The sequence below is a fragment of the Cucumis sativus genome, chromosome 5, assembly GCF_000004075.3.
Source record: "Cucumis sativus cultivar 9930 chromosome 5, Cucumber_9930_V3, whole genome shotgun sequence".
NCBI lineage: Eukaryota > Viridiplantae > Streptophyta > Magnoliopsida > Cucurbitales > Cucurbitaceae > Cucumis > Cucumis sativus.
Window position 1 is genome coordinate 23,523,712 of NC_026659.2, and position 123,658 is coordinate 23,647,369.

The 123,658-nt window shown below is 30.7% G+C and overlaps 14 protein-coding genes, 1 long non-coding RNA gene and 1 other non-coding gene across 22 annotated transcripts; 6 read left to right on the plus strand and 10 right to left on the minus strand.

Moving 5' to 3' along the window:
- Positions 1-482: 482 nt before the first annotated feature.
- Positions 483-3,731, minus strand: LOC101218410 (protein BCCIP homolog). 2 transcript variants are annotated; one of them, XM_011657157.2, is made up of 9 exons: positions 3,555-3,731; positions 3,074-3,242; positions 2,903-2,979; positions 2,561-2,782; positions 1,978-2,187; positions 1,808-1,873; positions 1,586-1,681; positions 1,439-1,489; positions 483-888 (listed from the first exon to the last, which is right to left on the minus strand). In XM_011657157.2, the coding sequence occupies exons 2-9, from the start codon at positions 3,210-3,212 to the stop codon at positions 790-792; spliced, it is 960 nt and encodes a 319-aa protein (XP_011655459.1). In that variant the 5' UTR covers positions 3,213-3,242; positions 3,555-3,731; the 3' UTR covers positions 483-789. The 2 variants fall into 2 exon arrangements, with proteins under 2 accessions (XP_011655459.1, XP_004150115.1); XM_004150067.3 differs by having other exon boundaries at positions 3,074-3,220; positions 3,555-3,720.
- A 1,399-nt stretch (positions 3,732-5,130) lies between these two features.
- On the minus strand, positions 5,131-7,227 carry LOC101218173 (NAD(P)H-quinone oxidoreductase subunit L, chloroplastic). Its single transcript, XM_004150066.3, has 5 exons — positions 6,965-7,227; positions 6,779-6,877; positions 6,542-6,652; positions 6,320-6,414; positions 5,131-5,489 (listed from the first exon to the last, which is right to left on the minus strand). The coding sequence occupies exons 1-5, from the start codon at positions 7,112-7,114 to the stop codon at positions 5,339-5,341; spliced, it is 606 nt and encodes a 201-aa protein (XP_004150114.1). The 5' UTR covers positions 7,115-7,227; the 3' UTR covers positions 5,131-5,338.
- Positions 7,228-25,461: 18,234 nt separating this feature from the next.
- LOC101204164 (DELLA protein GAIP-B) lies at positions 25,462-28,248 on the plus strand. The gene has a single exon (XM_004150545.3). The coding sequence runs from the start codon at positions 25,901-25,903 to the stop codon at positions 27,659-27,661; it is 1,761 nt and encodes a 586-aa protein (XP_004150593.1). The 5' UTR covers positions 25,462-25,900; the 3' UTR covers positions 27,662-28,248.
- Positions 28,249-33,627: 5,379 nt separating this feature from the next.
- On the minus strand, positions 33,628-36,017 carry LOC101204404 (protein C2-DOMAIN ABA-RELATED 7). The gene is made up of 3 exons (XM_004150546.3): positions 35,597-36,017; positions 34,368-34,463; positions 33,628-34,242 (listed from the first exon to the last, which is right to left on the minus strand). Exons 1-3 carry the CDS (start codon positions 35,705-35,707, stop codon positions 33,928-33,930), a joined length of 522 nt encoding a protein of 173 aa, XP_004150594.1. The 5' UTR covers positions 35,708-36,017; the 3' UTR covers positions 33,628-33,927.
- Positions 36,018-41,432: 5,415 nt separating this feature from the next.
- Positions 41,433-43,108, plus strand: LOC101204652 (uncharacterized protein At4g22758). Its single transcript, XM_004150547.3, has 2 exons — positions 41,433-42,347; positions 42,645-43,108. The coding sequence occupies exons 1-2, from the start codon at positions 42,116-42,118 to the stop codon at positions 42,830-42,832; spliced, it is 420 nt and encodes a 139-aa protein (XP_004150595.1). The 5' UTR covers positions 41,433-42,115; the 3' UTR covers positions 42,833-43,108.
- Positions 43,109-57,913: 14,805 nt separating this feature from the next.
- Positions 57,914-58,213, minus strand: LOC105435695 (CLAVATA3/ESR (CLE)-related protein 17). Its single transcript, XM_011657944.1, has one exon. It carries the CDS (start codon positions 58,211-58,213, stop codon positions 57,914-57,916), a length of 300 nt encoding a protein of 99 aa, XP_011656246.1.
- A 6,706-nt stretch (positions 58,214-64,919) lies between these two features.
- LOC101204891 lies at positions 64,920-68,980 on the plus strand. The gene is made up of 7 exons (XM_004150548.3): positions 64,920-65,312; positions 66,101-66,366; positions 66,700-66,755; positions 66,987-67,065; positions 67,150-67,288; positions 68,071-68,184; positions 68,510-68,980. The coding sequence occupies exons 2-7, from the start codon at positions 66,170-66,172 to the stop codon at positions 68,699-68,701; spliced, it is 777 nt and encodes a 258-aa protein (XP_004150596.1). The 5' UTR covers positions 64,920-65,312; positions 66,101-66,169; the 3' UTR covers positions 68,702-68,980.
- A 1,027-nt stretch (positions 68,981-70,007) lies between these two features.
- On the minus strand, positions 70,008-81,354 carry LOC101205140 (protein ESMERALDA 1). Its single transcript, XM_011657158.2, has 10 exons — positions 80,544-81,354; positions 79,369-79,438; positions 78,616-78,683; positions 78,372-78,460; positions 77,223-77,420; positions 75,295-75,499; positions 75,009-75,176; positions 74,710-74,877; positions 74,420-74,610; positions 70,008-70,858 (listed from the first exon to the last, which is right to left on the minus strand). Exons 1-10 carry the CDS (start codon positions 80,913-80,915, stop codon positions 70,696-70,698), a joined length of 1,692 nt encoding a protein of 563 aa, XP_011655460.1. The 5' UTR covers positions 80,916-81,354; the 3' UTR covers positions 70,008-70,695.
- Positions 81,355-87,330: 5,976 nt separating this feature from the next.
- Positions 87,331-88,514, minus strand: LOC101205382 (10 kDa chaperonin, mitochondrial). Of its 2 annotated transcripts, XR_969591.2 has the most exons (4): positions 88,297-88,514; positions 88,062-88,201; positions 87,637-87,744; positions 87,331-87,476 (listed from the first exon to the last, which is right to left on the minus strand). XR_969591.2 is itself a non-coding variant. In XM_004150550.3 (3 exons), exons 1-3 carry the CDS (start codon positions 88,399-88,401, stop codon positions 87,693-87,695), a joined length of 297 nt encoding a protein of 98 aa, XP_004150598.1. In that variant the 5' UTR covers positions 88,402-88,514; the 3' UTR covers positions 87,398-87,692. The 2 variants fall into 2 exon arrangements, 1 of the variants encoding a protein (XP_004150598.1); XM_004150550.3 differs by having other exon boundaries at positions 87,398-87,744.
- Positions 88,515-89,863: 1,349 nt separating this feature from the next.
- On the minus strand, positions 89,864-91,074 carry LOC116403944 (putative B3 domain-containing protein At3g24850; the record flags this gene model as incomplete). The annotated part of the gene is made up of 1 exon (XM_031885892.1): positions 89,864-91,074. A coding segment is annotated over exon 1 (789 nt), but the record flags the coding sequence as incomplete, so codon positions are not given.
- On the plus strand, positions 90,440-97,860 carry LOC105435537. Of its 2 annotated transcripts, none has more exons than XM_031885213.1 (3): positions 90,440-90,576; positions 92,394-93,614; positions 96,767-97,860. In XM_031885213.1, the coding sequence occupies exons 2-3, from the start codon at positions 92,394-92,396 to the stop codon at positions 97,622-97,624; spliced, it is 2,079 nt and encodes a 692-aa protein (XP_031741073.1). In that variant the 5' UTR covers positions 90,440-90,576; the 3' UTR covers positions 97,625-97,860. The 2 variants fall into 2 exon arrangements, with proteins under 2 accessions (XP_031741073.1, XP_011655461.2); XM_011657159.2 differs by lacking the exon at positions 90,440-90,576 and adding an exon at positions 91,704-92,225.
- TRNAS-AGA lies at positions 91,276-91,357 on the plus strand. Its single transcript has one exon. It is a non-coding gene; the product is annotated as a tRNA-Ser (tRNA).
- Positions 93,906-96,152, minus strand: LOC116403706. Of its 2 annotated transcripts, none has more exons than XR_004216531.1 (3): positions 95,979-96,152; positions 94,815-94,884; positions 93,906-94,649 (listed from the first exon to the last, which is right to left on the minus strand). It is a non-coding gene; the product is annotated as an uncharacterized LOC116403706 (long non-coding RNA). The 2 variants fall into 2 exon arrangements; XR_004216532.1 differs by lacking the exon at positions 95,979-96,152 and adding an exon at positions 95,298-95,769.
- A 7,840-nt stretch (positions 97,861-105,700) lies between the features above and the next one.
- LOC101213469 (hypothetical protein) lies at positions 105,701-106,582 on the plus strand. The gene has a single exon (XM_004150811.3). It carries the CDS (start codon positions 105,792-105,794, stop codon positions 106,314-106,316), a length of 525 nt encoding a protein of 174 aa, XP_004150859.1. The 5' UTR covers positions 105,701-105,791; the 3' UTR covers positions 106,317-106,582.
- A 2,333-nt stretch (positions 106,583-108,915) lies between these two features.
- LOC101213226 lies at positions 108,916-112,174 on the minus strand. 3 transcript variants are annotated; one of them, XM_011657161.2, is made up of 8 exons: positions 111,612-112,174; positions 110,892-111,155; positions 110,371-110,442; positions 110,135-110,202; positions 109,896-110,046; positions 109,717-109,797; positions 109,543-109,629; positions 108,916-109,420 (listed from the first exon to the last, which is right to left on the minus strand). In XM_011657161.2, the coding sequence occupies exons 2-8, from the start codon at positions 111,144-111,146 to the stop codon at positions 109,319-109,321; spliced, it is 816 nt and encodes a 271-aa protein (XP_011655463.1). In that variant the 5' UTR covers positions 111,147-111,155; positions 111,612-112,174; the 3' UTR covers positions 108,916-109,318. The 3 variants fall into 3 exon arrangements, with proteins under 3 accessions (XP_011655463.1, XP_011655462.1, XP_031740863.1); XM_011657160.2 differs by having other exon boundaries at positions 110,892-111,194; XM_031885003.1 differs by having other exon boundaries at positions 110,892-111,091; positions 111,612-112,172.
- Positions 112,175-116,199: 4,025 nt separating this feature from the next.
- LOC101212988 (probable ribose-5-phosphate isomerase 1) lies at positions 116,200-117,629 on the minus strand. Its single transcript, XM_004150809.3, has one exon. The coding sequence runs from the start codon at positions 117,364-117,366 to the stop codon at positions 116,548-116,550; it is 819 nt and encodes a 272-aa protein (XP_004150857.1). The 5' UTR covers positions 117,367-117,629; the 3' UTR covers positions 116,200-116,547.
- Between the last annotated feature and the right edge of the window lie 6,029 nt (positions 117,630-123,658).

Here is a 123,658-nt window from a genome sequence, read left to right on the forward strand (position 1 = left end):
GAGTGAATTAAATAGATATTAGTATATATATATATATATAATAAAAATAAATGGTTAATTACTTAATTTAAAACCTACAAATCCAAAATGTGGTATAAATTGCAAACATAAATCTAGGGAGGTTGATTATCAATCCCTAAAATAAAATTTTATTGAATATTTTTATGAAACTGAATGATTTGCAAATTGTATTCGTGATTTTGTATTATGTATCTGCAAGAAAGGAATTTTTTTCTCTACGAAAGGGTAAAATCGTCTTTCATGCAATAGATAATAAAAGTGCTGGAACAAACAACTCAACAAATAAACATATTGCTCACATTGACAACCAAATTGGATACTTACGTAAAAATCCTAGCAAATTAGAATGAGATGAGAACTCTTAATTCTCAATTGCTAAAAGCTCTATTGGATTAGACGCAAATTCGCCTAAGAGCAAATATTTTAGACAAGAACAAATTCTTAAACCAAGATTTGAACTCTTCGAGATATGTTGATTAATCCCACCCGAATATTTTGGTATGCAACTCAAAACACTAATAGCAAATTAAAAAATATCTCTAGAAACTTGAAAACAAGAACAGGTGATAAAACATACATTGTAAAAAAATGATTAAAACAACCTAATAGGCTTTAATAGCCTTCAAATAAAAACCCTAACGCAACAAAATGATAAAACTGAAAAATAGTAAGATTACATCAAAATTATTAAATACAATTTAATTTATAATTTTTGCCTCAACGGTTCACATCACTTCCTCAGACTAACAAGTTCAACTAAGATTGCTGCTAGGATTCACTTATCAAACCTTTCAACTCATTTCGAAATGTGGGAATTTTGCTTGCTTCAACGGCCATTACTATTCCCATTAACTCGTAATCTTCTACCTGCATGAAAACCAACGGTTATGAAAAAATAGAATTACAAATTAATTACAATGCCTTGAACACAATAAATTATGTAATCCTTACAAGGTAAGATAGGATTTTAGTTCTGTGGTCAGATACCGTAACAGTATTAGCATCACTTAGCAATATCATCTTGAAAACCAACTCTTGTTGGGACTAACAAAGAGCAAGTTACAAAAAGGGGCCAGGAATTTTGAATTTAACCAAAGCATCATTTAGTTCTTTAGTTGGTCTATTGAGTCTAGTATTGTTTAGAACTCTAATGTGGTTAAAAGTGAGTTGAAGTAGAAGAGAACAAATCCATTGTTTTAGTAAAATTGTAACAAAAAAACATATCCTCATAGAGCATCGCAAGAGCTAAGAATTGTAAAAAAAAAAAAAAATTACAAATGTGTCAAATGACTGCAACAGAATAGAAGTACACAAAAAGAAGAAAACACACCAGCTAATCATCTTTATAATTGAGCACAATACAAGCATGCAACAATAATAAAACTATCTGGATTAGTCTTGTAAGTTTAATACTTGCCTTGCTAGCCGTCTGGGTGTGCAAGGGAAAGCAGAAGGACCATAAACACAACTGAAATAAGTTTTTGGATAAGAGAAAAAAAACTGTTATAAATAGTTTGAAGAGAGTCTAAGAAACAACTACTAGAGAAATGCTGTATCAAAATACCTTGTGAAATATTTCATCTTCTGCCTTAACATAGATAAATGACTCTTGAATTGGTTTTTTCTTACGATTTGTTTTCTTACTATTTGTAGTCTTGAGCTGTAGTTTGTGACGAATAACCACATCAGAACATAAGAAAAAGAAATATTAGTACAATACACAACTATTGTAGAACAAAAGAAAATAATTGTTAGTAAAGGTACAGAACATGCTACACAGGCATACCTTGTAAATTTTACTGATTAGAATATACAATTTAAAGCGGAAGGAATCCTGGAGCTCTTTGGTTGGCTTAAAAAAAACAAAAAAACAAAAGAACATATTGATAGTAAGTACGTCAACATATCCATGTGGATACTTGAGAAGAAGAATGTCCAAATGCTAATCTATCTAACCTCATCCTCAGTAGCCCAAGAGATTTCATCAAAAAGGGCATCATAAAGTGGTGGCAGAAGTTGAGGAGGAAGATTCACAAGCCTCTGTGAGACTATGAGACCTACACTGGATGTTTGCTCCTCCAGTAGTCGCTTCAAGTCATTCTCTCTTTCATTGTCCTTGCAAACTTTCAAGAGATATTGCTTGAGGTCCATTATAGATTTACTGTCCTAGAAAGACAAAATTTCCACAACAGTTTACTGATAAATAAAAGTAAAAGGTTGTGTGACATCTGTTTCCAGCACAAAGTCGTGATTAGACATTGGAATCCTACCCCCAACCATCATGAATAATGCAAGTGAAATGGTTGTTTGTGTTGAATATTTCTATTTATGTTCATGTTACAGTAAACGTGAGAATTATCAAGATTGGAAGCACATTGCTCAAGTTTCCTTCCCCAAACTTAATTTCATCCCACACTACGGCTAGGCACATATTTACTTTGAAAGACTAGTTCGAAATGCCCTGCTGCACAAACCAACAACCAGAAGACTACAAGCAGAGAGAGAATTTAATATTGGATCAAACTTCTACATTGCTTACCTTATATCTTTCCAAGTTAAGGGCTGTGATAAAACCGAATACTCCACTATCTTCATCCCCCTCTATTTTGACAACACTACCAACTGTGGTTTGTCCCAATATTAGTTCAGAAAATCCAATATCATCCCAACGTATCTTATCTAGGTAGTTCTGCAGCAATGTCCTCACCCCATGAAAATCATCAGGTTTCGGATCAAAAAAGGCAAAATCTGCTTGAACTTCCTACAACAAAAGATCAACACGGTGCATATTACAAAAAAACATTGGATGAATAAGAAAAAGCTAATAAATAAAACATTGCTGTAAAAAAAAACTCAAGAATTAAGATAGATATTGTCTTACTTCAAACTCTTCACCACTGGAAGAAGAGCCGGATGATTCACTCTGAGGCTCGGGACTCTTCCTAATAAAACCATTACCTACAATTAGAACAATCCAATGATGATATTCACTAAAAATTCTGCAGAATCCATAACAGTGCACAAAGAAAAACTACTCATTCTACATGCTTACCTTCATGTTTAGAGTGAGATTTCATTATTTTCGTCTTCAAAATATGATTCCTCGCCATACAAGAAGTTCGAGCAAATGGGGAAAAAGTTAAAGGTCTAGTTCCCAGAATCTGGCGCCGCTTTGTTGGCCTTCGAGGCATCTTTAACGCTAGCGAATTAGGAAATAATATCTAAGATACAAAGTTAATATTTAAGAAACAGCAACCAAATTAAACAAAGCGCTTGGTGATATAAGAAGGCTATATAAGTTCTTCATTCAAGCATGAAGATACTAGAATGCAACATAGAAATGACCTAAAGAGAAAAAAAAAAAAAAAAAAAAAGAAGCTAATTCGGCAAATTGGACAGAGTAGAAAACGATTACTAGAGAGAAAAATCGTCCCTGTCTTTTTAAAAGGTTGAAGGTTCAGAACTACAGCCCACATTTGATATAACTAAACTATATGGTAAAATAAAGTAATAGATGGAGATTGGGAGTATACCAGAAGAAAATCAGTGCAAACTAGGACCGAGTACGGCGACGTGGGCGGCAGCAATGAGGTGCTGAACGGAGAAGGCTGGAAGAAGAAGAATGAGCACGTGAGAACGGGAGGAAGATGAAAGAGAAGGCACTTAGGGCTTCATAACTATAATTTCTATTGCAATCTCTAATTTTAATTTAATGGCCCAAATTATAATAATAACTCATATACATTTTTTTTTTTACTCAGTAACCTAATATGTTACCATATAACCTAAATTGAAGGGATGAATACTATATAAATCAAATGGTGAAATAATACTCATTATATATATCCATCTCTATTACTAATTTTACTTTTTAATAAAATTAAACGGTAAGAATTTTAAAATTTTAATAAGAGAAAGAATGAGTATTAAGGTTAAATTTATCCAAATATTAGATAAAAAAATGTAAGTACGGAATGTGTTTTAATTTTATCATATTTGTGACATATCCTAGCTTTCATTTTTTTATTTTTTGTTTTTATCTTTTTGAAATTTTCATTTCTAGAATTATAATGGTAATAATTAAGTTTATAGTAACAAACTACAAATTTAGCAGAGTGATATTTACCATATCGCTTTGAGAAATTTAAATTTGCCATTCTTTCAAAAATGTGGTTATATACCTAATTAATTTTGTTTGTGTTATTTTGATCAAATGGGCTGGACTGTATTGATGGGCTCTAGTCTACTGGGCTGAGTTAATGGGTTAATGACAGTAGCTTGGGCTGAGTTTTCTTTTTTTTCTTTTAAGACTTTTCTGGTTAGTAATATTTTAATTGGAAATCATTTTTAGGAAAAAAAATTATAGTTTTACCTCTAAACTTCTAAAATTGTATCATTTTATTTTATTTTTCTAGAAAAAAAGAATCACTTTATAGGTTTCAATTTCTTCACAATCAACCATAAACTTAGATAAATGTGGTTGTTTTATACTCTTTATGTTTGATAAAACTTGTGATTCGTTGAAGATTTTTTTCCGAGAAAAATTACAAACTTAATAGAGAAAAGATGATGAATGTTTATAACTTATTAACGTATAATTTACTTTAAAAATAAATAAATCAAACTGGTTACTCTTTTATTTTGTTTTGTTTTTCTAATTTTGAGCATGTCAAATGACCTATTAGACACAAAATTGAATGTTCGAAATACACGTATTTTAAAAAGTTTAGATATTTTTTTACAACAAACTTTGAAGTTAACAAAAAAATAAATTTATTGTTTAACCACACAGAAAGAAAACAAAATTGAATCATCCACCTTTTTAGTTCAAACTTTTTTACCAACGTAACCTAAATAAAATAGATCTAACCACACAATTGTCTAAACGTTCCTATACTTTTTATCAAATAACTTGATCTAATATTATCTTACACAAAAGTCGAAATAATTTACTTCTTAAATTTTCCTTAATTATCATTCACTTCTATAATAATAATAATTAACAAAGCAATTGTTTATCTTTTCCAAACCTACCTACAAAAATCCAATAATATTGTTGCACTCTTGTAAATGAAAACAAGATATTTGGTGTATATATATCCTCTCATATACCGAAACATGTAATGGTTATTATTATATTTTCTAATATATTTGGAAACACAACGGAAAAATTAAACCATGCATGATGTATACGAAGTATGTTTTCTTCAGAAGGATTATGTGGATTATACAATATTACAACAAAGTATATTAATTTTCTTTCATGAATTTGAAGGAAAAGGGTTGAGTTTTGGAAGACGCATTTTTGCAGACACAGTTACCAATCATAATCTTCGGGCTTAGCAAATGGGTATTTCAAGTACGCATTTTTTATCTTAGATGGGTCTTGGGGTGTCGACCATGGATACTTCATTGATGGATCTCGTGGAAACTTTCTGAAGTTCAAAAATGGTGCCCACAATAGAATTCTGCAAATTAAACAAACGTCAACATTCAATTTATGAGCAGGTTTGAAGTGATTTTGATAGTCACAAATATGTCTTTAATCGTTGGAGATCAATCTATGTTAGGAGTGAAAACTCGAGTTGAGGTGTCTAAGAAATAACATGTCTACTTTGAGTGCCACTCTAAAGACTGACTATTGGAAAAAGGATGAGATAAAAGTGAGATAGGATTAACCATAAAGTCACAAAATCTCATGGAGGTTGACCCTAGGAGCTAGTTTGGGGCAGCCCATAAGGTCGGCCACAATGCTCTACACGCCTGTAGGACGTTGTGACATAGAGGGACTAGCTAGGCCAACCCTTGAAACTTCCTTATGTCGCGAAGAACCGACCTTTGTGGAAGCTGACTGATAGGGTCAGTGGTAAAGAGTGTTCATCTCTCTCTTGGATCAGTTGTGTGGTACTTAGATTTGCAAACAAGATTATCTTGACAACTTTGACATGTAACGATAATATAACGATATAATTAATGATCCAAGAAGATAACTAGCAACTGATAACAATTACGAAACAATATTTCCCAATATATATAACAGAGAGAGTCCGTTACATTCTTTCATGAGCTTTATATACTGTTTTAGTTCTCTAGAACTATTTGATGGCTAAAAAAGTCACACAAATGTTAGAATTTTCTGTCTTGCAGGCAACCATTCAATTTTCTTCCTAATCTTAAACATTCATGACAACTTGGCTAATTTCTGAACGCTTAACTGGTATATGATAAAAATGATTTGAACGGTATCAAATAAGTTTGTAATACAACCTATAGATGTATGAACTTAACAGTTACTTACCCAGGGAAGAAGAGGAATACACACATGAATTGGAGATACATTTCCAACAAATTTCTTCTATACCATCTTATCCTCAGCCAATTCATGATGATTGGCTGCAATAATAAATACATGATAAATTAAAAAATTAAACTTAAAATGTTCACTTTTGAAATTAACTTAATTAATTCACAAGTAATTTAGAGAAAGAATATGGGAAAGTTAGTTAAATAATATACTTACAGGAAAAACAAGGAAGTAAAAGAATCCAATAACGCCTAATTGTGCCAAAACCCATGTCAAAGGAACTTCATGGTTGTTCTCTCCTGTTACTGCACTTGCTGGCTCCCCAACCTGTTATTTGAAACAACATGTATTAGCCCCCAAAACTATATACATATATTAATTATATAATCCAACAATAATTAGTTAATTCAGCATATTGAGGTTTTTAAAAATGGTGGAAGAAAGTTGGCTTACAGTGGCTAAAAAGGCAGCAAGATGAAGAGCTAAACTTGTTTTCTTTTTATGAAGATATCCAATGGGATCTTCTTCTTTGATACTTCCCACTATCTTAAACTACACCCATTAGGAAAAAAAAAACAATGTTTAGAGAGAGAGAGAGGAGAGAGAGAGAAACAGAGAGTTAGAGAGATATATATATACATTCTTGGGATTTGAATTGGAAGGCAAAATATTGAAATTGTGAAGCTTAAAGGGAGAATAGAGAGAAGGAAAAAGGGTTTTGGAAGAGGAGAGAGAAGGCAAGGCCTTGGGGATGTGAAGAAGGCCAATGCTGCAGCACTTCATGTTCATCAAAAACTCTGTTCAGTACTCTTTCAATAACTCAATCATAGTTCATACATTAACTTTTCTTCTCTCTCTCTTATCTTTCTTTCTTATCTTTGTCTATGGCCACACACAAGGATACAAGGCGAAAGTATTTCTTTTAGAAGGACATATGTGCAAATTACTTAAAGTTGCCACATGTCAAGATGAAAAATTAGAAATACACCAATAAAAACTAACCTTGGTATTGAAAAATTTATAATGCCCAACTATAAATTAAAAAGCACTTGGAAGTATCTCCAATTGTATTTACTTTTGTGCATTTTAATCAAACTGACCAATTATTATATCTCATACAACAAATTCATTCATTTTAATAAAGTTTTAAATTTTTGGTTTGTGTGTGATGATAGTGAGATTCATAAAGATGAGTGTAAGGTGAAAAGACTAATTAATCACCATACATTCATACTTAAAGTTGTACGCTACTAAATTGTTATTCCTTATTGCCTTATAGTAAAAAACATTTTTTTCTCAAACACGTTTTCAGATGTTTGCAAAACCCTTTTTCTCGAACTTGTTTTTCTAAACTATATTTTTCTCCAGAACAAGTGTCACACAATTGCTATAACTCTTCATGTTGGCATGATGATTTTAGATTCATAGAGATAATTGTACAATGGACGGCTCTTGGGTTGTACCCGCCTTGTTGATGTCCATTTTATATTGGTTGACTTATTTAAGGATGAAAACAAGTGTCGCACAGTCGCTTCCAACCCTTTTGAAAGTCTAAGATTAATTATGACACATATATGGTGCATCATGAGATGAAGCTAACTATTGTTCTTTCATTTATGTTAGTAGACCTCACTCTATTTCAAACAAAGAAAACAAAAATGGACAATTACAAATATAACAATCACAACTAAAATATTAACAAATATAACACAGTGTAAAAGAATTTACAAATATATATATAAAAAAATAGATTTTTTTATCGATATCTATATCATTGATAAGAGACTACGAGCAATTAGCGAAAGAATGATATCAGTAATAAAGTTTATAAATTTTACTATATTCTATCATCCTTTCAAAACTTTGTTATTCTAAAATGGTACATTTAATTAATTATTACTTCTAAATCGATATATGTTACACTTTTTTTTTCTTTTAAAACTGCAACATGTTCTTCTAAAAATGAAAAATTACAACAGGCTAACAAGGCTTGAGATGGGCTGATGATTGAAGCCCATTAAGATGATGGGAAAACGGCCCAATGGGTTCTCGATGGGCCGGACCTTAGAAATATCTTTATAAAAACAAAATGATTATGCATTAATGTTTTTATTATTATTTCCCTACTGAACTTTGACAAAATGATGCAAATTATAATATATTATTTTGTTCAACGTAACTATATAATTTATCGAGGTTAGCCTATGTATAATCTCTCCTTCTCCTACCTTTGAACTCTTCTTGGATAGTGGAATTCAAGTTCAATTTAGAGCAAATTCTAAAACTAAGGAAGAGAGGTGATCGTAAGTATAACTCAATTGATGAAAACTTATATTATCGATATCGAAGTTGTAAATTGAATGATAAATAAAATTTGAGGTTAGTATGAGTCTTTTTATTTATTTAATTTTTAAAAGGAGGTACATAAAATAAAATTGGAAAAGCACAATCATTACTTTGTGATGTGTGAATACTATAATTGTATGTTTCTTGCGATTAGGTATTGAGGGGGACTCCCAATGATTTTGTTTCTCCTATTCAACCTCTATTCATCACTTGTCACTTTCCATCCAATTCAATTTTAATTTGTAGACACACACCATTATTTCTTTTTACACTTAACTTCCAAATAAACTAATTAGAAGAAACATCCGTTCTTCGGTTACAGAAAGAAGTATCATGTTTAGACTCAAAAAAGTAATCACTCACAAAATTTACAATTTCGAACTCCCCCTTTATATTATATTATTGACTCTAAAAATTAATTATATCTTCATCACATTCATATATCAAGTAAACTAGACATTCCCTATCAATTCTTAGCATCTTCTCCGATCCCTTTGATTAAAGTTGTTGGTTGGATTCAAGTTTATATGTTTTGTAATCTCCATTTTTTTAATACATACAATGTGGAAACTTGAATGTATCCTGATTGAGTTAAAATCAATTTTGATAGTTAAGTATTTTGGTGTATAAATTAATAACTCAATTTCTTTCCCACCAAGTGAACAAATGTGGTTTCCTTGGTCACGACTACAATAAAAATGTGGGGTTTAAAATTTTATATTTTCAAAAAGAACAAAACAGTGACTAAATTATTGTTAAACTAGTGATTCTAATCATAATTTTCTACCATCTAATTTTAGAACAATTTTGAGACTTCTCTCGAAGCTATTTTCATCATAAAAAATATATAATTTAGTAGGAAAACATTTTATAGTTTTCTATAGAATTGGGAGTTTAGAAATTTTGTTGGGAGTTACAAACTCCAAAGTGGAATAAATACAAACCCCACTTGAGAATGAAACATCAATTGCAAAATTTCAAAGAAAGTGAAAGGAATTTGGTTGGGTTGATTTTTGATACATTCAATTTGAAATTGGCAACCTTTTATATTTTGGGTAATGCAATCACTATTTTACCAATAAACAAATGGGGGATTGGCCTATTTTTCCACACCTATATATATTATGTGTCTCTGTGGCACTAATTCATAATACACCCCCCCTCCCATGGATGAATTTCCTATATTCATTAACCTTAGCTTATATTACTAATTTCATTTCTTGACTTTTATTGTTCTGTGTCTAATTAAAATTTTAAACGTTTAAAAGTACCTAATAAATTAAAGTTTTTAAACCTAAGTCTCAATTCTAATAGCTTCTTAATATATTTATTTATGAAATTTTAAAACAATAAATTGTCATTTAACCTTATAATTTTTCCAATTAATTATTGTTAACTTTATTTTCTCAATACTAAAGTGATGGTTGAATAGTAGTTTTATAATATATATTTTTTATTGCCTCGAGGCTGATAATTGAGAAAATGATTAGGGAGGAAATATTTGGTCCATTTTTTTCTTACAACTTTTAATAATTTATATTTTATGTTTTATTTTTTTTTTATAAATTCTCTTAAAATATTAATTTATAAAAGTAAAATAAATAATTATGGGTGAATTGAAAAGAGATATAAAAGGAAAGAAAAACACATCACATCAATGGATGACACATAACAAAAAAATTGATATGAAGTAGGAATGCAATTGACCGACAAGGATTGACCCACACCCATTCCCTTAAATTTCACTATCAACCCAAAATTAATCCTCTTTAATTAAAGTAATTAATCATTCAATAATGCTTCTATATTTGACCATCTTTACTCTTTATTCATTTTCTTTGTGTTAAATTATGAACATCCACTCATCTTTGATTTTTCTTTACATTCACGTCGCCACTAATTAATTTACTACAATGTCAACCAATTATTTCATTAAACCATGGATAATGGAAACCTTCATATTCATAAATTAACTTTTCCCTTTCTTTCTTCTAAATAAATCAATAATTACACTTTCAAATATAACATTTAACGGTGGTTCTATCTTCTGTTCTTTTAATTATTAGTTTAAAAAACTACTCTAGAACTCTACAAGTAGTTAGATGCTAGAATCGTGGGTCACAGTTGTGAATCTCACCAATAAATTAACTACGAATTTTATACTTAACTATGCTTAGATTGATAAGTTAAGTTGTGTTTATACGAAAGTTGAAAATTTAATTAAATAAATTAATATATTTTTTACTCCTTGTGAGAACACCGTTTTCGTTCTTATTGAAGTCATGAGTATTATTAGTTGGAAGGAAAAATTACTCACACCGTGTTTAAATGCATGAATCAACTTCAATTATATATTTTCTTAAAAATAATAAGATAACGTAGAGACAGATTTAAATAATGAATTTAAAAAATTGATGAGAAATAAAACTTTGTAAAAAATAGGAGTACATATAATTTAAAATAAACTAAAAAATTAGTAACATCTTCAATTATACTTTAACCTTAACGAATTGGGACATAAATGTAAAATACAATTTTTTGTTTTGGGAAGAGGGCCAACTTTTAGTTATTTTTAGAAAAGAAAGAAAATATATATAAACCATAAAATTGGGTACATTGTATTTTTGTTCCATAATAATGTTACAAGTGTGAGGCTTCAATTATAGACCTAATCTTACAACTTTCACAAAAACGTGCTATATACATAACTATGGATGCAAATTTTCAAGTTTTTTTTTTTTTTAATATATATATATAAAGTTAGATAGTTTAGTCACCAATCGAAATTGCTTTTGAATTGTTTTTTAATAAAAAAAAAATATCAAACTCGCAAAATATTTAAATGGTATAAAACAATTTAAAAAACGAAAAAAATCCACAAGTCCATAATGTAAAATATCAAAATTACCTCAGTCAACATGCGATAAGTCAATCATACATACGCGATACATGATCACGTAGATTAAAAATCGCAAAAGATATATAAATTATAAGAATATATATGAAAATTATGAAAAAAATGGCGTAACATTGTACACTTTTCTTATTTTGAACTTACGTATTTTTTCTAAAAATTTCTTTTTCTTTTTGTCATTTTCAATTAATCTTCTAAAAACACGTTTTTTTTTTATTAAAAAAATCCAACGCATCAATCAGATATCAAACATATATATTTTTTAAGAAATAAAAAATATAAACAAGTTAGTTAAACGCACGATTATTAATTGCATTTTTTCATTTTTAATTTCATTTTTTCAATGAATTCTTCTTTGGTTTGCAATGGTTATTAATTTTTAGGCAATGTAATAATTCTACAATCATTCCTCCAAATTGCGCATTTCTCCTTCTCCAAAAAAAGAAAAGAAAAAGAAATACACTTTCTTAATAATTTTCAAGACTTGAAAGTCATGATGTTTTGACATTTCAACCAACGTAAATGTGTTAATTATTATAATTAATTAACCTAATTTGCATTGACCCAATTGCCATCCCATCTCTCTTAAATACAGACGTTTGGTTTGAATTAACTTCAAACACTGTCCATAGTTTAATTTTTTTAAAAAAAATTTAAACCCACTCTACCTTCAATTACAACACTAGCAAACATAAACATATAATATAACTTTTACTTAGGTATATACGTTAAAAGTACACATAAAGTCTCAAAATCTCACCTTAGTTAAAAAAGAAAATAATTATGATTAATTGATTGTATCTTCATTTGTTTTGAAACTTTTTAATACAAAAAATAAAACAAAAATAAAATAATAAACGATTTGTGCTCAATGTAAACACTACACGTTGTTAAAAGTGGGAGAGAAGTCAATTCTATCATACATAAATAATTAAGGGAGAAAGTTATCAATCTCACTAATAAAACCCCGTAACTAACAAATAAAAATGAAAGAAAATTAAGGACTCAAACACCATATCTATAAGGTAAGATTAAAACCCTATGGAGCAAAGATACTTCAAATCAAACAAGGTAGATAATCAATATAAGATCGTATATGATACTTGATATGTCCAAATACATGGTAGAATAAGTCAAAATATGTAAAACGAAAGTATTTGTTTTTTTTTTAAAAAAAAATCAGATACACATGTTTCTTTCTAAATATGTGAAAGAGATATGTCCGTCAATTTTTTTATACATATATTTGCGGTGAATTTTAACTCTAAAATTTTTGGCTCACTTAATTTCTTAAAAACATTATAATTACTAAACAAATGAAAGATAAATATATTAAAAATTAAAGAAAGAAAAGAAAATACTCTAGAATCATATTTTCTCTCCTTCCTCGTGTATTCCCTTCAAGGTCGTTAATCATCAAATACTTTCATAAACTTAACCTCCTTCCTACATTAAGAATTATTTAAGTATCTTTATGTTATTAATTTGATATTTTATATGATTGATTATATTTAGTATCTTTGTGTTAAATAAATAAATAAATATCTTTTGTGGATATATATATATATATATATATATATATATATATATATATATATATATATATATATATATATATATATATATATATATATAAAATTAATGACGTTTTCATATCTTAAATTTTTAAAAAATTAACAAATCGATGTATTCCTTATTCGTATCAAGAAGATTTTATAATATATATATTAAGTTACAAGATATATATATGGTTCCTTCTTCTACGTAAGTGTGTGTGAAGAAAAGATAATTTGTTGATTTCATTAACAAGTGCAATTTTCCGCTACGCCATATTACTGTGGTTTAAAAAGGTATGATACTGTATATTTGTCAAGAAGATCACTGACATATATAGTCATTTAAGTGCGATAAGGAATATGAATGAAGACTTGGTAATTGAGGAGTCAATCCATTGATTAAGGGAAGCTTGAATTCATCTTTGAAGAGATTCCTCATCACCATTAGGGGAAGCCTGTTGTTATATCTTTAAGTTGTAAAAATAACAAAATTATTGTAGCTCTAGTGTTTAAGTTACAAACTCATGAATCTCAATAATATTCCTTATATATATGAGCAAAAACGCTCTCTAAATGTAGAACGTATTTGTCGAACTGGGTTACCAAAGTTTTTCTGTGTTATTTGTTGATTTTTCACTTTAGCTAATTCTGCAACTTATAACTTTAGATATAGTTTTCTTCATCATATTATTTTTTCAAAATATTAAGGTTGATTAAAACACAAGATATTGAGAACAAAATTTTGCATTAGTTACGTTAAGTGATTAACGTTTATATACTACTTTTCATTTCTTATTTTTTACTTTAGTTAATTTTAGGTTTTTATATCTTCAAAATGTATTTATCGAGTAATTGTACTTAAGCAATATTAATATACATCACAAGACACATTTATAATATTAATTCAACTTAGAGATTAGCAAAACATTCAACATCACATGTATGTCACCTCTAAATAAGAAGCATGAGATTATGGTTTTAAATTTACCGTGCTTTTTTTTGTAATCATATTATATGGAACTAACAATTAATAGTCCTTGGTGGACAAATATATTATGGTGTTAAATTATTTTTTTAGTACAATTTACTTTTATTTTGTAGTTATTATTAGAGTAAAACATAAAGTATTAAAATTCTACAACCAATAATATAATAAATGAAGTATATATGCTCTTGATCTAGGCGATGTTTCCTTTCATCATGTTCGTTATTGAAATAACATTTCGGTGCATTTGCTGGTTAGGGTTAAGACTTTGTATGAGTGAGCTAATTCACTCGAAATCTTTTTTATATAATACTTTGTTTGTCTTCTAAAAACGATTTACATAAAATTTTACTTATACCTTCAAACACAACTTAGGTATTTCTATATAATACATCCACTATGTATATACATAAACACAAAATGAATTAGATATAAATATAATTTTGATATGAAATTAAAAAGAATACCCGTAGAATCCACATGGCAACACACTAGTTACTTTATGACAACTTGAATTTCAACTATCAAACATATAATATAAAAAATACACAACTCAATTGGTCAAGACAACATATTTTTTAATGTTAAAAGGTGAAAGGTTTTATTCTTCACCCAAAACAAATAAATAAATTATTAAAACTTAAAACATATATATGATGGGTAAGAATATTATTTCTTTTGAAGAAGTTTTAATTGAAATATGAAAGGTAATATTTATCTACGACTAAATTTTTTGAGAAGTTTTTCCAACTTTTACCTTTATTTTGTCAATATCACTATCATTTCAACCAAAGTATCTTTGAGTCATTACCACAAATACGTACAACACTCCATCAAAGTTACATGAAATAATTCACATCTATTTATCATGAAACGATTGACAATATGTATTTTCGAATTCTATAGATGGTCATGACAAACTTTTTCTTTTCTTTTCTTGAATAGGAGAGATTCCAATACAAATACATCTCCCTTTCATTGAAGAATAATGTGAATGATTATTTGAAGCATGGACCACCTTCACATCCCGTTTACATTCTTTACAAATATTTGTGGTTGACATATATTTTGTTTTGTACATTCGTAATATAAAAAATGTTCTATTTTATTTTAATTTAGATTTATTTAAACATATTTAAGAATAAAAGTACAGTATATCGTCTAAAAATATGTCAAATATTGTACAAGAATGATGATCTCTAACGTGTATTACAAAAACATAAGAAAAGTGATGTGTTAGAACCTAAACATCATATATTGGACGTTCAACCCAGTTGATCATAAACTGAAAATTTGGTTCATAACGTTGGTGCCCTCAATTACTAAAATAATATCTATTTAATGTACTTCTTAACTCATAATACTATTGGCCTCACCACTAAACAATTTCTTAAATTTAACATGATCCATTTTCCTATTTACTCAAAAGTGTCCCATAAAAGTTATCTTGTTCCTTCTTTCTCTCCTTACATGACATTTGATTTGACACCATTTTCATCCACCAGACAAGAGATTGGGTCCTTTCATAACCCACCAAAGTGAGAGAGAAAGAGGATTATTGCGTCTAAAATTGTTAACTTTCAAACCTTACATTTACAAATTTCATTACTTTTAATTTTGTATAGGTTATAATATATTCAAAAACACACCTTCTTAAATTTTACGAATTAATGGATATGAAGTTAAATTTTTATCTAATAAAATCTTATTTTTCAATACTGTGAATGATAATTCATTCATATATTAGATATAAAAACTAAAATTTATAAAAACAAAGCTATGAAAATTTATACAATCAAATCATTTTAGAGATAAATGTGAAGCTTTCATTATTTTTGTAATACTTCCTTTAAAATTTTTAATTCTTATAATAATCTTAAAAGTATCAATCATATACTTATCAAATTTTAAGTTAAATTTATAACATATATATATCAAAATAACTATATTTTTATGTATATATATCATTATAACTATATATAGTGTTATACATATGAAAATAACTATGTATATGTTTGTTGTTCTTATCATGTTGGGAATTCGAACATATATATCCAAATTATTGAATGCTGAAACATCTCCATCATTGCTCTCTTCTTGCCCTTCCTCATAATTATCCTTTCCTTTAATGTTTCTTTTAATAAAAAGTTGGATAAAAACTACAAGTATAAGCTAAGGTAGCTAGCTAGTAATATTTGTCATTAAAATCTTTTGGAAATTTTAAAATTACTTCTATCATTTTAGAGCCTTTTTTTTCCCTACGTCACATAAATCAATCTGATTTCTAATAATTCGATTAGTTTATTGATGTTATTCGAAATACATCTAATATTTTTTTTATTATTTTAAAGAAAAAGCCACGTGAGATTCATTTAAGGTCAACCTTTAGACCATTAAAGAGGGAGAAAGAAAAACTTATATTCTCCTATTTTTGTTTATATGGTACTATGTAATTAAATGGCATGAGGTTTATTAAATACCATCATCACATACCTATGATCTTTTTTCTCTATGGCATATCCAAATCCATCCAAGAAATTACTAGGATTCTTCTAGAGAGAGAGATTGTGTGTGTGTGTCAAAGAAGATTCATTAATTATTTTGACTTTTAATTACTTTTCTCAATTATTTTCTTAATCTAATAATTGAGGAGTCCCAAAAATTATCATACTTTATCTTGATGATCAGAAGCTATATTTAGAGACATGTCTATTCTATTTAAATGATTACTTAATATATTGACATATGAATGAACTTATTTAAAAAACTCAAACTAAAAGACCACCGTCATTGTGATATACTCTTAGATGGGAAGTGTCATCATTTTCTCAAATTATAATTAAATTGAGTTTAATTTAAAATATATTTAGTACCTAAATTTTCACAAAAGCAATCTAATTTATAGTTAAAAATTAATTTAGTCACTCTTAAAGTGAATGTACTATTATTTGTAATGATTTAGTTTCTAGCTAGCTATCATGAAAAATATTATTATACTTCAATTAAACACATGTAGTTTCTAGCTAGCTATCATGAAAAGTATTATTATACTTCAATTAAACGTTATACACATGTAAGTTGAAAAAGACTAATCGAAATCAAATAATTTATTTATATACCATATAAAAACTACATTGTTACGTAATAAAATATTATTAATAGACTCAGTATATACATAGTATAGACTAAGATGATATATCCTGAAGTTATAGTAGTTTTTAAAATAATTAAGGGTGGCAGTTATACTCGTTGCAAAAAAGTGCATGAAATAGTTTTAGGAAGTTGGAGCAAAGTTAAAAGTAATTCTTGAGAAAGATGTAAATATGATTGCATGGAAGACCTAAATAGTATTACTGAAGTGGGAGAATTTGGAGTAGAAAAATGTTTTTCAAGTAAACAAATTTTAGATGGTTGTAATTATAATTAATTGTTAAGTGTGTTTTGACATTTTGTTTTTTGGTCCGTCCTAGAGAGAGAGAGAGAGAGACAATTAAGTTAGTCTAAAATGTGAATTAATATTATTAATTAAAGTGTTGTGGGGGTTTGGAGATGGGGACTGCAATTGAATTTGTGTCTCAATAATATAGCCGGCGCCATTGGACATCTTTATAAACTACTAATCTAATTACATGCACGGCGGCGCTGGCGGCGGTTTTTGACTTCAATCTCCACCCTCCCATCCTTCTTTTCATTTAATGCTTCACTCACCTTTTTTCTTCTTCACATTTTAACAACTTGTTTTTTTTTTTTTTTTTAATTTACATTTACATTTCCATTTCCATTAATTTATTATTTAAACTTTCATGTTCCAACTGGCCTTTTCAATTTCTTTTTTCTTTTATTTTCTTCCATGAATTTATCAGAATGATCAAGGTTTTATTTATTAAGACTCTACTGTTTGCTCAACTTTTAAAAACTCAAAATCTAATATTATTTTAAAAATGAAAATTTAATAATAAAATTATTTTTAGATATAGCCAAATTTAAGATTTTATGAATTTTATCATAAAATAATCATTTACGATGATTTTTTTAAGAACTTAATTAAAAATTCAATCATGAAAATTATTAGTAAAATAAAAAAAGTTTAATTGTAATAAATAAATAATTACCAAACAAACAAATCTTAAATTATCATGGAATTTATAGTGTATTTTAGGGTGTCAACTTTCATCGAAACCATTGACGTAAGATAAAGGTTTACTACTAAACATTTAAGTCTTTATCAAAACAAATAAGTATTTTAAGTTTATTCTAATAAGAAAAAAACACTTAAATTTAGAAGTTAGCCGGCGGCCATCCAAAATTAATATACGTAGGGAGTATATATTTAAGTAGACATGATGAGCTACATATATATTATGTCTAATTAATATAATTGATCACAAGCCATCAAGTGCTAAACTAGAAAATATTTGCATATGGAAAATATTAAATACATAGAGAGAAAAATGAGGAAGGATTTTAAAAAACAATAAGGAATATTTGATATAAATTATTCATTATATAGACCATATTTATGGGGTTTGAACATGTTGATTGGGACACATCAACTCATATTGAGCTGGGTTTAACTACTAATCCATTAGGATCAATATATTGTTGAAAAGAGATTAGACAACTTTAATATATAATCTCTTATATATATAATCTAACAACTTTATATGACATATTAGTATATAATAATTTGAAACCAATCACTTTTGTTTTTATAAAAAGCATAGTTTTATGTTCTGTCACGCAATAAAAATAATTGGAGAAAAAATTGTAATTTAAATTAATTGCAATTAGAAAGATATTATAGAAATTTGGAGAAAATTGGACATTATTTTAATTCATCAAATTCATTGATTAGCATTTAGCATTGAGTGACACCGTGGCTTCCACGTAATTTCCTATTTATGTTTTCTTATATACATTGAATATTATATAAAATTTGGGCCAAATTTAATTTCGACCTCTATCTTTTAAATAATTACAGATTTCATCTTAAAATAAATTTATCATAATTTAAAAAAGTAGATTCTACGTGGTTATGTTTAACGCAGGACTCACGTCCAAATTTATCAACAAAAATTGTAACTTGATTGACGATCGAAAGATCATCAATTATTCAATTGTGTCCAAAAATTACGTGTTACTGCTACCGTCATGAACCTATGGTTTGAGTTATGGCAATGGTTACGATTAACTTTATTTGTTACACTTTATATAAAAATTGTATGAGCTTTGACATATTTATGGTTATCGTTATTGTTAGTACCATTACATTTTGACATTGAGAGATAAAGGTAACCAACCATAACAATACAAATTTTGTTTGACACATTTATTGTTGCTATTACAGTTTGGTCATATGAGAGGTAAAAATAATCATAATGGTAACAGTAAATTTGATAGAATTTATAGTTTTAGATAAACACGACAAAAACAATCTAGTTATGTACATTTGTGATTGCAATCTATTTAGATTAATCTCTCGATAGAATTTCATTACGATTTGTAAATGTGACCAAAGTTCCACATCATTTGGATAATTGGAGACGAACTATTTCCATTGGTATGAGACATTGTGATGGTACCAAAAATAAAAGCTATAAATGGTGTATACTCAAAGTGGACTATATCACACAATTGTGAAGATATTTTAGAGGTTTGTTGTTCTAACGTGATTGAACTAATTTTCATTACGAATCGGTAAACATGACCTTAGTTCAATCATTGTTTGTCCATTGATCAAGAATGATAGTATTATATTTCCACGAAAAATCTTTTTTTTTGTTTGTTTGTTTTTGAATTGGATCCAGCTAATTTTATTTGAACTTCAGTAAGTATGACAATTTTGATATAGTAATAAACTTTCGGAAAATTGCTAAAAGAATATTCTAATTAATATATTAGTCAATATGATCACAAAATAAAAGCAAGTACAAAATTGATAAATAATCTTTAAAGAGAATTTATTTCAATGTTGATTTTGTATGTTGGTGGGTCTTAATTAATTTTACGTTAATTAGAGATTTGACTTCCACTAAAATTAATAACTCTTCGTTGCTTTATCTTAGAAAGGATTATGCCACATTTTTCTTTTTGTAAAAACCCAATATAAAGATACAATTTTAGTATTTTGGAATAACCATTTGGATGTAACATTTGCTACAATAGAATGAAATAGAAAATACACAAATCATTAAAATGATCTTTTCACTTGTTTGATTGAATTTTCTTAATTGTTAAGGGTAAATTTTCAAAACTAAGTATACCATGTTGATTATCTAAATTTAGCTAATTTGGTATATGAGAAATCATCCATGGTCTCATTGTCATTTCATAATCCAAACTTTTCAAAATCTAGTTGAATTTCTAAAGTATGCCATGTGAATGAGCTAACCCAAATCAATTTTATATGATTAGCTTGGCCAATTGGTCAACTTGATAAATAAAGTAAATTCAGCTCGAAAAGTCGTAGTTTCATACCAACTCTAACGACTTTGACATGCAATCATCAATTCTTTCATTGCTTTTAATTAATCTGTCTAAGATTTGGAATTCAAATTTTACTCCAATGGTCTTAAGATTCTTCCAAAACCTAGCAACGTCATGCCTTCTTGGATTGAATTGCTTCTTCTAAGAAGGGAAATACTCTCATGACCACAACAAGATATTCTTTTAGTATGCTTTGTTCTAACCCACATACTTTATAAAAAATATTGATGAAGTTACCCACACAAAATTGATCCAAGTTAACCACGCATATAACCTTAAAGTTTCTTTAGACATTATAATAAAAAGTGATTTCATATGTTCAAGAATTTCTCTCAGATCTAGTTGTATCAATCTTGATTCATTCATGTATCTATTATGAATTCGAACTTTCCACGTAATTTGTATAAATTAAGAAAACTCGTTAGGCAATAGTTAGGAAGATGAATCGATTCAATTCATTTGAAAAATGTCAAACACATTCTAATAACCTGAATTATGAAAAGGGTTAGGTTGGGAGGTTTACCCAAGATATGGGTTATTCTCAATTTGGCAATTACATGTGCTATTTATAAGTTGGTATAACATGAGGCAATTTGTGGTAACAATGAGTGCAACAATATCATACTCATCATCTCAACTCCAAATATTGTCGAACTAATAAAAAAAAAAAAAAACTCACCACATTCATGAATGGTTTCTTATCTTTTGCTTTTCAATAATGATGTCAATCTTTGCAAGTTGAAAATTAATAATATTGTATATTGAACTCTAACTTAATAGGATTAATTAGGGCCATTTAGATAGGATAAATTTATAACAATAAAAATAAAAAATATTTAAAAATGAACAAAATACTCATACATCCAAACATTTCTATTTTTTAAAATTATTAAAATTATCATTTTGTTTAATCAACTATTACTCTCGACAAAGTTAATATAGTTCAACGATATTAAAATAATCTTCCCTCCTTAAAATTAAATGTTCAATTATCTAATATTATGTAATAGTTATACTAAAAAACAATCTCTAACTTGACTTTTAATTTACCTCAATACTATAAAATTAGTTTGAAAGCAATATTACCCCACCAAATTCCAATCTTATCAAATACTTCATATCAACTTAAATTGACAACGATATTTTCTTATACACAAAATATAAAAAATAACAAATATATATATAAACATAAAGGCTGTACAACGCCTATAAATTAAAGTATTAAATTTATACCTCTTTTGTTTAAAGGTATAACAATGACATTAAATAAAGTAACAAATTCTACATTTATCGTATATCAAATTATACGCCTTAGATCGATCATGGAAATGTTACATCACAATAGAATATATATATATATATAAGAAGAAAAAAAAAAAGAGAATTAAAAATGGTAGATTAAAAAAAATGGTTGCTTTTAAAATTTGAAAAGGTAGATGAATATTATATTTATCATGAAATTGATTAACAAATGAATTGTAAAGTTTGAATTTAAAAAGAAGACATAAAATAAAAATATGGAAAAGTGGAAAATCTTAAAGAGGAGGCCGGCGAAAGCGACCGGAAAAAGGTAGAGAAGAATATGCTGTTGACAATAATGGTGGAGAGAAGACGAGAGGAAGGCCTCTTTCATGCCCAATAATTAATTAATATTCTAATTACCATAATAATAATAGCAATCTTTTCTTTTTAATCAACTTTTTGTGTCTAAAATCATAAGCTATTGGATTTAAATTCATAGGAATTGAATTAACTTTTTTTTTTTTAATTAAGGAGAAAAAAGAAGACTAAATTATTATTTGAATTTTTTTTTATTTAAATTGTTGCATATCAATTCTTGTAAATTTTCTTTAGAAAAATTGTTCAATAGATTTACATTGTAAATAAAATTGACAAACGACTTTCAAAACAAAGCAACATTAGAGCTACATTTTTGTTACATTCCGAATTTTGACAAAATTATCTGAGGGTTAATTTGTGTCTTAATTCAACTTTGATTATTGTTTCTTATTAATTTTTTTTGGAAACAATATCATCTATTAAATATCTAATTGTTTAACATTCTTTATTTCAAATACTTTTGCATTGTTATTGATAAATTGGATTGATTTTAACTTTGTCAAAGTAAATTTAGCTTAACGATAATTATAATTAATATGTGTCATCTCTTAGAACTAATGATGTATAAATCTACAAATCTTTATATAATTATTATACTAAATAGTATCTTTCTACCAAAGTGCTTTTGCCCATGCCTAAAAACATTCAACAACTACCAAATAATACAACCACCCTCAACAACAAGGTTGAGAGGGAGCCAATCTAGGGTAAAATGAAATAGAGACAGAACCCCACCTTCATCAACATAGTTAGAAGGAGCGGGGACAAAGCAACACCAATTTGGTTTCCATGCACTAAGAAAACTCTAGCCAAACGATGAGCCAACTCATTTACATATCAAGGGCACCACACAAAACAAGTAACACGATAGATAAAGTTAAGGTAAAAATATCCTCCACAACACTTGAAAACTCTGTAATATCCACAAACACGTGTGAGAAATAATTAATCAACTTAAAGCAATTAGCATCAATAATAATCGAAAAGGGGGCACCTCACAAAAAGTGTCAATGAGAGCACGTAAAACTCGAAGCATGACAAGAGCTTCCAAAATCTTGATAGGTCACTTGGAGAGAACTTTCTCACAATCAACAAGATTGAGAAATATCTGATGAGTCACGAACCACTCAGCTGAGGCACCAACCTAATCAAAGTTAAGGTAAATACACTAAAATACCGTCACACGTGCTAAAACAAATGTTTAATATTTGTTAAGGTAAGTAAATAAATGATGTAGCATATGTAAAGTTGAAAATAATTAAAAATATTTATAAATATAATGAAATTAATTATTTATACAAACGTTGGTGACAAATACAAATGCTTAAGAGTTATGAATTTAAAATAAAACCGGCCAACCGACATATTTGAGAGTATATAGTAATTCTTATATTCTTAAAATTACCGCAAAGCATGATTTTAATCCTACAAAGCTAATTTTGATAATATAAAAATATTGTACTTAAAATATAAAATTTAATACAATTAGTTTTTTTTTTCATTTAAAGATAAAAAGGATTTACTTTTTATTAAGCTTCCTTTTAAAAAGGTTTTTTTTTTAAGTACTTTTTTGTCCCTAGATTTGGATTTAATTTCCTTAGAAAAGTTACTTTTAGTCTGAAAATTTGGTTTTAATATCAGGTTTAATCTCTCGATTTCAATATTTACATTTTTAACATTAAATTTTTCAAAAAGAATCTTTTCAATTTTTGACATTAATGTCTAATACTTAATTTTAAATAATAATGAAGTGAAATTTAAAAATTAGTTTAAAAATAAAAAATTTTAATTAAAAATAACTGTTTTAAATCAATTAAAAGTTGAAAGTAAATATGTAATAAAAACAGGTACGTCTTAAAGTATAAAAACAAAATTGAAACAAATTATAACATTTCAAATTCAAAACCTAAATTTAGAAGTAAGAAGACTTAATATTTTAAATGAAAACAAAAAAACAAAATTAACAATGTGGCAAAGAAGGAGAGAAACATATATTGGCCACTTGAGTTTAGAAACTTAGAACTCATATTATTAGTTAATAGATTTTTTATTTATAAAGATGTAGTTATATTGAAAAGTTTTTATGATATGATAGTCAATTGACATGAGGTCTAAAATGAGTAGAAGGGGGTGTAGATAGATAGATAGAGACATAGGTATCAAGTTTTAAGAGATGTATAGAGAGACCAATACTTGTAAAGAGGGGAAGAAGAGGATTGGTATGAAAAAAAGGAATCTTATTTTGTGGAGATTGGTGCATCCCTACTTTATAGATATGAGTATTCTAAGCATATGGTTGTGATTTTGAGGTATGATTCGATAAATATTAAATGGAGGTTTGGTCTTGGAGAAAGGAACCAAATAAAAATGGTCACTAATTTTGTAAATATAAAATGTTTGTATTTGTATATTCAAGCATATACTACCCATATTTTATTTTTTATTAATTAAAAATCTTCCTCATTTGTAAATTTAAAAGATATATATATATATAAAAAAAAGAACGGATGAGTTCACCACTTAAAACTAACTATTGACTCAAACTTAAAGGATGAAGAGTAAAAGTTGGAAAGAGAGGGGGTGTGATAACAACAGCAAAGAGGAATCCAGGATTGTTCTGACAACAGATAGAACGCTTGATTTTTATTTTTTATTTTTATATAAAAATGAAAGAGAATGGCGGTGAAGCTTTAAATAATAAAAGAAGGAAAAAAGAAAATGCACAAAGGGAGGAAGGTGGGGCCCAAAGGATAGAATAGTAACACGTGTAATAATCAGAAGGGGGAGACTGGAATCCAGTACAGGTTGTACTACCGTAACTTTAAAGAAGAAGAAGAAGAAGAAAAAAAAAACGGCTTTTCAAGGTATGGTAACGGTGTGGGGGGCATCCCCGTAGTGCGCTGTGTCAGCTCAGTTGGGCCTCTTTCTTCAGAATTCAAGTGGGCCCTCGGCCCATTCATCTATTTTTAAACCCTTCCTTGATAAATTAATTCTTTAATTTACTTCAAACCCATAAATGATATCATCTTCTCTAACAGAATTATCAAGTTAAGTGAACTTAGGAGTTAGGACAATGGTGTTTGATTCTCTCTAACTTACAGCTTTTATACTTGAAATAAAATATAACTTCTACGTCAAATTTATGTAATAAGAAATAAAATTAATACAAGATCTTATCCGAGTAGTCTGTATAGCAAAAGAAATTGAAAAATAAAATGACTTGAGGTTGAATGGTATTATTTTTCATTCCTCCCTCCCCCGAAATTTAGGAATAATTTAATTGTTTTAGAAAGAAAGAAAGAAAGAAAGAAAGAAAAAGAAATAGCTGGGCGAGGATTGCAAGGCTAAACGTCGTATATTAACGACGTCGAATGGACGGCTGGTTTAAGTGGGGGTGTGGTTCGTCTTAAGATTAACGGACGTTAGAAATGACGTTGACGGGGGGAAGGGACTGTTTGGGTCAATTGGTCTCCTTCTTGTTATGTAGGGCAGAACAGGCCGGGAGAAGGTGATTCAATCATTTCAGAAGATGCCGGTTCACACCATTTTTCATTTTCTAAGTTTTTGATTCTCTTTCCCTTCTCTTCTCCTTCACCCATTTTTCTACCCACTCTCTACCGCCTTAAACAACCCCCTTTTTTCCTTTTCCGCCGCTGTTGTGCATCAAGATGAAGAGGGAGCATCACCATCTTCATCCACGTCCGGAGCCGCCTTCCATGGCTGTCGTCCCTAATGGGGAGAGTTTTTTGAATACCGGTAAGGCTAAGCTCTGGGAAGAGGAAGCCCAGCTCGATGGAGGAATGGATGAGCTTCTTGCTGTTTTGGGTTATAAGGTTAAGTCCTCGGACATGGCGGATGTTGCTCAGAAGCTTGAACAACTTGAAGAAGCTATGTGTCAAGTTCAGGATACTGGTCTTTCTCATCTTGCTTTTGATACTGTTCATTATAATCCTTCTGATCTGTCTACTTGGCTTGAAAGTATGCTCACCGAGCTCCATCCGATGCCTAATTTTGCGACGCCGCCACCTCCTTCGCAGCTGGACGATCCTTCGTTTTTAGCTCCGGCGGAATCCTCCACCATCACTTCCATTGATTATGACCCTCAGCGGCAAACTAGCAGCCGGATTTTCGAGGAATCTTCTAGTTCTGATTACGACCTTAAAGCTATCACGAGCAGTGCGATTTATTCACCGAGAGAGAATAAACGTTTGAAATCTTCCGAGTCGGACTCAGATGTGTTCTCTACCTCGGCGATTAGGGCTTCCGATTCTGTAACTCGTCCTGTCGTCCTCGTCGATTCGCAGGAGAACGGAATTCAACTGGTCCATGCGTTGATGGCTTGCGCCGAAGCCGTACAGCAGAACAATCTGAATATAGCGGAGGCTCTGGTGAAGCGAATCGGTTACTTGGCGGTTTCTCAAGCAGGAGCGATGAGGAAGGTCGCCACGTTCTTCGCTGAAGCGTTGGCTCGCCGAATCTACAGGCTCTGCCCTGAGAATCCCCTCGATCATTCAGTGTCCGATAGGCTTCAGATGCATTTCTACGAGAGCTGTCCCTATCTGAAATTCGCGCATTTCACCGCGAATCAAGCGATTCTCGAAGCTTTCGAAGGGAAGAAACGTGTTCACGTAATCGATTTCTCGATGAACCGAGGGATGCAATGGCCAGCTCTGATTCAAGCCCTAGCTCTACGGCCGAACGGTCCTCCAGCCTTCCGCCTCACCGGGATTGGTCCTCCGGCGCCGGATAACTCAGATTACCTCCAAGAAGTAGGCTGGAAACTGGCTGAATTAGCCGAAGCTATCCATGTGGACTTCGAATACAGAGGATTTGTGGCGAATAGTTTAGCAGATCTAGACGCGTCGATGCTGGAGCTCCGACCGAGCGAGGTTGAATCGGTGGTGGTGAACTCAGTATTCGAGTTACATAAGCTCCTGGCTCGGCCTGGTGCCCTGGAAAAGGTTCTGTCGGTGGTGAAACAGATGAAGCCGGAGATCATGACGGTGGTGGAGCAAGAAGCGAATCACAACGGTCCGGTATTCGTGGACCGGTTCACTGAGTCACTCCATTACTACTCAACGCTTTTTGACTCGTTGGAAGGCTCCCCCAACAACCAGGATAAAATCATGTCCGAAATGTACCTTGGAAAGCAAATTTGCAACGTCGTGGCTTGTGAAGGTGCCGACCGTGTCGAACGCCACGAGACCTTAACTCAGTGGCAAACTCGGTTATCCTCCGCCGGGTTCGAACCCATCCACCTCGGCTCAAACGCATTCAAACAAGCAAGCATGCTCCTCGCCCTATTCGGCAGTGGAGAGGGGTACCGGGTGGAAGAGAACAACGGATCACTAATGCTAGGATGGCACACTCGCCCACTCATAGCCACCTCCGCTTGGAAAATCGGCAACAACCCGGTGGTCGCTAAGTGAGTCAAAAATCCCACCAGGACGATCCGGGTTAACTCAGTGAACTGAGGTCGAGTCAAAATTCACCTCTTTTTTACCTCACAACACCCGAATGAAACAGTGAATGGCAATAACAAAGGAGAAATCTTATCTCACTGTCTGTCACCTTGACAGGGTGACCCACCACTAGCAAATGTGCCTTTCACCCTCACCTTTCACTTTTGCCTGTCACTCTTTTTTTTTTTTTTCTCTTTCCTTTTTTTGGTGGATATCCCAGGGCTCTTTTGTAATTTTCAATGGTAAATTTCAAAAAAAAAAAGAAGAAGAAGAAGAAGAAGAAATTATGTATTTATTTATGTTTATTCAACACTACTATATATATATATATATCTATATATATGTGTGTGTTATTATTATGTGGAATTTAATTAGATTATTAGTAATAAAAGGCAAAAGGGTAAGGTGAAAAAAAAAAGTTGAGAAATTTGGAGTGACAAAGAGGGTATTTTGAATTAGTGATTCAATGATGTAAAAGGAAGGCAGAGAAGAGGTCGTTCAATAATCTCAGCTTTTTTCTTTATCTATTATTACAAACACTCAGTTTCTTTCTACTTTTGGCTTTGAATTTCCCATTCTGTTTCCCTTCTTGCACTGAAATTTTACCAACAACACCTGCACACTCATGTACTTTCTTAATTATCCATTTTATAACATCTTTTTAACACTTCTTTTTTCTATTAATCTAAACATGTCATTTACTGCCTTTATTCCTTTATTGGCCTTCTAAACTTCACCATTCTATTCTAATTTAGTTCATCTTCCTCATATGATCTATCAACAACTGTTTGATTACTGTTATTTGAATCAAAAATGTATTTTTTATTTTTTATTATGAATTACTGAATGTGGCCATACTTCATAAATAACCACCGTGATTTTGATAAAATCTTTCATTATTTATTAGAGTTTTAAAATTAATTTTCTCCAAACACTTTGATAAAAGAGTGGGGAAGAAAAAAAAAAAAAAAGATAAGAGATCTTTTTTTTCTTTCAGAAAGACAAAGTGTTGAATTATTTGATTAGTCACTTTCTAACTTAGGATCTAGAGCCATTAAATTCAATGGAAGATCAAAAGTTTTGAAAAAGAGAGAAACCAAACTGATTAATTAAACCCTTAGCTTTCTTTAATCATTCAATTAATATTAATATAAATATAACCCTTCTTTACTTTCCTGTACTTTAAACCATAATAACCGATCTCAACTTTCTATCTTTTGACTTTCCAATTTGTATAATTATACAAACAAAAATCTAACTTTAGCTAATGCATGTACTTCATTTTGACTCTTATTGTTTTTATTATGACTTTAATTTTACTCCTCAACCATTCCATCCAAAAATTCTTTAAATTCGAATCTAGTTACTAATTTACTTAGTTGAACTAAATTTGATGTAATTTTTAGCATGAAAGTAATTGAATTTAATATATATAAAAGAGGAAGAAAAGGGAATAACTTAAGAGAGGGGGATGGATAACTTGTTGAGAATTATTGATGAATATTTAAAGAATTTAGAGAATGGAAGAAATCAAAAATAGATTTGTTTAAAGGGAATTGTCTAGACACGAGGAGGCACCCAAATCAATATGCATCAATTCATATGAATTTCAAAATGGACTATATAGGTATTTGCACATGCTTTCCATACATTTTTAATCATATAATTCTTCAAGCTTCACTATGAATCTCTCATCAACAACTTTACTTTTTACGTCCCTTTGTTTTTAGTTATTAATTAAATGGCAGATTTTGAATGTTTGACTACTTTTTATACCAATCAATTTTAATTAACAACCGCTTACATTCCTCGACAATTAGTTATTATATTAAATTTGTCTTTGCCTACTAACTAAAACGTTTGAGTCACTTGATAATTTCATATGATATTAGAACATGTTGCTTTTTATCCCAATCAATTTTAATTATGTTTAGTTTCAAACGATTGTCAAAACATATTGAATTAGGTGATCTTATGTTCAAACCTTTGCTTTCTCCTCGTTGGGTGTTAGAGAATCCACTATTTCACTATTTATATGAACCAATTGAGCTTTAAATGGATTTGATACGCTCAAAACTAGTTGAATGACAATAAGAACAATAAAACTAGAAGACACGAAAAATTATTGAAGAAGAAAAGTATAGAATTTTATTTTTGTACATCCCCAAAAGTTAATGACTACATGAAAATCTTCCATTGACCTTTGTTACAAGAGTCCTCAAAACATTATACTACTCATATAACTAAGTTAATATAAGTTTGAAATGTTTCGATTTGGAATGATGTGAAATGAAACGTACAACTTGTAATCGATGGCTTATTAATAATTTACTGAAATCGATGGCTTATTAATAATTTACTGAAAGGAATCAACTTATAAGTAACTAAATAGGATACGATTTGCAAAATCATAATTATTTAACAAATATTCCTCTCAGGGAGTTAGGTGATTATAATTTAAATTTCTCACCAAGTTAATTTTATTTTTTAAAAAAAATGGGTTTGAAAAGTAGTAGATGATTTCAATTGATAAGTTATGAATATAAGAGCATCTTAATCACAAATATCAACATATATATATTTATATATATATAAATACAACTTGGATTATATTAATGTAACATTAAACCCTCTCCATTATTTGATTTAAAATATGATTTTGGATCTAAACTCAGAATACTTAAATCAAACTTAAGTATTTTAATATTTTGAGGAAACCATTTGCATCTTTTATTTATTTATTATCATTATTAATTTTTTACTCTTCCGCAATAAAGAATTATATACATATATATTCTGTAATTAACAAGATTTCTTTTGAATTTCAAAGTACTTTCAACTAAATCTCAAGAAGTTGATTTCAACTTTAATACATCTAATCTCAACAAATGTCAGAGAAGGTATATGCAAAATAAAGAAATTTATAGGTTTAGTCTTTATATATGTCTATTAATCTGTATTAATAGGCCATGATATATTTTAATTTTTATTTTAAAAATTGATAATTTATTTCTTAGAATTTTGAATTTGGTGTATTTAGTGGAATCTTTTTATGTTTAGAAAATACATAGATTTTACAAAATATATCAAATAGGTTGACCATGGTAAAAAAAAGATAAAAGATTTATTACACATAAAATAAAAGCTTAGAACATCTATCACAATTCTAAAAGATTAATTACAATAATTCTAATATTTTTAGAATTAATAATTAGTTGCGTAACAATATTTTTTAAATATATAGAATCTAAATTTTACTATGTTTAGTAATATTTTTATTATATTTGTTTGGATGAATTTTAGAATATAATGAGTATACAATTGAAAGTTAAAAAATTCATTAGATATATTTTTTTAAAATGTTTAAGAATCAAATTAGAAAGAACCCAACTGATTCAACTCATCCTCCCTTAACCTTTATAATAAATTAATAAAGAAAAAGGAGTAAAATAAACTTCATAATATTTATTATTAATTTAAACATTGTTATATTTTATGAATTACTAATAGAATAAAATTGAGAAATAGTATTTTGGCATGTTCACAAATTAAATATAGCACAGTTTCAAATCAATCATTGATATTCTCCCATTTTTGTTATTAATTAAAAAACATATTAATTCAAATTGAAAAAGAATATCTTAATTAAAAAACATATTAACCATGTTTTTATCAATTTATGTTGATCGTTAATTAAAATTGGAATGAAAAGAAATTAAAACTATTTTGGGCTCAAAATTTTGCCCATTTGCCTAAATTGAAAGGCCCAATTTTGTGGGGTTTTGGGTTTACACTTTTGATTTGAGGGAAATTGGACCATATGAAGACAAATTAAATATTTCTTTTAAAAAGATATGAAGATGAACATAGCTAAATGTAGTTGCACTTGCCCATCAATTATATAAAGGTTTATATTTACCCTCTCGCGATCATACCATTTTATTTTCCCCCGAATGTTTCTCTTTTTCAATTGTATTGGATCAACATGAGTGGAGGTTGATCCAAACCTCAAACCTTGAAGTCGATAGTAAAAACTCTACATTAGTTGAGCTATGCTTATGTTGGCTATCCTCAAATGTTATATACATTTGCATTGATCTCGTCAACTCTTTGTATTTCATATTTTATTCAAATATGTTCAATCCTATAAATTTAAATTTAATCGTTTTTTCTAATTTAGTTTAAATATAAAATTGCGTTTAATTTCTTATTAATGAAATTTCATCCAAACCCTACTCTAAAAACAAAAATCTATATTAGTTACAAACTTATCAAAATTGGAAGCAATGAAAATTGTGGAATAATAAGGTTATAATTACAATGAATAGTAATTTTAGGAATAATAATTATGTTGTAATTTTAGGAATAATAATTAATATTTGCAACGTAGTCTATCTTCTATTACAAATAAATTTTGACAAATTTTACTATATTTGTAACTCTTTTTAAATGTTGCTATCATTTAAACTTTTTGACATATCTTCTAGCATTGTTATTGCATTTCTCTTTGATCTCCTTCTAAGCGTTTTCTCTTATCAATTTGTATCGAAAAAAAAGAAGAGTACGTAAAGATCTTTTTATATCACAAGTTAGATCATAAATTGACCAACTTTAGAGAGGTTTTTATTTTAAATTTCATTTAATTTTTCCTTGTATATAATTTTCATGTTTGTAAATTCTTTGGTTAGAACATTTTTTTATGGTCATTTGCATTATTAGTTTTTAAGTTACCTTCTCATGCATTGTGAGTAAAGGTAGAAACAAAAGTTCCATTTGTGTTTTAACAACCACTTTGCTAAGTTCTTGATGTCATTTTGTTTTATCATATCATTGTTTATATTGTGAATTGAATTTGATTGTTAGCACACCATGTTGAATACATTAAATTAATTTTACATTTAAAGCTAGAAATTTAAACCAACTTGTCAATGACGATGGAAATGTTACAAATGGGAGACTATAAATAAATAAATTACATGGATCAAGGTAAATAAACAACACATATTGAATAGTACATTTGACTCATAATACATTAAACATTCTAATATTTCTAATATCCTAATCATGGATAAGTACAAGGTTACCCAGCAATTTTTTAAAATATTCTTCTTCTTATGAAATTTGCAAAACCAAATATTATTTTAAGGCTAACCTTGTTGACCACTCACAACTTGGAATGCTTTACACAGAAAATTTCTTTTCAAATGATGTCAACTTCTGCTTTTAAGCAAACATCATTATACATTCGTCTAATTCATTTAAATTAAATCTTGAGTTGATAATGGTACGCTTTGAATGGTAAGTTCTAAATTTGTACTAAAACTCATATTTATATAAATTAAATTTCTACACTTTTATATATGAGTTGGTGTCGACTTTTAAAATTATTTTATATAAAAGTCGTCCATGTTTTTGCTCTAATCTAATCATTTCTTCCTTTGTTAAACCAACATTTGAAGAAGTCTACGTACCAACATTTGAAGAAGTCTACATACGTTAAATAAAGTTTTAAAGAATAAATGAAATTTGTAGAGGAGGTAAATTGATGCACTTAATAGGTTCAAGTTTTAATAAATACAACCCATAAAGAGCATAAGTTAATACACATGCTTATCAAACATACTTATTTTAAATAGTTTTGTAGCCATTAAACCAAACTCTACACAATTCATTATCATTCTTCTCATGGAAATTTGAATTTTATTATTAGATATGAAAGGTGTAGTGGATCCACATTCCACAATTAACTTTCAATTGGATCCACATTCAATTTACTTTCAAATTACAGATTTCTCTGATGCTCATACCTTTAAACGCCCTCGAATATACTGACAGACACTACTCATTTAAATATCTAACTTTGCCGAGTTACAAGAATTGGTAATCAAAGTTACCCATTTATGATAGTTTCTTTCAATTCATTAACGCTTTAATTAAAAGAAAAAACGGTAGAGATTCACAATAATGTTTTAACTATTTCCTACAATCGTTTCATATGTATTTTTCTTTACCCCTCTCGAAATAACTGCCAACATACAACCGTAGTAATATTTATAAATATATGTACTGATTACATATAGCAGTGAAAAACCCAGCCTCATCCACTACGCCCAATTCATAGTTATATTCACACTACAGACTTGCAAGTCAAACATCTTTATTTCATTTCACATAATCTACCACTTATGGAGCTGGGAAATTTATTACTATTACCTGATGCATCAGTTAAGGAATCAGAAGTTGCTCGTACTTCCGTCTGGCAAGCCCTTAGCACCAGGAACGTTGATCCATTCGAGCTGAACTGCCACCTCACCACACTCTGCATTCTTCAACCTCAAGATCATGTTCTGTACAATTTTCCCCTTTTGCCAAACACATTGGCTCTCATCAGCTAAACAGTTTGTTCTGCTTGGATATAATCTCCTGACAACGCAACCATCTGGGAGGCTCTGTAGTCCCATCCTCAAACATTCGATGTATGGTCCGATGTCGATCTCGGCATCTCCCATTTTGTCATGGTCTGTTAGTGTGTCTTTGTCATATACTGACTATGAAAAAAGAAAAACAAGGGCACATAAAGCACTGAGTTACATGTTATGCTCATTTTCTCCATTGTAAATAGAATATCTCCTTTGCTCGTATTCCGAAATAATCAACCAGAAATATAACTTACTAAACCAATCGGAGTCCTGAGATCTGCAACTGAAAGAGTCAACTCATCATTCCATTCAGGATTGCAATTATTTTTCACCACACGAGTCTTCAGCCTCTGCTCCAATTTAAGCCATGTCAGAAGGAATACAATAGTTTGAGATTCAAAAGAGAGGGCTCAAGAGTATCAGTAAACTGGGCTTTGGATCATTATTTTGAAAGCTTGAGTTCGTATAGTTAATTAGGAAGCCTAGAACTATGTGTTTCAGAGATGAGTATTAGAAACTTAATTCTGTGTGTCATATGTTTGGTTTATAAGTTTCTCTGAGTAATAAACTTTAGAGATTAATCTTAAGACGTGTAGATTAACACTTCATCAGATTAACTAAAGGTCAAGCTCTAAGATCAATCCAATGTTTTGATTTTAGGCATAATGTCCCAACACTCACACAAACCGAAAGTCCAAACCACAAATCTAATCTTCCTAAAAGTAGGCCAAGAGCAACTTGGATCAACTGATCTTACAATACATTTGCCTGTTAGCCTTGGCAAAAAAGAAAAGAAAATGATGGCAGAAAGAACAATCAAGTAAATTCCAAAGTCACATGGTTCAAGAAAACGAAAAATGTAAAAATAAGTTAGGCTACACGATTCCATTTGATTTTTTGCTTCTTCCAGTGTTGCTTGTTATTATAAATTACCAAGCATTACAAAACATCATCTTTCCGAAACCAGAAGCAAACTTTTCATAAAAGGTTAATCAAGTATTCAAAGATACAAACTTCCTACAATCGTATAGCGATCCCCAAAATTGAAAAATAACAAATAAATACAAAAATAAAAAGCCTCCATTTTGGACAAATATCAAATCAGCAACAAACCCAACTAAAACCAGAAAATTTGTTTAGAAAAATAACAAGAAAGCCTCCAATTACCACAAAAGATAATGCACAATAAAAGCTAAACCAATCAAAGGTCGTCCACAAAATCAAAATTAAAAGGATATCAATCAAATCAGTTATTTTAATCCATTATTTTCAAAACTATTCAACCATCTTCTGTAAGTCTGAATTTAAAAGGAATTAATCTAGGTCAAAGAGATGGAGGGCTACACACAGTACAGGGGAATAATGAAAGTAAATCTAAAAATAGCTAAATTAATACGCAATGCTTCAAGAAAGAAAAGGAGAAAACACAGTTGAACGCCATTAATCAGAGGAGAAATTGAGTAAGAAATGAAATCGAGACAACCTGGTCGCCCATGGTGACGAGGACATAGGGATCGCTGCTACGGGTATCACGAATAGCGAGATTAACACCGCGCAGCACCCGAATCCGGAGAAGACCCAAAAAGTGTTCCATGGTGAAGGAAAATAGAGGTGGATGGAGAAGATAATGAGATGTAAATAATTGGAGTGGGAAATTAAGAGACAATTTGATTTAAGAGGGAGTGGAAAATTAGAGTTTCAAAACCTTAAAAATTGAGTTGGAGAAGAGAGAAATAGAGAAATGAAGAAGAAGAAGAAGATTGAAGAAATGGATGGTTCGGAACCCTGGAATTTCTTTGTGGCCGACCGTCGTTGTCGCCGCGGTAAACTGTGGTTTTGCCGGTCAGCGCCATTCAATTTAAACATTATTATTATTTTTCTTCTTCTTTCCAATAAACGTAATTCCTATTTTTTTTCAACCAAAAATTTCATAAATTTAACCAAACATCCGAATATTCAAGTTTTTGTTTTTAGATATTTTTTTCTTTCCCATTTATTATCTCCACCTCAAATTATTAATTTCTTCCTGGCCGTGATTTTTTCATTTTATCTTCTACAATTTCTTCTTCTTCCTTATTCCTCAATATCTTCTTTCTTTTTTCCACTTCTTAAAATCTCCACTCCCTAAACTATCATTATTTTTTATATATTTTCTCTTTCAAATTTAAACGATCTTCCTTCAAAACATCTATTCCATCATCCAATAATTGAAAGGAGACTAAAATAAAATGAATATTATAAATATATATGACTAAAATAGTGTTTTGATTTTTTTATTCTATAAATTATTTACATAGAATCAAGTTGCCAACTCACAAATTAAGGTTAGATTTTAATTTGACGAGCATTGTAATTTTGACTTTTCTTTTAATAATTTTAATTTAATTTGAATGATTGTTATAAAAAGAACAAATTAAAATTTGATTAGTGCACTCAAACCTCTAAATCTATTGATTAATTGTGCTACACTCAAATTGACTATCCACACTTGTTTTATAATAACACATAAAGCACACTTGTTTTATAATAACACATAAAGGACTATTTCTTTCAATAATTCATATATATTGTTGAGTTTCTAACGGACTAAGATATATATATATATAGTGAAGGATGTTGGTATACTTAATGGGCTTTGGATACACATTTGATATCAAAGGTTAAATATGTCAACATCGAAAAGAAAAAGGGGGCCAAATGCACTATTGTTTTAGAATAGAAGGTTATTTAGTAAAAGGCTAAAGTTATGAGTTTTAAAAATTATATATATATATATATTGATAGCTTAAATTAGCAGACTATAATATCAGTCCAACTTGGAAAACAACTTCATCATATAGTTTAGGTATCTAAATGTAGGTTTTCCACTTCATTCGGGGTGGTTGTCCGTAACACCCAATAGACATTTCTATTCATTATTATATCCTACTCAAATGTTTGAATTTTTCATTCTAATAGTCAAAGTTTCTAATTATTATGACTCATCTCTAGCTTCAATAATAATGTTAACTATTTTGTATCAATCATTTATAATTCAAACCAAAAGAGCTGCACAAATTATAATAACAAATTCAACCCTCTTAATAATTCTAAATAATAAAAATATAATTTTGGTGAAAAGTTGAAGGATGAATACAGAAAGTGTCAAAACGCAAAGACTGGGATCACAATATTCAAAAGTAAGAATCAAATCCAAACAAAATATCAAAGTGAGTAAACTAGAAGGGAATATAAACCATGTTCTCTGTTTTGTTTTGTGTGTACGTGGGTCAAGAGATCACAACAAATCACCTATATTAGATGCGAGAAGACGAAAAGTGAGGAGGGGCGAGAGCAGAGGGCTCAGGATATTGCCGAATTCATGTGCCATAAAAGGAAAAGAGAATCACGCAAATGCCAAACAAATATAAAGTAGAAACGGCCAATTATTCAGGCTTTTGGGTCCTTAATTTTCTACCTCTTGTTAGCCAGTAGTGCCCCCCCTAAATAAACCATCCAAAACAGAAATGTACTCTAAAATAATGAGTCCACAAAGACCAGGAATGGTTGGTGGACAAAGCACCATCAACATTATCTGATACTCAAATCCCTCCTTCTTTCTTCACCTTGATTTGCTCCACTTTTCCCATACAATATATTTTAGAATGGTGATGAGTTTCTGTTAGACCAAGGCTTTTATCATAAGAGCTGGGTAAATTACCCTTTTTATCTATTTAGATCCACCAAATCCGGTATTTGAACTTTCATGGATCAGGGTCCTGTGGAACAAAGAAACTCAAAAGTCTAAATTAAACTATTTCTCTAAGCTAAGTTGAACCATACTTTCTAGAGACAAATACAATGGAAAAAACTCAAGGACTGAAGGATTTTTTTTAGTTTTAACTAAGATATTTGTATGGGCTACTAAAACTTTTTGAACGATCAGCTTGTTTTCTATCAAACAGTTGTTTAGGACGGAATTATCACCGTGCTTCAAAGGAAAATTTTAAGTTGTTCACGCAATGCTGTTACAATAGTGCTGAATTCAAGAATCATGTCGTTCTTGCTTTGCTGCTTTTATAAAATATATACACCTTAAATAGACTTTCAATATGAAACGCTTTAAACATCATTCTAAAAAGAAAGCATTTCTTCTTTCTTCTAGATAAAATCATCCTAACACCAAAAGAAAAGTAAATGAATATATAATTTAAAATATCTAACGGGTGCGAACTGATTTATAAAAGAGGTTGCTTAAAAACTGAAAAATTCCCTTTGAATATGGAACCTACTTTCTAAACCTGGGGCTGAAAATGGTTCATTTCTAGGCAGGCGAATGGCTAAGGTAAGGCTGGCAATGGAATGAGATGCTGATGGCAACGGTCATGATGCGGCCACACTCTTAAGCGAGGCTCTGATTTCAAAATGGTAGGTATCCATCACAGCACATCATATATTCTCCCCCCACTTTTTCATTCATTAATGTGCATAAAAGGGCTAAATTAACCTTCACAGGATTAAGTTCCAGTGATGTGTACGTAGTTTGAATCTGTTTTGTAGAGTACTAATTTAGATTTCATAGTTTGGTCATATCTCTTAAAACAACCCCGCTATTGCTAGATAAAACAATTCTCCAATAGAATAAATTTTCTTTATATGTGATAGAGAGAAGATGAATTGAAAGGTTTAATTAGTTGACTATAATATCAGTCCAACTGTATTCCAGTCCACCCATCTGTCTATTTTTCACACAATTCACACTCTACTCTACTCTAGTTAAGTTGATGTAATACACAATAAATCACTTTAGCCTTTGTCCATCATTTTACACCATTCAAACACTACTCTAATCAAGCTGGTCTCATACACAATAAAACCCTCTTTTAGCTCATCTCTTATATACCACATCCATAAAACTTGTCACATAAGAAAACTATTTGCATGAAACCAAACTATCAAACACTAAATGGCATTAAAATTTAAAATGAAAACAGAACCACATAAATAGCAACATTAACAGCAGAAAGTCAACAAAATTCTCAAAGCTTATCTAAACTGACCCACACTCACAACACCAGCTGGCCAAGGCTTGGAAAAGTGAGGCGTATAACTTAGAAGAATTTAAAGAAACAGATGGTGCGCATGCAACTGAAAGAAATTTGAATTGAAGATAGACAAATAAGATGGATATGATCAGGGGAAGGGGAAGGGGAAGGGGGCCACCAGATATTGAAAAGGGGATTACGAAAAGCAGATGGGATTTGAATTTGGATTAAAAAATGTAAAATTGGGGTTTGGAAGAGTTACAGCGCTGACAATGGAATCGGATAGGAATCTCCATTATCGAGAGGAGATTGTTTTGACCCGCCGAATGGGTGGCTCCTCCACGTGGTCTCTCTCTCCCTCTCTGCCAAAGAAGAAGAAGAAGAAGTGAAGAACAGTGGATTTTTGCTTTTCGTACATGGAATGGAATTTAATAATAATAAATAATTTAAAAGTTTTCTATTTCATCACTTCACAATTTCACAATTTCACCATTTCACATGGCCTCCTCACTTCGCCTTTCTTTTTCCTATAAATTCTGCGGGAAAGAGAAATGTCCTTCTCCTTATTAATGAGTTTGAATTTACTACACGTTTATTGTTTTTTTTTTCCACTCTCCAAATTATTTTCATTTTTAAATTACAACTATCTTTTCTCAAATTTAAGGAAAAAAAAGGAAAACATACCAAAGAATATTTAGGTGTTTCATAATAATTTTTCAAGTGCAATTTATTTCTCAAAAATAAAACATTTTGTAGATTGGAAAGTAAATTATTTTAAATTCTATGATTTGAAGATTGGAAAATAATTTTAATTCTTTTAGTTTGTTTATAATAAAAAATTATTTGAATGAATGTATTTAACTTTTACCGAAAAGAAAAGCAAGCTTATTTATAACTACAACAAAAAAGAATTTATTGTTTTATTTCTATAAAAATTTTATTATATTTATATATCTTTTAAACAATTTTGTTATTTAAAGCAAATTTCCCAACTTCAGATTTAGATTTAGAGGTATGGAAAAAGGAAATCAAAGTTAAATTCGAATATTTGAAACAAAAGTAAAAAGAATATCCCCCCACTAAAATAAGTTGAACTTGGTTTCATAATTCAAATTAGAAGCTCTTAAATAATTATAAATACTAATAGTTTCAATAATGATTAAAAAATTAAAATAGTTTCAATAATTTAAACAATGAAATAATTTCAAAATTCGAAGCTCTTAAGTAATTTAAAAGTTTGATGTTTATTAATTATTAGTATCCAATAAAAAAGACATTTTCCTGTTTCTTTTTCCTTTTATTTTGAAAAAGGGGACATATTGCTAATTAAATGGTATCTCAAATCTAAATGAAAAATAAAAATCTCAAATAAAGATAACACTTTTAAGTCAAGGCCTTGGACTTTGATAAGGATGTGTGGGTGTGGGTGTGGGTGGGGGTCCTCCAAATATCATTTTAATATTACAAACGTTTTAAATCATTTTATTATAACAATATATTTCTATGAATATTAAGGCGAATAATTATGAAATAAACAATAGAATATTCCTTTCTAGAAATATAACATATATTAGTTACATTTTATTTTATTCATTAGTTTAAAAGATTATAATTTATTTTATTTTCTTCAATAATGGTAAAGTAGAAAATCCAGCAATCAAATGATTTGTATTTTACCTATCAAGTTAAAATTTATGTCATCTACCTGCTATATTAATTGTTTAATGGAATACGTTTAGATTGTCCTTAATTGTTGATTTACATCCATCATAATAGAAGAAATATATATATATATATATATATTTTAAATTAGCACTTCAAAATATTTTAGATTAATAAGATGAGACAATTCCCCTATAATATTAGGAGGAATTTACTTTATAGCATAGTAAATACTTTGTGAAGGGTAATAACTATTTACATGCTTTGGCCATTTAGTAATTATTTTTCTGTCATACATAGTAAATAGCTTGTATTTTTTATTATTATTGAAAAAACTCCTATATATAAATGTAGGAATAAATTACTTACCAAAGTGTAAAAAAATCAACATGAAAAAATGAAGCCAAAATTAAGATAAGAAAATACATTATTATTATTATTATTATAATTATTATATGAAAGGAAGAAAATAGAAAAATAGAAGTGAAAAAGAAAATTAAAAAAAAAAAACAAAAAAGATGTGGGAGATTTGGAGAATAACAAGTCGGCGAGAAGTAGAGGATTTCCGAATCCTTCAACGACACGGAATGAGAAATAACAAAAAAGAAAAAAGTAATTATTTTTAAACATATTTTCGTTGTTTGTTTCACAGCCCCAAACCAAACCCTAACCCTAGTTTTTCTTCTTCATCAATTCCATTTAAATACCCCCCCACCACCCTTCTTCTTCCTCATTCGTTCCCTGTTCTCAATTTTCAATTTCCATCCATTCTTTTCTTCTCAAACATTTTATTTCGATTCAATCCCCTCTCTTTTCTTTTAGACAGACCCCCTGGAATTTGAGAACGACCCTGTTTCGGTTTCTTCTTTTACTCTGTGATCTTTTTTCTCTTCATCCGCCGCAATAGATCGGAGAATTTTTGAAAGATTTGTGAATGGTGGAAGAAAATTCTAGTAGTAGTAATTACATGCGCTCCCTTTTGGATTCAAGGGCGAGCGCTCGTCTTCCTCTTTCCGCTGCTTCTTCTTTCGCTTTTGGTTCTTGCAAGGAGGGCTGGTACTACCGCTGCCTTGGAGTTGACCCTTGAGAGTTTTTCTTGTTTCTCCTCAACCCCATTACAAGGAATTTTTTATTTTTTGGTCTGAACAACCTTTTGCGATTTATCTGTTTTGCATTTTTTTTTTATCGCGGCGCTAGCTTCGGTAAATTTTGTCGAGGCTGTCGTCGATTGCTGATTCTCTGTTTGGGATATAATTTGAAGGAAAAAAGAGAGAAGGGATTGGGATTTTGGATTTGATATTTTTTAGTTTACGAAGATGTTGCTGTATAAGCAGAAGAAGAATCAGAATGTTAAGGGCAACAGGCTCTTGATCAGTATTAATGTCCTTGGCAGTGCTGGTCCGATTCGATTTATTGTTAACGAGGAGCAACTTGTTGCTGCTGTTATTGATACCGCGCTGAAATCATACGCGCGTGAGGGCCGATTGCCGATTCTTGGGTCCGATCTTAGAGATTTTCAGCTTTACTGCCCAAATACTGGACCAGATGGTAATTCAATTGAACTTTTTCTCTTTTGATAATTCAAATATCATGTTCTTTTGCAATTTTCATTCACAATCATACTGCATGTGTCCAATCTGAAATAGCTGGAAAAATTGTGATTTTATTCATAAATTCGTTATCTTTATCTCAATTTCGTTTATTGGTTTTGTGATGGGGATCTCTGTTCTGGTTTTTTTTTTTTTTTTTTTTGTGGTGGGATCTTTATTTCATGTCTCGAGAGTCCTCTGATCACAATGGGAAAAAACAATCTGGTGGTCCTTATGTTTGTAATTTTTTCTGCAGCCTTGAGTCCATGGGACACAATTGGATCGCACGGAGCTCGAAACTTCATGCTGTGCAAGAAGCCACAGCCAGAAAAAGTGCCAGAAGAAGGAAAAACGCCATCAGGGCCAGCCATCCCTCGCAAAAGCGCAGGGAGCTGGAAGTCGTGGATCAACAAGTCTCTGAATTTGAAGATCTATTCCCATTGAATCCGCACGGCCACGATGATGTGGCGACTACAGCGGGTGATTGCTATCAATTAGGTTGGTCTTAGTTATTTGGATGAGTTGTTGTGGACCTTGGCAATTTGGCTTTTCTTGCTCTTGTTTTAGTCATTGTCGGACCCATGTTACAACTTTCAAAAGGTTGGGTGGGTTCCCCTTTCTCTTCTTGAAATTGAAATAAACTGTGTGTACTTCTTAGAATTTGTCCCTTTCAAATAAATTACATCTTAGCTTGGTAAAAGGTTTCTGGAAAGTAGATTACAAAAGGCTTTATGCTTTATGCTTTATACTTTATGCTCCATCCTTTGATATTCTCTTTATGTGGTTGATTATGGTTTTGGCTAAATTCATGTTTTTATCATCAATCTGATTGGTGTGGTTTGGGATATAGTTTATTGAATATTATATTGTTACAACTGTTGTGGTGTTTGGAGGTTGTGTTAAATCAAAATGGGAGTTGGCGCACATCAAGGAATTGTATGATTCAAAAGCTGCTGGTGGTGGTGTGGGCTAACTTTGTATTGATTTGACTATGAAATTTGAAACACCGTACCACGTTCTTATGGAATTTGATTATGTCATCGGTTTGCGAGTCATTTTCAAAACCCTCCTTTTGAATAGTGCGTGTGAAAGGGTGTGGTCAAGGTCACTAACCCTATACTTTATCTGTTCAATTCTGCTTGATTTTTTACACCAAGTTTACTTTTTTCCGAATTGACGTTGTTAGACATTTTATGATATTTGTTTTTTCTACCGAATTTTTTGGATAGTGAAAGGATACGAACCATATGATAAAAATGATAGGAAGTTCCTAAAGAGGAGTTTTCTAAAATTTGTTTAGAGAATTACAATTGATGATATGTGAAACTATTGCATCTATACATGTTTCAATCCATGGAAATTGTTGGCACTTTTATTTGGCATGTGATTGTTGCCATTATGTTGATTTGTGTATAAAAAAGATCACACTACTAAGTGGTGTTGTGTCGAGCATACTATACTCTACCAAAGTATAAAAGAAGTAAGGTCAAGTTTAACAATGATGTTAGGTTTCCAGGTGCATTACAATAATTACTCTTCAAATATAACCCGTAATTTTCAAGATAGGTGGTTAGATTCTTTTTGGCTACCAATCTAATGAGACTTTGTTGGGGTGATTTCTAATTGATGCAGTATGTGGATTTGGATGTTGGGTGATACAGTTTATGATGGGTCAATAAAGGTGGTTATGGTTATGTTTTAATTTTCCAAAAGAATGAGTCTGCCCTGCGCTTCTTAATTCTTAATTCAAATTTCATGTTTGGACATATTGATTTGATGGAATGTTCTATGCATGATTTCTACAATCAAACTCACTTTGTTTCACAATTTTCAACCCGACCACAATCTTTAGTTATTGTGCTTAAGCCGATCTTTCAGTTGGAACTACTACTTTTAATTTCATGAAGATCTTACCCTAGTAGGAGCTTAGGTAATTGTGATAATCTCTTTCTATAGATGAAATAGAAGGTAGTAGGAGCTTAGGTAATTGTGATAATCTCTTTCTATAGATGAAATAGAAGGTAGTAGGAGCTTAGGAAATTGTGATAATCTCTTTCTACAGATGAAATAGAAGGTTTGAACTTTCATTCTCATAGTTGTATTAGAAAAAAAAAATAGAGCTTGTCCTTATATTATACACAAGCTCTTCTATAACGAGTAAGCTTTGGTTTTGTGAAGAATTATTAATGAAGAAGTTTTCTGATGTTTAATGAAGAATTATTGAAAAAAGAACAAGAAAAAGATGGTTTGTAAAAGTTTTTTTTAACTTCATTATAGGATAAATATTTGAATAATTTATATGTTTAAGTTTCTTAACTTTTTGAAAAAAACGCATGTATTTGGTTTAAATTATCAAGTATTTAATTTTTAAAACTAAACCTAATTTCTTCTTAGAAAAAAAAAAGTTTCACTTCGTAATATATATAAACTTTTGGAAAATGCTTTTCTTCTTAGGGTTTCTACATCTCAGTGTGAATCACCTTTTTTTTGGTACATGGAAATTTTAAAGGTATGTTATCTTAGAACATCACCTCTTCACTTTGGTTCAATGTGTCTAATTCATAGACCCTCTTGTTTTATGCCAATCAAGTCTATCCTACTCAATACCCATCTCATCTTGTTCCCAATACATGTTTGTTAATATCTCACTGCACATTCAAACTTGCATCATATAAGTTTGTTAAACAAACAGAAAAAAAAAAAAAAAAACTCGAAAAAATGAATAAAAAAGAGTTAATTTTGTATGCATTCGTGTTGTTTTGTATCATGTTAATAGAATGTTGAGTTACATTATGACCATCTTTACTTGCCTTTAGACATAATATTTCATTAGTAATCTAAAAAGCCGATTTAATTCTGTTAACATTTATTGCTAGATATAGTGTATTTTGTAATTGTATCGTGAGATTCATTTTCAGTTAGATGTAATCAAAGAACATAATGTGACTGATTTGAAGTTTGTAATTAACGATAACTATGATAGATTAAGTTTAAAACTACATTTGTGATTCTAACTTGTTATGATTTATCCATAAATAAAATTTTATTGCGATTACACTATTTTTCATTTTAGATTGATAAACTTAATTTATATTTAAAGTTCACGATCTTCTAGTAGATATTTTATCTAAATGATATCATACAACTTAGTTTAGGATTTTGTTGTCATAAGACATTCACACCAATAAATTATATATAAGAGTTGTAGTTGTTATGGTAATATATATAATCAAGATTTGAAATGTAACTACGTAAACATTTCTAAGTTGTCGAGTGAATAGATATTCATACAAATTATAAAATAAAAAAATTAATGGATAGATAATAATAATTACATTTTAAACCTTTTTAACATTAGTAACATATTTATTATTTGTATTATATTTATATTAATAACATTATGCAGTTTGTTGAATGGTTAGTGAAGTTAAGAATATGTTAAAAATGTGAAATAACCTTTCGTATGAGTATTAAAAAGATGGCAAATGTAGACATATATATATATATTTAGGTGGTGGGGGGTTGATGTGATTGTGAGTGTGACTATAAAACTTGATGCTTCCGTACACAAAATTCTCTTGTTTATAATTATATGTGTTTGAATTGGATAGCAAGTCATTTTCAAAAAAGAATATCACTTTCAAATATGTAAACAAGTGGTGGGTCACTATTTACTGTAAGATCTCTATGCCAACCGTATACTCATAATCTATCTTCTTCTCCTTTTGTTTTCTTTTCCATCAAGTAATGAAAAATATAATGTGATTATGTTTCAGTTTTTTCTTCTTTTCATTTTTTTTTATAATTATCAAATTGTAAATTATATATTCATCTTTTCTAGAGATTGGCGACATTCAATTATGTTTATGAGTTTTTTTTTTAAAAAATTTAATTGGTGTCTAATAGATATTTTTTAACGTCATTTGATGTCTTAGTTAGCAACTAAAACATATGTCAAATTAGTTAATTTTGGATGTTTTAGATGATCTCCAAAACTATAAAAGAATTTATAGGTTAAATCACAAGTTCACCATATTTTTGATGAGCTAACTTTTTTTGTTTTGAAAACCTAAAGATGGAAGCTCAAATGACCTTCAAAAGATTTTAATATTCTTTCAAACTCTAACAAAGATTCAAAGCATAAAGATGATAATGCTATGGAGAACATAAGTTTTATATTTAAATGATAATCAAAAGCCACCCAATTTACAACCCTAAATCATCTATTTATAGTCTTTCAAAGAAATAGAAAAATAACTAATAAATTCTAATTAACCATTAATATTAATCTAAATTGAGAACTAATCTAAATATTAGCTAAAACATACTAATAATCATCTTCTAGTTCCCCTTATCAAGAAGTCCAAACTCGAGAGACACGGTAGCATAACACTCTTCGAACTCTTGATGATCAAACACATCCTTGAAAAACCATATATAATTTTTATAGCACGCTGAGAAGCCCTTGAAACAAACCTACGTTTTCATAATAAAATTATAAAGCCTTCAATCGAGACATGTCAACATTGAGAATAAGTAGCAAAAACTTTATGTATAGATTTAGTTTGGGAGAGAAAATATGAAACTAAATTGAGGTTTGAATCATACAATACTAAACAAATTTAACTTCTTAAATCAAAATCATTTTGGATTAAGAAGTTCCAATTGCTATAAATATTAGAATAAGTACATGTTTTTTTACTAGAAAAAGTAAACGTTCCTTTAACCATGCTCGTTATCTAGAGACTTAGAGCAAACAAATTTAAGTACAATTATTGGACGATATTATTTAGACAAAACATTATTTCACATCAAACCAAATTCCAATTTGGAATCCACTTACCAAATTTTTTATAAATGTACCAAATTAATTTGAGAATTTATAAAAAAAAATTAAAGCAAAACAGATTACTATCCAAAACTATCACGATTTAAAAAATAGTTTATCACATGTTGATGAAATAGAAAACTGTGAAAGTTGTTTCAAACTATTTTAATCAAAACACTTCAAATAAACATGATTTATTCCTTTTTAAAAAAAAACATTTTTTTTTCTAGTCAATTCATGCCGACTTAGTATACATAGGTGAAGTTTTATAGTTCCTATTTTAAGAGGGTAATAACATCTATCAAATTTTGATGAGATAAACTATTTACAAAATATAATAAAATGTTTAAATGAGTTATAGAAACTTTCATAAATTTTGTTATAGGATGTTATTTTTAAATATCTCCCTGTTTTAAAATTATAATTTTTTTTTTCCTTTGATAGGTTTTATAAAACAATCTCAAATCAAACTATAAATAGTCCTCTTTATGGAGATTTATCCAAACATAAAAACGAAATTTAACTTAAAATAAATTCAAACTTTTTTATATAATTTTCTTTTCATATTGGACTAAATTCATAATTTAACCAAAATATTTCAAATCCCAAACAATTAATTGTAACCCAAGAAAAAAAAAGTGTAAGTTAATAAAAAATTAAAATAATTTAATCGACAATACATAATTTTCTATAATAATAATCTTTTTGCTGGATCCAACCAAAACTCTCTTTAATTGAAAACAATAGTATTAGAGTCGTGCTCTTAACTTAATTTTGTAAATACACCGGATATAGTACACTTATATTTTTTGAAATATTTTGTTAGAGATAAAATTAAATAATCATCTAATAGTTTCATAGGTCCTTTCCACCACCATCAAAGTTGATCTCATTTTTTTCTTTTCCTCCATTATCTCATTATCTCTTTCACCTTTTTATCTTAAGACTCGATACATTTCCATTTAATAATTTTATACATCAAATTGTTTAGCATTATTGATTAATTTAGTAAAGCTTGCAACGTTAATTATTTGATTTCCTTTTTTTTTTCTTTTTTGTTAGCAGAACTATTTTAAGATAACTTTGTGATAAAAGTTATTAATGTTGGGTTAAACTTTAACATCACTTGTAATTTATGGTCATATTCTTCTATATAACTTTTAATTAAACCTTTCCCTAAGTAATGGCTTTCAGTTTATGTAAGTTATTTTCTATTTGGGAAATCACTTCTCAAATCTTTCTTTTAATCAGAATGCAATGAGATTTGGAGTCCTGTCTCCAATTTATCCCTAATGGAATTTATGAAGAGCCGATGTGTTTCATTATTATTATTTTGAAGAAAAATATAAATTTTGTCTAGTTTTGGATGTAATATGTATTATGAACTTTCCATTGTTAAGTTTTGAGTTTAGTTTCAATTTGATGTATACACTCTCAGATGTTATAAATTTATTTATGAGATTTTATTTTTGTTTCACTTTTTTTAAATTTTTAACTTCAAATTTTCACTCAATTATACTATTTTTTCTTTAATGATAATTAAAATTAATTAGATTTTGTTATTTATATCACTATTAAAATTTCACTTTATAATTATTTTAAATTAATTAATAGATATTGATGTAATTGAATATTTAATGAAAAATTGAAATTAAATAGGTAGAAAAATTGAAATTTAAATATTAAAAGTTAAATTATAATATTTTAAACTTTAAGAATTAAAATGAAACTCATTACTGAATATTTTGAAACTTAATATGGATAGAGATAGTTTTTGCAATTATTCTTGTTCAAGTCCTCTGTAAGCTGAATATTGAATGCCAAGAACCATAGTAAAGTAATTGCAAGCTAATATAGTATTAGTGTGTGTGTGTATATATATATAGTAAAGTAATTGCAAGCTAATATAGTATGTGTGTGTGTGTCTATATATATATATAGTAAGAAGGTGAATGAGTCTATTTCTTAGCCCAATAGGCCATTTTAAGTTTAGGCAAGTTGTTGTAAATTAAAATTGAATAATTTATAATGTTGCAAAACAAAAAAACAAATCATAATATATATATATATATATATATATATATATATATGTATATATATTTTATTTTGACATCACACAATCATATATGATGACTTTTATTTGGACAAGTATGGAACCCGCGTTAAACTTTCAACTTTTTAACAAATGAGGTCATATCAATCACTATTGAACTAAGGTCATGTTTAACAAACCGTAATAAAAAGTAGTGTAAACTTTTTGAAATTTCATTAACGGATAAATTCTCTTGGCATAAACCGTAATTGTAATTGTTTGGATCATGTTTACTTAAAATTATGAATTTATCAAATTTACGGTTCCTTTTATCTCTACTTTTGAGGGTCAAACGATAACAATAACAATAACGTTAACAATAAATATGTTAAAATTGATAATTTGTCAATTGTAACAGTAACAATAATGGTAGTCGTTACTACGATACAATTCTCAAACACAATTTGATTGGATACTCTCAATTCATCAATCTGATTACATTATTTTATTACAGATTTGGATGTTGCATCCTAAATTAGTACAAATTCATAAAACAAGTAATGAAATTGAACCTACTTTTCTTTATCTTTCTAGTAATTTGTAAAAATAGTGACATAGAAAAGAAAGAAAAAAGAAGTAAAAAGGAGATGTAAAGCAAAGCAAAACCAACCCATTATTCGATCAATACACAAAGAAAACTAAAACAAAATACACATTGAACAAAGCGGAAAATTAAATGAAAATGTGATATTCATCATTGAGAAAAAAATGAGCTTCAGTGGCATCAATTAGGGGTGAAACGTTGTCGTTCCATTTCTCCACATTTGACAACATTACCCCTTTGTTTTTCTTGTTGTTGATTATTGTTTGGGTAAACTTGAATAATGGTGACTTTGAGGTGTTTGTTTTACTTTATCATAACTTCTCCTCCCACCACTCAACATTACCAATCTATTTGCTTCATCCAATTCTTCCACCTTTTTTTTTTCTTGGCGTTAGTGCTTTTTCTTTTGGTCAATTTTCTTGATCTTCGTCTTTACATGCATTTTAATTGACTAATTAAATAAAGTAATTCGTCTAATTTTATATCATTTGGGTGTTAAGAAATTCATACGATATTAAATCTTAGGTATTTGGTGGAAATAGTATTTATAAGTTTAATTTTCAAAAAAGTTATTTCTTTTTTAAATCTTGATTTTTTTTTCTTTCTAAAATTTGGATTTTTTTTGTTGCAAATATTAGTAGGAACTAAAGAATGAACAAAAATAAGGTTATCACTATTGTTATGAAAAGAATAAGTTGCGAATATAGCAATATGAGCTCGTTAACAACTATAGTATAACGTAGAATTATGAGCTCATTAACAACTATAATATAATGTAGAATAATTTGCACATATATTTAATTAGATATAAAATTGGTTAAAAGTGTTATCCATTAGAATTATGACCAACGGAGGAGGACTGTATAGTAAAACGCAAAAGCCTGTTAGGCGTTGGCCCATTAGTATATTGCTATGAAGCCCATGTCTTCCAAAATGGGCTTACTATAAAGCCCATTATTCATACATTCAATGGTCTAAATTCCTTATGTTCCAAAATTAAAGATGGTTTTAATCACTTCGATCTTCCATAACCCTAAGTTCTCAACCAATGTGACATCAAATACTTCAATCCTAAATTATCAAAAGTAAAAGTTAGTTCTTACAAACTTTTATTTTCCTAAATATTGAATAAATTTGTAATTAATTGGTCTTTCTCATATAAGTAAGCAACATTATGGACATGGATTTTGTAATTAATTATAAATGTCTTTTGGATTTGGATGATCTTTTTAACTTACCATTTAATAATTTTGAATATGAGGGATTCAGTGGCTGATCCCTTGAGGGCTTTATATAATCAAGAAAAAAAAATGTTTAAAAGAGTTTTCCTAACTTTGTAGATTTTACAAGTTTTCATGTTTTCGAAACAAATTTAAAATTGTTTTCTCCATATATGTTATAAGACAATTATTTAAAATATTTATAATATAAATTGTTCTCTCTACCGTAGTTAGAGCAATAGGTAAAATCAATGTCAAGGTGCAATCGATAGGTAAGGGATAAAGTTTATCTCTATTCGTTGTAACCACTTTTACTGCAAGATCATATATGCTTTTTAACTCAATGATACACATATCAATATTGTAAGTTTGAAGTCGATCGATTCTCAAGCACATAGAGTTCAATAGTTGTAAAATCTCTTGGATAGTATTGATAAAGTTAAATAATTAAGTTTATGTATCATGAAAAGTAACAAATGAAATAGTCAAATTCAAACAAGTCACGCAAAAAAGCAATTTCGTACTTATTTCAATAGAATGATTATTTAACTCTTGGGGTTGTAAATCGATGACATCATAAAAGAAAAATCCAACAAAATAATGATGTGAGTTTGTCACTGGTTCAAAATTTTCAGTTTTATCGACATCAAATCAGAAACGTGTCATCTATTTAAGAACTTAAATATATTGACTTTGTAGAAATCGTAAATTGATTCCAACAATGAATCCCAACCTGACTTTCTCGTTAAGTGCAATCTTTCACTACAAAATTAAATTTGACTAAATTCATTGCATTTTAAATATCTTGATCCTTTCTTTGTAATGCTTGAGACAAGTCCATTTGTGATTTCCAAGGTAATTTTCATGAAATGTATACCGAAAATAAAGTGTAATAAAAAGATCCTAATAATTAGAATAATCTCCGTCTTTCTAAAAGATACATTGTAATAAAATCGACTGTTAAAGTATTGTAATTAATATGATACCTATCGAGTATCATCGGGTCGTTTAATCTCTATCTCTTAATTTAATCCTCTATCACTTGATATTTCACCATTATTTAAAGTTTAAAAAAGTTTCATGTTATGTTTCCTTGTACAGTATCTCGACGTCTTGTAATAATAATAATAAAAAGGTTAACAATTTTCATATGAATTTTTACGAAAAATAATTAAAGCGAATGAAAAAAAACAATAAATATAAAAAGCACATGTATTTTCTTACCAAAAAAAATGCTTTCAAGTCATTTAACTCACTTGTATAATACTTAGACTTGTTTCATCATATCCTTCCTCCTTACAACTACCAATAGTACTTGAAAATCTCATCAATACCTTATTATTTAAATCTTACACTTAATCCATACATATTATTGCAAACGTTTTAAATCTTACCTATTTAACCTATATAATCATAAAATAATATTTGAAATATAAACCAGTTGTAAAAAATTTTAATTATAAGAACGATTATTTTTATAAATCATGAGTTAGTTTTTTTGTTTAATTTTTATTAAAATGTTAGTTGAATTGAATGTAGATTGTTATTATAAATGAATTAAAGTGGATGAAATATGTGTGGTGTGTTTGATGATGGAGGGAAGGTGTATGAAAAGTATATGCATTAATTTATCATTAATGGGGTGTTTGAGATGTGATGGCTTCTTCGTTCTTCATCTCCATTCATTATTTAATTTCTTTTAACTTTATTAGTACAAATTTCTTCTTTGGAATTCTCTTTTTATCTATTCTCATTTCCATTTTCAGTGAAATTATAACGGTGTGATTATTCAATCATCAAAACTTTAAAATAAATAAATATATTCTCTCTCGATCATTCACCACCTTTTTTTTAAAAGTAAATTTCTATCTTAATTACTACAAAACACTAAAAACAGTAAGAAAATACAATATATATAAACACAATTACCATAACTCATTAATGACAAAGATAACAGTAAACTATGTGTTAAAATTTCTAGAGGTTTAAAATTCAAATTTTTACAAATTTCACTCACTCATGAATATCATTTTGTTGCATCAATACTAAAAAAAAAAAAACTCTCTAGTACATGTGATGAAAATCCTCTTTCAAAAAGCTATATAGGCTAAATATATCCTACACTTCCATTATTCTTTCTCCAATTTTATCATTGATTTTCCTTAAATAAATGTTAATTCAATAAACATGAGAGTATATCAAACTAACACTAAAGATATATAAAAAAGATATGAACAAAAAGAAAGAACTTGAGAACTATCATGTATCACCTTAATAGAAACTTCAAGCTATACTTAAAATAGTAGAACAAAATAGCAGATTGCACAAGTTGATTTTTTTTTTAATGGATGGATAAGATTTATGTTTTCTACCAGTTGTATTTATGGATTAGATATTTATGTATTTGGATATGTTAATAAATCAATAGTTTAATTTTTTTTATATTAATACCTGATTTAATATTCTAATTTTTCTTTTAACACATATCCAAAATTTGTAGACACAAGTGAATTGTGTCTAAGACAATACACATAAAGTTGCATGGAAAACTAATAAATGTTTAAATAAATTGAAGTTTAATTGGCTATTTAAGATATGTAGTTTTATAAAACATGCAATTAACTAGAATATAGTTTAACGATATTCGACATGCACTCAACTTAACTGGACTCGACATGTATCTGTGTAGAAGTGAGAAGGAAGATTGTTTGAAGATTAAAAAGGGAATGGAAAGGGGTATGTATATTTACTGTTGGATGAAAGAAAATGAAAAAGGGAGAGTGTGCGAGAGAAAAGAGGGTGTGGTGGGTGGAAGTAATAAACAAAACAAAGGGTTTAATTTATTGAGAGATTAAGGAAGAAAGAGAGAGAGTGAGTGAGGGTAGTTGTAATCTCATCAATTTCTTTCCTCTTTTTAATGGCTTCTGTTTTCAAAACCCAACCAAACATTCATTTGTTCATACCCTCAAATTAATGTCTTTTTTCTTTCACTTTCTCTCTTTCTTGCTTAACTATATTGCCTAATACTATTATTATTAAATAATATTAACTCGTTTCATTAATAATTAGAATATTAATAATAAACAACGTACATTTGTTTCATGCATTCCAATGAAGCTTCCATACTATTTCTTTAATGGTGGATCTCTTCTCGAGAGCTTGAACCCTATTTTGTCCATCACATAAACAAACACACTAATTGCTATTAGTTGTCACTAACTTTTTTTTTATTATTATTATTACTGTTGGTTATATTTGTACTAAATCATTGTTTGTAGTGTTGTATTTGTACTAACACTTGTAGAAATGCCACTTTTGAATTAGATATCTTAAACAGTCATAAATATCTCTCTCTTTTTTTTTTTTTTTTGTACTAACCTTGTATTACATGAAGTTTCAAATATATCTTTATTGTTAATTTTAAATCAAAGTAATTATAATACCTTTAAACTTTTAGGAATTCAGAATAACCTTACTTAAAAAAAATGTTAAAATTTACCCTTAGTAATTAGTATATGTTATTCTAAATCGTTAATAACTCATTGCAAAAAAAAGAAAAAGAACTGTAAACCTTAAAAAATAGTGTTTAAAACTGCTGTTAGTATAATTATTAATTTATTCGATTTTTTAATTAAAAAATTCAAGAAAAAAGAGAGAAATATCTTGTTAATTTCTTTTTGTATACATACTCTCATTTTTCTCTTATCAAATTGTTATACCAAATTTGATACTACCCAAAATAAAAAACCAAATAATTTAAAACATAAAAACCCACTAAATTCCAATATCAAAATCTCTCCTTAAAATATATTCAAACAATAAATAATCAATTGAATATATATATATATATATATATATATATATATATATATATATATATATATATATATATATATATATATTCGGCTATTTAACACACATTCAACTTCTTATTATTTATTTATTTTTGTTACAATCCATCTAATTACCTTAATTTTCAAGTAAACATTTATTTTCAAATAAGCAAATATCAAACAGTTAATAAAAAGGGAAACGTAAGATAGTATCGAAGATGAAAGAGAAGAAAAATAGAGAAGTAAGAAAGGACATTCATTAATGGTTTTTGTTCGTATACTAACAATAATTATGGTATTTTCAAACTTTCTTTAGTTCAAAGAATTTAAGAGTACTTGTAAAATGTTTGAAAGTAAACTTATAGTTACTTTTGGTTACGTTAAAAGTACATGAATAATATATGTTAATTATTTTTAAAAATCTCCACCCTCTAATTTTTCTAACATAATAAGTCTATGATATATTGATGTATTCAAAAAGGTAAGATACTAGATTTTTTCGTGTCTAATAAATTTTATGATATGCATCATAGGAAGGAGAGTTAATGGCAACATCACCAGACAAATCTGCACAATATTTCAAAATATATAAGAATCAATAATAGGATAATTAGAGGCCAAATTTAATAATCAATCCACAAGTTAGATTTTATGTCTTAAAAGTCCAATAATTTGTACAAGTGTCATAATATCATTTATATAAATTCGTACTGTACATCTTAATTAACTCTACTTGTGAAGTTTTTCTTAAAATTTACTTTGTGATCAAGTACAACCAATTAATGTAAGCAATTCACATCTTTTAACGATCAACTTGTAGGACTATAATAGTTAGTTAAAATAATGGTAATATATGATTTTTAAAATTTTATTTTATCAATTAGGACTGGACATTTGAAAGAATAAGTCAAAATAAGATCACAATTTACAACATCACATTTTGCAGGTTCATGGTAGATTAAAATAATGGTAGAGGTTCATTCATCTTCATCCTATACCAAAAATTTTGTTAATCACATAATTTAAGCACGAATTTGCTAATTACCATAACATTTGATCACCCCCTTTCAAGTAGTATATGGTTTAGAATATTCATGTTAATGTGTTAAATTGGTACTATTAATTACAATATTGTAAAATAAAAAATAAAAAAAAGGTTGATGGTGTTAGCATAACGAATATGAAAACCCAATATAAATTCAAATTGATTAACACATGCATTTATGGATAGAAGAAAGTGTAAATTTGGGAAAGTACTCAATAACCTTCTCTAAGATTTTAATATTAATAACTACTAAGATATGTTATGAAAAAAATAGGTTAAAATGAAATATATTGGTTTAAAGAGAAAAATGAAATTTGAGTATAAATTAAAAGAGGAAAAGGAAGAAAAGAAGAAGAATCAGGTGGGAGGAGGTGTAAGGGATGGTAATAGAATGGGTAAGGAAGGTGGAATGAGGAAGGTACACGTGGAAGAAGAAGGGACGTGAAATCTGGCATGCAGAGATCTTGAGATAATTCTCCGACGAAGGGCTAGGATTGCATTGGGTAATCTGGTGCGGTTTGGCAGATACAAAAAAAGCGTGTGCATTAATTGTGTTGCCCAGTGGGGTTTCTGTTTTAAACCGTTCCATGTAACTTAATCAAGAAAACAACAACTCACTGGTTTTTTAAAAACTCAAAGACCAAACCCCCCCTCTCTCTCTCTCTCTCTCTCTCTTTCTCCCATCCTCTTAATATAAATAGTAATCTCTATGTTTCCAATTTTTATAGACATATATAATGCATACCCTACATTTGATCATTCAAATTGTAAATAACACAAACAACATAACATGAAACACTATTCTTAATTAATTTTTTACGTCATCAAATAATAGATTCAAACAATCAAACACATGTGGTTAGATGAAATAATATGTATTATAGTTTAGGGTATGGATAATTATTTAATTGGGGCACGGTAATTAGCTGCATTAAATGTTACTAATAATGTTTTTTAACGGAATAATTTTTTTAATACAATTTGACTTTACTAAATGACAAAACTGATCATCTGATTAGATCAATCATAATTCACCTTTTTCTGAAATATGATAAACAATCCATTTTCAAATTATATTACCACACACACTTATGTAACAAAAATATATTATTTTAATGGTCAAGAAATTACAATTCACAATTTTTAACGATCCTTCAAATGATTCCCAGAACTACACACTTTTTCTTTTTTGTCTCACACATTCAACATCCTCGCTTAAATAAAGAAACACAAACTACATATATCGTCAAACATTAATATAATATATGGTAATATTCAAAACTATTATATGACCTCTATTTATTATTTTTCTACAATATTTTTATTCACTGTCATTATATATAGATTTCTACATCAAGTAATTGCATATGAAAGTTCAGAAAATGTATGTTAAAATCATTTGTTAAATAGATTACAAAACTCCAGTTTTTTTTTTACAAATTGATTAAGTTTTATTACAAGGAAAGTAAGAGTTCATCAACTTATTTTCTTAAATTTAATATAAAGTATTCAGTCACAGTAATGAAAACAGATTACTATGAATGCTACATATACCATATTTATTATTAGTATTATTATTTTTGGAATAAATTCTCTGATACAGTGTTTTTGCAGTGGTTAAGGAGAATAAAGAAGAAAGAAGAAAGAAGAAGAAGAAGAAGAAGAATTGATTAATACACAGAAAATTAAATTCAAAGACAATTTAATTTTTGTTACAAAACGTACAAAAAAAAGAAAAAAGAAAAAAAGAACATTACATTAGTAGTAGATAGAAAGAAACAAGAGCATCAAATAATTAGCCTTCAAACTTAATTAATTTCTCTATGAACGCTAATTCTTTAATGCTCTAATTCTTCTCCACAAAAAAAGAAGAAAAAAAAAGTTGTTCAACACAAAGATCTTAATCTACCCATTTTCTAAAATATTAAAAAAAAAATAAACAAAAAAACAAAAATTGATGGACTTAGTTGTGAAGAGGATTCGGACCCGTATGAATTAACCGCTTGTTTTCGCCGTACGCGGCAGCAACGGCGGCGGACTGATGGCGGTCGAAAAGCTCAGCTGGGGAAGTTGTAGTTGTAGGTGGTGCATGGTGAAAGAACGCCGTGGAGAACCGGGCTAGTTTCCTTGATGGCGGGGGCGGCGGGGGAAGGTGAAGACAGAGGGTAGTCGGAGCTGAAATGAGAAGGACCCAGAAGAAGAGGAAAAGGGCGGTGGTGGGTCTGACGCGGTGGCGACTGGAGGTTCCGGTTGATGGTGTCATTCCGCCGCCGTGAAACGGAGGCGGGTTTTTAAGGGTGGCGGAGGGGCGGTGGAGGCGTTTGTTTCCCGAGAAAAAAAAGAGGAGAAGGAGAGAAAATGAAAGAAAGTGAGAAAAAGATCAAAAAAAGAAAAAAAGAAAAACATAGAGAAGATTTGGGTGCGTGTCTTATGGGTTTAACCACATGATCTTAAAATTTAAGCCTAATGTTTGAAAATCTTTATAACAAAATTTCAATATATTTTTTTTATAGACATTCTTGGTCTCTGTTTTTTTTTTTCTTTTTTTTTTTTTAAAAAGAGAAATTAAATGTGAGGACTGTCAAGTATTAATAACCGATGTCTCCGGGAAAAAAAACAATTAAAAAAGAATAGAAGGACTAAAAGCAATATACAAAGAAGAGAGAGCTACATTGGGAAATAAAAAGAAGGGTATCCGTACGGATTTCATGGAAAAAGGGAGGGTTTTGAAGTTAATGCAAAAGGCAAAGAAAATAAAGAAAAATCAGATTTGAGAAGAAAGTGCTTTTCAATTCTCTAAGATTTGGTTGTATTTGTGTTGGGTTTTCCCATTTTCATGTTGGTTTTTCTTTTTTCTTTTTTTCTCTTTTTAAAAAAAGGGTTTGACTAGAGAAGAAGAATTGCAGGTCATTTTCTTCCCTACTAACTTTCTTGTTTTGGCCTTTTCTTTTATGTTTGTTTATGTTGTAATGTCAGAATTTGAGTAGGAAGTTAGGTTGACTTTAAGGAGCAACTTTTAAACTAAATCTTCTGTTCAAAGAAAGAAATCTATCCTACTTCATGTATTTTTGAGGTTGATTGAGATTTCAAGAAATTCATAATAGTAATCCAAGAATAATAAACCCAGCTTTTTAATTAACCGTCTATTTAGGTCAAGATTTGGGATGATGTTGCATGAAGATCAAACTTGGTTTGAACGAGGACATTAAAATTTTAGTTATGGGCAAATTGGAGTTTGAAGTTGGATATATGGATTCACATATAATCTTGAATTGTATCATCTCAGCTAGCTGATCAACTATGATCAATAGTCACCCACCTATATCTCTTTATCTTTTGGGCCGAGGGACTGTCAACATTTTTTACTTTGAAACAATCTCTATCTACCTATAAGTTGGTCTTAAAAATGAAATAGTTGGAATAATTGGTATTGGACAGTACGGTGTGAGGCAACAATTAGGCATTTGTATTTTGGATGCCTAGAACAGATACTCCTAGAGCTTGGCCACCCTGGATTAAGGTCATGAGCTAGACTGAACATCATCTAGCTAGACTTGTGGTCATCTCGTTGGTGGTCGTCGCCTAGTTAGAACACCTAGACTTGGGGACATTTGAACTGAACGCATAAGTGCAAAACAAAAACGTGTTAGGTAAAGGTTGAGTCACGCAACACGCTTTTTTTAAGATGTTTTGTGACTCTGCTCGGAGTGCAAACAATTCTTAATATTGTCACATCACCCTCAAGATAAAACAACAAAAAACACTCAATTGGAGCCACAATGAAATCGATCGAAATATCAAACACTCATGAATAACTTTGCTTGAAAACTAAAATGAGAGAAAAAGTTTTGAGAGAATCTTTTAATAGATAATTTTTTTGATGATCCAAAATGAGACGAGGAGATGGACTGTATAGTAGTAGGTTTCATAACGGGCCTTAACGATCATGTAAAAATATAACGCTTCAATAATGGTCATGTCAAAGTGTAACGCTTCAACGGTCCACTCGTTAAGTGGGCAAAGTGCCTCGACCTTCAATATGTTACAAGATCCCAACACTTCGCCTTTCAACACGTTCAAGGCTTCAATGATTCAAAGAAAAAACTTTTGAAACTAAAAAATAAAATATTATTAGGGGTGTTTGCAAAAGTAACAAAAAAATTATGATAAAAGGACTCGTATCACTACATTTTATAAATTGCAAAAGTAGCAAATTTAAAAGTCGATAACCCTCTAATAGCCTTCCGATAGTCGTTTGATATCACTAATTACTTGTCCTATTTGTCATATTCGCAATATACAAAAAAGAGGTGTCAATGATTATTTTTTTCTAAATGTTTTTGTCGTCTAATGTAATTTTCCATATTATATTATTCCTCACCTCACCAGTTTGGTAGCGTGCGCATGTAAAGAATCAACAAATCCACGTTTATCTATCTTCTCATCCCCTTTTAACCGAGCCATTCAAAATTCGTTAACTAATCAATATTATCCACTATAGTCCATAGAGTTATACTTTTTTCATTGTAGATATATTAATTTGTGTTCATCTTATATAACCATAGTTAGTAAGTCAACTCATTAACATGTTATTTGTAATCTCAAATAAGTCAATTTAATGCATGACGTTTTACCATATAAATTATATCTTTTTTCTTAAGTCTTAGTTGACGCCTAATCTTATCCCTGAAATAGGAGGTTTATTGAGCCAGTACTGATGAATTGGTCTCACCCTCACCTATACAAATATAAGTATAATTTCATGTGAAAAGAAGTAAATAGTTGGCCGAGGATTTTAAGGTCGAGTTGTCTAGGTCATCAATAATTGCAATAATCAATTTTAATCAATTAACGGTGTTATAATGTAAAAGTGACAACTGTTTCATGGTCCGATCTTATACAATCTCGTTGCATAGGATGCCCTTAATATGTCTCTACATAAGCATCTTGAGATCACATTGCTTGTATTAACTACAAAGTGGAGCTACATCCATAACGTTTCCAGAATAAGACGTCCAGCCTTATTCCTATATTGTAGACCATTTGGATTATTTCTCGACCTTGATTCACACTTATTTCTATACATAAAGTTCAAGTACTCATACTGTAGTCAAGAAACCTTGTTTATTGAGGTTTATTGAATTCCGGGTTTTATCATAAGCTTTATTAAACAATATATTGAAGAATACTTATTCAATAACAATTTATTGAACAATACTTAAACAAAAAATTTATTAAATAATATAATATTTTAACATTTACAAATTAGGATATAAAACGTTCCGTTCAAGCTAAAGCTAAAGAGTTCAATTACCTCTTAGGGTTTAGGGTGCCTGTTTTTCTAAAATTTTGGGCACTACCTGCTAATGTCATCCCAAGCCAAGCGTTACGAAGGTTTAATGTTCAAAGGCTCTCTAAACTTGGAAAGATAAATTATTTTCTGAAGGGGACAAATAAACTGTCATAAAGTCCATTATTCAAGAGGCATACTTAACTATACCATTAGCTGCTTCAGATAGACTTGGAGAACTTGTGATGTTATCGATCTTTTTAACTTGTTAGTTGAAAAAAGCTTAGTACGAGTAAACATTGATCTTTTAAACTACTTCATGGATTGTGGGTAATGAAAAAGTGTATCATAATTGATTATTACAACTCATGGGTTGTGAGAAAGAGTAGTCTTATTCCTCTTATAATAAAAGAGCAAATAATGTTGAAAAAATAGGAGGTTAATTTATTGCACAGCCCATTTGGATTTCTCGGATTTGACTAGCAAATTTTGCTTTTGTGGTGTAGATTGTGTGGGCTGTTACCTTTTGAGAATTAGGGTTTGGAAAATTTGGGGATGAAGAGATTGAACAAGGAATGGAAGATTGAAGAAGAAAAAGGGAAAAGAGATGGACCGGAGGGTGAGACCCATATGGAGAAAAGAGAAGGAACGAAAAAAAGATTGAGGCAGAGAAAGGGAGAGAAGCGATGAAGGGGAGGAAAGTGAAAAGAGATTGAAGAAGAGAACGAAAAAAAAAGGAACCCAAAGGTAGAAACTTCTTTTTTTTTTCATTTTCGAAAATTTCTAATTTACATGAGAAACGTTTCTAAATATTTTGAGAAACGAAAAACAGAAAACGTTATCAAACACATTCGTTTCTTAAGAAATGAAAACAGGAAACAGGAACATTACCAAACGGATTCTTAGAGGCGCTTAGCATATTCAAAAACAATTCATCCCACTCGACACAAAGGACATTTTGAGTACACCTTTGGGGATCTAGTTTTCTCAAGAAGCTATAGTCTAGAATATGGACAATACAAACTTATTTTCGGTTAAAACTGAATACACATTGAGTAACATTCACTAGTATATATCTCACTCTAGCACATAAGAATAATTAATTAAGTTATCTCTATGGTATTTTGTTTAATCAACTTTATAAATAGAGAAATTCTTCTTCGTTTGATGGTTCATAAATTTTACACTCCAAAGTAACTTGAGAAAATTCTCCCTACAATAAAAAAACTCATAAGCTCTTGTAGATTGAATAACACTTTAAACGTAAGTCCTTTGAAGATATAAACATTCTTCTAAGACTTCAACTTGAAGAACATCAACGTGTTCTACTTAATTCCTCAAATCAAGCGTATGCAACAATTCAAATGAGAGAATAAGATGATTAAGTACTAGGTGTCAAATCACATCCGCATAAATCTACATAAACACAACTTTAACTCCACGATAGTTCGTGCAAACAACATGCTCCATCTACAGTAAATTTTGTCATATGTACCATGCTTTATTACTTGAAGATCTATGTCTGGTACATTATGTGTGTGTGTTGGCTTTTGGTGTGTGGGTGCAAAGTCAATTATATGCTAGCTAGATTTGTATTAGTAGGTTCAACTTCTTACTATTGAAAAGGTAAATCACAATATTTCACAAAACCAATAAGAAGAAAATTTGAGAGACATGGAACTGAGATTATTGCATGCTTATTTACCTAAACCATAAAAACAAAAAAGAAATATAGGTTTTCGATTGTTTAGACTCTTAAATGTGTCTTAGAATAAAAAACCTAAATAGGTGTAAATTTGTTTCCCTTCTTCAAGGTAAATTGCAATAGGGCTTGAGGGGAACAATTGCATATATCTTGGATCCTCGTATATATTACCATTACATGTTTGCATACCTTCAAGGTTCTAAAACGTCATGAACATAAGTATACTTGACGTTTATAAAACGTCAACGTTCACTATTCTTGACGTTTAATCAACCGTCAAGAACTTTGCCTTTCTTGACGCTGGCTTCAACGACGGTTTTAAAACCGTTAAGAGAGCCTTCTCTTGACAGTTTAAAAACGTCAAGAGAGCCTATTTTTGTAGTAGTGCTAAATAGGTGTAAATTTGTTTCCCTCCTTGAAGGTAAATTGCAATAGGGCTTGAGGGGAACAATTGCATATATCTTAGATCCTCGTATATATTATCATTACATGTTTGCATATCTATGTTAATCACAAATTTTAAATTTATTGCTTGTAACACAAAACTCATCTCATTTTCCATGAGTACCCTAATTTATTGTAATTTGATCAAAAAGTGTACTAAATACCCTCAGATTATATACAAGCTTGAGATAAAGGGAGAATCATATAGTAAGGCTATCTCATTGTGTAACGATCTAATTTGGAGCAATCAAAATTCTACCAAGTTCAATGGATCCATGGCATCGATCCGTGGAGCAGATTATACAAAGGGTGGTTAATCTGTATATTAATGTGTTTTGATTTCTCATGTCAACTTCTAGGTCTCATCCACTACAAGGGAGTTAGAGTCGAGTAAGTCAAGTTTGTGGTTTTTTCGTTGTCTAGATGAATGAAAGGTGAATGTTAATGCTTTCTTGAAATCATAATTAAGAAGCATATTATGACAATGTGAGGTGGGTGGTTTGTGATTCATAACGTTTAATAGAAATATACAAAAGTATGTAATGGTAGTTGGTGTTGATTTAGAACGTTTTCCCATATGATTAGTCTATCTAATTGCAATTGCTTGAAGGTCAAGCGATTAGCAAATATTTAAATTTTCTTTCTTTTTTTTATTTCTCCCTCCGTACTCTCGTTTTGATTGAATTTGACGTTAGAGGATGGTGAATCTAATTAACAATTACTCGTCAGACTTTATTAAGATAAAAAATGCAATTGATGATATTAATGTTTTGATGAGGCGTTTAAAAATGTCTACTTTTCACTCTATGTTGTCGTGTTTGCAATCAAACATTTCATTATGTTATCGCTTTGTTAGTTGGTTTTTTATAATTTTTTTGCTCATTTCTCTTTACCTATTTGGAAGACTTTGGGAGATCTTTGATCTCTTATTTTGTCTAAATAAGGCAATTAAAGTTTGACGTGTCACTTCTTAAATAATAATAATAATAATAAATTGTATAGAAAGATAGTCCATTTAAACCAAAATATTCTCCAACTCAAATGAGAATTTTATATTGACAACAAATATATATAAAAAAATCCACAATAAACTAATCTTATCTAAATTTAAGATTTATCTAAACTAAAATCAAACATTTTAAAATATAGCGACCAAAATGATTAGTTTAACCTATTAAATATATACTATTAGAGAAAAGCATTAACTACCATGAAAAATTAGGTTTCTACCATGCTATTACAAGATCGTTTAGTTTTCTTTTCTTTTCATTTCTTTTAAGTAGAAACTATACATTTTTTTTTTCTTGATATCGATTCTATAGTAACTTCAACAAAATTTTGATACCAAAGAATCCTAATTTAGCACAAAATTAAAATTAAACTAGACAGGTTTATGCTGGTAAGGATGTTAATTAAATAGAGTAAGAGCTCTTTCTAATTTCACACTTTTCCCAGTAAAATGATCTGTCAAGATATCTATCTATTTATAGTTCAAATAAACAACACAACCTAAAGATCCAATGGCCACAACTTTTTGTTGGCCTCCACATCAACTCATTGAAACAAGCTTTCTTACTTAAATAATATCATGATCGTAATTCAACTAAAATATCTCTTAATTTCCTTCCAAGTTTTGTCATCCCATTCCATGTGAGAAAAAACTCCATAGCTTTCGCGCGGGCCATGATGAAGCCGTAATGAAATTTCTCCTATTTTCCAGCGATTTTGTTTGAAGTTTTTTTGCCTGCGGGACACTTAGATTCGGGAATACGAATATGCGCGCCGTCCATAGGGAAGATTCTTTTCAGTAATTCGCATCTCCTTTTTCTTTATGCCTTTTCTTCATCATTTTCCAGCACTCAAAACTCCCCTGAATCTTGCACCTTACCTGAATCCCGCCTCCGCGGCATCTCAATACTTCAGGTTTTCTCTTCTTTCCATCATGATCAGTTCCAGGTTGTGTGTTCATGAATGAAGTTTTAACTTTTCCTCATTTCAATGTCGAATTCCTCCTGGGTTTTCGTTGTTCTTCTGCTTTGGTTCCTCAAAATGTCGAATTTTTTAGACCCCACTTGAATTTCTATGATCTTAATTGGGTGTTTGTTAATGCCGATAAGATGTTTGATAATAATCATTGTATGTGTATCCATCCATCTTACTTCCGAATTAACTTTGTAAACATAAAATAGATTGAACAATGAACATGAGTACATGCTTTGATTCTGAATTTTTTATTTGTGGGGTGTTTGGTGATTTGTATAGGGTATTAGCTGTTGATGTACACAAGCACTGAGATGCACAGCTGTTCATGCTGCTGCTACCAACTAACATGAAAAAGAAACCAACTAACATGAAAAACCAATCCTGCTTTTTGTAAGGAATTTTTTTCCAATTTTCTCTCTTTGAAAAGATCTCTAACTCCCCCCCTTCATTTACAAGGTTATTGAATTGAGTTGTCCTTGATTAAACAATGATTCACTAAAAGAAGTAAGGTCCCATAGGCAGTGGAAAAAGTATGCCTATCAAGTTCTTTTCTATTAACCAAAATTCCAAAGAAGTACACAAGTGTTAATGTGGGGTTCCTTTTTGTATTTGTTTTAATTTTCTTGGAATGTTTATTACTTTAATCGAAGATTTGATTCAGAAATAAGTTATTTTGTTAACATACGTAGCAACTGTAACTGAAAGTACTGTGGTTTTTACCTGTGCAGCTCAACATAGGAGTTGCACTGGACAGAGATATTTTGTTCGATGCCGGCAGATTCTTGCTGGCATTGAGAATGATTCAACTTATTACTGAAACTCTGATGGGTATCCAGAATAAATCAAACTCTAGTAGAGCCCTTGAAGGTCTCCATGGAGTTACTATTGTGGCTGAGTCGCAATTCACAGTGGAGAAGACTACACAAGATGGGGAGTTTTCTCAGAGTAGTTGTGGAAATTCAGTTATAAGTGTGAATCAGTCGTTGCTAAAGCAGTAAGTAACATGAAAACTGCTACAAGTTACTCTAGTTACCAAAAGTTTAAACTCCTTAACATTTTCCTTCTCCCTATACTCCTACCCTCTCGCACCCTTATGTTACATTACTCGGTTACAAGTTTGAGCCTGCCAAAGGTAACTGTCAATCTAAGTTCCACAGCCCCCATCACTTATATTGTTGAAACCACCAAGTCATATAATGATGACAATCGGTGTAATTTATCCTATTGCACAGTCTGATTCCCACCAGCTTTAGTAAGTCTACATAATCGAGTGAATAACAAAAACTGACTTTACCATGGTAATAACGGTTTCTTTCATGATCTTCAGATGGGTATGGGAGCAAAGACCATCCTGTCTGAGACCTGTCGGGGGTTGTATACAAGGTATAGTCTTGAAATTGCTTCACCTTTGTAGTGTTGAATTGAGATTTGTTCTCCAATATCATCTCCAAGGGACAAAAGTTAAATAAGTTTTCTATGAGGCTTGAGCCTAGGACTTGGAGAATATCTTTAAACATCTCAAGGCCTTAGCACAAAATCACCCTTGAGATCCGTTCTTTAGCGTTATTTATAAATGGTTCCTAAATATTGATCCCTCTTTTATTTTGTTGGTAGGTGATCGGAATTTGGCAGAGAGGGTGGCTAATGTGCTTACCTCACTTCCTTTTATTGCTCTTGGAGTCCAGGCACCTAGGTATTTACTGCTGAACGTTTTCTTGCAATGATACATATCTATCTAGGTGCTTGTCTGATTATTTGCCCATGACTTTGGGGGCAGGAGGAATTTCTCAATGAAGCTATATGCTAATTCATTGATTGGAGTCGGAGTTGCCTCGAGTTTATATCATTCTTCTAGAGGAAAAGTTAGACAATACCTAAGATGGGCCGACTACACAATGATAGCTGCAGCCACAGTGGTAAGTTAAAAAATGGATTTGTTTGTTGAAATAAAAAAAAAAGGGCAGTTGCCAACTCACTAGGAGTTATCAAGAGCTTAGCTTAACTGACATTTGTATGTACATGAAGACCAGGAGGTCTCGGGTTCAAATCTACACCCCTTGTTTGTAAACTTTAAAAAAAACAACTCACAGAAGGCATAAAACTTGCTAATATGGGGTATGAGAATTACTTAGATTGGGTGATGTATGATTAGGTGATTTACATTGAGTTCCTTTTCTACGCATGTTTGAAATTTATGATGTCCAGAGACCAGAACAATGCTTGATGTACTGATAGTCATCCTACGGTATCCCTGAATACTGGAGCTACGAATAAAAAGATATTTAGCTTCTACATGTGAAATTTAACTTTCATTGATTTTTTCTGTCTTCCCTTAATTTAAAAGTGCAAAAGTCGTTTGGTAATCTCATTTATACTAATGATATGTTTTGATTTTCAACCTGAGATGCTTGGATTTTCTCATGTCTCAGTTGATGATTCAGTAGTAGTTTCTAGAGTCAAATTTCAATGTTTGAAATAATGAATCAATGATAACTAAACTTTTTGAGGTATTTGGACCCTCCCTCTCTCAAAGCTCGTTTGAAGTTATTTAGACCCTCGCTCTCTTAAAGCTCGTTTCAGTCCCTAAATCATTCACCAAATAACGTACCTCTTCGGATCTCACTCACTATATTTATAATCAAACTTCTACTAGTATCCCAAATTCTATCCTAATAGCATTCTTACCTCTATCTTGCAGTGTCTTACAGGAGCTCTAAAAAATGACAACCCAAAGTTGTTGATGGCTGCATCTGCACTTCTATTGCCTTTGAGGCCTTTTACGGTTTCTGCTCTTCACACTGGGATGATGGAGGTAACATTTTAGTGTCACTTTTACTACAGCTCATTCCTTTACTCGTTGGTCGATATGGGTTGGTTCCGTATTACTGAAGTCAATTGGCAGCATTCTATATGAAGCTGGATTTGCTCAACTGTTTTCTTATACGGTTTTAGATGTCAGTGGATTTGATCATTGCTGTACCTAATCTTTCAATTTACAAAGTTGCCGTGTTTCCTCAAATTTTAGTCTCTTCGCTGCTATGAATGAAATAAGAAAATTTTATTTTCTGTCACGAGTAGAATATTAGTTAATAAATGCTAATGGTTTACTAATATATATTTTTATTTTTAAAATTCAGGTAATATTTGCAAAAAGAGCTTTGAAGGATCCAGATTTAAGGATGGCTCACAACGTGCACAAAATGTCAACATTGTTAGGTGGTGTTCTTTTTGTTGCTGATGATGTTTTGCCCCAAACTCCATTCATTCATGCAGCTTGGCATCTTGCTGCTGCTGTTGGTGTTGGAACCTGCAATAAGCTTCTTGAGTAATTTTTCTCAAGACATAGAAATTCGTCGACGCTGCAGTCTAGCTTTCTTGGAAAGCGGCATTGTACAACAAGGAAGATTCTCAGTTGATCGTTATGTATCTATTAGATTAGTTTCTTGCTCAAATTCTTGAACCCTTGGATCTTCAACTTTTTCAGGAGTACGCAAGAATAGATCTGTGAAATAGTTGATGTTGAAAAGGGATGATATTACCGCCATAGTTTATGATTAATGAAGAAAAAGAACAGAAGGAATTTATTTTAGTTTGATTAGAGGTGGAAATTTTTTTGGATTCTCATGAGCTTGTTCCAAATAAAAATGAAAGTTAAATTGCAAGTTTGGACGCTAAAATTTAAGATTATACTTACTAAATTCTACTTTGATAAATTTTTAATAGATCCAACAACTAATGCATAGAATTAACTTATTTGAGGATAACGGTGAACTGATTTCTAATAGAGTTGATATTAGAAATATTAGAAAATTAATAACTCAAGAACACCTTAATGATTTCTAATGCATACAACAAAATTATACAATATGTTTTATATAATTTTGTTGTATTTTTTTTAGTAAAAAGAGGTTGATTTTTATTGGTGACCGACTTCTGTTTTTAATATGTTGTGATTTTTTTTTTTTTTTTTTTGTATATATTGGCTAACTATGCCTGCATTGGAGCCTCTATATTTTAACTCTCACATGGAAAGCATCTATGAGAAGTGGTTGTCTTAAGACAATTGTAGATGCTAACAAGTGTGAAATTCTTTTGCTGATAATGTGCATAATTGAAACTTAATAATGTCCATAATTGAAACTTAATCAAAAGTTGTCAAATTGAGTTTAGCTTGATAACAATTGATATGTTTTTTCTTAGAAGGTCTAAGGTTTAATCCTTATTTTTTAAAGTGTAATTATTGTACTAAAAAAACAACTCACAACTCACTTATGACATGCATATCATACAAGCCAATCACTACGTTATTTTTCAAATTAAAAGTTGACAAAATAATTACTTTAAAATATTAAATTTAAAGTATAATGGTAAAAAATTAAAACTTTTGCAAGTCCTTAGTCAGCAATGTGTGTGTCAAAAAAAAGATTAACATTTTCCCTTATATGTTTTGTACCAAGGAGAAAAAGCTAGCATAAAATTAAAAAAGAAGGGGCTGCGAAAAATGTTCAAGAATGATCCGTTGTTAGAACTGTTCAAATGTTTGAAAACAAAACATAAGTCAACTCGAGGATGCTGGAAATCAAAACGAAGATGAATACTTTCCTAACTCCTCGCATTCGGTTGTCAGAGACAGTATTTCAAAAGACTGAAGTACATCAATAAGCAATTGAAACATGGAAGGGTCTTTTACACCTTTACATGGTTTATTGTTACAACTTATAATAACAGAGACAAAAAAACATGAAAGGAAAAGGGAAAGTGGAATGCTAAATGGAAATAATAGTAAAAAGAAATGAATATGATTGATATCTAACAAAACTACACTCACACTTCTATAGTATTCATCTGCACTATACCTAAAAACCTAACACAAAAATTTGAGAAACAAATTGAACAAAAGTGTTTTCCCAACAGCTTGGTAGATACAACAGCTGCAGTTTCAAATTTAGTAAAACAAAAGCAATGCCTAAATGCTCTCAACCAATATAAAACTGTGGTCATCCCAAATCTTAGGTGCATCCAAATACCAAAAAGATGCAACTTCTCACACAATCCTATTTTTCTGTTTTTTTTTTTTTTTTTTTTTTTGTTTTCTTTTTTTCTTTTTTTCTTTTTTTTCTTTTTTTCTTTCCCAGAAATATCCAGATCAATGTGACCCCCTACTACAAATCCTTGAAGATCCCAAATCAGGTGTGCCCTCTCACTGTGTCAGAAAGGGAAAAAATTAAAGAATTACAAAAGAAAATGGAGGGTTAGCAGCAATCTGTGTTGGCAAGATTACATTTTCAAGGGTATACAGCCATCAAGTCTCCCATTCTGAAAATCAAGGGGCTAATGACGATTTCGTATCATTTGATTTGTTGGTAAAGCACATGCAATCTGGACAAGGGAAGGTGTATATCGAATCGCTCGGCCTTTTCAGCTCAAATCCCTTGGAATCACTATGACTTCTCATGTTCAACATGTGTCGCTTGAAATTTTTCCATCTGGGAAAGAAAAAAAGAGGAAGGGTAAGGCAGATGTACCTGAAAATACCATTTGGAAAGTAGCAAGTAATGCATCATGTTTATGCTTTAAAATATCAACAAATTAGCTCTCCCTCCCTCTATCTCTATCTCTCATTCATATTTCAGAAAAGAGGAATATAACTCATACCTTTGGAATACAAGGTTTCCTTCGTAATCATAATCAACTCTAAATCAAAGGGCTATTGTTAACAAGAAAGATCCAGAACACTATTTTTTTGTAGCCCAAACACTAGGTGAACTAAAGACAAACAGAATTAATCGATTATTTGATCATCAATTTGATCTAAAGAAAGCATACAAGAAATTGACTGTCAAGATGAAAATTGATTAGGTTGCAAATGAAGATCTTGGATTGGAAAGTATCACACATCTAGTAACTCTCACGTTCAGTTTTCGTATTCAAAAGGATGAAGAGAAGATTGTGCATGTAACCGGGGAGTGAGTGATTGACATAAGTTGGACAAGCATTAGCATTAGCATCAGCATCAGCACTATGAGTGAGTTCAAAAGAATGAGCTGGAATAAGGAGAGCATACTTGTAGAGCTACTCTTTTTTATGACTTCATTTCAAAATACTAGTATTGTTACCTTCAACTTCTAATAAGATGTTTTCAATGGAGGAAGATTGCAGCCTATCAAACTATTCAATAAAAAACTAAACAATATCCATTCTCATTCATTTCAACAGCTGGTTATCATTAGATTAGTGGCCGGAGGAAAGAATCCTAAACCTCATCTAAATGGTTTTCAGACTTGACATAATCAAACTACTTGTAACTCAAATATTATAGCACAAGTGTCTCTTCTGAATTCGGATGAGGAAGATCAAACTATTAATGCAGCTTCTGGACAAGAAAAGATAACGGCTATGGTTCAGCACCTCATGGGTGGTGTTTTTTCAATTTATTCTCTAATATTTAAAAAGTTTCAAGTCAGTCTTCTTACATTTTAACATTTCCCATACCCTTTTCACTGATAAATGTTAAATTTTAAATGGCGTGATATATATGATTGGGGAAAAAAATTAGATAAAGAGAGGGCACCAAAGAGGGAAAATAGAAATTTCTGCCAAGTGCTTAAAAAAATGTAGAGGATTTAGAAACTTTCTTCTTCTTGATGGCCTAAAGTTTCCGCAAACTCAATGAAGTATCATGCTATGTAAGTCTATCATCTACCAGTTTTAGCATCCACTAACAGAGTATTATTGAAAAATGTTAGTGTTAGAAACTAAATTGGAACTAATCCAACCATTAAGTACTATAGTATCTATTTTGACAAAAATAATATCTAAACATTCTGGGAGTCAGAACGGTGGCAGGGGTTACGCAATGTGTAAAAGGGAAGTGACATCTTAAATAGTTGGATTGAAGTCCTGGAGATGACCAAATGTAACCTCTTGATGGAGAACTTGTGGATAGAGAGCAGTGGATGCTTGTTGGTCCTCTTAATTGAAGCAGAACGTAGCTTGTATTATATGGCATTATACCATATCCTGTCAACACTCCAAACTTCCTTCCCCTGCCTAAAAGAACTAGAACTAAGGGAATTCTAGAGACAAGAACTCAGCAAAAAGGGTCTCATCTATGCTGACAGTTGCTGTTCCTATAACATCAGAAGGCATCCTAGGTAATCATTGCTAAAAGAACCTAAAAGTATTGCAGTAATAGCATCAGTTGGCAAGCACCAAGTTGAATCCAAGTTCATATAACATTGTCTCAACATCTTTTTCCCAAGGAAAGTACCACTCGGACGGAAAGGACCAAATACATCTTGGGAGCACTTGTGGAAGAGAACTCAGATGCTGCATCATCTGGCTTAAGAAGATGCTGAATGATAGGAAATTTTCTGAAGGAGCTCTACTCCCTTTTAATTATCACTGCCTCTGACCATTTATCCTTCAAGACACGAAAAAAGAATCTGGTTGCATTTGGTTTTCTGGAATACTCATGTAGGTATTCCCTCTACCAATTGCAAGATTTTTAAATCTGTAGTCCTCAAAATGGTGAAAATCTTTACCTTGTTGGGTTGTTGAAGAAAACCAACAAAAGTAGAGAGTCAATGCACCCCTACCTTAATCCAAATCCTCGTATGTGCATTTGAGTGTGCACCAAGGATGGGGAAGTGAACATTCTTTGTACAATAGCTAGCATACTAATAGTCTATGAGCATCCTCTTATTTTCTGCCGAAAGGCTGAGGATGATTTAGGTCAGATTTTGTGGAGATGCAATTTTTGAGGTCGGTGTGTAATCACTTCTTTCCAAGGCTTGGATTCTTGCTTCCTAGGCATAGCATTGGGATACTAGTGATATGATAGAAGAGTTTCTCCTCCATCTGTCCTCTCACGAAAGGAGTTAGTTCTTATAGCTTATTGGTGGTGTGATATCTTGTGAGACCTTTGCAGTGAACATCACAATAAAATTTTTAGAGGGTAGTCGGAGGGATCCAAGCAATGTTTGGTCACTCATTAAATTTCATATTTCTTTGAGCTTCAATTTCAAAGATCTTTTACAATTATTCTATTGGCACCATTTTGTACAATTAGAGCTTCTTTCTCCAGTTGGGTTGTCTTTTGTGGGTTTGGTTTTTCGTACACTTGTGTATTCTTTCATCTTTTCTTATTGAAATTTCAAAGTTGAAAATCTTCTTATTCTTTCAATGGACTATAGTACACAGATTGTTCATGGTCCACAGAACAGGGACCAAAGTACTTCCTGTAAGTCCCAGGCAATCTTTGCCTTATTTAGAAAATTTTGAAATGAAAGGAACAGAGAGTTTTAACTGAGTAGTTTTGGAATATTTGAAGTACAGAAACTCCTCTTGAATCCTCCTCTCAAGATAAGGACAAAGTCCTTTAGCATGCTTGCATTTTTGTGGCTATTCTGCTATCTGGCTTGAGAGAAATTGTAGAACTTTAAGAGACTTTCAAAGATCTTGGGAGGAAGTGAGGGATAAGTTAGATTTCATGCCTCCTTGTGGCCAATTTCCTAGGTGATGTAATTATCAGCCTATTAGGTAGGTCTAGTTATATTCTAAAAAACAAAGTCTTGTTCTTTTGGATTGGAGTCCGCAGTTGAGGGTAGATCCGTTCTTTGGAGCTGGTTGTTTCTCATCAAACAAAATATATACAATCACAAATCAAAGGAGTTTTTGAGACTCCGTGATTTGTTCAACTGAAAGATTTTATTAGGTACTTGAGCACCTAGGAGAGTCAAACCAAAAGTCACCTATTGGGATGGGAGAGCCAAGCCACTTAAGTACCATATTGGTCATTCCATTCTAACCAACATGGTACAAAGCCAACCATACTATCTTGGTTACCACCCAGATTTTACTAAAACCTCCATTGTAGGCTAGATCTAATATGTTTTCCAGGCCTCTTGATATTTTGCAACTTAGTCTTAGTTTAGTTCAGCATATTATACTAGTCGGTTTCTTATCAAAGAAAAAAAAAAGTTTAGCATATTATATGATGCCTCAGATTAAAGAACTTGGACTACTGAGATGGAGAGAGCACATACCCAATCGTAGGGTTATCAAAAAGTAATGCTAACTTCCGCTTGTCTGGCCTGATAGTTTTGGAGTGTCCACCGTACAAGTATCTTCTATGACCCATCAGAAAATGAGGGAAGTTGCCACCCTGTGTTGTCACGAACACCTCACTATGGAGACAAACAGTATAGTCTATAGCAGCCATCCTGGAAGAAAAATTCTGAAAACGAAACTATTGTCAACAAAAGACAGATAAAGCAGATCTCCAATCAAATTTACAAATGTAAAAGGAATAGCTGAAAATTCAAAATCCCAAAACCTTGAATGGAGAAAGTTCTTCAGGTGATGCCAGCATTTCCTTCGTAAGCAGATTTGGAAACATCTCCAAAAGTGGAGCCATATTTCTCTCAGCATCATAAATCTTTCCTGATGCCAAATAAATGAATGTGTTGTTGTCAAATCCCATCCCCCTAAGCATCAAACCAACCTGTTCAATACAAGTATTAGGTGCATAAACAAGACTCCTGATCTAACAATTAACATATTATCCAATTGAAAGTGCGATTTAAGCATCATGAAGTATAGTTTGTACAATGCAAAAGCAGAAACAGCAAGCACCTCTAAAGGAGTCATTGGGCATTTTCCGTTAACCCTTATGGCACCAGGACGTATAACTCTGCCCGGTTTTGTGAATTTCCCTTTCCATCCTTTTTCTCTGGCTGCTTTCATGTCTTCCAACTCTTTATGTCCACCATCAAAAATACAGCACGAGAATGCAACCATATCCTGGCATTTCATGTTAACAAAGTTTGAAAGCAGGAAGAGGTTGCCAGACCAAAATACTCAGGTTTTCATTAACTCATTTATAGGGATTTAAACATATTCAACTTTTTTTAGAAGGTACCTCCTCAAAGCGAAGGTGTACAGAAATATACTTGCCACCATTACTGGCACTGCGTTCTCTCATTCTAGCAACCAAAATCTCTCCCAAGGATAATATGGGATTAGAGAATCTCAACGCTTTATAATTTGCTAAGCATCGAAGCCGTTGGACAGTAGGAGGAGCATCAAATGACAATCGATTTGCAAAAGGTGAAATTCTTATAACCCTGTAGTGAATAAAACCAAATTATTCAATAACGAAAGTCAAAATATTCAAACCATGAGTAACAAGCAAATTAAAACCCCATTAGATAAGCATTTGGTTTTTGGTTTTTGGTTTTTGGTTTTTGGTTTTTTTAAAATTAACTAATTAAGCACACAACACTACATCCACCTACGGATTTCTGTGCTTTGTTGTCTACTTTCTAGGGGGCATTTCCAAAATCCAAGCCAGGTTTTTCTCCTTTGAATGATATTCTCTTGTTTCTCATTATCAAGCCAAGTATTGAAAACTATATATATATATATTAAAATTTTGTTAATGTTTTTTAAATTTGGCTATGGACTCGAATGTTTTCTTAAGAAAGATAAAAATCAGTGAGAAAACAAGTACAATTTTAAAAAACCAAATACTTATCAAACACCTAAAATTTAGTTTATCCATAGGAGATACGCAATACCCTATATATACACTCCAGGGATAATGCATGGAACCACATTGGATGAGAAGATTGTGCCCAACCTCAAGTTTCTAGAAATGGTAAAATAATAATACTAATATTAATAACTTATACTGATTAAGTAGAGAAGAAACATGTACATTGAATAGGAGGGAGAAAGGTAAAGAAACGAAGTTGTTCACAACTCACTGTCAAAGCAAAGGAACGGTTGAAAAGTTCTCTAATTAGTGAAATTCTACGGGAAAAAGAATGAAACCCTTTTCTGTAGAGTACCATAAGGATAAAATTAAACCTATACACTCCTGGACATGTTCACAAGATCGAAATCATTGTCTTGGGCCATATCCACAACGTTTGATAGCCATAATCCATTTGCAAGGGATCATAATGACTCAACATCAATTGTATCAGTATGTACATTATGCGTAAAGAGGTTTTAAAATTTATTTAAAAAGAAGTTCTCACTCTTGGTTAAATAAAACTTATTTGGGGGTTCAAGATTCCAGAGAAGATGAGACTTTTTTTTTTTTTGCTTGTTTACAGAAACCTCTAAGCTCATGAGAAGCTCCAAAGGAACTTGCACCATCCCCATCCTTGTTGCTTATGTTAAAAGGAGGTGGACACTTAGGACCATCTCTTCCTTCATCGTCCCTTCGTTCACAGAGGGTAGTCCTTCATCCTTAAAGAAATTGTTTGATTGATATGCTTTCCTATAAGCGTGGAGCCCAGGAGCTTTAAAGGTAAGGTTAAGACCTTGTATGAAACAGTGTGGCTAGAGCCCCTTTTGATTCCTCAGGAAGAGTCGATCAAAGAACTTTCAAAGTGAAATCACACATTTGACAGTTTTTTTCTTTTCTTGCAATAGTGTACAACATTCCTCCTGGTATCTTCCAATCAATTATTAATCTTCTAATGCTGATTTGAAATTTTAAGGCTCTTCCAACTTTTGTTTCTCCCTTGCTATGATGCATTGTAGCTTTTGGGCAGGGGTCCCCTTGTCTCCAGGTTCATGGGTTGTTCCTTTGTTAAGCCCTTCTAACACTTCTCTTACATTATTCTATTTCTATAATTGATGACCACATTCTTTATTGTTTTGAAGCAACTTGAAGGATCTCTTTTTCAAGTTAATTGCTACTTTAAGAACTCAACTTAAAGCATAGAAAGATCATACAGAAAAATGTGGTGGGAGAATCTTCCACAAACATTTAACCATGCAAGTATATGATTGTCAATAAACCATAAGCTAATAGTTGGAACAGGAAACACTCACAGTTCTTCAAGTAATCTTGGAAGCACTGTATCCTTGTAATATTGAATGGACGACCATGCCTTTATTCTGAAGTTGTAGACATTAGTCATGTTGTGGTCAAATCGTTCCATAATGTATTCCGGAATCTTGTTCACAATGCGTACATCATTCTCTAAGGTCTTGATAAAATACTCCTCATCATATATTTCGCTGAACTTGCTGAACAAAAAAATCCAACATAAAATAAATTAGTGCTGAGAAAAGGATCCACTGGGCAGATGAATGCACTACGAGCCTGTTATGAGATCAATGGAAAGCCAAAATTAGCAATGACAAAGATATTCCTTATAACCACTTTGTCTCTCCAAATTATCCTTGAAAGTAGGTTTTCACTTAGCCAAATGGTTATGCCTCTTCCTATTTTAGAATTAACCATAAAGAAGAAAGCTGCTAATTTATTTATAAATTATACAATAACAAACAATTAGCTTCCTCTGATTCCATGATTGAAGACTAGCCGTGACCAAAAAAAGAAAGAACTTGCAACTGAATAAAAGTAGTACTAGCCCCACCGCTTGTAATATATGAAACCAATTAACTAGGAATCTAACACAAAGTAAATGAAATAGACAAGAATAGATAATGCCACATAAGACCTGTGAAATTCGTAATGTTTGTACTATGCAACATCAATTGCAACCCAAATGCATACTTATCAACATTTCTTCCTCTCTTCCTAATGAATATAATGAAACGAAATATAAAATATGGCTAAAGCAACCTTAATTTAATCCAAAAAGAGACAAAAGCATTACAAAAATTATTGCATAAAGAGAACCATAATCAGTATGAATGAAAGAAACGACCAACAGAAAAGAGACAAATAATTTTCAAACATCGTCTGCATAGAAGTGCTCGTTTTAACACCTAATGTAAATAGGTAGGTACATAACACAGGAGACTAATTGTTTCAGCAGAGTTGAAGCGTAAACTTCAAAAGTACTTTACTGATTAGCAACAAAGTTCTTATATCCAAAAAAACCATTTATGTGCATATAAGTCAGTCTGACAGAAAGAAAAGGTTGAGTGAATTTTAGCCTTTTTTTAGCACCTTAACATCAAGCATCAACAAAAATGTTGATTTGCAGTATAAAGTATATACGGACAAACCTAGGATCTCTCCAAATGCTGTGGAAATGAAAATTCGGGATTACAAGTGTTGCATTAAGATAGCCAGCCACAGCAACCGCATTGCATATCTACAATACATAGATAACAGTAAGTAAAAACATAGAATGAGGAAAAGCATGATTACAGAGAGTTATTTCCTAGAGAACAGTTTCTTTCACAGGGTTGGGTAGTAGGTGATTTAAAGAAAGGGCAAGAAATTCAAAAAGAGGTAAAAGAAACCAACTGATGTTCTCTGCTGATTTAGACCTCCATTTGCCTCAACATAAATATACCCATTTGACTCAGGTAAGCCTATAAAAATAAGAGAAATTCAGACATGAGATTGTAAAGAATAAATGAAACAGAAATTTGAGTTTTAAAAGAAAAGTAGGGCAGGTAAAAACTTTATTTAAAAAAAAAATGCAACAAGTCTGAATAAGAACAAAACAAGAGCAATAACACGCATCTAACAAGTAGTTCAGTTAAACAGAGTTAAAAAACTATTCAGTGTTTTAAACAAGCATCTCATCTGAATAATAATCAATCTCTCATCTAAAATTATCTCCAATAATCAATTGAAGACAAAGTACAATAGTCATAATAAATAATCACAGTGGGGTAAGAAGACAAAGTTCAAGCAGGTCCATGAGCAGAAAATGCATCACTACTGCAATAGTGAGTAACTTTGTAACGTTCTAACAGTGATATCAACTATCTATGGAAGGAAGAGGAACACAGAATGGATTCAGAGATGCTGCCACCTCTCAAAGTGGCTTTGGGGCTAACCTCAAGGATAAAAACCGAGCACCTTTGGCATAAAGTGATTTCCAGAATTAAAATGGAATAGAAATTAGGATTTTCTCAAAATGCAATAAAATCATTGAAAGGTGTCCCACTTCTTGAAGTGTGTTATATTGTAGGAAATAAACATGTACAAGAAACATAAATGGACAGAAAACTCAATTTCCAGAATTAACATTATTGACTTGTCCTTTACCTCCTGAAGAATTGTTGATACAGGGTTTCCACTGACCACCTTTATATGAGTGTTTCCATATTGTTGATATCTGCAGTTTGGATATTTAATGTTAACAAGAAATGCAGAATACATTGACATATAAAATTCATTTCATAACATCTTAATAGAGAAAAGACATTGGTTCATAGAATCGACCAAAATTTCAAGGAAGAAATAAAGAAGACATAAAATTTCAAAGGTAACACTTTTCAGAAGAATCAAAAGGGCAACTGCATGCAGATGAAAGGAATTAAAGAATTTCTTTAATTGCACGCCAACCATAGGTGATGAGACCTACAGAAAAGCTAAGTTTGCACACTTCCAAAGTAACTCTCTTTTTGAATTTTTGAACCCTTTTCACAAAGTATCCATAGTTCAATCGATTTCAAACCAATAATCAATTTTCTTATCAGACTTTTACTAATAGAAGATAGACTTTATGCTTCTGTTCATCTATGTTGAAGAAAACAGCTCAGTCCCACGTTGCCATATCTGTAAGAAAGAACAGAAGCCTATTTTCCTTTTTCCCACTCAAAGATCATATACTTCAAAACTCAACCTAATCTCTCGACAAAGTGATGCAGTCATTTCAAACTTTTCTATCAATCCGTTACAGCATAAAAAAGTCTCATGAAAAGATAGTCGACTGAAATAAAAAACCCAACCGGCTTAATTTAAATACCAGGAATAGAAATATGTAACAAATGCGAGTTACTCATCTATCTCACATCAACAAATCCCCTCCCCCAGAAAGAAGATGGGACAATCTCAATATAGAACGAATTTCTTTTCCATAAAAAGAAAGCGAATGAAACAAAAGAATTCAAATCTTGAGCATTACTCATTTCAATTGGCCAGTGCAAATTACCAATTCGTCAGTATGCAACATCCAGCAAAAGACCTACCAAAGAAATTCTAAACTACGAAGAGTAGATCAAGAAACGTTGGCAAATCCATTGAAGCAGAAACTCACGGTAGACAAATCAACAAATCCCAAAAAACCAATCAAATTCAAATCTAAAATGTCACAAAAATTCCTTAACGCAACTAGAAAACAAGACACCTACGTTGCGATTCCGATTAATTCAATAAAAACTGAGCAAAAACAAATCAACCCCACATCAAGAAACCCAACAATAGAATCAAATACGAACCGCATCAGTAGAAGTGTTGTCAGAATCCATCTCATGACGAAGCTTGGCAAGGAGTTGCGGACTTCGATAAACAGAGCCAGGAGCAGGACGATGCTTGATGACTGGAACGACATCGAAAGAGACAGTACCCATATAAAGAAGCATACCGGAGATGTAGATTAAAGGGGCAAAAAGGAAGATCCCTTGGCGACGAAGTAAAACGGAAAGGATTAACCAAGCAAGTCGCTGGGGAAAGGTCCGGCCAGGTTGCTGAGCTTGAGTGAAGCGGGCGCCCTTGGACCGAGAGTGTCTCAGCCGAGGGGAGCGTAGAGGCGACGGGGGCGGTGACGGAGTTGAGTGGCCACTGCTCGGCAGCCGATTATATGGGTGCATTTGGTTCCACCCCCAAAATCCACTAATCTACATCACATTGATCAAAAAAGGAAGTGTGGTATATCTAGGAATGGGGCATAAATTCAAGAATTTCAGAAGCAAAAACTTGAAATTGAAGAGACCCTTTTGAAATTGAATAGAGAAATGGGAAGAAAAGATGGATTATGGGTTATGGAGGTGAAACGAGACAATGAGGGAAATGGAAGAGTTTCGTATTCTCAGAAGAAGAGGTCTTTTGGCTTTTTGGGAGAGAAAAGAATTTGGTTTTTGGTTCCAATTTGCAAACAGAATTACTTGTTGTGTAAATCTCCTTGTTTTGCTTTCTGTTTCTTCCTGCTGTTTTTCTCTTTTAAAAATCATTCCCTTTTCTCATTTTTTTCAATCTTCATTATCATCATTCATTTTTTCCTAACCCACTTTCTTAAGAAACTTTCTTCTGTTTAACTCTTTTTTTCCCTTTTTCTCCTTGGGGAAACCTTGCTTATGTGTTCATCATCTATGTTATACCATTCTTTTTTTTTTTCTTTTTCTTTTTTAATTATATCATCTCATCTTGTTTGTTCTTTTGAGACTTTTGCTATTTTTTTAATGCATTTAATATAGTTTCAAAAAAAGTATTGTACAAATAGATTATTATAAAATGTTCCTTTTTTATCTAAAAAATCGTATACCTTTTCTTTTAATTACATTTTAAGTGTTCAAATAGATCATTACAAGATCTTCTTCTTTTTCAATATTATTAGACTATTAGCATCAAGTTGTTTTAAATTGTTGAACCCTCATTTCACACCCTTCTTATACTTTAAAAAAAGAAAAAAGCTGCTTTTTCTAAAACAAGAAAACTAATACATGTATGAAATTACCAACAAATTTTTTAGTTCTCTAATCATACGTATAATCCAACAATTATACTTGCTTTCTTTCTCAAAATTATCCATTTTATCCTAGAAAAATATTGTAAAAATGTATGTTAAATTAAACTAAAATCACATCCCTCCAATTGCAAAAAATAAAAAAAAAATATATAGATAGTTATCTCTTGAATTTTCTTTATTACTTACTTATAGTTATAAAAGTCCATTGGTCAAGCATCAATCATTCATAATTTTTTATTATTTTGTTTTTAGCACTTAGATCTATTGCTTGGACTCTAAATACAACTTCTAATAATTTGAGGAAGAAACAAAAGTAAAGAGAGAAAAATATGGAGACAAGAACAATGTAATAAGATTTAAGGAAAAAGTTTTTAAAAGATTTTAGAAAGGGTCTAGAACAAGATGGCATATTGGTGTATTGAAACTTTTAGATTATATATATATATATGTATAAAATTAAAACCATAGTTTAGTTGCACACAAAAGAGAGATATAGAAAAATGGAAATATAATAAGAAATTGGGTAGAATGAAAGGAGGTGGAGGTGATTGTGGTACAGCAAAATGAGTGGCAATAATAATTAAGATTTGAGAATTAATATTAGTATAGTTAGAATTTAGGGGGAGCCATGGGGACATCTGCCTTAATGGAAGGGCGTAGGGTACCCGTGGCCTCTCCCATTAAAAAGATTCTTTTTTGTTTGGATATGTCTGTCTATCAACTTATTTATTACTTTTTCTTTCTCTCTTTCTTTCTTTTCTCTTTTATTAACCTTCATTTCTAACTTGTTATTGTTGTTGCTATGGGTAACTTTCATCAAAAATGAAAATTAAAAAAGTAGAAATGAGATGGATTTTGAAGTTGATGTGTCCATGTGGAAGGCAGATGAAGCATATGTCATGTATAGGATAGACTCAATTGGTAGTTTTTCTTGACCTAATTCGTAAAATAAAAAATAGAGGATGAAAACTTTGTATAAAGTACAAATATGTAAGCATTTAGATATTTTATGTGGAAAGCTAGTAATACGTACAAAATATTTGTAGATCAATCCAGAAGAAAAAATAATGCAAACATGCCAACAATTAGTAGTTAATATAGACTAATATGCATATTAAGGGAATAGATTAAAAACAAATTGGTTGCAGTCTGACGAAGAAAGATAATAAAAAACAGAAACGAAATTTTAAAGTAACAAATTAATAAATATTCATTAAACAAAAAAATGTATACATGAGCCACAATGAGTAAGAAACCTACTAATAATGCAATCTTCCTGGGAAAGGGTGTAAAAAAGCTCAATAAACAAAAGTTTATACGTTGATGGATTAAATTTAGCCTCATTTTCTAAATTTGGCTCCTTTTTATATAAATTAATTATTTTAATTTGATATTCTAGGTAGCTATTATCCAACAAGCGAGAAGAAAGTATATTATTTTATACATTGTCAAAGTTAAGCAACAATGTAATATTCCTTTTAAAGTTGAGTTAGTCATGGCAAAAAATGGTAAAACTCAGAGAGATTGTATATCATATTTTGATAAATACTAACCAATACAATAAATTGTCTAAAAGAAACAAAACTGGGTTTATTTTACTCTATATCCTACGTGTGGAAAAATAAATGTCAATTCTTTGTCTATGGTGATGATTCGTGACCATATATATTGAGAGTCTTTTTTTTTTTTTTTAAATGAAACAACTTTAAACAACCGATTTCGTATAATAATAATAATAAGGATGATAATAGAAAAGAACAAGAAGGTGGAGCACATGCAACGTGTACGGCAGATTTGGATGCACGTCATAGGTAGCTAAGTGATGTGAGCCACCCGATTTGCTTTTAGTGTTTACTTAACCATCCATGTATTTATATTTAATTTATATTCTAATAATTATTATACTATGAAAAAATTAGAGTAAAGGCCACGTGGGAGATGGGTGAGTTGGAAGGTGCCAAACTTAGGAAAATGAGTCGCACACACCACAATTGTTGGGGACTCCACGTGAACATTTTGTTCAACTTCTCCACCTCTTTTTTAAATCTTAAATTCTCAATTCTCCATTCTTCTTCTTGTTTCATTTATTTCCTTACATTATTATTATTACTGTTTTGTATTCTTCACTCATTTTTAAGTTAATTACAAGCTACTGCTTAATACATTAACTTCAATTATTATTATTCAAAAATATTCATTTAACATTCAACAAAAATATTGTTTAAGGAAAGTGATCATGTGAGATATGTATGTTTGGCTTACAATTCGTTCATCATCGTTAAAAAGATTAAAAGATTAAAGCAATTGGCCTAGTAATACTCTATTAATCGTTTTAAAAGATTAGATGCTTTAACCTTTTATAACATAATCATATCCATCCCCTCATAACTAGACATTGAAAGCTTGATTTTCTATAGTTTAGCTCTTCTTTCACTATCATGTTATTTATTTGTTAAAAGTTCAATTTATGAATCACAAGTATAATTAATGTCAACCACTTTCTCACAACCTTAATAAATAAATAAATATATAATCATATCTAACTCAATAATAAAACAAGAAAGCAAGATTTATTTCCAATTGTACTTTTCTTTTACTACAATTACACCAAAGCAATTGTTAATTACAACATTATGTAATATCTTAATTGATACATTAGTATAGACCAGTTTAAATTGAATATTTATTCTATTTTTCTTATATTAAAAAACAATGGTATATTTTTGTGTATTGAAATACTTTACTGAAAAGTAACTATATACCATTATTATTACTTATTATTATTATTTTGAAAGAACCATGATTGTTATATGTGTATAATTGTATCATTCTTTCTTTCTTTATTATTATTATTATTTGTCATTGTTGGGGGGAAATTATATCATATCTCATCAAAATGGACATCCCTTCAAATTTACCTTTTTCTCCTCTTAACTTGGTGTTGGAACTTAGTGGAAATCTTCACATTTTCACGGTGTTGACATCAATACACATAACATTTTGATTGCATTCTAATGCATTCCTAAAACACAAATAAGCAATAAAATGGGTAGAGAATTAGTGTAAATAACAAAACTATTAATGATATATACAAAATATAATAAATTTTTAAATTTTCTCAATGACTGAAATCTATCAATATCACTCGTAGTAGTTTTGATGTCTATCAATGATGGATCTAACATTATTCTATATTTTATAAATATTTTGGTTCACTTTACTGTATTTTAAAATATTCCTAAAACTTTGATGATACAAATACAAAATAAATAAATAAAATAAACTTTGAAGTATGAAAATCAAAATAAAATTTTTAACAATAAACATATAAAAGGTATGATGTTTTATTGGAGTGATTTGATTACTGTTTATTAACATGATAGCTCATCTTGGAATATTTGTTGCAGCAACTAAGAGCCAATTTGATAGAGTTATTTCTGGTTCATTGTTTATCGTTTAAAAGCAATATAATAATAATAAAAAAAAAAAAACCAAAATGTGGAGGACAAAAATAGTTTCAAAGAATCTCACTGCCAACGAGCCAATTTGCAATTTTAAAAACAATAGAAATGAAATAAAAAACAATAAATTATTTTAAAAGTAGAATAATACAACTTAACCGTAGAAGTAAACGATTTGAACCTAAGACTTTTTATGCTTAAAATACTATACATAAGTCACGTTGAATTAACTGAAATCAGGTTGACTAATTTCTTAATTTTTGTACAATTTTGGACGTTTCTTAAAAATTGAATACAAAAACAGTAAAATTAAGAAACCGACCCTAAATTGTCCAAAGAAAAAAAAGACATTAATGGTACATTAATTGATATTTAACATTCTTTTCCCACGTTAGATCAAGTAAATGCTGTACACGTGTTTATCACAATCGATGGTGATGTTGGTCTGCCCACATACGAATTTCTATATTACAATCATTATGCTTCTTTTATTACACAACATTATCCACCTCTTCTCATCTAACACAAACCACTTTTAGGTTCTATTTACACATATTTATTCATTTCATATTTATATCTTTGTTTTCATAACAATAACATACTTGGACGTACAAAAGCTACAATTAGAGGTGCAACCCCAAAAAAACCAATCAAGATTTGAAAAAATTAGTCAAATCCATTGAAACTTATTGAAATTAATCAAGAATTTATAACCGATACCAAAGAAATTCAACTAATTTCGAATTTCAAATTTGACAAGAACCATTCCAAGTAAACCCAAAACCGACCAATACTAATCTCACGCATGTTCCTAGCATCCCTAACATACCAAAACAAAAGGATCACTTTGGTTGTTTTTTTCAGTGAAATGTAAAGCAATGTCACCTGAATCGATAGTGAGCAGTTCAATTCTATAAGCAAGCCAGTTCAACTTCAATTCATAGTATTTGTGTGATATTATAATTGATCCGATTTGAGGGCTAAATCAATTACACCCCTAGCCACAACATGTATGTAACGATATAGAAGCAAACCTTCGCAAAGTAGACTTCATTTATACATGGAGTATGTGTTGAAATAAAAAAGAAAATATTAGGATATAAACAACTGTACATCATAATTTATCCAAAAGATTCTCATACCATGTGCATGTGATACTTACATAACTTCACGATGGGTTAATCATCTATAACAAATTATGTTAAACAATTGACATCCTTAAAATCAAAGCACAAACACTGAACATGATCACCAAAACAATACACAACTCAGAGTTGATATTTCAATTGATTATTTCAGAAGAAACTAATTTCTACTTTCATAACTGTCCATTCATACATCTATCTTATTCTCTAAGCATTAAATTTTGTTTAATATTCTTGTAGATAAGCTAATTCCCTTACATCGATTTAGCTTGTTCAGAGTATACTGTGGTTCTATACTACATCAAATGTTTGAATGACACAAGAATAACTATAAATTAAGTCATCCAAATATTCAGAATCACGCTAATCCACAAAAATAGGATATCAATTATAAGCTTAAAATTAGTGTTGCCAATCCAACTAGATAAACATTACCCCATATAAAAAAGAAATACAACACACATACACATATATATAAACATATATTATCCAGTTTTGAAGTCCCAGTGACCTCATCTTCATTTAACTCTCCCATGTACAAAACTAGGGAATAATCGGTATACTCGAGATCAATAATTTACTTTAGTGGGAAAAGTGAAGTGAACGAAAATTTATATTGGTGCTTGTACTATAAAATTAATAGGGGAAAGTTTTTCATTCATCTTTAGGTAATGGGTTTGATTGAAATGAAATAGTTTCACTTAAAAAAATTGTATTTTGTTACAATGTAATCTCTAAACATCAAAATCTACTCACTTAACCTTAGTTGTTCACTAAATATTATAGATATAAATTAAATGAAAAGAAAATAAAAATTATTTTTTTTATCACCGTTGAAACTGGTTTCCAAAATTTTACTCACATAATTATTTTAAATGAATTAATAGACATTAAGAGAACATCGAATAAAAATGAATATTTAGTATTACAAAAATTGTAGTAAAAATGTAAATTTAATATTTGAAATTTCGAAACTAAGAACTGGGAAAATACACTGTTACGATTTAAAATCTTCCGATAGACCCAAAACTCGAAGACTACAGTAGTTTCCACTCCTCCAGACCATCAAGAAAAGAAATGCTGAATAGAGATTAAAGATAAAAGTGACGATGAGGAACTGAAAATAGTTTCCAATAAGATTTAACCAAATGGAAAACCAATCATTAATTGATCATGTCCTTCATTCTGGTTCTAGCATTCAATAAGCTACAACATGAAAGAAAACTAAATTCAAATATACCAGAATGAAGCTCTAGCAAAAAGCACAAGCAGTCCACTGTTGAATTAGATTGATAATCAATCATCATGTAAAGTTCCCAAAATGTCTTCATCTCTAAACAAATGGAACCTGCAGATAAACCCCACCAAAGAAAAATCAAAACAAAATCATGAAACCGAATAGGAAATCAATATTTACATCCAACTTTAGTCTACTTAGACTAGTATGAATTTGACAGAGATAAACAGCAATTTCTAACAAGATTGATATCTCAAATTCGCACATAGTCCTGAATCTTCCAGTCTCGTTTTAAAATTATAAAATCGTTCAATTTGGGATCATAGCAATGAACTAAGGAGGCAAATACAGTAGGTATAAACAGTGCAGGAAAATTTGAATCAAAGACCATCGTTTCTACAAACAGAGCAAGAAAAGTAGAAGCATACTCTTTCTCCCCGAGCTTCACCGACGTGCCTCCATATTCAGGCAAAAGAACGGTATCACCTTCTTTCACACAGACCGGAACCAGATTCCCGCTAACATCCCGTGCACCAGGACCCACCGCAATCACCTTGCCGGAGTTCAACTAAAGGGTGCAAACCCCAGTAGAAATGAAATCAAAGAGAAGAAACAGAAACCGAAATGAAAAAACAGAGAGAATGAAAGGTACATTGGAGATACCTTGGAGGAGCTCTCGGGGAGAAGAATGCCAGCAGAGGTTTTGGAAGGAGGAACGATTTTCTCGATCAAGACACGATTAAGAGATGGAATTAAGCGCCTCGCCATAAGTGTGTGGTGGAAGAATTAGGGTTCTTGGGTTCAGGCGCAATGAAGAAGATGGAGAGTGGGCGTTGCTTTAACGGAAGAAATAGAAAGGCGTAGAAGGTTCTAGGACAGGGGGGTTTAGAGTTTTTGATGTTGTAGGGTTTTAGAGCTGTTTTTTCGGGAATGCGATTAAGGCCCATTGGGCCAATTTGGTAAATGTGAAAATGGGCCAGTATGTGTTTAGGTAGTTGAATTAGAATGCCCATTTTACTTCCTTGGTCGAGGTATAAGGTAATATAGAGAAATATTTAGTGTTTAAAATCTAATTTCATTGAAAAATAAATACAAATATGACAGTTAGACACTTTGACTAAGTTTGACCCAATTCTCAAATATGGAAACAAATTTGAAGAACATAGATTTCCATCAAGATTTTCCAAATATTTTCCTTAACGGTAACAAATTTTCCATTTAATTAAATCACGAACAGACTCATAAAAGGAATTAACTTCCTGTTAAGATCTTATTTTAATCCCACAAACAAATTACTCACAAATCATCATCACTTCATTCAATTCTCTGCACTCTGTTTCAATCTCAAATTTCACGTTCACTTTCTGTGTTTAACAAATAATGGTAATGGAGACATCTGTTCGTTGTGGCTTAAGAATCTGTCTTCAACTTCCTGATTTAAACAATGTTTACGTACCTCGGAAAAGACGTGGATCTTCCTCCGGCGTCGGCAAGAAAGAGCAATCCATGACTGAAACCGAACTCCCCTTGTCTATGGCGGAGGCTGCGTCTATTCTAATACAAATGGCAAACTCTGCTCCTGATGTTCCACCGCAAAAAATAAACAAAACCCGCAAGAGAAAAAACCCTCCGACGCAGACGGAGGCATCGACGAGTAGGACTAAGCAACAGAGGAAGAAGAATGCGGCATCGACGAGTAGGACTAAGAAACAGAGGAAGATGAATGTAGACCAGAGTGAGCGTCCTTCGATGCCGGTGGCGATGAGAGATCGGATTTTAGAGATGGGTGGGTATGAAATAAACCTAGTGATTCAAAAACAACTTACTGATACGGATTTAAACAAAAACCATGGTCGTTTGTCGATGAACACAAAACAACTGTCCTTCGACTTTGCAACAGAGGAAGAGAGTAAGTTACTGAGTGAACAAGAAAATAAGAACAAGATGGGGATAAATGTAATGATATTGGATGATGTTCTTGAAGAAAGAATGCTGTGTTTGAAGAAGTGGAAAATTGGGAGTGGATATGTTTACTGTTTGATGACAAAATGGAATTTGATGGTTGAAGAAAGGGGATTCAAAGGTGGAGAGGAGATTCAAGTTTGGAGCTTCAGAAAAGATGATGAATATGAAGCTCATCGTCTTTGCTTTGCATTGGAAAAATTTATTTTCCAAATTAAAAAATAAATTAATGGTAAAACTTAAATTTATGAATTTGGAAAATAAATTTTTCCAATGCAAAGCAAAGACGATGAGCTTCATTTTCATCATCTTTTCTGAAGCTCCAAACTTGAATCTCTTCTCCACTTTTGAATCCCCTTTTTTCAACCATCAAATTCCACTGTGTCATCAAACAGTAAACCTCTCCACTTCCAATTTTCCACTTCTTCAAACAAAGTATTCTTTCTTCAAGAGCATCGTCCAATATCATTACGTTTATCCCCTTCTTGTTCTTATTTTCTTGTTCGCTCAGTAACTTACTCTCTTCCTCGGTTGCAAAATCGAATGATAGTAGTTTTGTGTTCATCGAAAAACGACCGTGGTTTTTGTTTAAATCCGTATCAGTAAGTTCTTTTTGAATCACTAGTCTTATTTCATACCCACCCATCTCTAGAATCCGATCTCTCATCGTCACTGGCATTGGCGGATGCTCACGTTTGTTTACATTCTTCTTCCTCTGTTTCTTAGTCTTACTCGTTGATGCCTCCGTCGGTATCGGAGGGTTTTTTCTCTTGTGCGTTTTGTTTAATTTTTGCCGTTCAACATCAGGAACAGAGTTTGCGGTTTTGTTGAATTTTTGCCGTTGAACATCAGGAACAGGAACAGAGTTTGCCAGTTCTATTAGAATAGACGCAGCCTCCACCATAGACAAGGGGAGTTCGGTTTCAGTGATGTATTGCTGCTCCTTGCCGGCGCCGGAGGAAGATCCACGTCTTTTGCGAGGTATGTAAATATTGTTTAAATGAGAATGAAGATGACAGATTCTTAAGCCGCCATGAACTGTTGTGTCCATCGTCATTATTTTGTTAAACACAGAAAGTGAAAGTGCAATTGGAAATTGAAAGAGTGCTGAGAATTGAATGAAGTGATGATTTGTGAGTAATTTATTGATGGGAGTGAAATAAAAAGCTTAATATAGGAATTATTTTCCTTTTATGAATCTGTTTACCGTTGGGTTAGGAAAATTAAATGGAAAATTGGGTACCGTTAAGGAAAATATTTGGAAATCTTATGTTCTTCAAAATTTGTTTCCATATCTGAAAGTTGGGTCAAAGTTAGTGGAAGTGTGTTAGTGCCATAATTGCATTTATTTGATATCCCACAAATCCGACTCGCGGAGTAGTTACTCATAAAAGATCTCTAACACCTTAGACATTGCTCCCTTCTAATTTAGTGATTAATTATATTATTGAAATTTGTTCAAGGCAAGCCATAGTTTGGAGTTTTGATTATCAAACGAAAGAGTTTTATGAATTTTCCAATTATTTATTATGTTCCATTGAGGCTATGTTCTCAAAGTTGGTATATATATAGTTCAGTTGTGTTCTCAAATGAGGCCATAAATGTGTATCTCTATATAAAAGATCAACTGGGAAGTTAGAACTTAGAAGTCTTTAAACCTCGGATGTTAAAGTTCATTGAGTGGGCGTGCCGGAGTGGTTATCGGGCATGACTAGAAATCATGTGGGCTTTGCCCGCGCAGGTTCGAATCCTGCCGCTCACGCTTTTCCTCGTATTATATTTTCTTAAATTTAAAGCATCAAATATTTTTTGCACTTTCTTCAATTACTCCTTCTTAATTCTTGCTTAATAAGTTTTAAATTTAAACAAACATACAACGTTTTATTTTTACTTTTTCTTATTTTCTCATCTTTAACTCTCTATATGGGGAAGCCAACATTGAGAATGCATGATATGAGTGAAAGTGAAAAATAAGTGTGAAATAGTAAGAATGAGAAAGAATAAATAACGAAAATTCAATAAACTCTAAGAGATTGATTATGTTCATTTTACAAAAATGCTATAAAACATGGGGTGGACTAAAATTTGTAGGTTCTTTTGGTATTTTCGCAATCATTTGCGAAAATTTCTTAAAAAGGAAAATGAATAAAATACAAAAATGGGATATTTTGTAATTTTACCATATTATAATTAGCTTTTTTTTTTTTTTTTTTTAAATATCTAACGAAACAGAGTTACCAAAATTAATAATATTCACAAAGGAAATCAAAGACCATATAATAAATATTCTTAAAAAAGAAAAACCATATAATGAATAAGGCTTTGACTAACGGCAATGCATCACCGCCGAAATGGAGATTTCCCAATCCCAACTCTCTTCCATTCATCCGCCACCCGATAATCTAACGTCTTCCTCTTCTAAGCCACCGCATTCTGATCACCGTCATTCGCTCATTGCGGGGAGGTTCAGAGACGCCCTCTTCTCCGCCGTCGCTGCCAAATATTCGATCAATAATGGCACCGCCCACTCTTTGCCCTTCCGCTCCGACCAGTTCAAGTCTGTTATCGACTGCCGAATTCATGAGAACTTTCCCTCCTTTCGAACTCCTACACATCTTCCTTATGCCTCGGTAACTTTCTTTCATATTGCCTGTCTTTTCTGTCGATTAAGTTTTTAAAGTTTATTTGTACTTTATGCTTTTGTCTTTATGGACTTGACATTGGGATAAAAAAATTTGTTCGTTATGGTTGGAATTGAATCAACGGTTGTTGACGAATTGATATGTTTGGGAATGTAGATGATACTGAGAGCAATTGCTGAAGTTGGAGAGGAAGATGGGTTGAGTGAGGAGTCAATATCAGGGTTTATCATGAATGAGTACAAGGACTTGCCATGGGCACACTCAGCGTATTTGCGTCGCCATTTGGGGAAGCTCTGTGAAAATGGGGAGATAGTGAAATTAAAATGTGGGAGGTATAACTTTAAGGTGGAGGATAAGGGAGTAAAGAGGAAGAAAGGGAGGAGGAAGTCGGGAGGAAGGAGTCGGTACCGAGAAGTGAAGAGTGCTGATGAGATAGAAGAGGATTTTGATAGGAAAAAACGATCAAAGAAATTGATCATCATAGGACCCCGTGTGGAGGAGGTGGTCACAAGTAATGGGACTGAAGAACAAAGTGATTTGTGTAGAGAGGTGACTGTTGGAGTTGAAAAGGTAGATCACGTTGGAGAAGGGCAAATTGTGGTGCATGAACAAAAAGAAGTTGAAGTAGATGAAATGGTTGACAAACAGCATGGAGAGAAAAGCAAGCATAAACATGGGGCTAAAGTTTTTAATTGGAAAAAGCAATCTCAAAATTTGGTGATCTTAGGTCTTCGTGCTCCATTAGCTAATAAGGAGATTGAGAAACAAAGTGGTTCATTGGGGGAAGAAGTTCGTGAAGTTGAAGGAGATCACACGAAAGGAGGCCAAATTCAAGTGCGTGGTGAAGTTGATGAAGTTCAACCAGATGTATTGATTCACCAAACTTGTGAAAAGGAAGTCAAGAGTAGAGATGGTTTTCAAGATTTTGATGAGAAAAAGCAATCACAGAATGTGGTGGCTGGAAATATCGGTGCACAGGAGGCACCAACAATGGCATGGAATGAAGAAAAACGTGGTTCGCCGAGAGAAGAAATTTGTGGAGCTAAAGAAAGTGGTTATGACCATGACAGGCAAGTAATAATGATATATGAACTTAAAGAAGTTAATGGTAGAGATGGGGTTGAAGATTTTGGTGGGAGAAAACAATCACAGGATCTAGTGATTGTTGGACTTCATTCAAAAGAGGCACTAATGACTAAAGGGACTGAAGACCAATGTAGTTCGTTCAGAAAAAATGTTGACGACGGGGTTGAAGGAAAACATGCACAAGCTGGCCAAACTGAAGTGCTAGATAAATTCAAAGAAGTTCAAGTTGAAATAATTGACGAGCACCCTGAGGAGGAAAAACAAGGAGAAAGGATGGAAGAACCAAAAGAGGTACTACATATGATTCCATCTTATGCTGCCTTGCGTGCTATTACTATCTATTTTGTTTCTTGCTTGTAGAATAGGCATACAGTAAAAAAATATCATATGGATAGAATAGAATTCAAGTGAAAAAGAAATGTCAAAAGATCATATAATAAAATAAATCTTATTGTTGGCATGCCTCATTGTGTTAATATCAAAGCGAAGAGCAGGCAGTATGATAAATTTTAAAGAAGCTAAATTATCAACCTAAAATCTTAAGTTGATAGATTATAGTAAGTTTTAATTATATCAATACTTTAACACTCTTCTCTTGTGGAAATCAATATTAAGTTGATGAATTGTAATAAATTTAAAATATTTCAACAAAAGGAGATTATGTTACATAATCAGGTAATTTTTTTCCTATTCAATATAAATAGCGGAAATTATACATTTTCAACCCTTAACTTATTTAGCTCCTTTCTTCCTCACTCACTGCTGGTGGAGGTGGTGTCCTGCTCTCGTTGTCAGTTGGCTCTGAAAGAAAGCCAGAAATAGGATTTCATCTTGTGCTTGTTGGGAGATGAAGCAGAAGAATCCTTCTCCTTTATTTTCTTTTACCTAGCTAGCCCATTATTCTTAAGAATCTCTACAATTGTGACAAAAGTAGTGATTGTTGTAATATTACAAAGAAGGATTGTCCAGGTAGTACAATTACTCAAACCATAAACAAAACGAGAATCAATAAAAGTATAACTTTGAAGTCATTTAAACTAATATCAATAAAAACTAATCCAATTCTCCCAAATTACTCAACTTACCAAATAAGATTTTGCATGCAAATCAATTCACAAGTAAACAAAAAAAAAAAAGTTTGTAGACCATAGCTCTTAGAAAGCTCTTAATGACAAGAATTAAAAGCTAGGAATTGATAATTCAGGTAATGGAAAACAATAAAAGAATCAGACAAAAATATATAGGGATAAGTTAGACTTATTGAATTGGTGAGATTATCATGAGTTGCAGCCAAATTTGTCCAGTCACGCAAATAAGAAGCTGCACCTGGGTTGGAACGTACACATTTATTATTAAATTAAGTTAGCATGCATAGTCAAGTAAAACTTTAGGCTTCTTATATCCTAGACTAATACTAACATTTTTGAAAAAACTAAAATACAACAAGGTATTGTTGTGAATAACGAAATTACAACAAGTCTTGTCACTAACCAAATATCAATCACTTGTTTGGTACGTAGCTTCATCATTACAGTAGATCGATCGATTATTAGTGCAAGACCTAATAAAAACACAATAATTTTCAAGAGTTACAAACTAGGTTCAACACTTTGTAAGAGATTAAAATGATCAAGTGAAGCTTGAGAACAAAAAAACTAAAGAGAGTAATACACCACCAACTAAATAAAACACTATCATGTAATATACTCTATGTAAAAGAGGTTGCTAAAAAGTGTTTAAGAGACACTATCGCTTATACCTAGTGATATGAAAAACCAAAAGTTTGAAAATAGATTATTATCAAGAAAGTTTTTCTATTTTTAATGGCAAATACTCATGTTTAATTTAATTTAACTTCCTAAATTGTATATCTCATTCAATTAGAAGCAATAAGTTAGGTTATACAACAATTTACTCTCAAGTTAGTAACAAATTAGTCTTGTAATTTCAAATTTAGAACAATTCAGTTCATACCGTAACAAATGTTCAATGTGAAGCCATATCATTGGCAATTAATGCTACCACAACCCCAACCCCAACCTGTGTCATGGCCAATGATATGGTTGGGATGGCCGCATCCGTATCCTGATAATCAATTCTTTGAGGCAAATCAAGATAACAATCATAGATGTTGTATAGTTATGTAAGAGTTTTGAATAAGATTAAATGTAGAAACTATGAATTATGAATGCAATAGTTTCTTCATTTGTTTCTTGAAGAATAATACCAAATTCTTGTTGTTCTTTTACTAGATTTTTACCATTCTTTTTGTGTGAAGTAAAGTTCTTTAAAGAAAGAAAGTAGAAGGGTATTTTTAATATACAAGACAATTAGGTTTTTACAAGATTCATTAGAATCTCATCAAGATCAACATATACAACCAAACAAAAGCTTTGACCAAAAAGAAAAAATATATATAAAAAAAGACACAACTACTAATATTTTTGCATCTTAAACTAACATCACATTCATTCATACCTAGATATACAAACACCTTAAAAGCTGGATTTTTTTTTTGAGGAATTTCATCAAACACATGGTGGGCAAATTCAAATTTGGTAAGGCCATAAAAACTTTCCAATAGCAAATGCCCTTTTCCCTCAAGGGTACCATAAAAACAGAGTCTATATTGTTTCATAAGCAAATCCAACATACCTTCCTCCATAAAAAAAAATTCTTCGCTCGCTCCTTCCAAAGAGAAAATTAATGCGAAAGCAAAGACATTTTGTGAGGGTTTTGAGTGAAGAGACGGGCATGAGGGGGCGGTGGCGGTGACGACACCGGGAGATGGTCGGATGAAGGTGGTCGGATGGAGATGGCCTTGTTCGTATGAGGGTTTGGAAAAATGTTAAGGAACTTTAGATTTGGGGGAAAAGCTTTAATAGACTTTAATTTTCATTTAAAATTAATTTTATTTTAATAAATTAAATAAATTATTTATGTAACTTCTATGACATTAAATAACTGTCACGGAAACGGTTATCTGAAAAATTCCGTCTTTTTCCGCCAAAAACGCGGATTTTTACTTTTTGTGACAGTTTTTTTTTCCTCCCTTCTATTTTTTGATGTACACAACTGTCGTAGTATATAGTTTTTGTTGTAGTGTGTGAGGGTTGGGTGATGATTAGAGGGATAGATTTGCTAATGATATTTTGTTATGGAGAGAAGTTTGATATTTTAAATATTTATGTGTGGTTGGATGAAACTAATATTGAGTTAACTTTTATCTGTGTTTTACGTTTCGTTTTCATCACCCGAGAAAGACCGTTTGAGTTTCACTTTCACCTTCGGAAGGTGTTATTTACATGTTTACATCACCTTCTCTATAGCTGTTTATATTTTCTCTCCAAGATTTTTTTTGTTTGGAGTTTACTTTTAATATATTTTTAAACATATGTTTCCATTTTAGCTTCACGTTAATCAAATTTATGATTATAATGTAGAGAGCATCCGTGGGATCAATCAGAGATCCTGTTGAAGAAGCCACTTTGGAGTTTTTTGATGCTATGTCGTACCATAGCAATGCTGAAGAAAATAGAGTGATTGATGATGCTGAAGGTTGCAAGAAGTTACTAGAGGAAAATGAAAATTTGGAATTCTTTGACGCGAAGTCTGACCATGGATACGATGGGGTGAATGAAACAATTGGTGCTCAATCTTCTAAGGAGATGATACTAGGTGAAGTTAGCAATAAGCAGAATAGACTGGAAGAACGACCATCCAAGTTTAGTGATGATCAAACTAAAACAAGGAAGGGTTGCGAGGCCGAGGACCTTCAACTAACCAAGGAGCATTCCCAAGTTAGATGGCCATCTAAAATAACTGAAACCCTAGCGAAGCATTCAAAACAAGTGACGCCTAGAGCTGCTGAGGCAGACAAAAATGAAAAGTCTGAGGCATTATCGCCTGAAGATATTATTTGTAGTCCAAGTCAACCTTGGGGGCATCGTGGTCGAGGGAGGCCTCGGAAGTTGAAAGTTCAAGAAACTTTGGCAACTTCATTATCCTCATTGGCTCACGATGGTGACCAGCGATATCTGGCATCAAATGTTGTAGACAGAGAGGCATCTGGCCCAAATACAGGCGATGGCACCCGTCATATTGATCAGCAAGGACTCAACCTGCCAAGAGGTCGGGGGAGAGGCTGGGGAAGGCCTCGAGTAGTTAGACAAGACCAGAATTCAGGATCACGGACATTCTCACCTTCCAAGCATTTGAACCATCGGCAATCTCCTGGAAAGAGACGTGGAAGGCCTTCGAGGCAAAAATTTGATGAAGATACTGTATCTCAACTTCTTTAGAAAAGAAGCAGCAAGAAGATAATAAGGGTCTTGGTTGTGGCCGTGGCATTGGAAGTTCTTCTAGTGAAAGGATGAAGGAAAGGGGATCATTTGATAATCAGTAATCACTAGATGTCCAAGTGCTGACTATATTAATTAGTACTTAAGAAAATTTAACATCTGACCGTTGTATGCTTCACTTAGTTTACCTGTTTCCTTTTATCATCACACCTTAATAAAATTTCCACTTTTAACTATTGAAGCTAGTTGTGTTTCAAGTTATGCAATTAGATGTATTATACGAGGAATAAGAGCAAAATGTTGCAAGAAGTGATGGTTACTCTCGAATACCCTCATGATCTCTTTCCTGCATCACTCCCAGCTTCTCCATCCAATCGCATGTCTATCCTTGTGATCAGTGACTCCGTCCTTCAAACTGAAGACCAACTGTTTCATCAAAGAACAGTGCCCTATCAGGCAAATTTTCCAGCTTTTCGTGGACTAAGTTTCTTCATGACCCAACTGGTAGGTTATCACCATACCAATGCCAACACAATAATTGAATTCATTTAATCTCTCTCCTTTTAATAACAGTTGAGTTAACTATAGGTCTATCCATGCTTTTTTGTCGTTGGAATAGGGCATAAAGATAGGTAGAATATTAGATTCTTTCGTGTTCCTTAATGACCAAGCGTCTGTATGATTAATTTGACTTAATTGCTTATATTATTAGATTAAATTTTTATTCAATTACGAAATATGCCTTGATAGCTTTTACGAAAACTAGCCATACATGTCGATGGATCAAAGCCTTAACTAACTGTTGGTTGATTGAGGTGCATACCTTGCCCCTCTCAAAAGTACTTTTCTCCCCTCCAACCAACCAAACGAAAGTACTCCTTTTCCGTATACTATTCCCCACCAACCAAAAACAAATCCATAATTGTACTCATCTTAGATTAGAACATAAATCAAATGATGAATTGAATGAATCAATAGATATGGTTGAAGAATTTTCAATTAATTTGGTGCATAAAAAAGAATGTTCAGTAGTTATTGCATGTTTTATTCCTAAATCTAATGCACATAATATGAATATGATCTTACATATAGAAAACAATCAAATTTTGGTTTAGTTACTTCAAAGTAAACATTAAGTTCCCATTCCAGTGGTTCTTAGAAACCCTATTGTTAATTATAGTTTTCTTTCTCTTTAAAAAAAATGTTTTACAAAACCCAACCAAAATTTAAAAATGAAGACTAATTCAAACAGTTACATATATTTTTTTCCTTTTGAAATCTTGCTTAGAATTCAAATGTTTTTATGAAATAAAATTTTCATAAACGGAAAATAAGAAAAGAAAGAAAGAAGAAAGCTTATAATTGAATGAAAAGATGCATGTGATTACCAACCTCATTTAAGTTTAAATCGACAGTAGTTAAGTACAGTATAGATCAAATATGAATAACAATTGATAGATGCAATTTATTATAATTGATATTATTTTATTTTTTTCTTTGGGGCTAAAAGCTTATTAGATACTATAAACTCTTTATGGTCTTTTTATATCTATTTTAATACATGTTCCATTATTATTGTATTATATCTTTCTCTTCAAATTTGCATGGGACAAAATACACACATATATATATCTTTAATAATTGATAGATTAAAAAGGATAAAAAAAATTTTTATGGTTATAAATGTACAAAATAATTAAAGTTGAAATGAAAAGGATTCTAAAAATATGAAAGTAAACGTGAAAATTACTACTATACCAACAAAGTGTACACTTCCATTTTAGTGACTTAACAACAAAAATTTCAAAGCAAAACTTGATTTGGTGAGCAATCCTATATTAGATGATCTACTGAAAATTTCATTCTTAGAAACCTCGAAAACAATAATGGAGTATCATGAAATCATAGTTTTTATATGTATGAATTGCACAAATTAGGGAAGTAGTGGTTGGCCCTTCTGTATCTATTCATGAATAATGTTTTAGATTGTGTATTATATATAACCCTATCTTTACCTATAATATTGTGTAATTTGAACATTGAAAGCCATAAAATCATATGTAGAAGCCTTTTATATTCCTTAGTTATAAAATAAAGAAAGACTTAGATTGTAAGTTGTAGGCAATGGGAAGGACATGATATTGAGTTAAGACTTGGAATGCAAATGATTGTTATTTCTTGTAATAAAAAAACCCTATAAATTGATTTTGGTTGGAGAGATATTACCAAACAGATCCTCTCTTTAGGTTAAAACTTCCCTAAAGAAGTACAAAAGTTAGGTTTAGGAAAGTGAATTTGTGATGAGGATATATATATTATTATAGAGCAATCAAATGGGTATTAAAAGAACAACATTCAACAACAATAATAATAAGATATGAAAAGAAGACACAAAGTTAAGATTCTCAAAAGTAGAAAATGAAGGTTTTTGAAGAGTTAGTTTACTTTACAGTTACGCCACGCCGTCAGTTTTAATGTGTTAGGTTGAGAAAACGTTTTAAGTTTCCAACATTACTCACTATCACAAAAGTTAATGCTATAATTAGGACTTTGATGGTACATTTTAGAAAAATAAAATCTCTCATTATTTAGTACTAGCTACCCCATTCCTAATTAAAACTTAATTCTATCAGAAAAACGACTCAAAGAAAAAAATTATGGATAATTGTCTAAATAGAAAAATATTCCACGGATGCACGTGAGTTTGAGGTTGAGATGGGTTGGATTATCGCTATCGTGTTATTTCTTTTAATCTTTTTCTTTTATTAACTTAAAATACTTAAATTTGTTTAGATAATTAAAATTTCGTTAAATATTAAAATCTAACCTATCTATTACAAGCTTAAAAACAAACCTATTATAATAATATATATAACATTAGAAATTCAAGTTGAATTAGGTCCATCTAAATTTAAAGAAAAACATAAATCATTCAATCCAATCGAACCCAAAAATAATTTGGATTGAATAGTATGGATTGTTCATGTTGTTGGGTATGAAACATCCTTGACATAATATCACTTTATATCAATAATAGACATCTATATTGAATGTATTAGTGATGGAGACGACGAAATTTTAGTATATTTATAAATATTGTAATTTTATTTTGGTTGAATTTGAGAAGAATAATAGAAAAGAAAAGATTTAAAAGGGAATTGTTAATAATAAATAAGGAATGAAGAGAAATTGTAGAAATAGAAAAGGAGAGTATTGAAAGAAAGAGAATTGACAAAAGTTGACTGAGTTTATGTCCACAAAAAACGAAGGGAGAATCAAAGTCAAATAAACTAAAACCTACCAAATTCTTAGAAATTTCCTAACATGTGATTATGTGTATATATATATATTGATTGGGTTTACTTAATTATTATATTGACCCATTAGGGCATTACTATTAAATTTGCCAAACTCATCAATATTAATTAACTTTGCGCTCTCAACGGCGGTGTTTTCACAATAAACTAACTTTGCCTAACCCAAAGACATCATCACTCCCACTCTCAATCAAAACTTTTTCTATATCACAAACTGATATTAATATATGTTTCTCATAACGACTTTAGTGCTATTTTTCTTAACCTATTTGTTTCATAAGTTATTAAATCATATACTTATTTTTTTTAAATTACTAATTTTGAGCACGAATGTTTTTAGTAGAACACATTAGGAAGGTATTGTTTGAAAAAATGTCCTAAAAAGAAAATTCAATTCAATAACTCATACAGTCTAATTCATTTTTAGGATTGTGAAGCTCTTCTTTGATAAATGTGTGCTTGATTAGCCCTTCTTCTTGAACCATTTTTTAATAATAATAATTATCATTTTTGTTGGAATTAATCATATATCAAAGTTAGCAATATTTTCTTCTGTGTATCATTATGATGACGACTTATAATTGGCAATCACAAACTCCTAGATATACGCTTTATTTATAATATTATAGTGTTAAGAAATCACAAACTCCTAGATGCTTTTATAATATCATCTCCAAATATCAAATTTTCTTACTTAGTATCAATTGTATGGCTTTTAAACCTAATATCACATATTTGGTGCATGTTGAATAGTATTAGTACGCATCCCTAAAATGATATATGGATAAAGAATAACGTAACTTAAAATCAAACACATCTTTTTAAAAAAGGGGTGGGGTAAGTATTTTTCTATTTATATTTATAAAATATAATATTTAAAGTATGGTACCTACATGATACAATAATAATAACTATAATAATATATAATAAGACATAATACAACTCTAAATCCTAAACTCATTTTTATAAAAAGCTCAAGTTAAACAAACTAACAATCTAACACATAAATCCTATACCCAAACGATAATATAGTGCATCTCAAACATAAACTAAGAAGACAATCAATTGTTTTTTTTTTTTTCATAAACTAAAGAAAGACAAGTTTATGAATAAATAGTTTAAAAAAATTATCGCATAATTTAAATGTTTTTTTTAACAGTATAGAGTCATACTTCAAATTTCATGATTGATAATACATGTTAATGTCAATTTGAGATTTGTTCATGTTGAATATACATGTCTTAACTCAATTGACTATATTTATGCTCTAAGCGCATATTGCTTTCTAAACCCTACTTTAAGTGCTAATGTATTATAAAATGAATATCTCAAATGTGATCATGTATATACTGTCAATTTCGAGATTAGATGTTCAATTCTCTCCCTCTATCCAATAATTAAATAAAAGTGATTCATAATCAAATAGGTTTGAAGAAAAAGTTCTTCATACCACCTTTTTACAATCACATATATTCTAAATCCACCAATAAAATAGGAGTGGTATAAACATCAACTTGGATATAAAATTCGGTCATTCATGCATATATAGTATTTTACTAATGTGTTCTATATAGGTTTCAATCTTCATTTTACCACAAAATTTAACTAAAAGAAAAAATGAATTACATACATTATCTCATTGAGAAAAATATTGTATAAGAATTATAACAATTTGTTTAGTAGGACAATAAATAATATTAAAAAGCGTCAATCATAGAGTTAAATTTGTCTTAACTAAACAATCAATATATCATGTAATATAACTATGTGTCAAATGTTTTAATCACACACTACACTATAATAATGTTAGAATTATGTTTAAATAGATAAATGCATCTTTTATATATCCTTTAAAAAAAATTTATTTTCATTTTATTTTGTATCCTCCTCAGATAATTACAACTAACTATTTAGGTTTTTCATAAATTATACTTTTTTTCTTCTCTTAAATAAGTTGTACTAAATTAAAACTACAAATCTCATTTGCAAGTGTCTTTATAAGCTAGTTCTCTTAAGAAATTGCTAAATATTTTTAAAATGGTACTTTAAAGCAGTAAAACAACACTTAAGAAAACAGATAAGAATGATCTTAAAAGTTGAATCTTAAAAATCGAAATAAATGCCTCCCAAATCCAAATCATAACCAATAAAATCGAATACACAAATATAGTAACAAAATAAAGAAGGAAATCAAAACAAACACAGTATCAGGACTAACTAATTACCCAAAAGTGTAGGTGGATAAACAAATCGATAATATATTGCAAATTAGATTCACTATCCAAAAAAAAAAAAAAAAAAAAAGTGGATTTGAATTTGAAATGTATGCAATAATTGAATCACATGATTGACAAAAACAAAATTCCTTTTAATCTAAAACTTACAAGAAAAAAAAAAAAAAGAACATTGATATCAATCAATAGTAGGAAAAAGGATTAAATGGAATGATTTAATAATTAATTTATGAAGTTAAAGAAGGAAAGAGAGAAAAAATAAAAACAATTCTTTCTACTCTTAAGTTTTGAAAGTGTCATGAAATTTGAAAATTGAAAACTAAATATAATAAATAATAAAATGAAAAATGAAAGAAATAAAAAAAAGAAAAAAAGAAAAAAAGGTGGAAGACGGCGGTGGATGGAGGGGAAGGGTCAAAGCGGAGAGTGGTGGTTTCGTATGGACGTGGCTTTCTTTGGGTCCCACGCGCAATTACAGCTTCACACAAAATCAAAACCCTTTTCTTTCCCCCACACCTCACGCGCTCTTCCTTTAGACACGTATTCCTTCCCTTCCCTTCCCTTCCATCCCCTTTCTTCTTCTCTATTCACTCCCTCTATTTCTCTTTCTATTTCCATTTCCATTTCCCTACTCTTTTTTTCTTCCTAATTCCCTATCATTTTCTTTTTTTTTTACAACCAAATTTATGTTAATAAATCAATCTTAGGATGTTTTTCTTTATCATATTATAAAAATTATGTGAAACATGAACATAAATTAAGTTATAATATGACACCTAACTTGATTATAGAGAAAAATATGTTCTTTTAATTTGTTATTAAATTTTGAAGAACATGTGTACTTATTTCTAAGTTTTTCTAACCTGCTGTAGACCGATTCTAGAACCAAATGTAAAATAGTAAAAAGATAACAAGAGAAAATGGAAGGAAGAGTATGGACATGGATGATCTCGAGCACACTCGAAGGTGAGTTCATAAGAAAAATACGAGAGTCAAAGACCCAACATAAATCAAGCCTTAAAAGGGATGAGATATTATATGTATGGCAGGGATGTTGGACCAATTGACCAAAGAAGATTCATATGCGATTTGTCCATAATTGTAGAGCCCTCGTAAGATAAGAAATTAGTAAATATTTTATAAGAAAAAATTGGTTAAAGAAAAAGGGCTAATGGAAGTTTGAGCCAAAATAACCCTTCACCTCACTTGGGATGAATTCCAGCCTGACCTATACGATGGTATGGGTTGAAAGCCCAAACCAACTTCCTTCCCCTCCATCAATGATCATATGAGTGAGGGCGTGAGTTTGAGATACAATCTATCAACAAAGATTATGAACCCTATATCTGATTTTATATGAGGTATCTTAAGTACCCTTCAACTCCTGCTCCATCAAACATTTTTCTTTGTTTTATTACATGTCTTCCCTTTTCTCGACCAAAATTTGACATCAACACAACGTATAACCTAAGTTTTTTTAGAATAGATATATTTGGTCTTTGTGTTTTCAAAATACAACCGTCTGATCCTTAGCTTTCAAGAACATGTTTAGAATATCTATCCATTTAATTATCATTATTTTTATTATTAATGTATGTAGTTATATTACATTTTGAATTAAATAAATATTTAAAAATAATTTTAGAGAGAAGAAGTAATTTTAGAATTATTTTTCTAGTTTAAAATAAGTCTGTTGTGAAAACGAGACATCAGGAACAGAGAAAATATATTAAAAATAATATAAATATATAAATAAATAAAATTAGAAAATTAAGAAAATTAAGAAAATTAGAAAAATCTTAAAATCATACCTTTTATTTGACAAGCGTAAGATGAGTTAGATAGTGACTAAGAGTCTATGTTTACTTGACACGTAGATTAAGAAATAGGTCTTATTTGAACACTAGGTATATACGACAATAATAAGACAGATGACTTGATTAGATAATAAATATCTATATATTTATTTCAATCTTACTCGTATAATTACTAGACTATTAGAACATATGATTAGTCACTTAGAATAATTACAATTGACATGTCCTTGGTATTTTTTTCTTTTTTTTATATTTCTAATCCCACAATCCAACAAAGTTGTAATATTTTATAAGTGAGAGTATGATATCAAATCTTGTAATCTGTTCTCAATTTAGCCTTTCAATGTTTCTAAATTTTTTAATTGAGTTATTTTCTAAATATAAATATATTCATAAATAAAAAAGAAGAAAAAAAGTTGAATGCATCATTAAATGATGAAAAACAATGCATCCATCTATAAAAATCTCTCCTTCATCCTAAAAATTCATTACCTTCCTTAGCTTAAAATATGAAAGTGACAATTATATATTTTCTTTAATAATTTACAGAAATAAAATAAAAAACACTGCATCTTTATTTTCTTTATAAAAAAAAAAACAAATTTTTATTCACCACAAAAATTTTAAAGTAAATAATTTTAATGTGGAAATACAAACGATTGTAAAGAATTTACGGGTGGCGTTACTATATAAACCCTCTCTCTTTCTCTCCAACCAAAACTTGAATCCATTTCTCTGTTTCTCTCTATTTCTTTCTCTCCTTTTTTCTTCTCTCAACATCATCATCATCATCATCCCCATGGGGAATTACATTTCTTGCGCCTTAGCAACGCCCTTGATCAAGAATTCCAAGGCCGTCAGGGTCGTTCTTCCCGGCGGCGAGGTCCGCCAGTTCCGGGACTCGGTGAAGGCGGCGGAGCTCATGCTCGAATCTCCCAGTCACTTTCTCGCCAACGCCCAATCTCTCCACATCGGTCGCCGATTCTCCGCCCTCGCCGCTGACGAGGAGTTGGAATTCGGAAACGTCTACCTAATGTTTCCGATGAAGAGAGTTAACTCCGTTGTCACAGCGGCGGATTTAGCCACGTTCTTCATGGCTGCCAACTCTGCAGCCAGGCGGATTTCGAGCGCTAAGATTAGGGTTTTAAACGAGAATCGGAATCTTCAAGCATCGGAAGCGATGCCGAGAATTAGCGATGGAAATGAAGGACCCAGGTTGAGTTTGGAAGGAGTCGAGGGATTTCCGATGCATCGATTGTCGGTTTGCCGGTCAAGAAAACCATTGTTGGAGACGATTAAAGAAGAACAGATTAGGTCAAGATAGGTAGGGAAATTTCAATAGATTGTAATGAAATTCCAACTTCAATTTTTCTGATCTGATTTGATATGATATGATATGATCTCGATTTTTTTTTTTTCTTAAGAAGATGATGAATTCCGACGGGGGATTGAAATTTCATTTGAACAGAAGTTATTTAATGGCGAAACGACACCGTTTTGCCTCTTCTCCTCTATTCCCATTTTTTCATCATTAGCCTCAAATTAAAACTAATGGTAATTAAAATCAAGTAAGAAATGTTACTCAATGTATATTAAATAGCATGTACAAACGCAATCTTATTTAAGAGTAGAGAAGTTATATTTGCAATTACATTTGAATGGATGTTATGTTTACAATTACATCTATAAAACGTATAAGATGCATTGAGATGAGATGTGGTTGAGAGTTGAGGTTACAATTTACTTTTCCTCTCTCCCTATCTCTTTCTAGGTTTAATCAAAAGAAGAGGCATGAGAAATGGAAAAGTATGATTAAAATTTGTGTTTGTGACTTCAAAAAATCAAAGGAAGAAAAAAAAAGGAGATCGGTTTGGGGCTTAAGTTTGTTGGATCTAAATGACTAATCTTAACAAATTTCATATTTATTTCTATGATAGTGAGTTTGGACCTTAATTTCAAAAAGAAAAAAAGAATCCTAAGGAAAAGTGCAATCTCAACTGACAAAGTTGTTCGAATCATTTTTTTTACATTTTACTTTATATATATTCTTTTGTTAAACTTTGCCTTTTTCTTTTACCTACATCTAATGGTATTCTTTTCCATCCTTTTATATATATATAACTCACAATTTTCCTAAATAAATGTAATATGTTTTAAAGAAAACTATGTAGAATCAAATTAAAATATAAACCTTGATTGTTTTCTTTTTAATAATTATTTTTTTTCTTTTTTTGTTTTGCATGTGATCTTGCTTGCATTGATTTATGTAGAATATAGTGAGAATTATAAATTGTAGAGGTAGGCAAGATAAATTGAAAAGATTCAATTACGTGTCAGTTTAAATCTTATATTTAGAAAATTATAGATTATATGTAAGAAATTTGATTGTGTTATATATATATATAATAATAATAATAATAATAAAGAGGTGGGTTTTGTAGAAGGGCATAAGAGTCTTTTGGGGTGATGAAAAAGTCAATTGACAGCAACGACCGTACTTGTGGTTGTGAATTTGATTGTGTTTATTATTATTATTACTTTTTGTTTTTGGCAATGGCATGCAAAATCTTCTTCGAATTAGGTATTATATTACCATATGCACATTTTAAAACCTTCATATTTATAACATTTTTAAAACACAATCGCACTACACATATATTATTATTATTATTAGATATTTTGAATTCTACATTCTAACACTTGTTTTTGTTGGAAATAAGACGACTATCTATGTTTGTACAAGGTTTTTTTTTTGGGTGAAAACCAAAATCACTACCAAGTGATATAGAATCATTCTTCTACTCTTGTAAACTCTTGTAATCTTGGCTCTGGTTGATTAAATCTTCATGTGTGAAACAAAGAAGAGGACCTTAAGTCACAAACATTCATACAAAAATAGATAATGTTCGCATGACATGGTGTAGGCTACATAATGTTTAGTACAATCTCGAACCATTCATGATTTTTATCCATTTTAGAATTTTTTTTAATCTCCGTTCATTTTGATATGAGTTAGTTAGACATTAAAAGATAACTTTAACAAGCACTCTCTTGTAAGAGATGTGAATAATTGTGTAGAGGCTATAAGGGGTCAAATGAAAAATAGCTCGAGTTAAAAAATAAATGTGTTTTGACATTTCGCCGTATGTATCATCCTACAAATCCACACTTTTTTTTTCTTTCTTTTTTGTGTTGTTTTCTTCTTCTATTTTTATGTTTACGTTCTTCTCTATTCTCCAAAATTAAAAATCATTATGCAGAAACTAGAAAGAGAAAGAAGATTAAGAACAAAAAGAAACAAGAAATAGATACTTAGAACAAGAAAGTGGAATGAGAAATTATACACGAACGAGAAATGATATCTAGATACGAGAATCTTAAACGAGAAATGAGTGCTTTGAACTAAAAAGAGAAATAACAAGTTAGTCATGAGTGAGAAAAAAGTACGTGGTGAAAATTTTGAATATTACATCGACCTAGCACAAGTACAAGAACGTACAAATTGAAATAAGAGGTCTGTAAATGACTGATCTCACGTACAGATGAAATTGTTTTTGTAAATTCAAAGGCGGTTGATGTCAACATAAGGCCATTAAATTTCATTTCAACTTACATCTAGATGTCATCCATATTAAAAAAAGAACCCCTAAAGGAAGAACGTCATTCTTTCCTTTTAACTTGACTGATACCCATTCAAAATTAATACTAACTTAAACTTTGAAAGGTTAAAATGAATATTATTTAAACCCCAATTATTATTGCTCCCATAATCCAAACATTGTTTAATTAAACCAAACTAGGTCATTTGATACAAATAATTAGCTTTTTATACGAGAAACTAAAAAAAATGCTACATTTTTAAAAACTAAAATATGCTGTCACAATTTAGACCTACCGAAGTTAAAATATAAGCCAATGGAATATAATTTAATCAACCAAGATATCATAAGTTCAGATAAACACCCAGTATTTGTTTAAGTTTTTTTTTCTAAAAAAAAAATGAGTTGAAGCATTACACGATTGGCCCAATTATACATAGGGCTACCATATATATACACAGATATCTTTTCTTTTGTATTTTCCTTTTATGTACAGAGAATTTCTAACACAAGCAATCATTCTAATCAACTGCATAACATCAAACATCTAACCTTTTTTTTCACTTTTGAGAAATTTCTCTCTTTTCTAACCTTTACAATTGGTCTTTCCACCATATTTACTTGAAGCTGACAAGGATACAGCCATGAAACTTTCTGCATTAAGATATCCCCATAGCTACACCATCTTTCAGCCTCTAAATCAAATTTCTTCTAGCTGGTATAAAACTTACCGAACACGGATAATGTAAGGCTGAGGTTGGGGCGATTGGGATGTTGAACTCCGAGCAATACTGGATGAACTAATGAGTGAACTAGGAGATGTAGCCAGCTAATCATAGACACCGAAAAAAAAAAAAAACATAAATATAGTAGAATTGTCACTGAGAGGATATTACGAACATGTCTGTTAATTGAAGGGGAATGATTCATTAGATTGTTTCAGGCGCTTACGAAAAGTCGGCGGCGATGAACTGCAAAGACTACTTTGAACATGACATATATTGGTAGAAAGATCCCAAAAGTTCGTAGGCATATGGTCTGTCATTAATGGGGAATAATTGAACTTTAGGAAGAAATATTGGTTTTGCATTTGTTTGAAAACAAAGATAATGTAAGATTTCTTACCAGAAGCAGAGGGAAAGTGTGACTACCGCTTTCATTGAATATGAGGGGAAGAGAGTGCCTCAAAACCAGAAGAACCATGAACTACAAAGAAAAACAGAATTAAGTTAATTTGGATGACATCCATTAAATTAATTGTGATTTTGGAAAGAACTTTGTGTATACAGGGAGAGAAAAATTACAATGATAGCAACTGAATGACAGCATAGCACGCTGGTTGCAGCAGACGCTGAGAACTCATCATAGCCAGAATCAGCAACGTTACGGTTTGATGAAACCATTGCTATATAGCTCGGATTATCCAAGTTCCTTCTAGAAATCTCCCAGTTCCCTCTGCAATGAAAAAGAGGTCAATCAAAGGAATTCAGAAAATTCTCAAGTTCAAGCAGAAAAAACATTACAATTATTGCAAGAACATTACCTGAAGTTCATTGGGATACGCCCCATTTCGAATAATGGAGGAGGAGCTGTGTAACCTGGTTTATATTGCTGCAAATCATAGTTCCACATTTCAGTTTCATTATACAGACTCCATTAAACAAACTGATATGCCCGAGGTGAAAAGGTGATTCTGCTTAAGATTGCAATTTTACATAGATGAATTGCTTGAAAAAATAACAAAACTAGGAGAAAAGAACTAAAAAACACTGCACTCACCTGGCGGCATATTTCACAAATTGTGTCACCCTTCTCGTTACACCACTTCTGTATGCATCTTCGATGTGCATACTGCAAAATTCAATGGAACATGTCAAGAAAACTTGCATGTGGATATCCATGGATCAAAATATCAGCAGTTGTCGGAAACTATTATGAAAATGATAAAACTATTTGAGGCACAATATATAGTTACGGAAGAGATTTTCAGATATGGAGAAATATAATTGATATAGAAATTAAAAGCAGCATAGTTTGGAAACGTGAGTTTTGTTTGAGGTGTAAACTTCATAGTAAAGGTGCATTAGAACGATGCATCCGTGTTGCTAAAGTGAACTACAATGACAACTATGACATACATCAATGTGCTTGCTTTTAAAAAATGTAAAGAAAATTGTCACTGGGCTCCATATATAAATCAAATGTAAGGCACAAGAAAATCAGATATATTTGTTATGTAGATTGTAGATGGAAAATTTGCCAATTTCACTCAATGATCAGCAATGAGTTCATGAACACACCTTAAGGCTGCCACAGCACGAGCAGGGTGTTTCCATGTTCGAGTCTTCATCCTCATCTTGGCATATTCTACATTCCACAATTTTCTTTGGAGATTGTACGTTATCAAATCCCATATCTGTGGAAGACTTGTCCCTCTTCAAACCATCCATGGCAGAGGAGGTCGCTTCCGTCGATGGCTTTCGACTCTCAATCGCTGCTTCTAATGTCGACTCCGTCAACAACCGATCAACCAGCAAAACAAAGTGATCCCCCATACTCAAAAACTCCCAATATCAGGAAAAAATGATTTCACAATCTTTAAACTGACCAAAGACCAGAGATATAAGAAATAAAGCCTTGTTTCTTTCCAACGAATGGACTAAGTTCTAAAACATAAGACTAAGGATTAAATAAAACACGAGAGGCAACGACAAAACTAGATAAATAGGAAATACCGGCTACAACAAACAAAAGACCATAGGATACCCATATCCTTAACAGAGCTATATGTTAATTTAAAACTCCACCATCCACCAATAACCTTCCTAACGGAAACCCAGAAGAGAAATACAGGAAAAAGTAGAGACAAAAGTTTAGAACAAGAAAAGGGTTGAATGGAGGAAAGTAAACACCCAGAACAGAAAAGGCATGATGAAAGACAAAAGAATCAAACAGAGGACACGGGAATATAACAAAAGGGAAACCAATAAAGAAAGGAAAGAAAGGAGGAAGAAACTTACAAGAAGGGGATGGAATCTTGTTGAAGCAAAGAAAACTGGTATGCCCCCCTCCGATGTTTCTGAAGGAAATTAGCCAGAGTTTTCGGAAAGAAGATAAATGGGTGGGTGTGACACATGGATGAATGTATTCCAAGCTTTGTGGCATCAAGAGAACCAAGAAAAAGAAGCTATGAAAATAAGTTTCTGCCCATAATTCTCAGCTTGGCATTTCATCAAACACTTCGGGTGCCTGTTATATATTGCTAGAAATTTTCCCACTTATGTTAAGCGGCAAATGTTACAGAGAGAGATGAAGAGGGGCCGCCAGCCATGATGGCTCTCTCTCATTTTGCGGTTTGAAGCCGCATCATTGCATGAGCTAATCAAATGGGGTCAAAAAATGCTTCTCTCTTTGGTCTTTTATGATGAAAAACATCAAGAAATTGTGAGATTCAGCTTGGTTATATTGTGAATTAATTGCATGAGATGGAATGAATTACAAAAAACAGCAGAATGATGTACCTCCTAAGTTTTGGAGATATTTGTACGAGTGATTAATTCGATTGACCATTACCTAAAATTTAATTTTCAACATTAAGAACACCTCTTCTAACTTGTAATGGTCTTTACTTTTAATATCTAAATTTTAATTGTTATTCAAAGTCCAATGCAAAATTATATTCATAAGAAAAAGTGAAATTTTTTTATTTTATTTTATTTGAACTTTGAATAAGTTGATAGAAAAATAATTTATTCTTAAATTCATTAGTTTTTATTATTAATAATAATTGCTTCCAAATGAGGAGTTGTTTGTTAAAGATTTGGGACAAATTAGTTTTTATTAATGGCAAGAAATTTATTGGAATACAATCAATAGATGTTAGATGTAAATGAATATTTCAAAAGGTTGGAAATAAAATTGAAAGATAACCAAAAATATATGTATTCTCCCTCTATCTTTATCACCGTCTATAATTTTCATTTCAAGTGTATTCATCTCTTACTTTAGTTTTTAGTTCAAAAATCATTTTATAAAGTTTACAGTTTATAGAATCTTATGCATATAAATAAAGCGGTTATAAGTTTAATTTTCAAAACCTATAAAAAAAAAAACAAAACAAAACAAAACTCATTTGATAATTTTCTCATTCTTTTTGTTTTTAGTTTTTAAATATTAAATTTACAATAACCTTTTGGGACTATATGTTTTTTTTAATCCATTTTTCCCAATATTTTAAAAAATAATGTTCAAGTTTGAAATTTTATTTTTTAGTTAATAGTTCATTTTTTATCCAAAATGAAAAATAAAGAGTTTAATTAATCACTAAAAGAATAAAAAAATCGATTTGGATTGATTGATTTTTTTATTGTTTTTTTAAAAAATAAAACTTGATATTATTTCTTGGTTGACATTTTCGCTTAACAAATACAAAATGAAACCATTCCAACCACATAATTTTGAAACAAGAAAAAATGGACAATTTTACTAAAAAAAATTATCAAAATAGATTCAAACCATAGATTAATTGTCTATTTTTTATTTCATAATTTCTAAAAAATGAACAAATCAATAAATAAAAAAAAAGAGCATTTCAACATTTTGTTAATTTTCTTGGTTAGTTTCATCAAGTAAATGCACAAAGAAGGAGAACGATAAGAGAAAAAAATAACGATACATGTATAAATTGATATAACTCAAAGTATAAATTGATTGCATCTAATGTTTGTTATATTATTGTAGCACTCTTTATGGTGATTTGTTTAGGCATGAAAAAGAAATTAGGTTTTTAGGAATAATACCTAAACCTTAAAAACAATTTCTAAATTATATATTGTATGATCAAAGAGGTGTAGTTGAACCAACATGTTTCATTATTCCACCAATCATTCGTCCAATAAAGGTTTCAATTATTTACATTTTACTATATATACTATATTATTTATACACGTGTCCAGGAAATAGTGATTACATGACCCATTAATTATTAATTATCAATTTAATGTTGTTATTTCATTTTCTAAATAAAAAAAGGTTTAAAAATTTTGAACCACAAAATTCATACATATGATGCCCTTAAGTTTGCTTTTTAATGTTTTCAAGTTTCAAACAACTCACATGTACGTGTTAATTTTGTTCATCTAACTTAAACTTTTTAGTAACATAACATGTACTTAAAATAATGATAACATACTTTAAAATATTTATAAATACGTGCATGACACTCCAACACTACACTTGAAAGAAAATGAGTTTTTAGTTTGAAAGTGTGAATCATATATACATCAAATGTTCGAGATATTTAGTTCAACAATAGTTAATTGGTAGATTGAAGCAAAAATGATTGAAGTGATACTTTGTGTCTTAGCTAAATAGTTTAATAAAACAAATCATTTGATGGTAGATGAACCAAACAAAATAATGAAGAAAACCTACTAAATTAAGCATTTTTTAAACAGTAATGGTAAATTTGAGAAATTACCAATTATAAATATATCATTCATTCAACAATAAGTTTGAGAGAAGAAATAATAAACAAAGTTAAAATATATATCATCATTATTGGTCCATGCTTTTGTTTCTTTACGTTCCTCTTCATATGAACAATCCTTTAGGCAAAAAAAAAAAAAAGTGGATTTGTTTCAAAATAAATATAGTTGAGAAATAAAAAAAAAAACTAGGACTAAATCATTAAATTGAATTTAAATAATAAATATTTTCAAATATAGTATAATGAACCAAAATATTTTAATGGCTACAAGTACATTAATAGATATTGATAAAAATCTATTAGTGTCTATAATGAATAGAATATGAGATTTTTTTATATTTTGCAAATATTTTTAAGAAAGAATTTTTTCCTTTAATAAAATAGTCGTAATTTGTAGTTATAGTATATATATATATATATGTATATATAGTTTTTTAGATAAGCAGGTCAATAAATTGGGCAACACTCAGAGAAATTTGATTATTGTTATAGAAAAGTATATAGATAGGGAGGAAGGGATGATTATAAGCATAAGGATGAGGAAATGGAAGAAGTAATACTAATTAATAAAGTTGAAGCCATAGGTGAACTAAATCACAAGAGAAGAATATTATGAATTAATGTCTAAGTTTACTCTTTCTATCTAACTCTTATTTCTCACTCTATCTCACTTAGTTTTCTTCCAAGATTTCCAAATTTAAACCCATGGTTTAAACATAAGCATTACAATTATTATTATTATTATTATCCTTTTAACGGTAGATGAATTATTGTTAATTATTGGAGTTGGTAAATGGAACAAGTTGGAAGATAATGGGCCTCTCACAAGAAAAGCCATACTAATGGGCTTACATAATGGGCCTTGCAAGCTTTACCTTTTTTATTTTTTGTTTTTTGGTGCACCTGTGCTGCACTTGACACACTTATAGTTTATTTTAGTTTATAGATAATTTTTAAAAGATCACAATATATATCCATTTTTCTTTTTTTACTAAAATAGTTGTAGTAATGAGAAAAGAAAACTGAAATTAATGAGATTTTAATAAGATAAAAAACCTGATTGTACATTTAAACATATCTCCACTATTAGATGTTGAAGTTTTTCATTATTTATCTAAATCACACTCATGCATGCAAAATTAGTTTAAACATATATTCAACATATACGAAAAAATACATACCTCAAATACATTCAAATACGATTATTTGACGCATCATTAAATATAATTGTATATGTTGATGTTGAGCAACCAACATCCATAATCTTTGTTAGTGTTATTAATAACCCTTTTAACTTTTTCTTTTTCTTTTCTTTCTAAAAATCATAGAAAGCAAGATTTAAAATTTCAAAGTAATTAAGTGTTAAAAAAAGTTAACAACCCAAGAATTCATTCATAAAACTATTACCGTATTTTATTTTATAACTATTTTATCACTCCTTGGTCTAACAAAAAATAACAAAATATGAATTAATAATTATGAATGGTCTTAGACCATTATAAACATCTTCTATTTTACTTTGAAGTCTCAAGATAGTATTGTTTAAATTCATGTAAGGTTTTTACTTACTTCACCTTCTCTAATTCTATTCATCATTTTGATTCCTCTATTTGAATCGCAACCTCATTTTTTCTATTGAAATTTTAGCATGACATTTCATTAGCCAAATATTTAAAAATATATCCCTAAGTTTATATTAGAACACTTTCGTTCTGAACTTTTATAAAAAACTGGTATACAGATATCGAAATAGATCGAACCTGTTTGATTGAGTAGACATTTCATGCAAATTATATTGACCAATTATAAACTCTTGAGAAGGTAATTAAGGAAATTAAAATGCAATAAAAGTAAAACTATGTCAATGAGTACAAGACATCTAATATAGTTATGATTTGATCGCTACCCAATTAAAATGCATTAAAAGTTGAACCCACCTGCTGATTCCATGTATGTGTCCTGTAATCGTAGTCAAAGTTCAAATTTCCTAACCCCCACCCAAATTGGGGATTTGAATTGCATACCAAAAATCCCAAAATCTGAATATCTCATACAAAATAATAATAATAAGAATAAGAATAATAAGAATAATAATAATAATAATAATAACAGGAAGAAAGTGCAAAGAATAATGGGGCTGATTTTTATAAGTTATTAGTTATTACTATTTGAAATCTAATATGACATGACAATCTTCAAACATTGGATTGAATTGGACTGCCCCTCATCCTTTCTATATTAAATAACCCACCACAAACTAACTATCTAAACTAAACATATTGTAAAATCAAAGACAGTCACAATCACAACCACAGTAACCCTCTTTGATTCTCACTTTCTTTTTCGTGTTTATATAATCAAAGGGTTCGATTCTATGAAACCAAACTCCTTCTTCTTCATCTCTAAACTTCTCCAGAATCAAAATTTTATAACATCTAGATTGAATCTACGCTCATCCCATTAGTGGGTTATTGCTCTATTTCCTTATTCTTTATTGTCATCCCTGACTCTCCTGCAATAATAACTGTCGTAGCCATATCAAGAAACATACCGTGTTCAACAACTCCGGCTAGCCGTAAGATTCTATCACTGGCGACCTTCAAATCGCCAATATCTTTCTTGAAATACAAATCCACTATGTAATTCTCATTATCCGTGACATAAGGCTCCTCCCCATCTTCTCCACCTACTGTCCGAAGCTTCGCGATGCAACCGGAGTCTTCGAAAAGGTTCTGAAGACGAAAGGCAGTGAATTTCCAGCAATAGGGCACAACCTCAACAGGCATAGCAAGGCCACTAGCGCCAATGAACTCCACAAGCTTAGATTCATCAACAATGACAATGAACTTTTTACAAACACATTCAACCATCTTCTCACGGAGAAGAGAACCGCCTCTACCCTTCACTAAATTGAGATGAGGATCGACCTCATCGGCGCCATCGATAGCGAGATCGATGACAGGGTGCGAATCAAGATCGGACAAAGGGATACCCAACGAAACGGCTTGGTCGTGGGTTTTTTTGGAAGTGGGTATTCCAACGATGTCCTTAAGCTTGCCTAGACGGAGAAGTTCAGCGATACGGTCGACGGCGTGTTTGGCAGTGGAGCCGGTTCCGAGACCGAGAACCATACCGGAGTGAACGAATTCGACAGCCTTGTAAGCGGCGGCCTTCTTGAAATCGTCTTGTGTGAAAATGGGGGGAGAGAGAGGGAGGGAAGAAGGAGGGAGAAGAGGGATGGAGGAATTATCAGACCCCATAAATTTGGGGAAATAAGGAATAGCCATGGTTGTGGAGGAAAGAGGAACAAAAACAGAGAGAAGGAGGTTAGGGAAACAGGGGATTCATGAAGGAGAAAGGGAAATGGGAAATGGGGGAGAAGGGTTAAGGGAAGAGAATGGAATGAAGGTGAGGGATAGGGAAAGGGATTGAGAATGTGTGGCGGAGAGAAATGGAAGCGAAGCGATAGAGAGAAGAAGAGAGAAAGATAGGGTTTAAAGAAGAAGGGGGAGATTTGTGTTTGGTTCTCGAGAAAGAGAGGGAAAATGGGGAATTTATAAGGCTGGAAAAAAGGCTACCGGTCCTCTGAAGTTCAAAAAGAATCAAAACGCCTAAATTATAAATAATATTTGTTTTCTTTTTTTTTTCTTTTTCAAAAAGAATAATTAATAAATTAATAAATCCTTGCTTTTGGCGTATTTTAAGCAAAAGGTTGGGATACAGATTCCATTTAATAATTCTTTTGTTTTTGTCTTTCTTTCATTTTATAAAATAAAAAAAAAAAGAAAATACTGTAAATCCCAAACCCTACTAATACTTTTGAAAATTATGTTGAGAAAAGTTTATTGCCCATCCCAAATCAAACTTCTAAAATCTTGAATATATTGACTTAGAAAATATTTGTATAATATTAAGTTGTGATATGGAAAAATAGGAAGGAAACAAAAGAAAATAGAGGATGCATGTGTGGAATAGTGTTTGAGAGAGCTTTGTTCATTCACGCCTCCAAGATAAAGACTTTAGAATTCGGTTTTTACATCTTCCAACAACCATTAAAAAAAAAAAAACAAGGAATTTAATTAATTATACCAAATATTCCTTCAACTTTAACTTTAGGATAAGTTTTTAATGGATGCTCTACACTTTGAAATATTCATACTATATTACCATTGACCTTTGAAATTTGTTTTAAAAAGTATTTTTGGGTTTTTAATTTATTCCAAAAATGAATGAGAATCCTTTGTTTAGACAAATTTAAATTTGAACATGTGTATGTATATATTCATGAAATTGTGTATAAAGATTAACATCCATCTAAAAATATACATCAACAAGTTACTAGGTCAAAGTAGCAATTTTTTTTTAAAGCAAACTCTAACTAAAGTCTATTTTTATGTTCCATGTAAGTTGTTCCATTTATGGCAAATAAAACATATATTTTGGATTCATCCCCAAGGGCATGATGATACAATTAGAAAGAAAAAACTATCAAAATAGTGACAATTATTTGTAGTTAATGATGGCAAAACAATCATTATGGTACACTTTTTAACATTTATCTTAAGTTATATTTTAAATTTTTTATGTTTAAGATGAAATTCTTATTTAAAGAATTCAATGATAATGAAAATGAGATTTTAATTGTTTTCTCATTGTGTTTCAGTAGACAATTCAAACATTCCAATTTGACAGATGGGTAGTAGATTAGATCATATAGAGAAGTTCTTCCCCATAAGACATAAAGTTTCATCCCTATTTTATTACATTTTCCCATAAAGTTCAATCCCTATTTCCCTAGAAACAAATATGAGCTATCTTGACTTGAATTACATGTATGGTACAAAATGGTGGTCCAATTCTCAAAGAGAAAAAGGCTTCTTGGAAAGCTATTGGTAAGATTTTTTGGCAAAAAGAGATTTTGGAAATGAGAGATGGAAGGCATCAGCATTATTTGCCTTTTCTACAAATACACACATATATTAATTATTATTATTGTTCTTATATTAATTAAATCTTGAAAAGGATTGACCAAATATCTCAATTTTCACTTTCATCCTTTTCTTTTATGAGCATATTCCCAAATCAATGGTTGACATTACTAAGCACATTGTTATCTTCACTTTTTCTTTTCTTTTTCTTCATTCATATTATTGATCCATTTAGCATTGTGTTCCACTAACCTACTTTTCTAAAAATCCCTTTATTATAATATATAAGCGAATATAATAACTTTTAATGACATAAAAGATTTGTAAGTGATACTAAAAGCTTACGCCCAAATCACGCAATAATATCATAACAACGTATAAATATGTGGAGATCCGTTGTTATTACCAAAATGCTATCAAACCTTATGTCCTCGACTTAACCCATATTGGTAGAATCTTCAAGTTTCTAATAAAAGAAGTGGTGAGCCTTGGAGGATATAGTCATAGTTAAGATCCATAATTGAGCTTTATTTGAAAAAAGTTGACTTGAACAAGAGCTAGACAAATGAACCGCTATTTGAGCAAAGATTTAGTGATCCTTCGTTCTTTAAAGAAAAGATTATTGAAAATGAGACATAAGTTTCCCATTGACAGAATAAGATGATGCTTATGGGTATGCAGATAAGGAGCAACATTTTCATTAGTATGATGCCTTGTAGACGGTTTCTTAAAAAGGTGTTATCTAATAAAGCATGTAACAATAAACCAAAGTTACAACAATTCCAAAAACATTAAAAAAAAAAAAAAGTAAAGTTGAATACAAAGTTTGATAATCCAATTCGATGCAATACCACTTGTGTATCGAGTTGCTTGCAAGTGAGAACAAGAAAGTTGATCTCACTGAAAAAGTAAAAATAGATTATATTTTCGAAATGTTGGTTCCCAAAATTAAAAGCAAGGTTGATAACTAAAGAAACAGTAAAAGAGGAGAAATTTAACACAATAACTTATTTTAGTGAAAATTACTTATATCTGGAGAGCTTTTATGTTCAAATGGAAAAAATTGATTTATTAAGATTCAAACGAGTATAAGTTTATAAGTATGCTAAAATCAATATGATACGAAACATATATAATATTATAAATCAATATAGATCTTCACACAATGCTACCCTAGCTAGGATTGACACTTCTAGTAACATTTATATAATTACTAGACATCATGCTCCTCTGAAATTAATAATCAAATCTTCATATCAACTAAGTCTTTCATTATAATCTCGTCCTTCCCCATATTCATAGATCAAACTTTTTTTGAACCGAAGTGTTGAACAGTACACACAAAATATTCTTCAACTGAAGGTAAAGACTTACCTTGCAATTGAATATGTTGATTGAGGTATACAACTACGTGATTTTTCCTCTTGATTTTTTCTCAATACAAATATCAAGGTAGTCAAGCAGTTATTTATAAGAAAGGTTCATGACAATCCAAATAATATGATGTGTGGCAATTATCCCCAAGAAATCAATCAAAGAAATCTAAAAAATCTAAGAATGACTTGACGAGATAGATTGCAATATAATATCTTTTTACTATATATATATTAGGCCATCAACCACCCAATCATCAAATCCCTGATATTGACAAGAATTGTAATATAATTTCTTTAATAATCTTGAGGAGATTTAAAAAAAAAAACATAATATATATTATAAAAAATACAACAATCTCCAACTTTAAATGAAACTTCTTTCATTTGGGATATTTAAGTTTTCTCTTTAAGTGAGAGTGAAGATAATCGAAACACCACCTTACGGTCGTCAACACTTTACAATCTCACATATCGATATTAATAAAATCTACACTCTCAACAACCTCATAGAGGCAATAATATATTCTTACGATGTTATGTATGACACTTTTTTTGAAGTGACAAGATAGACAAACATATCATAGGACAAGTCCCACGGCAACCTTCAAAAACTAATATAGCAATCCATCCCAAATCTCAAACTCTAAAACTAAAATCAATATAGGTGAGAGTTTATGCTCAACCAATTAAATATTATCTTCCGATCCACATTTGTAGAGAAAAGTGGAAGATAAAAGGGAAACAATAAAAAAACTAGTGGTGCTCTTAATTCCTAAATTTGACTGCAAAATATTCTTCTATTCACTTTGGATTAGTTTCATTCAAATATTTTCATATTTTTCCAAAAGACAATGGCATTCAATTTCAAATGTCAAAGCATATAGTATTTTCTTGGAATACTCTTTTTCTCTCTTTTCCTGTTTTTCTTCTTTTAATTCTTTATATGTAGAAGGTTTCAATGTAAGATAACTTTTCCAATGTTTGATATAATTAACAAAATACAATTAAAAGTTCAATTTTAATATAGGATTGGTAATGTTAATAATGTATAATTTTCTAATATGCAACATTTTTCACATGAGTGAGCGTGTGAGCTATTTTTAACATGCATAGTTAATATAAAATAAGATGGATTAAATTATAATTAAGTTTATATAATCTATTAGCTTTTACAGTCGTGTCTATTAGCTAAGTTATTTTTTAAAAACTTTATAAAATGTTTAATAGGACATTTCTAACTTATAAATTTTCTAGTAATACAAGGATTTCAAACATTAAGTTGTCCAATAAATATATGAATTTAAAATTTCATATTCAATAAAGTTTATAACATGTTAAATATTTTTTTAACGAATTAATCCAATCTAAAAGTTAAACGAAAAAACCCTATAGAACTAAAGGTGAAGTTTGTTTTTTTTTGGTTTGTTTTTTAAAGGGTTTTTTCAAAAGAATAATGAGAAAATACAAACTATTAAGTAAAAATAACACAAGAACTTATTACAATTAGTTTTGCGATAAAGCATTAATAGTGAGTCAATTTTACCAATTTTGAGGATTCCCTTCTTCAAACTTGTTAAAGATTAATAGTGATTAGAGTGAGAGTTTTATAACCCACAACATGCAATTTAATTTTTGAGAAAAAAGAAAAACGTGCAATTTAATGAACTCATAATATAATATTTATGAGAAAATAATTAAGAGTGAGACGTGGAATTATGAATGGATGAGTTGGAAGTTGGGCAATTTGGATGGCCAAGACTCTCTTGGTTTGTGAGCCAATAAATAAAGACTTTATCTAAAATAGATTGAATGTCAATGAGTGTGTACTCTATTTGCCATCTTTTGTGAACTAATACATCTCATTCTTTTTTCGCTAGAGATTCCATGAACCATCTCCATCAACTTTTAGATATCATTTCTAAATATTTCACAACTTTCTAATATTGATTAAAAATGAATTAATTAAACTTGACATTTAAAAATCAAGAATATGCATCTAAAGTATATAGTAATATATATCAATGTAGCAGCTCAAATGAAATGTAATAAAGTTAATGATCAATTAATGTACCGAATGCCTTTTAAAGTAAAGATTTGAAAATTTCGGACTTTGGATAAATGTAATAAGAAATTAATGAAGATGACAACAACAAATTGAATACGCTTAGAAGCCATCGGTGTGTCACTTTCCTGTTTGATTTTTTATGAAAAAAATCAAGATTTAGAAACTGTTAAGTTTTGAGTTATTGTAATGCTAAAAGGAAATAAGTTATTTTCTTGTTTTTTTTTTTCTCTTTTCTTTTTCCTTTTTCATGAAAGAACTGCAGAAATTGTAGTTTTCATTGGAAAATGACATACAAGTTAAGCCTCAAATTTTGAAGAAAAAAAAAGAATATCCGATTATGCAATCGATTTCGTTAAAGTTTAAACAAAAAATAATTATTTCTATTCCAAACCCTTCTGTCACTTCATTGATGTTTGTTATGGTAATTTTGGAGTAATGGACAAAATTGTGGTGAGAAGCTTGATATGCATTAAATCAGTCCAAAAAAGGTAACTGGAGCCCAAAACAATACATTATAAGACCCAATAATAGGCCCAATGAAAGAGAAAGGAATGGGCCATAACCCCATTCTGAGTTCCTTGGCCTCGAAAGCATCTAGGTCTAAATGAGATTTGACTACTACTAAGCTTACATCTTTACAACAAATAAGATTTAACTCAACTTTGAAAAGTTGTAAGTCTATTGTTCAATTCCAAGGTCATAGAGAATTCCTCACATTGGATGCATAGAGCGCAACTAGTTTAAGAGGATAATTGAAATGAAAAAAATTGTATCGGTTTGATCTATTATTACTACTTAAATCCTCAATATTGAATTATCAAGGTCAATTTTTAGTTGTTTCTTAGAGCACTGTTGCCTTATAAATATGTTTAAATGTTTTGTAAGTCGTCAATTAAGACAATCGTTTCATAGTATTGTTTTTCTCTATTTCATATCAAAACTCACCTCTTCAATGAAGTAGTACAATCACCAATTGATGTTATAACAATAGTTGTCTAATTTAATTATCACAATCAAAACTCCAACTTCAATTGATAATTGATGTGCACAATAAGACATATGTAGTTTCGAACCACTACTATATAAAAAAATGTCTCTCAATGATGAAGTTAGTTTCAGATTTTAAAATATTGAAAACTCTCATTTTTACTTCTTTTTTTCAAAGTAGCCCTTGAAGGCTTTTATTGATAAATTCATACGTGAAAAAGTT

Excerpts from the sequence above, each read along its gene's own strand:
- LOC101218410 (XM_011657157.2), bottom strand. The coding sequence starts at position 3,212 with ATGCCTCGAAGGCCAACAAAGCGGCGCCAGATTCTGGGAACTAGACCT. Across the intron at positions 2,783-2,902 it reads CCAGTGGTGAAGAGTTTGAA|GAAGTTCAAGCAGATTTTGC; the intron begins GTAAGACAATAT and ends CTTTTGTTGTAG. Across the intron at positions 889-1,438 it reads ACACCCAGACGGCTAGCAAG|GTAGAAGATTACGAGTTAAT; the intron begins GCAAGTATTAAA and ends GTTTTCATGCAG.
- LOC101218173 (XM_004150066.3), bottom strand. The coding sequence starts at position 7,114 with ATGAACATGAAGTGCTGCAGCATTGGCCTTCTTCACATCCCCAAGGCC. Across the intron at positions 6,415-6,541 it reads TTTACTTCCTTGTTTTTCCT|CCAATCATCATGAATTGGCT; the intron begins GTAAGTATATTA and ends TTATTATTGCAG. Across the intron at positions 5,490-6,319 it reads GTATTCCTCTTCTTCCCTGG|AATTCTATTGTGGGCACCAT; the intron begins GTAAGTAACTGT and ends TTTAATTTGCAG.
- LOC101204164 (XM_004150545.3), top strand. The coding sequence starts at position 25,901 with ATGAAGAGGGAGCATCACCATCTTCATCCACGTCCGGAGCCGCCTTCC.
- LOC101204404 (XM_004150546.3), bottom strand. The coding sequence starts at position 35,707 with ATGGAACACTTTTTGGGTCTTCTCCGGATTCGGGTGCTGCGCGGTGTT. Across the intron at positions 34,464-35,596 it reads TCGTCACCATGGGCGACCAG|AGGCTGAAGACTCGTGTGGT; the intron begins GTTGTCTCGATT and ends AAATTGGAGCAG. Across the intron at positions 34,243-34,367 it reads TCAGGACTCCGATTGGTTTA|TCAGTATATGACAAAGACAC; the intron begins GTAAGTTATATT and ends CTTTTTTCATAG.
- LOC101204652 (XM_004150547.3), top strand. The coding sequence starts at position 42,116 with ATGTTGCTGTATAAGCAGAAGAAGAATCAGAATGTTAAGGGCAACAGG. Across the intron at positions 42,348-42,644 it reads CCCAAATACTGGACCAGATG|CCTTGAGTCCATGGGACACA; the intron begins GTAATTCAATTG and ends TTTTTTCTGCAG.
- LOC105435695 (XM_011657944.1), bottom strand. The coding sequence starts at position 58,213 with ATGACACCATCAACCGGAACCTCCAGTCGCCACCGCGTCAGACCCACC.
- LOC101204891 (XM_004150548.3), top strand. The coding sequence starts at position 66,170 with ATGATTCAACTTATTACTGAAACTCTGATGGGTATCCAGAATAAATCA. Across the intron at positions 66,756-66,986 it reads TGTCGGGGGTTGTATACAAG|GTGATCGGAATTTGGCAGAG; the intron begins GTATAGTCTTGA and ends TTTTGTTGGTAG. Across the intron at positions 67,066-67,149 it reads CTTGGAGTCCAGGCACCTAG|GAGGAATTTCTCAATGAAGC; the intron begins GTATTTACTGCT and ends CTTTGGGGGCAG.
- LOC101205140 (XM_011657158.2), bottom strand. The coding sequence starts at position 80,915 with ATGCACCCATATAATCGGCTGCCGAGCAGTGGCCACTCAACTCCGTCA. Across the intron at positions 78,684-79,368 it reads TATCAACAATTCTTCAGGAG|GCTTACCTGAGTCAAATGGG; the intron begins GTAAAGGACAAG and ends TTATTTTTATAG. Across the intron at positions 75,500-77,222 it reads CCAAGATTACTTGAAGAACT|GGTTATAAGAATTTCACCTT; the intron begins GTGAGTGTTTCC and ends TATTCACTACAG.
- LOC101205382 (XM_004150550.3), bottom strand. The coding sequence starts at position 88,401 with ATGGCGAGGCGCTTAATTCCATCTCTTAATCGTGTCTTGATCGAGAAA. Across the intron at positions 88,202-88,296 it reads TCCCCGAGAGCTCCTCCAAG|TTGAACTCCGGCAAGGTGAT; the intron begins GTATCTCCAATG and ends TGCACCCTTTAG. Across the intron at positions 87,745-88,061 it reads GTGAAGCTCGGGGAGAAAGA|GTTCCATTTGTTTAGAGATG; the intron begins GTATGCTTCTAC and ends GTTTATCTGCAG.
- LOC105435537 (XM_011657159.2), top strand. The coding sequence starts at position 91,947 with ATGGAGATTTCCCAATCCCAACTCTCTTCCATTCATCCGCCACCCGAT. Across the intron at positions 92,226-92,393 it reads CACATCTTCCTTATGCCTCG|ATGATACTGAGAGCAATTGC; the intron begins GTAACTTTCTTT and ends TTGGGAATGTAG. Across the intron at positions 93,615-96,766 it reads GGATGGAAGAACCAAAAGAG|AGAGCATCCGTGGGATCAAT; the intron begins GTACTACATATG and ends ATTATAATGTAG.
- LOC101213469 (XM_004150811.3), top strand. The coding sequence starts at position 105,792 with ATGGGGAATTACATTTCTTGCGCCTTAGCAACGCCCTTGATCAAGAAT.
- LOC101213226 (XM_011657161.2), bottom strand. The coding sequence starts at position 111,146 with ATGGGGGATCACTTTGTTTTGCTGGTTGATCGGTTGTTGACGGAGTCG. Across the intron at positions 110,443-110,891 it reads CGTGCTGTGGCAGCCTTAAG|TATGCACATCGAAGATGCAT; the intron begins GTGTGTTCATGA and ends TGAATTTTGCAG. Across the intron at positions 109,798-109,895 it reads GTCATTCAGTTGCTATCATT|TTCATGGTTCTTCTGGTTTT; the intron begins GTAATTTTTCTC and ends TTTTCTTTGTAG.
- LOC101212988 (XM_004150809.3), bottom strand. The coding sequence starts at position 117,366 with ATGGCTATTCCTTATTTCCCCAAATTTATGGGGTCTGATAATTCCTCC.